The sequence below is a fragment of the Periplaneta americana genome, chromosome 2 (genome assembly GCF_040183065.1).
Source record: "Periplaneta americana isolate PAMFEO1 chromosome 2, P.americana_PAMFEO1_priV1, whole genome shotgun sequence".
NCBI classification, from domain to species: domain Eukaryota; kingdom Metazoa; phylum Arthropoda; class Insecta; order Blattodea; family Blattidae; genus Periplaneta; species Periplaneta americana.
This window is the reverse complement of record NC_091118.1, coordinates 8,503,942-8,648,120: the sequence shown is the minus strand read 5'-3', so window position 1 is coordinate 8,648,120 and position 144,179 is coordinate 8,503,942. Positions and strand designations below refer to the sequence as shown.

The window sequence follows — 144,179 nt, the reverse complement described above, 5'->3', positions numbered from 1 at the left end:
GCAGCGCTCGTGTTCGGTCGCAGTTCAGATATATTAATATAAGAGGGATATAGAACATAAAATAAATGGGAACTAAAGTTAAAATTACAGCTACAGTAAAAATATGTAATATAATATATTAATATAAGAGGAATATACAAGATAAAGTAAATGGGAACTAAAATTAAAATTACAGCTGCAATGAAATTATATAACAGATATGTTATTAATAGTCCTATAAGAGAATATACAAAATAAAATAAAATAGGAACTAAAATTAAAATTACAGCTACAGTGAAAATATATAATATATTCATATAAGAGAAATATGCAAAGTAAAATAAATAATAAATATATTAATATAAGAAGAATATACAAAATAAAATAAATAGGAACTTAACTTAAAATTACAGCTACAATGAAATAATATAATATAATATATTAATATAAGAGGAATATAGAAAATAAGATAGAAACGAATATTAAAATTACAGCTACAGTGAAAATATAATATAATAATATAAGAGAAATATACAAAATAAAATAAAATAGGAACTAAATTAAAATTACAGCTACAGTGAAATTGTATAATATAATATATTAATATAAGATGAATATACAAAATAAAATAAATGGGAACTAAAATTAAAATTGCAGCTACAGTGAAAATATATAATATATTAATATAAGAGGAATATACAAAATAAAATAAATGGGAACTGAAATTAAAATTGCAGCTACAGTGAAAATATATAATATATTAATATAAGAGGAATATACAAAATAAAATAAATGGGAACTGAAATTAAAATTGCAGCTACAGTGAAAATATGATATATTAATATACGAGAAATATACAAAATAAAATAAATAGGAACTAAATTAAAATTACAGCTACAGTGAAATTATATAATATATTAATATAAGAGGAATATACAAAATAAAATAAATGGGAACTGAAATTAAAATTGCAGCTACAGTGAAAATATGATATATTAATATACGAGAAATATACAAAATAAAATAAATAGGAACTAAATTAAAATTACAGCTACAGTGAAATTATATAATATATTCATATAAGAGAAATATACAAAATAAAATAAATGGGAACTAAAATTAAAATTGCAGCTACAGTGAAAATATATAATATATTCATATAAGAGAAATATACAAAATAAAATAAATGGGAACTAAAATTAAAATTGCAGCTACAGTGAAAATATATAATATATTCATATAAGGGAAATATACAAAATAAAATAAATGGCAACTAAAGTTAAAATTACAGCTACAGTGAAATTATATAATATATTCATATAAGGGAAATATACAAAATAAAATAAATGAGAACTAAAATTAAAATTGCAGCTACAGTGAAAATATATGATATATTAATATACGAGGAATATACAAAATAAAATAAATAGGAATTAAATTAAAATTACAGCTACAGTGAAATTATATAATATATTCATATAAGAAATATACAAAATAAAATAAAATAGGAACTAAATTAAAATTATAGCTACAGTGAAATTGTATAATATAATATATTAATATAAGAGGAATGCAGAAAATAAAATAAAATAGGAACTAAAATTAAACTTATAACTGCAATGAAATAATATAATTTTAACATAAAGAATAATATCGTACGTGAATAAAGTGGGACAATTTATGAAAAAGAGAGAGAGAAATAACTCGTCCGACCTTAATTAAGGATGACCACGAGGATCCGGAAGTTAATAGGAAATAAATATAATTAATTAAATATGAATATTGTTATAAAAATAAAATGTAATAATTAAGCACCGTTGATTATCAATTATAAAATAAAATCTTAGAAGATGACTATAAAAATATACTTAAAAGATTTTATTTATGTTCTTAAATCATAGAATTAGTTATATATTAATAAATATTATGAATGAGAGTTTTAATTTGGACTACATATACTTCGCTTACAAAGGAGATCATGTGTAACTGTACCAAGCTCTATTGCTAAATTTCAGTAAACTTAATATTTATTTTGAAAATATGAAAAACAAAGATCCTATGGAAAGTAATACAAGAATATCAAATTTCAATTTGAAGTGTTAGTGAAATCCATTCTTTTGTGTGTTGGTGTTCATTGAGCGTTACCAATTCCTGGCATGAATTGTGACACATTACTTTCTTTATGCCGAGGATTGCTGCTGAGGGATTCTGCAACTGGATGAACGGAATCAGTGCCAACGGACCGATTGCAGCGAACATTATTCCCCATTTCATAGTAGTTGCTGGTAAGTTCTGTTAATAGGTCACATAATTTCTTAAATAATTAACATTTTGTAAGAAAACTACGTAAGGAATGTGCAAACCTAGGCTTCAAAACAGTGATCTAATTTTGTTGTTACTTTTTTCTGCTGTACAGGGTGTAACAAAAAGTTATGTCAAAGCTTTAGGGAAATACCTCACACGTAGAGGATGAAACACGGGTCCAGAAACGCTTTATTTTCGTTTTACAGCTAATTTTCTACTACTATTCCTTCCCCTGTTTTCAAACAGGAGCTTGTAAATGAGAGGTTATTTACAAACAGCTTATCTGACTGTCGTAGTGTTTACGTCTGATTAATGGTAGCGTGGTCGTGACGTAATTCTTAGGTTCACCACCACATTGCTTGACAACGTCGGTTGCTAAATGAAAAGTTTCGTAACGATGGAGAGGGAGAGGTGGACAAATTCCTTGGCCTCCACGCTCTCCGGACCCAAGTCCAATAGACTTTTACTTACAGGGGCATTTGGAAGTTTTTGTTTTTGAAAGATTTAGTGTCTCGTGTCCGTATTGTGAAAGGCTGAGAAATAATACGACATTCTCCAGGGTTACATCAGCGTCTCCGGGATGCAATGCGACGGCGGGTTGATGCATGTATCCGTTAGTGAAGGACATTTTGAACACTTCTTGTAACGCAGAGTTTCATGTGGTATGTTCCTGTGCATTGTACGCGAAGTTGTAACACGTAAATAAAACGTTTCTGCATTCAGGTTTATATAAAATATTTTCATTCTCTACATGTTAGAAATGCAGGGACATTTTATTTTTACTTCAATTTTTATTGTACCTGAGTTTTTTAATATACTTCACTCCCACCCCCTCTACTAGTAAACTTTCAACCGTTCTCCACACAGAACCAAGGCCGCGTATGCAGTGCTGAGTTAGTGAGTATAGTACGTTCCAGAAATATGTTCGGGTTTTTCAGTGACGAAAGAGCTTTCAATATTGAATCATATTTTCGCACAGGTACTGTCGTCCGTTTGCCTACGTCGAATCCCGATTTCCCCCACCTGCTTCTGTTCGCCCCTCTGTAAAGACTAGTAGCTGGGCTGTCTTAGCTCTTTTCTGAAAACATTAATTTCTGTTAGGAATTGGGCGTCTACGTAATATTATACAACTGTTTAAAATAACTAAAATAAAAGGGCATAAGTAATTAACTGTCACGTGATCCCCCCCTTTCTACGACCCTGCAACAAAACCACTTGAACGGACAATAGATAGCATTTCTGAGTATTTTTATCTTTTCGGATCGGGCAGAAGTGAAGATTAAATTTACAGTACGTAAGGTACTCTTTTATAGAGTAGGTACAGAATTATTTCAACATGAGTTACTCGTACGAATAACTAAACTGGTAATTGGAATTAGGTACAGTAGACCTAGTCTATAGTGCGATAATATGCACAAAAGAAATGAAGAGTATATCAAAGTGAACGGCCATCATTTTCAAAAATGTGTTTAAATATCCATATTATGATTATTTTTCAATTTAACTTCATTCTCCATAGTGTACGCTAATGTGCTCTAACAGTACAATATATGTACACTGCATAATTACAACGTCCGAATGGATAGCTCAATTCGTGAGTAAAAACACTAGCTGTTAATACAGTACTGTATTTTGATTAAAGAAAAACCTAATGAAAATTATCAAACTCAAAATTGCTCTATTTCCTACTTTACATAAATGGATGAACAACTTTTCTTCCCTCCTATACCTAGTATAGTGATTTGTATTTTACCCCAGTATCATCGAACTCCAGTCGTGGAAGGGGGTAGCAAGCGGCGTTTCCGGTTCTAGGCCTTTAATCCAAAGATATAGCCAGGTTAATATTAAAAACGTTAGTAAAAATAAAATGATGTTCCTGTATTTCCTTAAAATTTTGACATACATTTTTGTTACACCCTGTATATTGGGACATGCTGTATTATTATACTTTCAAATAAAGTAACGCAATTAATTTATTTAACTACTATATCTATTTTCAAATATTCATCTAAATTTGCTGTAGATTCAAAATTGTTGCAGAGGCGACTGGTATCCCTTACTATTGTTTAAAATAATTAGGCCTAGTTCTATAGATGGCGTTCACAGGGTAATCTGTTAGTGTTATTGTAAAAACAGAAGTTCAAATTGCAAGCACTCCAACCTCAACAGATCAGTTAATTTCAGTTAAGAAAAGAATTCATTCACTGAGTTTATATTTTGTTAATATATTGAATTCTAAAATATTTTCATTGTTACTTCAAATTCTAGGCGAGGTGCATGACTCAGCAAACAGTCTGGTGCCTTAACAAGAGGATCTTTCTGGAAGATGTAGGCGCGCTGAAGTGAACCAAGTTAAGTATCAGATGAGAGATATTGTAGTTCCATAAAATAATCTTGTCCACACCTGTGGAGTAACGGTTAGCGCGTCTGGCCGCGAAACCATGAGGTCCGGGCTCGATTCCCGGTCGGGGCAAGTTACCTGAGGTTTTTTCCGGAGTTTTCCCTCAACTCAATATGAGCAAATGCTGGGTAACTTTCGGTGTTGGACCCCAGACTCATTTCACCTGCATTATCACCTTCTCATTCAGACGCTAAATAACCTAAGATGTTGATAAAGCGTCGTAAAATAACCTAAAATAAAAAATAAAATAATCTTCAGTTCTCAGTAGTATTCAAATATACTGCATTGTAATTTTCGGGCTAGAAAATTCCATTATCAGGGTCGTGTTGCCCAAGACATGAATTGTCTCCATTTTGGTTCGGTCCGGTATCAAATAGAACAGGCAACTCTTCAGAATCTGGGCAGATGCAATCTCGATTGTGAAACGTAGTTGAGGAAGGTAGAATATAATATTCGTAACGTGCAGTTTGAAAGCGAAAATTCATTGGGAGAACCATATGAATTTTTAAGTTATAATTGAAGTGAACTAAATTATTTATCAGGTTCCTGAGTAGTACAAACATTTTGCGAGAACATGTCGAGCATTTGGCAGCTTTTATTGTGTAGTTCAATCTACATAAATATAAAAAACTTCAGTAATACAGTATGACTGTAAAACATGATTTCTTAAGACAATTTAAGTGTCAGAAAGTTTTCTAAAATAACGTTTAATTAAAATTATTTAAAATTTCTTATGCTCAACCTGAAGAAACAATTGAATTATTACACATAAAACAGTTTGTAATTGTCAGTTATTAAAATTTTCAGTTTATATATCCATTCTGCGAATTTTGTGTCATGTTTTTCATCAACTGAGCAATGAATTTTCCAATGATTGCTGTAAAATTCTAAATTGAGTCCAAATTATTATTTAATTTAAAATTCTAAATAGTAATAATACGTTACATTAGAGTGAAATTTATAATGTTAAGACAAGAAACAAAATGAGAAAGTTTTATCAAATCTGCTTCGTCATTGTCATACGTAACAATGCTTTCGCTCTGAACATCATGAGATACATGTCCATGATGAAGACTTGGAAGTGTTCAGTTCTGTGTTACGAACTTCTGCTTTCCATAGAAAACTGTTAATTTTTTTAAGGAAATTCATAATTACTCTACCGGTCAGAATTTTTCTCAACTTGTCTGAGAAACTTGCATAAAAAGCGCTTAACATTGGATTAGCTATGTGACAAAGAGATAAATCGTAATAATTTTTACTTAGCTGAAGTCATTTGTTTTAGTATTTCTTAATAATTATTGAGAATTAGTTTTCAAGTTAATTTGTATTTTCCTATGCAGGTAAAGTAAATTCGATTGATTTTCTCGAAATTTTGACACAACACAAAAATAGGTTACTTTCCATCATAGGTACTAACTACAATAAGAATTGTATGAAATATTATATAGACTTATAATGTGAAATGTGTGGGGTATTAAATAAATCCTAGATTTAATAGTATTGTTCATCACTTGTCTGGATTATAACTGTGTTTTTCAATATGATTTTTATTTTTCATTATTTTAAAATTCCAGTAGTTTTCGGTCTTAGAAAATAAAAACGAGTTCATACTAATAATTTTTATTCCATAAAGGTGACGAGCAACATTTCTCTACTCTAACTGATAAATAATTAAATTTTGAGGGTTCTATGAGAGACAGTATTGATTTTACGTTTTTTGTTCAATTTCTTTGTTTTTTCTTGTACTATCTATTCTTAATATTTACCATGTGTATTACTTATAATTTATGTATGGTAATATATTATATTCTTATATACCTATACTTTCCTATTCCTAATCTTGTAGAAAATGTATTTTAATATATTAACTTGAAAGTATTCATTATTTTAAATTACACAGATAAGTAGTTACAAGGTTTGTATGGAATTGGAAGGAAAAAATGCATAATTTATGCATTCGTAAATTACATTTAATTTTTTCTTATTTTCTGTAACATTTCCAATTTTATTAATGTTTTAATTTGCAGGATCTGGAGAATTTTGTTTATTAAGTATCTTCATAAATATTCCACACTGTAATCTTTCAGGTGCCAACACGAATGACTGATTTAAACGAATTTCATTTGCTTCTGTTAGTCTTAATTTAGTGCCGCTTACTGGCTTTTAAGGAACGCGGAGGTTCATTGCCGCCCTCGCATAAGCCCGCCATTGATGCCTATCCTGAGCAAGATTAATCCAGTCTCTGTCATCATATCCCACCTTTCTCAAATCCATTTTAATATTATCATCCCATATGTCTCGGCCTCCTCAAAGTTCTTCTTCCCTCCGGCAACCCAACTAACTCTATATGTATTTCTGCTTAATTTAGTGGTGGGAACATAAATCTCATGTTCAAGGAAAAAAGTAATAAATTATTCAGTGCTTATTTATGTACTTTAAGATGTACTAAACTAAATATTTCGGTAATGCAAATTATGTTCAGTCATAGGCTAAATTTGTGGCTCAGTGCTTAAAAAGCAAAACTACTTGTTATGTATCGTCTGTATTGTCAACTTATCTCTTACGAAATACACGCAGTGTTACATTCGTGAACTAGTAATAGGCGGATTGAGAGTTTAAAACCAGTTCTAAATAGAAATAGAAATTGTTTAGAAAAGGAAATATATAATTACTGTAACTAAAAAATTACGGAATTAAAATTTGAATTTAAAGTTATTCACATGAGAAAATTTAGAACGTAATGTACCTACAATGTCCATACCAAATTTTGACTCAAAATTAGATTGTGATTTCCCTAGAATTGCTCGATGCCAATGTTGAAAATTAAAGATGGTTACTTTATGTATAGAGTTTTCTGTGAAACTTGTACCCTTCTTTAAAAAATCGTAGTGAAGTGCAAAGTGTGTAGTGAAGTGAAACCGTGAAGTGAATGCGATACGAAATGAAGGAAAAGTGAAATAGTGAAGAAAATGCGAAAAGAAATTAGTGAAGAGGAAAATGGAAAGCAAGAAAGAAAAAAGAAAAAAATAGAGAAAACTGAAGAACAGAAATGAAGAAAATTGATTTGGAAGAAATATATTTTAAACGAATGACAAGAAAATTACCTAGGAAGATGGAAGAAAAGGAAATTGATGGAACGTAATCTGAAGTGTGAAGAGGGGTACAAGGATTCTTTTTAAATAAATCGCGGACATTTGTGGACAGTTCTCTGGGAAGTCACATTCACACTAGGGAACTGAAGTTCCTTTACACAAACAAAATTTCAATTAAAATAACTTCATCAAAAAGTTGACTTTTCCACATAAATGCTAAAGGCCTAACTCTATTCATGTCGGGACATATATCGGAAAAGACAGTTTCGCGAAAAGTATCGAGAAGTATGTTCCCAATTAAATGGTAAAATGTGACATTTGTTTAAATTGAAAGTTACTGACATTCCAGTATCGAACATTTAACTTTTATTTTACAGATAATTTATTGCTTGCAGAAGGGGGAAAATGGCGAAGATCCACGTTTCCTGGAGTTTCACTGGGGCTCCTCTAATACTAAAATAGACTTAATTCTGTTTTTATTACAGTTTCAGGTTAAGTTTGGTGAGAGGGATGATATTAATCTACATGGCTAGAGACAGTGACTCAATTTTTTACAAAATGGCAAAATGTTTCTAGTTCATAAAAATTGCTATACTTACCAAAAGGATATTCTTTGGATTTTCTAAAGATTTTCCTCCGTAATTTCTTGTCTGCGTATTTGTGGCTTAATGTATTGTATGCACCTATTGATATTACATTTTTGACATTTCTAATTTATTTTATGCAAGTGTGATATAATATTACCTTAGAGTAAATTAGTCTCAAGGTCTCTAATTGTTGTTATTATTCTTTCCTAGTTTTACCATGTAATTATCTGATTGTGTGATTGTTTTCAGGGTAGAGTAGATTTAATACAAAGTTATTCTTAATGGGTTACAACTTTATCTTGTAATGTTGTTAGTTAACGAATATGATTGATAAAATTTTCTCACTGAAATGCCACGTTCTTTCCTACTGTAACAAATGTTTTATTTTTATTTTATGTATGGTGCAGAAATCTTGCCCACACCAAGTACATCGCTTTTTTTCTTCACTAAAAATAATTTGTTCAAGACTACTTAGCCCTTCACTTCCACAATCTGAAATCGATGTACGTTTTTATATATTCTGTAGAAATTGCTTTCAAACTGATGCAACAAATTTATAAACACTTTCAAAATTTCTCTACCAGTAATTTTCCTTCCCTGTTCATAAGCATGTATACTAAACGGATCTGTTATGTTTGATTTCTGTAAGAGACTATTCTTATAGATTTAACATAAATAATTTTCACGTTATATCTTCCCATTTATAATTTAATTTTGGTTTCAGTAACATGGCTCGTCCTGGTTGGCATAAGTTACCTGGTTGAGGTTTTTTTCCGAGGTTTTCCCTCAACCCATCAAGAACAAATGCTTGGTAACTTTCGCCGCTGGACCCCGGACTCATATCGCCGGCATTATCTTCAACTCACTCGGACGCTAAATAACCATTGCAACTGATACAGCGTCGTAAAATAACTAATTAAAAAAGTAGATTTCTCAATAGGATGAAAGTGGTTGTGAATCGCCCATGGCTTCTGTGTGAACATTAAAATGAACTAAATCCATAGAATATGAATTGAATGTACGTATGCAGACAGATTTAACATATTTTTTATCAGTTTGTGAATACACTGAATAAATCTGTTTCTCTCACTACGTCATATTCATTTTATCTCAAATCACATGAGAATCCCATAATTATTTTCCCGAGAATACAGTGTGAATGCTTAAAATATTCTTAACGCTTATGTGATGAGAGATGAATTATGGTGTAGGCAGAAGTAATGGTACAATAAAGACAAAAAGTTACCTTAAAACTTAATTCTTATTCACCAAAAATTCTACTTTAAGATATCGGACATAATATAGTTACAAAATTGAGCGAAACTTCTACAGATAAAGTGTAGACATCAGTGGCGTAGCATGAAATTTTGAGCAGTGGAAGCTAACTCAAGTTGTTTTTCTTGTACATATGACAAAACGTATTACAAAAATATAGTCTTAAAATAAATAGTAGTCAATGTCAAGTCAGCAGTTCGAAGATTGGTTGAAACCTCGTAACATCAATAAGGCATGACCTCAAATGGTACGTAGTAAAATATGATTTCATATCTCTAACAAATAGACAAGGTCATTTGTTTTATAAATCGCACTTTTGTTCGTAAGTCAGTCTTGATAATAGAATTGTCCTAAAAATTCAAGTAAATTAGTGTCATGAACTGTTATTTCGCTCATTATTTATTATATCAGCCACAATGCACACTAACACTTCAACTGAACACAACTGACGACAAGGGATAACTCGGAAACTACATTATTTTCAATGTCAAAGCTAGCTTCTTGCGAGCCTTGCGACCAGGGTAGTTTAGTTAGAAAAGGATGGAAAATCTGCGGGGTGGATTACACAGAAGAATGAGTGAAAGAAACCAGTCTGCTTGGAAGCTGGTGTGTGCAGGCTTCTTGTTCACTGCTGCATCACAAATCATCCTGAGCTGCCGCATCACAATATTTGACGCGTAAATATACATTCTAATAAAATTAATAAATAATTTTGTTCATAAACTGCAGGTTTATTATGAAATTATTATTAACTGGGGAAGCTGAGCTTTAAAGCTTACATTGACGCTACGCCACTGGTAGACATACAAAACAATCATTGAAGGCATTATGTAAAGTAAAACCTTATTCGTATTCTCCTGAAACAAGCTTTCTGAGAAACGAAATTTGAACTCTTAATAGCCAAAGATAGGCAGGCCTATTATAAGTAGGCATATACAAAACTAACACGAAGTTGAACATGTAGTGAAAGAGTCATTTCTTACAATAAGAATAGCAATGTCGAGTAGAAAGAATATTCGCATAATACATTCATGAAGATAATGTTTTAAAACTCTTCTGTGAAATCATATAATTGAAATAATAAAACTATTTTCGAAAGAAAACTGTAAATGAAGGTTGATTGTTGTTACCTGATCCCCAACTAGCAACAGCTTCGAGCTAAAGAAGTTCGAAGACATAAAAAAAGAAATTGAAATTTGATCGGATGGAAAGTAAAAATTGTTGCCGAAAAATGTAATATTCATAAAGCTACTGAAATTGATTATTCTTTTATACAGTGTGGAAGTAATAGGCCTGTAATTGTCCAGATTTTAACAGCTTATCCCTTGTATAAAGTAGCAAAAACAATTTGCCACAAAATCCTTTTAAATAATTTTCCCCTAAATGTTAACACTTTGATTTTTACTGTCGTTATTACAGAAACGGGTAATAAATAATTTCTTTTTCTAAATAAAATTCACGGTTTTCATTAAATTTGTTGTTAGTGAATCTTGCAATTCTAGTGCAGTAAGTAAGAGACTGAATACTGATAATCAGACCTAAGCGCATGCGTGTGTTGTTAGACGAGTCGGCGATACGCTGTTGCCAAACTGTGCACTTCCAGTCTAATTTTCTAATTAGAGACCGTGGGGGGACCATTGTTGTCAGCGAGCAACACGTGGTTTAAGAAAGCGACTAAGTAGAAAATTTCTCTTTTCTTTAATGTCAATAGGATTTACTCAGTTCGAGATGCTTATCTTAAAATGTAATTCAGCAGTTAGTTGCACTTCTCTGCTGACATGGGATCATTGTTGTCAGCGAGCATCACGTGGTTCAAGAAAGCGACTGAGTAGAAAATGTCTCTTTTCTTTAATGTCAATAGGATTTACTCAGTTCGAGATGCTTATCTTAAAATGTAATTCAGCAGTTAGTTGCATTTCTGTTCTGGCATGATGGGACCATTGTTGGCAGCGGGCATCATGTGGTTTAAGAAAGCGACTGAGTTAGAAATTTTCTCTTAAGTGCAGTAATTATCCTCTAAACTGTGCCATGACTTTACTCTAGTCAGTGGAAGTTAACAGAGTATTTGTAAGTGCGAAATAGTACTGTACAATTTAACTTCTCAAAATGTAACGCAATTATTGAGGGAATAATTCTTATGCTTTGTAACCAAGAAATTCACAAGTTAATACAACACACACTATAATACCTAATAAAGGATTCATTTCTATATTTTATACAAACTGAAAGTACTTTAATCAGCAAAAGAATCAATGCTGTTCGCAACCTATTTTCTTACAGAAGTTGCAAGCCTATAAGAAGCCATGACCCTCAGAAAAAAAAATAATGCGACAACAAAATATGCCTAGCCTATACTATAGCTGAGCAACAAACCGTGAGAAATTTAAGTAGCTGAATCGAACGAGAGCCTGCACTTCGTCAGTTTCCGAAGGTTTCTTTTATCACGCAGTACCAGGTAAGTTACCTATAAGACCTTTTTACTCCAGCCTTCATGCAGAGCGAAGTGTTCGAGCTTTGTGTAGCGAGTTCACGTCCATTTTGAACACACTGTATATTCTAAAATATCCTCGATAATTTACAATTACAATTAAGTTTCAACGAACTTTACAATACAAGACTTACAAAACTCCTGGAATTCCTCTAATTTGAACTGTGTTTCTCAATCTTGTTTGATAAACGTTTTATGTATGTATTGGCCTGTCTTCTTTACATTCGGAATAACATTAATAATTACATAGCATGTACTTCTGTTCATAAATATTCTACAAGAAATAATACAAATTTATATATTGACAAATGTAAATACAGTATTACTCAAAACAGTTCTCGATTCTTTGCTTTTAAATTATTTAATGGTCTACCTGTCGATATAAGGAATCTTCCATTCCGAGTGTTTAGGACACGAATTAGGACTATATTATTGGCAAATCCATTGTATGATGTCGATGAGTTTTTTAATATTCATGTATCTTAATTTGTATCCATTGTATGATATCATGTATTTTAAATTGTATATGACGATGCCATACCTGTTCCACATGTTTTTGCAAAATAAACTATCTATCTGTCTAATTACCGCACTAGAACTGCAAATACAGCAATGTAGCGCTATTCGTCTAAATTGACTCGAATTGCTCGATTATTGTTTAATTTTTCTTTCACCGCACACAATGTACTATCCGTCCGCGTGTTCATGTCGCAGGATCGTCGAAACGTGGGGAAATCACGTGACCTTTGCTTAACGGGACCCATGTCTTTTTTTTTTATTATTTTGAACAGTTGTACAATGTTACGTCGCTTTCAATTCCATACAGCAATTAGGCCCATATTTAGGAGAGGCCCAACAGGACAGCCACTACCATAGCAGAGTGGCCTCAAAAAATAGGTGGGGGGGGAACCAAAATGGGACACAACCACTCGGTCCCACAGCACTGTAGACAGCACTGTACATTCAAAATAGGTATACAGCTTCCTTTCTCGAGTAGCGCATGACGTTCCACACCTATCAACAGATAAAGAGAGGTGTGACAGGTAGATAATTTTACACTTCAAGATTGACATGTACGCTAACGTACTACAAATAGAACAATGCTCTATTATACTATGTAGAGTAAACCGTACTACACAGGAGTACATGTGTACTCTTCAAGAGACTCGAGACAAGTTTCTACATGAGGGCTAGAGAGGATAGTGCCAAGGAATGTTCAGAATACATAGGCACAAATCATAGGAATAATGTTGTTTCTTCATGAAGGCTAGAGAGAATACTTCCAAAGAGATTACGAATCATAGAAATAATGTTGTTTCTTCCTGAGGGCTAGAGAGGATACTGACAAGGAGTGGTCAGATTATAAATCATAGAAATCTTTATACGGGCTAGAGAGGATTTTGCCAGTGTTCAGATAGGCACAAATAGAAATAATGTTGTTTCTTCATGGGGGCTAGAGAGGATACTTCCAAGGAATATTCAGATTACGAATCATAGACGTAATGTTGTTTCTTCCTGAGGGCTAGAGAGGATACTGACAAGGAGTGGTCAGATTATAAATCATAGAAATCTTTATACGGGCTAGAGATGATTTTGCCAGTGTTCAGATAGGCACAAAAAGAAATAATGTTGTTTCTTCATGGGGGCTAGAGAGGATACTTCCAAGGAATATTCAGATTACGAATCATAGACGTAATGTTGTTTCTTCATTAGGGCTAGAGAGGATATTGCCAGTGTTCAGATTTCACAGGCACAAATCATAGAAATAATGTTGTTTCTTCATGAGGGCTAGAGAGGATACTTCCAAGGAATGTTCAGATTACATAGGTACAAATCATAGAAATAATGTTGTTTCTTCAGGGGGGCTAGAGAGGATACTGCCAAGGAGTGTTCAGATTACACAGGTACAAATCATAGAAATAATGTTATTTCTTCATGAGGGCTAGAGAGGATACTTCCAAGGAGTGTTCAGATTACATAGACACAAATCATAGAAATAATGTTGTTTCTTCAGGGGGGCTAGAGAGGATACTTCCAAGGAATGTACAGATTACATAGGTACAAATCATAGAAATAATGTTGTTTCTTCAGGGGGGCTAGAGAGGATACTGCCAAGGAGTGTTCAGATTACACAGGTACAAATCATAGAAATAATGTTATTTCTTCATGAGGGCTAGAGAGGATACTTCCAAGGAGTGTTCAGATTACATAGACACAAATCATAGAAATAATGTTGTTTCTTCAGGGGGGCTAGAGAGGATACTTCCAAGGAGTGTTCAGATTACATAGACACAAATCATAGAAATAATGTTTTTTCATCAGGTATAGAGAGGTAATGATAATTAAATGTAAAATTTAATTTGCTAAAACAATGCAAAACCAAATCGTAAGTTAGGCTATAGCCTGTCATTTCACTAGCCAAGTTATCAGTGTACTAACATTGTGGTCTAATCAACGTATCTTCGTATAAATGTCTCAGTGTAATGTATTGCTATGAAGTGAGAAGAGAGAATACCGGACGTGAAACTGTGAATTTGAGTTCTCTTTCAACATTACTTTGTTTTAAGTTTTCGTACCTACCTATTATTATACAATTTCGAATGGTCCCTCAATATGTGTTGCAATTTCTTAACTTTTACTTACACAGTTAATAATAATTTAAAGTAAACCATAAGCTGTAATAGTCTGCTGTTAGAGATACTGTCGAAAATAACACGATGAGGAATGAAATTAATTCGAAACCGTTATATTAACTCCATAAATCAGAAATAATTACTTCGGAATATGTATTACATGACTTTGTGTTAAATTCTATCGTACCTGGTTTACATGTTTCGGCCTATTATGGGTCATCCTCAGAACTGGTCGTTGTTGGTCTTGGCGCCTCTTGTTTTGTTTCCTGTGAGGGTGTGTTCGTGTGGTGTAATGTGGAGTCAAAGAGTGTGTGTGTTCTGAAATTGAGTTGTGTGTTGAGAATTTTGTTGGGGTGTGTTTTTCTGTGTCTGTATATTTCATATTGTTCTAGTGTGTTTAGTTTCTGGCTTTTTGGTTGGATGTGTAGTATTTCCATGTCTGTGTTGATGTCTCTGTAGGTGTGGTTAGCATTTGTGATGTGTTCTGCATATGTGGAGGTGTTTTGTAATTTTGTTATGGCTGTGATGTGTTCTTTGTAACGTGTTTGAAATGATCTGCCTGTCTGTCCTATGTAGAAGTTGTTGCAGGTGTTACATTTGACTTTGTATACGCCTGTGTGGTTGTATTTGTTTGTTTGTGTTGTTGTGTAATCAAGGTGTAGAAATATTTAGGTCTAAGTTTGTCTTCATAACTATAGTCGCGACGCTGTTATTCCCGGCGTGACTCCTCCTCTTTGCTTACATCTTAGGAAGTCAAGGCTCTATAAAGTCTAGGTAGGTAGTATCGTTCGCCATTTTTGTTCTTTCGTTGCTGAGCTACCAGACAAGGGATCTATTTGCCACACCGTTAAACATTATCATGTCGTAGCTCCTATGATAATAAATCAAACGCACTGTAATTCAGCAAATAATTGAGCGGCAATTAACGTCCTGTGTGCTTTCTGCGAACGCCAACGAAAGGGCCAAAATGGCGGGCGATTATATTAAGTATGTATTCAGCCTTAGGAAATGCTTAACATTTTCATCAGCGAATCACAAGACGCACACGTTTAAATGTAGCCGACCTGCAACGTGATTGGCTGCCGGAAATTAGAGCGACGGGACTATATAAGCTAGAACTCATATACGATGATAATAATAATAATAATAATAATAATAATAATAATAATAATAATAATAATAATCTATACTTATAATAAATCTGTAACCGAAATTTTTCTGGCAATTTTCGATTTTCCAAAAATAATTGGTCCTAACATATATAATTAACCACCCTGAAACCGAAAATCGCTTTTTTGAAATTTTTGTTTGTATGTCTGTCTGTCTGTCTGTCTGTATGTTTGTTACCTTTTCACGCGATAATGGCTGAACGGATTTCGATGAAAATTGGAATATAAATTAAGTTCGTTGTAACTTAGATTATAGGCTATATGGCATTCAAAATACGTTATTTAAAAGGGGGGTTATAAGGGGGCCTGAATTAAATAAATCGATATATCTCGCTATTATTGATTTTTGTGAAATATGTTACATAACAAAAGTTTCTTTAAAAATGACTTCTGATAAGTTTTATTCTCCGAAAAAATGTGATAGGACTGATATTTAATGAGATAAATGAGTTTTAAAATTACAATAACTGCCATCTAAGGCGGTGTATTGAAATAAAAAACATATGACTTCGTCTATAAGGGGCCTTGGACACAACAATCGGAAGCTATGAAACATAGCCTACAGACAATGTTTCTGTGTTTGTATGAAGTAATATCGGAAGCTAAATTAACCGATTTGTATAATTAATTATTATTTCATCATTGGAAAGTGTAGTTTCTCTGGATGGACATAATGCTATAATGTTATTACAGTAACTTGTGAGTGAATTGAGGACAGGTAAGATTAAAATAGCTTCTTATGCACAGAAAACTTGATAGGTTATTCTGTATATTCATTTCCTGTATTTCTTATAATAATGTTTATGAACATATTCATTTTTATCTCAGAGAATTAACGAACAACGAGAGTGTATTGATTTAGTATGCAGTAATAGTACGTTAGCTTAGCAATCCATTATTTTATAATTCAAATTTTAACTATGCTCAATTGAATAAAATACATATGCAATAAATGCAATGCAAAAAAATTGGGTAATGAGCCAAGCAGATTATGTTGCGCTGTTGTAAAAGTTGTTCCTCCTGAGTTTCAAGAGCTCCCACAACAAATTAAAAACTTTCTAATTCGAGTACATCCGTTATCAACACACTTTTTCATAATATAATATAATATAAACATAATAATAAATCTGTAGCCAAAATTTTTCTGTTAATTTTCGCTTTTCCAAAAATAATTGGTAATAACAATTAAGAAACATGTTAAAGGAATTGTCATTGCACCAAATGAGTGGTCTCTGGATCAAAATGATCGCATTTTAATATTTTAAACACAATTTAAATTAAGTAACATATTAAACGATTTATCCTTCTATCAAACACGAATGTTCCCTGGATCAAATGTCCTATTTTAATTATGTAATTACTTTATAATTATTTCTAACGGGTGCAGCGGAGCGCACGGGTACGGCTAGTAATAATAATAATAATAATAATAATAATAATAATAATAATAATAATAATAATAATAATACGGCATTCGATAAGTAATGGCAACAATGCTGTAAATCAGTGCTCCAAGCGGTGACTATTGCAATCTTGTATTACGTAATAGAGTAAGAATTGTTGCATAAATTTGCAATAGGCCTATTGAAAGTTTCGAAGTAGCCAAATTTTGTAACTACAATGGTTCTTTCTGATTTGTAATGAACAATACAGGTAAGAACAAAATATGTGTTTAATAAAAATCCAAATTGCAAGTGAAAAACATGCAATTCAGTGCTTTCGGGCATTACAAGAAGCCTGTGGTAGACAAGTCCTACCATACTGAACTATTGCAAGTTGGGTGGAAGCCTCATTCGCTTTCAATCAAGAGTTGACAGTGACAGAGATATCCAGAAATGCTGCTGCAGATGGAGTCCGCCGCCTTCGAAGAATTTGGCAACGTATTGTTGACATGGCAGGAGACTATATTTGAATTATGTAATGTCAAAGTAACCTAAATAAATTTAGTGTGAAACAGTAACTATGTTGTCATTACTTTTCGAATCCCTAGTATTTTTACGAGCGCCACCCTTTATCCTCTCGCCGAGAAAACTCACGCATTTGTTCTGTCATCTGATATCCTCAGGAGCAGGATCCTCCCTGTTCCAGAAGTATGATCACTTATTTATCAAGGGAGAAATCTCATTAGTATCTCATGTAATTTTCCCACTTCATCTACTTCAACGTTCCTTGCTCCTCGATCTGCATACTTTAGCAGCTTATGAAGCTGTATCGTTTCTCTCAGCAACTTTAGCGCTTATTTATCATAGACGTCAGTTTACAGCTGAGATCTCCCGTGCACATTTCCATCATTCTCATATAGTTCACCAAAAGAATATTTTACCAAGTCTATCCTTTTATTTGGGGAGAGCGGGGTGGATTTTTTATGATTTCTTAAAAAGTTGAAGTAAAAATATGTTTAACTTCAATGATTCAATAAGTAAACAATAGATTTCTATATTAGAACATCGAAACTGCTCTTCGTATGCCTATAATCCTACTGTTTATTCCGATACGTCTTACAGCGTAACGTGCTGTAGCGTATACGTAAGCAGAAATCAAATTGAAACAAAAAAGTTGAAAAATTGCATAATAATACATTATAATGTTAAGCTAGATTACGGTTCATGTCTAAATTTAAACATATTAATTTTTCTATTTAATGCACATATATTATGTAATTAATTATACATATGTTATTGATTCTTATATTTTATTTCAATCACATCACGAAAGGTCGTTTATAGTAGTTTATTAATTACGTATTCGAAGTAAAGACGTCTCGAACCTATAACACTGCACCTAGAACGCTGAAAGAGAACACAATCAACTAAGCACTTACGCTACGACAACACGTTGGCTCACGGCTTTTCCACCGCTACATGAGGCTTGCTGTTGAATTACTATGGGGACCAAACGTCTGGCAAGATATGTGGGCAATTTCGGACGCTGATCGGCGTCGCCTTCATCAGCCGAGAGGGCTAAGGCAAGGTTTTTCCGGTTCTGTTGTGAGTGGAATAGCGCCGGATCGAATTCCAGCATATTCGATATATCTTTTTTTTTTTTGTAACGAAAAGCTGAAGACCACGCTTTTCGGTAGATATGAGGGCAATTTCGGACCACGACCAGCATCGCCTTCTTTAGCCGAGCGTGTTAAGGCATGGTTCGTATTCTTCCTTGTTACTTCCACCGGTTCGAAATCTTGTACCGACTAAGAAAAAGAACGTTTTTTACAACTTATTTCACATTTAAATAATAGTAAAAAGCCAATCACATTGCACAATAAGAGCAAAATTTAGACCCATAACTAGCATCGCCTTCCTTAGCCGAGAACGTTAAAGCATGGTGAATATAGGTTGTTTAGTTCAATCGTTTAATCTGAATTTCATCGGTTCGAAACCTCGTATTGAATTAAAAAAAAAGTTTTTTTATTACTTACATTTTAATGAATAATTGAAAATCAATCGCCTAGCAGGAAAAGAGCAAAATTTAGACTTTCGACTAGTATCGCCTTCCCTAGCCGAAACCGCTAAGGCATGGCTTGTTCAACTTGTTCTGTTTAATGAGAATCTCATCGGTTCGAAACGTTGTACGGAACTTAAAAAAAAAACACGAAATTTTTTATTACCTCTATATTCAATGAATAATTGAAAAATCAATTGCCTCGAGGATAAGGACAAAATTTAGACCCCCAACCAGCATCGCGTTCCTTAGCCGAGAACGCTAAGGCATGCCTTGCTCAGCTTGTTCTGTTTAATCAGAATTTCATCGGTTCGAAACCATATATGAAATAATAAAATAAAACTTTTTGTTACTAATATATTTAATGAACAATTTAAAATCATTCGCCTAGCAGGATAAGAATAAAATTTAGACCCTCGACCAGAATCGCCTTCTTTAGTCGAGAACGCTAAGGCATGGTTTGTTAAATACGTTCTGTCTATTTCACGGGTTCGAATCCTAGTGAAACCGATAATATACTAAAACTTTTATTATCTAAAAATCACACCTCAGTGTCAAGAATCACGCCCCTGCCGGCCTTCGGCCGGCAGGGGCGTGATTCTTGACACTGAGGTGTGATTTTTAAATAAGACACCTCACTTGCTGGGGTGTGATTTTTAAATAAGACACCCCACTGGGTGGGGTGTCTTATTACGTAAAAATCACAGCTCAGTATCAAGAATCACGCCCCTGCCGGCCTTCGGCCGGCAGGGGCGTGATTCTTGATATTGAGCTGTGATTTTTAGATAATAAAAGTTTTATTATATTATATGTTTCACTAGGATTCGAACCCGGGAAACTAGCAGAACTTAATTAACAAACCCTACCTTAGCGATCTCGGCTAAGGAAGGCGATACTGGTCGAGGGTCTAAATTTTGTTTTTATCCTGCGAGGCGATTGATTTTCAATTATTCGTTAAATATATAAGTAATAAAAAATTTACTTTTTTTTAATTCAATACGAGGTTTCGAACCACTGAAATGCAGTTTGAATTAAACAAACTGAACAACCCAAGCCTTAACGTTCTCAGCTAAGGAAGGCGATGCTGGTCGTGGGTCTAAATTTTGCTGTTATTCTGCTAGGCGATTAATTTTCAATTATTCATTAAATGTATAAGTAATAAAAAATTTTCTTTCTTTAATTCAATACGAGGTTTCGAACCACTGAAATGCAGTTTGAATTAAACAAACTGAACAACCCAAGCCTTAACGTTCTCAGCTAAGGAATGAGATGCTGGTCGTGGGTCTAAATTTTGCTGTTATTCTGCTAGGCGATTAATTTTCAATTATTCATTAAATGTATAAGCAATAAAAAATTTTCTTTTTTTTTTTTTAATTCAATACGAGGATTTGAACCGCTGAAATCCAGGGTGAACTGAACAATCTAAACAAGCCACGCCTTAGCGTTCTCGGCTAAGGAAGGCGATGCTGGTCGAGGGTCTAAATTTTGCTGTTATTCTGCTAGGCGATTAATTTTCAATTATTCATTAAATGTATAAGTAATAAAAAGTTTTCTTTTTCTTTTTTAATTCAATACGAGGATTTGAACCGCTGAAATCCAGGGTGAACTGAACAATCTAAACAAGCCACGCCTTAGCGTTCTCGGCTAAGGAAGGCGATGCTGGTCGAGGGTCTAAATTTTGCTGTTATTCTGCTAGGCGATTAATTTTTAATTATTCATTAAACATATAAGTAATAAAAAATTTACTTTTCTTTTTTTTAATTCAATACGAGGTTTCGAACCACTGAAATGCAGTTTGAATTAAACAAACTAAACAACCCAAGCCTTAACGTTTTCAACTAAGGAAGGCGATGCTGGTCGAAGGTCTAAATTTTGCTGTTATTCTGCTAGACGATTAATTTTCAATTATTCATTAAATATATAAGTAATAAAAAATTTACTTTTTTTTTTAATTTTATACGAGGTTTTGAACCGCTGAAATTCATGTTGAACTGAACAATCTAAACAAGCCACGCCTTAGCGTTTTCAGCTAAGGAAGGCGATGCTGGTCGAGGGTCTAAATTTTGCTGTTATTCTGCTAGGCGATTAATTTTCAATTATTCATTAAATATATAAGTAATAAAAAACTTACTTCTTTTTTTTTTTTCATTTTATACCACGTTTAAAACCGATGAAGTTCAGAATGAACTAAACAAGCCATGCCTTAATACGCTTGGCTAAAGACAACGATGCCGGTTAGGGATCTAAATTCCACACATATCGTGCAATGTGCGCGCTTTTCTATTATTAGTTGTTTCAAAATATATAAAACAATAAAATTTTTGGTTTAGAGAGGTTTCGAACTCTCATAATACACAACACAATCTTCTAAACCAATTGCTTTACCACGGAGCTATCGAAGCAAATGCGAAAAGCGCGAATAAATCTTAATAGCAATATGAACGAACAGTTGCTTGTGTATACATATAATAACGTGTAGGTAGAAACATGCCAGCACGCCTCATGTAGCAGGGAAAAAGCAGTTAGCCGATGTGATGTTGTAGCGTAAGTTGTAAATGCCTTGTCTTTCAGTGTTCTAGGTTCTAGGTGAAGTGTTCCAGGTTCGATATATGTCTAATCCGAATATGTAATTAATATAATCATATTAATGGATTTATATGATATTCTTGATGCAAAATATAACCCTTCGAATTATAAAGATATAAAATTGCAAAATACATGCACGAAAAATTTCGAATTAATATGACTAACTTTATGCATTACATATTACCTATTTTAGTCCTGATTTGTGAATATACAACCAAAAATTTGCTTTTTAGCGCCTTTTTTCTGTAATTGCGATTAAGTAATATTATACTGTATTATTTGAAATTTTGTGTTTTTTATTCTGTAAAATGCGGTTTTTGTTTAGGTCTAAGCTATAAGGTTGCCGCGTTACTTCGTACATCCAAACTATACGATTCATAGACGAACAGTTCTGATGTTTTAATATACGATTATAATGTTTCACGTATATCTTTAATTCAACCCTTTAAGAAACCACAAAGGAATACTTTTTCCAGGTAATAGGGAGGATTTCGTAAAGTATAGCTTTGATGAATATATGTGAAAATTGAGGTGTGCACGGGATTTATCAGCTGTAAACTGATATATGATAAATATGTAAATGTGTCGAGAAAGACTAAAACATTGCATAAGGAATCGTCTCTAAAGCGTACAGATTGAGGAACAACGGACTCTGAAGTAGGTGATGTGGGAAAATTACATGCGACGTTATTGAGTTTTTGTCCCTTGATAAACAACGGGATAGAAACTGCTGGGCAAGAAGACAAATAAGTAGTCATACTTCTGGACCAGAGAAGATCCTACTCCTGAGGATACCAGATGACAGGACAACAAATACGTGAATTCTATCGTCGATGCGATAAGGGACGGGACAAAAACAATAAGAATAATAATAATAATAATAATAATAATAACAATAATAATAATAATAAAATGTATTATATTACCTTCGTATATTAGTTGTTGCTCATATTTAAATAGACAATCGCAAATATTTCAATTTTATTCAAATTAATACAATGTATTCGAATCAATTTCGTTCCGCACCGTGCTATTTTAGCCTGCATCTCTGATTGTAATATATCGTGTAGGTTATCTGAAATTATTATTAACTATATAATTAAAAATTAAAACATTTCATCACAAGAGCGAGAGATCATTCCAAGTTGCATATTAGTGGGCAGGTACGAAACAACAGAAAAAACCACGAAACCCCACAGATTGGCAGTCAGTATTCTCTGTTTTACTTCAGAGCAATACATTACATTAAGCCACTTATCCCAAAGTGTTCACTAGGTCACAATGTTACGAAACAGTAACAACTTGGCCTGTTAAATTATATACAGAAAGTCCCCAAAATTAGTTTCCTTTCAATAGTGTTACCGTATTATTAGGAGATTTACCATTCGTGAACATTCATTTTACCGTGTTAATGATGATGATGATGAGCATTTGGGTATATTACGTTTTGCAATTTTCAGTTGATAACAGTTACGAAATTCTTCTTTTTATATTGCTCTTCTTGTTGATGTGCTGTAGTCTGAGCACTCCTTGGCAGCGTCCTCTCTGGCCCTCATGAGGAGAAACCCTCATTTCAGAAATCGCCTCCTTGATTACTTTGAGAGATGAAGTCGTTGATCTACTCGTGCGCCTGGAAGATATGCATCACATTGTACTCGGACGAGGTTCATGTTCATTCTGGAGCCTACAGTTTCTAAAGTTATTATGTTCGGTAGTTCTAATGAACTAGACGTTAGGATTCGCTGTGTAACTGAAATTGCTGCGAAGTGTATAGTTAAGCTGTTGATATATCGGCACATTTTCTTGTGTAGGATGCTGGTAGTCTGCGATCAGACAGACAATAAGAGAATGAAGTGTCTACCATGAGACTGCGCTGTCATCACTGACTAGCCTCCTGTATAGGAAAAAAGATGTGTGGCTAAGAGATAGTGCGCTGAAAAACACAAATACACAGATTGAAATGTGGCCATACTGAAAATGCTCCACTGCACAACTTTGAAAATGTCACACTCTGTAAACATGATATCCCAGGTTTGTTTGTGTAAAAAATAGCTTTGGAACACTGGTTTTCCATAACAAAAGCTTTATTAACCACAATTAACAATAAAATATAAAAGAATAACAAACAAAAGGCTCAAAACGTATTGGAACAGGAGACTACTCTGAACAGGGCAAGGTCTCCAAGAATTTGAAGCCCTTTAACTAAGTAGCAGCGGTGGATATTCTGTGCTATGGTGCACGTCACCCGCTTTCCTTCTTGCAGTGTAGTCTGGAAGTAGTTGCCTCAACTTCTAGGAGCTATTCTTATGGACTGACTTCCTATTACATGTCAGACACTATTGCACACAATATTAGTTTATTATGTATGAATATTATATTTTGCTTACTGCAAACTCAGTATAGGTATATTATCCAGTATGCCTATATATATGAAGAGACTGATTAATGTATTCATTTGAGTGTTAAATTATTACAATGATCGCTTTGCTGCAAGCAGACCAACGCCTATGGCGGCGTAAACACCATCTTCGGCCACCTCTTAGATTAAAATATTTAGGTGAAAGACAAAAATTCTAGTACCTGCTTTTGGAAAAGATAAATATATATTTAAAAAATCATCTCGACTCCATCAGTATTACAAAATATTATCTAAACTGTCCATTTAAAAACTACCTCTTAAAGGGGGAAAAATGTTTTGGATTCAACTTCGACCTAACATTTTATATTTATATCCAAAATCAAGAAGTTTGGGAGTAATTTTGAGAGAGAATTCGCACCACATTGTTGGTCCATGTGCTATACTTCAAGTCGACGCCTAACTATGGTATTATACACAGTTAAAATTACATTTCATTATACATTTTTAAAACGGAAAGGGCTACTTTGACTGCCAGACCCGACTTCAACCTGTAGGTTCAAGGGATGTAACAGGATTTATTACCAGAGTTGAGCTGCTACAACTAATGTTAGTTGTTGCACACCACTTAAAAAGCATTCCTTTGCCATTACTTCAAGTAGCATCTATACAGTGGGTAAGTGAAAGAAAAATGGATACAACACTCTAGCAATTTTAGTAAAATGAGAGTTGAATATCTTTACATTGTATGACACTTGAAAAATCCAGTACAATAATTAAAATATTTAAATTTTCTATGATACTTTAAAATCTAGTACAGTTATTAAAACGTTTTCCCGAACATCTTTACATTTGCTAAGATATTTGAAAAAATAGCACAGTTATTAGAAGGTTTAGCTAAATATTTTTATATTTGCTGTGATACTGCAAAATCTAGTACAATTATTAAAAGATGTATGTGAATATCTCTACATTTACTATGATACTTGGAAAATCTAGTACAGTTATTAAAAGGCTTATCGGAATACCTTTGCATTTGCTATGATACTTCAAAATCTAGTAAAATTATTAAAAGACTTATCTGAATATAATTGCATTTGCTATGATACATGAAAATCTAGTACAATTATTAAGAGACTTATCTGAATATATTTGAATTTGCTATGATACATGAAAAATCTAGTACAGTTATTAAAAGACTTACCTGAATATATTTGCATTTGCTATGATACATGAAAATCTAGTACAGTTATTAAAAGACTTATCTGAATACCTTTGCATTTGCTATGATACTTGAAAATCTAGTACAGTTATTAAAAGACTTATCTGAATACCTTTGCATTTGCTATGATACTTGAAAACCTAGTACAGTTATTAAAATATTTATCTGAATACCTTTGCATTTGCTATGATACTTGAAAATCTAGTACAGTTATTAAAAGGCTTATCTGAATACCTTTGCATTTGCTATGATACTTCAAAATCTAGTACAGTTATTAAAATATTTATCTGAATACCTTTGCATTTGCTATGATACTTGAAAATCTAGTACAGTTATTAAAAGGCTTATCTGAATACCTTTGCATTTGCTATGATACTTGAAAATATAGTACAGTTATTAAAGGGCTTATCTGAATACCTTTGCATTTGCTATGATACATGAAAATCTAGTACAGTTATTAAAAGGCTTATCTGAATACCTTCGCATTTGCTATGATACATGAAAATCTAGTACAGTTATTAAAGTGCTTATCTGAATACCTTTGCATTTGCTATGATACATGAAAATCTAGTACAGTTATTAAAAGGCTTATCTGAATACCTTTGCATTTGCTATGATACATGAAAATCTAGTACAGTTATTAAAGTGCTCATCTGAATACCTTTGCATTTGCTATGATACTTGAAAATCTAGTATAGTTATTAAAAGGCTTATCTGAATACCTTTGCCTTTGCTATGATACATGAAAATCTAGTACAGTTATTAAAGTGCTTATCTGAATACCTTTGCATTTGCTTTCATACTTGAAAATCTAGTACAGTTATTAAAAGGCTTATCTGAATACATTTGCATTTGCTATGTTACATGACAATCTAGTACAGTTATTAAAGTGCTTATCTGAATACCTTTGCATTTACTATGATACATAAAAATCTAGTACAGTTATTAAAAGACTTATCTGAATAATTTTGCATTTGCTATGATACTTGTATATCTAGTACAGTTATTGAAAGGCTTATCTGAATACCTTCGCATTTGCTATGATACTTGAAAATCTAGTACAGTTATTGAAAGGCTTATCTGAATATCTTTGCATTTGCTATGATACTTGAAAATCTAGTACACTTATTGAAAGGCTTATCTGAATATATTTGCATTTGCTATGATACTTGAAAATCTAGTACAGTTATTAAAAGGCTTATCTGAATACCTTTGCATTTTCTATGATACTTGAAAATCTAGTACAGTTATTAAAAGGCTTATCTGAATACCTTTGCATTTGCTATGATACTTGAAAATCTAGTACAGTTATTAAAAGACTTAACTGAATATATTTGCATTTGGTATGATACATGAAAATCTAGTACAGTTATTAAAAAACTTATCTGAATATATTTGCATTTGCTATGATACATGAAAATGTAATACAATTATTAAAAGACTTATCTGAATATATTTGCATTTGCTATGATACATGAAAATGTAGTACAATTATTAAAAGACTTATCTGAATATATTTGCATTTGCTATGATACATGAAAATGTAGTACAATTATTAAAAGACTTATCTGAATACCTTTGCATTTGCTATGATACTTGAAAATCTAGTACACTTATTGAAAGGCTTATCTGAATATATTTGCATTTGCTATGATACTTGAAAATCTAGTACAGTTATTAAAAAACTTAACTGAATATATTTGCATTTGCTATGATACTTGAAAATCTAGTACAGTTATTAAACAACTTATCTGAATATATTTGCATTTGCTATGATACATGAAAATGTATTACATTTATTAAAAGACTTATCTGAATATATTTTCATTTGCTATGATACTTTAATATCTAGTACAGTTATTGAAAGGCTTTATCTGAATATCTTTGCATTTGCTATAATACTTGAAAATCTAGTACAGTTATTGAAAGGCTTATCTGAATATCTTTGCATTTGCTATGATACTTGAAAATCTAGTACAGTTATTGAAAGGCTTATCTGAATATCTTTGCATTTGTTATGATACTTGAAAATCTAATACAGTTATTAGAAGGCTTATCTGAATACCTTTGCATTTGCTATGATACTTGAAAATCTAGTACAGTTATTAAAAAACTTAACTGAATATATTTGCATTTGCTATGATACTTGAAAATCTAGTACAGTTATTAAAAAACTTAACTGAATATATTTGCATTTGCTATGATACATGAAAATCTAATACAGTTATTAAACAACTTATCTGAATATATTTGCATTTGCTAAGATACATGAAACTGTATTACAATTATTAAAAGGTTTATCTGAATATATTTGCATTTGCTATGATACATGAAAATGTAGTACAATTATTAAAAGGCTTATCTGAATACCTTTGCATTTGCTATGATACTTGAAAATCTAGTACAGTTATTAAAAGGCTTATCTGAATACCTTTGCATTTGCTATGATACTTGAAAATCTAGTACAGTTATTAAAAGGCTTATCTGAATACCTTTGCATTTGCGGTGATACTTGAAAATCTAGTACAGTTATTAAAAGGTTTATCTGAATATATTTGCATTTGCTATGATACATGAAAATCTAGTACAGTTATTAAAAGACTTATCTGAATACCTTTGCATTTGCTATGATACTTGAAAATCTAGTACAGTTATTAAAAGGTTTATCTGAATATATTTGCATTTGCTATGATACATGAAAATCTAGTACAGTTATTAAAAGACTTATCTGAATACCTTTGCATTTGCTATGATACTTGAAAATCTAGTACAGTTATTAAAAGACTTATCTGAATACCTTTGCATTTGCTATGATACTTGAAAATCTAGTACAGTTATTAAAAGGTTTATCTGAATATATTTGCATTTGCTATGATACATGAAAATCTAGTACAGTTATTAAAAGACTTATCTGAATACCTTTGCATTTGCTATGATACTTGAAAATCTAGTACAGTTATTAAAAGACTTATCTGAATACCTTTGCATTTGCTATGATACTTGAAAATCTAGTACAGTTATTAAAAGGCTTATCTGAATACCTTTGCATTTGCTATGATACTTGAAAATCTAGTACAGTTATTAAAAGGCTTATCTGAATACATTTGCATTTGCTATGATACTTGAAAATCTAGTACAGTTATTAAAAGGCTTATCTGAATACCTTTGCATTTGCTATGATACTTGAAAATCTAGTACAGTTATTAAAAGGCTTTGAGTTTGCATTAATGTCTGATTTTTTTTGTTTAGTTTTAGAGATTTATAAAAAAAAGTCATCTATTTTTCTGTTAAATATTTTATTGTCAAAACAAATCAGAGCACTCAGAAGGAATGCATAAACATCCTGTTAAAATATCACATTTCCATACCTAGTATGTTCTCAGATAATGGGTCATAAACATAGCTGTTTTAACATTACAGAGATAGGAGCTTGACGATTCTTCTTAAAAACACACACATTATAACAGAACTCAGCTCTGAACAGGACGAGCTCTGCAACAATACTGAAGCTTTGAAGCTTTTTGACTCGATCTGAGTCACTGGATATTCTTCCTACCGTGCACCTCACGCCTTCGTTTTTGCAGTGGAGTGTGGAAGTGGATGCTCTCAATTTCAAACAGTAACTTATATTCTTAGGGACTGACTCCTAAACGCTGTATGAATATATCGCATATATGTGATAAAATACTTTGTGTATATGTATTAGTGCTGTAATTTCCTTTCTGCAGGCATGTTTCCTTTTCATTACTGTCGAATATAAATAAAGGAAATTTACCTATTTATTTATATATTTAGATATGTATATATTTATTTAACTTATTTAATTTATTTAATTAGTTTAACTTATTTAATTTATTTAACTTATTTAATTTATTTTTATTATTTTTTTACATTGGGGCACTCAGGTGAATGACACGAAGTCAAATATCAACCTATAGCAAAAAGGAAAGAAATATACAGAGTGAACCAAAAGTCTGGAATCATATAAATATCTTCCATATGCTTGATTTTCGATTACTATAGTTGTTACCAGTATTTGTAAGACCAAATGCTCTACCAGTGACACATTCGAGTCTAGCCCTCAGCTATCTCAAAAGCCGCCATTTTGGATGCAACTTTGAAATTTTAAATGAAAAGGGGGTCAACGTAGGTACTCAGAATCATGTGATATTTTCTGAAAAAAAAAAAATAGTGCAATCTGTTTTGAGATATCACTAATCATTTTCAAGTTATTTAAAGACAACTGTCATGACTCAACACCACGGAGAAAATTGCGAATCTATTAACTTTATTTATGGAAATATTTTATGCTAAGGATTAACAGATTTTTTCGATTATTCCTTCACTCCATCTGCCTCACTGCTAGGAATAATAGGCGTGAAATACTCTAGCAAATTCCGTAGTGATGGTGCGTTGGATATATTTACTTTGCTATAAAGTATTTACAATTCCAGTACAGAAATTAAAACGTTCATCAAACAAATTAAGTAGGCTAGGCCTACAATAAACATAATCACAGCGGGAGAAAAGTTAAGAATTTAACAGTCTTGCATTGTGATGGGATTGCCATCAATTGTAAAGTTCGTTTAAACGCGGGCCTATGGAGGAGTGATAGGAGGAAGAATAAAATGCGTAAGATTTTCTGATATGGCATTGTTAGCAGAAGAGATGATACTAGGGGATATGCTACTAAACTAAATGACAGCTGTGAGCAGTATGGAATGAAGATAAATGCAAACAAGACGAAGACCATGGTCATGGGAAGAAAAGTAAAGAAGGTAAACGTGCGAATACTAAATGAGGCAGTAGAGCAAGTGGACAGCTTCAAATACTTGGGGTGTACTATAAGCATAACATGAGCTGCTGCCAGGAAGTCAAAAGGAGGATAGCAATGGCCAAGGAAGCTTTTAAAAGAAAAAGAAGCAACTTCTGCGGACCTCTGGAGAAAGAACTATGGGAGAGACTAGTGAAGTGCTTTGTATGTAGCTAGTGGCATTGTATGGGGCAGAAACATGGACATTACGACGAAGTGAAGAGAAGCGACTAGAAGCATTTGAAATGTGGATATGGAGAAGAATGGAGTGTGTGAAATGGACAGACATAATAAGAAATGAAGCTGTGCTGGAAAGAGTGGGTGAAGAAAGAATGATGCTGAAACTGATCAGGAAGAGGAAAAGGAATTGGCTGGGTCACTGGCTGAGAAGAAACTGCCTACTGAAGGATGCATTGGAAGGAATGGTAAACGGGAGAAGAGTTCGGGCAGAAGAAGATATCAGATGATAGACGACCTTAAGATACATGGATCATATGCGGAGACGAAGAGGAAGGCAGGAAATACGAAAGACTGGAGAATGCTGGGTTTGCAGTGAAAGACCTGTCCTTGGCAAAACACTATGAATGAATTAATTTTAATTGTAAATTAGAAAGGATAATTTGAAATATACATGGAGTTCGATATGGAAAGGAACTTGGTGCACAAGGCTCGAACCTCGAACATGTCGCCCTGTATGGGGAACGGAGTAAATGTAACTTAACTTGTACCGCTCGAGAGAAACAATAGAACACAAACAACGGAATGCAGCTCTCCCTGGATTCAACTCAGAAAGGGTACTTATATTATGTTGGTTTGATTCCCGGCTAAAGTGTAAGCTATATTTTATTGTGGTAACAAACTCGAATTGTTAAATATATATTTTCCGAAGGCCATGACTTTCTTCTAGGCTTGTAACTTCCGGAAGTAGCAGTGATTGCTAGGATGCACTAGTTCCTTTATCGTGAATTGAAGTAGTTTCAGTTTCTGAAAAAAAAATGTGGAAGTTAATTTTTTTTATTACCAACTTTATGTTTTATCATAATTTGTGTTGCATTATAGAGTTCTTAGTTACAAAGCAGAATTCATTCATTGTGTTTGAGTTGCATTCTAACAAATTAGAAAATAATATTTCCTTACTTCCACAAATACTTTATTCACAGTAGGCTATATTGTTACATAAATAGTGAATTAGTTTAACAATGTGATGAGTTGACAAGAAAATTGAAGCACTTGAAGTACAGCATGTTCTACTCAATGTTCACCACAAGTAACGTTATGTTTGCTGTCAACAATATTCCCACTGTCAGCAGATGCCAGTAATTGCACTGCATTTTAAGATATGGATCTCAAACTGAAAAACTATTGAAGTACAACAAAATTATTGTTAAATTCTCTTCCAAATATGGAAGGCAATTTTCAATGTACGTAAATATTTAAAGTAGTTAAGTTTTTTCTACATATTACCCCAGATCACATATAAATTGCTCATTCCTATGTTAAATGGTTTGTGCTTAGAAGAGAACCGCAAGGATCGCCACCCGTCCGCCGTAAACGACCACGAGATGGCAGTACAGTCGCTAATGCAATTCAAATGGGAGTTATGACGTGACTCTTTATGTAACAACTAGAATGCAGCACAGTAAACCTGACAAAAGTTGATACGTCAAAGCCTATAACGCCGAGAAACCTGGGTATATATGACCTAGGATATTACGTAAAGTGACACACGTACGTTCATTTTATTTCCTTCTTGCCACTTTGAACGCTGGTTATTCGTAATATTCAAACAGTTGAATCAAACAAGAATCAAACCAAGCGAGTCTAGTGCAATTTGGTGAATTAAGATTAAGTTTCAAACCATTTTGAGTTCAACACAAGTCACGTGTCAAAAACATTCAAAGTATTCACACTTTTTTCTGATGTGATTTTCGGTTGAAAGGAATATATAGTTACAATGAACACAAACTATAACTCGGACACTATATTCACTACTTGTAACAACTTCAAATCTCTTCAAATATTCAATTCAGATTTTATAGATTCAGTTTTTCGTTTTAATCTTCTCACAAGTAACGAGCGATTCACCACATTTTGCATCCTATTATGATATCTGTATCCTCTTCCATGATCCACTTTTTTTTTAGTTTGTTATTTTACGACGCTTTATCAACTGCTATGATTAACATCTGAGAGATGAAGGTTCATAATGCTAGCGAGATGAGTCCAGAGTCCAGCGCCGAACGTTATTCCAGCATTTCGTCTTAATGGGTTGAGGGAAAACCCCGGAAAAGCCTCAACCAGGTAACTTGTCTCAACCAGGATTTGGAACGATCCATGGTATCTGTAACCAAAATTAAATTATAAATGAGAAAAAAAGAACCAGCAGTATAGTTCTATTAAATGTCTAAGGATAGTCTTTTTCAGAAACAAAACATCACTGAGATCCGTTCAGATACGAAGAAATATCAACGGAAATTACTTGTGAACGAATGGTAAAAAAAACTTGTAAATAAGTTTAAATATCACTTCGAAACGAAAGTATACAGAAATATAAAATATGTACATCCATATCTGATTGTGGAAGTGAACGGGATAAATGGTCTGCTATTAGTTAAATTAAAATGTATTTTATATAGTTAACATTTATAGCACGATATAGCATGAAACAAAAAATTTTTAAGTAGAAATGAACGTCGCAATTCATTGAGAAAGTTTCATCATCACCCTTCGTCAGAGATTAAGATCCTAAGATAGAGGAAGGAACTTTTATTAGAAGTAAATTGATATTAATCCATACCCTTTCCTGAAAAAAAAAGTCACATACCGAGATAATTATATACTGAAACTGAACATAAACATCTAAAATAAATCCAAACGTTAAAGAGTACATAATTAAATTATGTCATACTTACATAAAAACTTGTATTAATATTAATGAAAATCAATGCCAATGTGAATAAACACAGCTTTAAGCTAGAAATAAAAACAGTATAATGATCACTGAGGAAATTGCTGTGCTGTTGATATGTCAGGAACAATTTGTCATTCTGAAGAAAGCTTATTTAATACATAAGGTTTTAACTGAATCGTAATTAAACATAATAAACGAGTATAATTTATGAATTCGAGGAGTCCCAGTGAAACGTCAGGAGACTTGGAGCTTGGCCATTTTTCTTCTACATGCAATAAATTTTCTGTAAAAAATGTTAGTGGAGAAATATTTTACACTCCATATTTCTTAGTAATTTTAAATTTAAACGCTTGTTATAGGTTAGTGTTTTAATTAGGAACATAATTCTCAATATTTTCTGTGAAACAATTTTGTCCGAGATATCTCCAAACACGAATAACTTCTAGCATTTAAATTATATTTATGTGGAGAAATCTAAATGTTTCACAAATATCCTTCATGATTATTTGAATTCAAATTTTGTATGTGTGAAGGAATTTGAAGCTTAAGTTCCGTAATTTGAATGTGACTTCCCAGAGAACTGTCCACACATTTTCGCAACTGCTTATTTAAAACGAATCCTTGTACCCCTCTTCACGCGTCACATTATGTTCCTTCATTAGCTTCATTTTATTTTCTTCCATCTTCCTCCATTTCCTCTTCTGTTATTTCTTCACGATTTCATTTCTTTGAAATCAGTATCCTTCATTTCTATTCTTCAGTTTTCTTCATTTCCTTCTTCAGTTTTTTCTTCATTCTTCCTTTCACTTCACTTCATTTCGTTTCGCATTTTCCCCCACTGTCACTTCACTACACATTATACACTTCACATTTCACTTCGCATTTCTACGATTTTCTGAAGGAGGGTACAAGTTTTCCAAGAGTTACTTCAATAAAATAACTCAAGATTATCTTTAATATCAACACTGGTATCGAGTAATTCTTGGGAAATCACAGTTTAATTTGGACTCAAAATTTGGCACGCGCATTCTAAGTAATGTACGACAATTTTCAAAATGTTCACACGTAAGTAACTTTCGATCTGAAATTCTAATTTAGTTTTTTAATTACATAGATAACATGCTTGCTTTTCTTAATTTCAAACAAGATTCTTTACAGTAAGAATTGATATTACATTCGTTGACGGACACAATTTGGAGTGCATTTCGTAAGGAAACAGTGCCCAAGACGGGTTGTGCATAAATGCGAGTGGTTTTACTATTATAAGACGTGTGATTAATTTAGTAAAGGACTAAATATAATTTGCATTTAGTGCAATATTTAATTGCATACTAATAAAAGTATATAAATATGCACTGAATGATTCCTACTTTTTCGCGAACATGAGATTTATGTTCCCAATACTTAATGCAGACTAACGAAAGCATGCAACATTCAAATTAAATTTGTTTGAATTAGTGATTCATGTTTGGCATCTGAAGAATATGTAGTTGATTGCATGAATTGATTTGTTCAATTAAAAACCCCTTTCTGTAAAAAAAATCTGAAAATTAAAATATTCACATACTTAATTGGAAATGAAACAAAGAATACGAAACATATCTTAATGAGCCCTGTTTACAAGAGTGAATTATGAATATTTTTCACAGAACAATACCAAAATTGTACAACCATTTTAAAACTAAAAATAAATACTTTTAAATTAACATTTTAAAACACAGATTCTACTTTCATTCAGAGTAAAAAATTTATATAGCAAAGACATAACATATTATTGAAATTAATGTAACAAAATTAACATCAGCATATTATCAAGTCACAATCCACTATATCGAAATTTTGTAACACCACCAGAGAAACACATAATGAACGAGAACAAGTGAAATTAGCTCTATGTCACATGATCGTCAGAATTGTATCATTTTCTGAGTACACAAATACCACTCGCAACGTTTAACGGAAAACACAACATAAGTCATTAATATTATTTTTTTTTATTTTCAAGATTGGAAACTACTGATGTTTCAAAATAATGGAAAATAGGCAGTAATAAATATCGTTAACGAAACAGTTAAGACGCTTATTGTCCCTTAATAATTCAGACAAATTATGAACAATACTACTGAATCTAGAACTTACTTAACATGTACATTATATTTAGACTTTTTACTCTAATTAATTAGTACAGATGTAAGAAAATATTGTTGTACTGTACAGTGGCAACATTTGTAACAAATTAAATTTACATACTTCAGATAGGGGAAAATACAACTTCAGTTCCAAGATTCGGAGCACAAACAAATTAAAATTAAGTCCAACTTGATAAATTGTTATAAAATATCACTCATTCGTAAGTGTACTGCTCAGGTCGTAGATATACAGATTTTAGTGAAATCTCCAAGGTTACAAGTTGCTATCTACATTCCTCTGCAATACTATGAAAAATTCTATCTTAGAACACGAATTCCCCGAAAATAAAACTGAATAGTAATATATGAACTGTTACGAATCATAACACAGTAAAGTAAGAAGTTTCAGGTCTTCAGATATACATCAGGATCTCATGCTGTCTAGAACGAGTGCAGTGTTACATAAAACGATGACATGATGAAACTTTCTCATTTTATTTCCTTGATCATGTGAATTTCACTCAAGTGTGAGTTACATATTAGAATTAAACTGAAGTTTAAAATATAATAATTTGGAAAATTTAGCAAGGATTCTATTACAATGATTCAACATGAAAAATATCTTCCGCTCCATGATCAGAAAATTCCTAGTTCACATTTTATTGAAGTAGGGCACAAAATTCGCGAAATGGAATGTAACTCTGAAAATTTAATAACGGGGCGTAAAAATTACAACTGCTTCATATGCAAGTGTATATAATAATTTAAGTATTCAGGTTAAATTGAATAACGGACAATGTTTAGGGTATCTTAGTTTAATTTACCTAAAAGAAATTTACAATAATTTTGAGACGCCTAACCCAAAATTAATTCGCTATCTTATTACGTTAATGAAATATCAAATATTTACGCAGTCTGAAATACTCGATGAAAGCCAATAAATGATTATATCGAGGTTTCGTACAAATATTTGTACTACTAAAATGATTTTTTTTATTTCTAGTAATACTAATTTAAGAATTAATCTTTTCACAAAAATCTGCTTTCCAATAGAATGTTAAAATTAATACTAGTTTTAATTTTACTGTATCTCTCAAGATCTGCAGTGTTGCGAGTTCTGTTTGATCCAGTTGTTTCGACTAACCAGACATACCGGACAGTTCTAAAGCAGTACGACAGTATTACATTCATAATTAAACTTTATGGTCCGAAACATAGAACGTATTATATCTCAACACTAGTGGAAACTGAAAATTCGTCTATACGACCACAATGAAAAGTGCAACATCTCTCAGCTGATACTTAACTTTATTCACTTCAGTGCGACTGCAGATCTTCAAGGAAGTTCCTCTTAAGGCACCACATTGTCTGCTCAAGCATGCTGCTCGCCTAGATTTGAGTCAATAAGGAAAGTATTTTAGAATTAATTACATAAACAAAACATAAAAACAACTGAAGGAACAATCTGAGGCCATGCCATGAGATTAATACCAGATATCTGCATGTGTGCATCCATATTGTATTATTTAAGTGTAAGTTGCACATATGTAACGACATTCTGCTTTTTAGACATATAAACTAACGCCAAAGAAGTAAAGTTTATGTTTACACTGTCCCACTCAAAAGTTTTGTAGAGCGATTAAGCGTATTTCAGTTGGTTTTGGCTATACATCGGTTAATTGATTGTTACGTAACACATTTGGTGATCGCATAATAAACAGGCATTTTAAAATAGTCAATGATAGTGATTTAAAAATTCAATAAGTAAATTTACTTTGATATATTATAAACAAAACCTGTTACCATGTTAACCAAAACAAATGAGTGTGATAAATGAACATATCCCATTCTTCGATACATATAAAGGTGTTACCATTTTGTGTATACGTTGATCTTTTAAAATGTAACTAGCTTTTGAATAACTATATTATGCTTTCAAAGAAAATTAAAATATTGGATTCTTCAATTAATAAAATACATTCATATAATTACACGCAACTTAAAACTATTCCAACAAATTGATTTCTTAGCATTAGAAAGAATAGACTTGGTTTGCAATTTGAAATATTTTCTGAAATTTGAAGGGACCATAAACCTCAGTTTTCCGGGTATCACAAAGATATTACTCTTTCTTTTGGTTACAATCTGCAACCCTAAACTTTGTGTAACTTATCTCGAAAATCTGATTTTACGTATCTAAAGCAGTAGTAAAAATTTTAAATTCGATTTATTTGCAAGAATACGTTAAATTCTTACACTAAGAACATCTACACAAACATTTATTAGGACACTTCCTTCTCTTCCGCAATAATTTTTGTATGAACTACAGCATAAATATAGAAGAAAATCTTGAAAAAATTACAGTAGGTATCACAGTTACATAAATTATTTGAATTATATTATTGAAATTTGAACTTTTCTGTGACCCAATATAGAGCAAACGTATGTACAGGTTAGACCATTGTTTTGTAGCTATGTATATTTACATTATTTATGTAGTTTTTTCCTTTCAAAAAGTTGGTAGGTAATCAAGTAAGAAATTATGTGATTTATCAACTGAACTTACCGATTGCCACTCAGAAATGAAGAAACATGTACGCCGCAAACTGGTCCCATGGAGCAGATTCTTTTATTCTCTTCATATGGTTGAAGAATCTTCCAGCAACAATCCTCGACAAAAATAAACAATTCGTTACAATTCATGACAGCTACCAACATTTAATTGAGTCTATATAAACGTGTGTATTTATAAACAGACACACACATTTCGTCGAATTATATTTTTACTAATCCTAGAATTTTAAATTCCTATTTATGTTACCTTTCTAGCATATTTGTTAAATATTTTAGAAAGAAACTAAGTTCATTGAAATTTAGCAACATAACTTTGTATACAGAAAGAAATGATCTCCTTTGTAAGCTAAGTACAATCTAGTTCCAAATTAAAACATTCTGTTCATCAAATTCATAAATTTCACATACAAAAAATGCAACTCCCTTCCCAACCAATCTTTGGAGCGTAGCATACAGTATTTACTACCAATGAAGTAACAGTTATGACAATTAATATGAAGTTCAACAAATTTGGAAGATTTACCGAAACATACCAAAACTTTGTAATTAAAAATTTTCATCTATCTCGACCACAGAACTATAAATTAATATGCATTAATTTGCATTATAAATTAATATGGTTTAACTTGCATTATAAATTAATTTGGTTTAATTTGCATTATAAATTAATATGGTTTAATTTGCATTATAAATTAATGTGGTTCAATTTGCATTATAGATTAATATGGTTTAATTTGCATTATAAATTAATACGGTTTAATTTGCATTATAAATTAATGTGGCTCAATTTGCATTATAGATTAATATGGTTTAATTTGCATTATAAATGAATACGGTTTAATTTGCATTATAAATTAATACGGATTAATTTGGATTATAAATTAATATGGTTTAATTTGCGTTATAAATTAATTTGGTTTAATTTGCATTATAGATTAATATGGTTTAATTTGCATTATAAATTAATACGGTTTAATTTGCGTTATAAATTAATATGGTTTAATTTGCATTATAAATTAATGTGGTTCAATTTGCATTATAAATTAATATTGTTTAATTTGCATTATAAATTAATACGGTTTAATTTGCGTTATAAATTAATACGGTTTAATTTGCGTTATAAATTAATACGGTTTAATTTGCGTTATAAATTAATATGGTTTAATTTGCGTTATAAATTAATATGGTTTAATTTGCATTATAATTTAATATGGTTTAATTTGCGTTATAAATTAATACCGGTATGGTTTAATTTGCGTTATAAATTAATATGGTTTAATTTGCGTTATAAATTAATATGGTTTAACTTGCATTATAGATTAATATGGTTTAATTTGCATTATAAATTAATATGGTTTAATTTGCATTATAAATTAATGTGGTTCAATTTGCATTATAGATTAATACGGTTTAATTTGCGTTATAAATTAATATGGTTTAATTTGCGTTATAAATTAATTGTTTGTATTTTAATTAACGTATTATCATTAATGGAAAGTTCCAACCTGGTTAGCGGTAACTGAAAATAAATTGAAGAGCTACTACGCTGAATTTTAATTTCAGAAAATCTTTGACTCCATTTTGTTAACAGTTCAGAAAATACTCGACACCATAATTATTTTGTACATTCTCCTGTGAAATGTACGTGTAATCACAGGCATCCTTAATCCAGATGCATATATATCTTCGGAATATACAGGCCTATGATATAGCTTTCGCGTGTTAAATATTACAGCACATACAGGGTGTTTCAGAAATACTTTGACAAACCTTGGAGACATGTTCCTCACACCAAAACAAGAAAAAAGTTCATATAAACATGTCCGAAAATCCTTAGTGTCTTTTTAATTATTAATGAAATAACATAATGAAACATCTGTTAGGTCTTATCAGCTTGGTAGCAAGTGTTGCAACTTTAATCAATTCAGAACATCTTAAGGTCACATTTCATAATGGTGAAAGTGCAGTATGTTATCTATCTTTCACCATCAATACCATCACCAAGTCTAGCAACTCTACTAAGATACATTTATGGAACACATTCACAACTCAAAAACCTCTTCACAAAAAATTATCTTCAACGCCAATTTTCAACAACACTACTGAAACCATAATCACTACAGTTATCAGATATCAAGACTAGGTCTAATATTCAGATCTTTCACCACATTAGTCTCTAAGTGACACACAAAACTTTTCTGGCCAGTCTACTGCACTTTTACCAATGAGAAATGTAAAATGGTGACGAATTTAAATTTTAGTACACTAAAAAAATAAAAATTGGTGGTCAAATTTCAACACCAACATTAATATAGGTACCTGTTTTCTGATTCCATTGCATCATATTAGGAAGTTTAAATGTAGAAAAAAAAAGAACGGACGTGGCAAAATTTTCCTTTGTTAACCGCACAATAGCAGACTGGAACAGTTTACCTGCGGCAATATTTCAGGGTGGTCCTCTTAAAATCAGTACATTTAAGGAAAGGTTGAGAAGATTAGACTGAAAATATAATTGTAGATGCAGTGTAAATATTTAAGTTGTCATGTAATTAATTAATTTGACATGTAATTAATTAATTTGATATGTAATTAATTAAGATGATATGAAATTTAGTTTATATGTAAATAAATTAAGGTCATGTGTAATTAATTAAGAAGACGTGTACTTAAGTTGATTTGTAATTAATTAAGGTGATATGTAATTACTTAAATTGGTAATAGTTGGGTGAAATAAAAGTACCTGTATTTATAAGTTAGGTTTATTTTTGCTTATTGTAGAAGTTATTATAGAATAGTTTTATTTATAGTCCTAGGTTTATTGCATATATTTATTTATAGTTACAAATTTAGGTTTATTTTATTTTATTTTTATTGCTGTAATTATTGTATAATTATAATGATCTTATTGTATATTATATATCACTGCCACCGGGTGTATACCCGATTGTACATACATATATATATATATATATATATATATATATATATATATATATATATATATATATATACATACATCTCACTAATATAACAATGGATTTTCAAAGGCTTATTTAAAAACAGGAATAATTAATTATTAATTAAGATTTGAAGTTAAATTTTGTTTTCTTTGAATGATATTGCTTCAAGGATAATGTATTAAAACTGCAGCCACAAATGACAGTTAATCAAAATAGACTATTATGGAAAATATTTTACAGCATAATAGAAGTCTTAATAAAATAATGCAGCGCTGTCCTTCCTAATTATCGATAGTAATCCTTCACACAGATGTAGATTCATGTTCCTCAATTTAAGTGAAAGCCTAGATAGGTAATATTAAATGCTTTTATTTAATGTGGTTGCAAATTTACTCTCTACACGTTTACATCATTTCAAACTTCACGTTTGGAGATTCGTTATGAGTGTCAATTAAGGCCAGGCCCTCTCACTTCATCTCTCATGTTCATTTGACTATTGAACGAGAAAAATTACCGAATGGCGACTTCAGCTATACCATTATACAGGGACATCATTTTATTTTTACTTCAACTTTTATTGTACCTAACTGTCCTCCACACAGAACCAAGGCCGCAGTACTGAGTTAGTGATTATAGTACGTTTCAGAAATATGTTCGCGTTTTCCAGTGACGAAAATTTCCAATATTGAATCATATTTTCGCACAGGTACTGTCGCCCGTTTGCCTACGTCGCATCCCGATTTCCCCCACCTGCTTCTGCTCGCTCCATTGTAAAGACTAGTGGCAGGGCTTTCTTAGCTCTTTTCTGAAAACATTAATTTGTTAGGAATTAATTGGACGTCTACGCAACATTATGCAACTGTTTAAAATAACTTAAATAAAAGGGCCTCGTTAAGTAATCAACTATCACGTGATCCCCCACCTTTCTACGATCCTGCGACATAACCACTTGGACGGACAGTAGATAGCATGTCTGAGTAATTTTATCTGTGCGGGTCGGGCAGAAGTGAAGATTGAATATATAGTACGTAAGGTACTCTTTTATAAAGTAGGTACAGAATTATTTCAACATGAGTTACTAAGTATGAAGGACGAAACTGGTAATTGGAATTAGATGCAATAGTCTATAGTGCGATAATAGGCACATTACAATTGAAGCCTGTATCGAAATGAACGGCCACCATTTTCAAAAATCTGTTTAAATATCCATATTATGATTATTTTTCATTTTAACTTCATTCTCTATATCGTACGCTAATGTGCTGTAGATAGTATAATATACTGTACACTGCATAATGAATACGTCCGCATGGATAACTCCGTTCGTGAGTAAAAACACTTGTTAATACTGTATTGTATTTTGATTAAACAAAAACCTAATGAAAATTATCACACTCAAAATCGCGATATTTCCTATTTTACGTAAATGGATGAACTACTTTTCTTCCCTCCTGTACCTAGTAAAGTGATTTGTTTGTATTTTACGCCAGTATCACTGAACTCCAGTCGTGGAAGGAGGTAGCAAACAGTGTTTCCGGGTCTCAATCATTAATCCCAAAGGTATAGCCAGGTTGATATTAAAAATGTTAGTAAAAATAAAATGATGTCCCTGTACATTGCTGCAGACTTTACATCAGCTAGCTGAGAAACATCCTCTTAGACTTTTTCCTAATAGACATAAATGTAGCTGCAATATAAAAACACAAAAACGGGAAATCAAAGACCATTACATAATACGGAATAGGAATATTTAAGCATTATCTGTCAAGTAATACACCGAGATATGTGACTAGGCTAGAGGGAGTTTGATGACGGATTATTTGTGATAGGCTGGGACAGCTCGACTTCAGAGGCGGACAGCGGGGCATGACTTCTATACAAGGAGTTTAACACTTTGCAATAGGGATATCTTATGAAAAGTTTTACCGTTAGATGGCAGGAGCGTTACATGCGGCACAACATGTTGTAGGGCTATGTTATGTCATATGCTACAGTTGATTACGTTTTCCCGCTTGTTGGTTTTCTGTGCGTGTCAAAATTATATTTATATTATTTTGTATAACCTAGAATAATTTAATATAATTCAGTATTTTCTTAAGTCATAATTTAATTTAATTTAAAATATATAATAATAACGTGAACTTGCATAATACTGGGCGATTCCCCTTAAGAGATGGATGGGGAAATCTGCAGTATGCAGAATATTGATACGAGTAAATTGAATATGCATGAACCTAAACGAGAACTTTGAGAACGAAGTGCACGAATAAAAAAAAATAAATAAAATAGGAACTTTGTCGAAGGTGAATATTACATCTTCAATCATTAGTATTGTAAGTACCGTACCGCTAAAAACAGGATATGCAGCTACCAATGTGTTTTTTTTTTATAGAGAAGTGACTATCGAGATTGAATTCCTCTTATTTTTGTCTCTAGTTGGAGAAAGATCAAATGCAATGTTTGATAAGATGATGTAATACGATCGTAGGAGTAGCAAGATTATTCCTGTCTTTTATAGGTTAAGGACATGCAGTTTTGAATATTATGTAGGATGATTTTGAAAATTTACAGTTAAAACATGGTTTTAATAATTAGTCTACAGCACATTAAAAACATAATTCACGAAATGGATTTCACTATGGATCGTCCTGGATAATAAACATCCCAGTTAATGGAGAGTTTAGTGCAGGCGTAAACTACGGAGACTCCTAGAAGTACTGAATATAATCTAAGCTAACATAGCTTGCTATCGAGGTTGCATAATGTTTTTACTATTTTTCCCCCCTCTTCCAAAATGAAATTGTAGTCAGCCATTCCTTACTTGAAGTAGTTATTTTTGTTTAATAGCTAGCACTTTCGAGGCGCAATTTAATTTGTTAAATTTTTTAAGGTTTAAAGCATATGTTCAGAATATGTCGGGATTTGAATGAAGACAAAAGGCCTTCCCTGGTTTTTACATATAGGAATATGGCAAAAATTTGGCATTTTGACTTCTTTTTAAGAGTATTGGTAATTTCATAGAAGACGGGCACTTGGTTGAATATAGTAAGTATTACCAACTTTTTTTATTTCAGAGTTAAATGTTAGTGATCTTTCAGTGACTTTTACATGTTAGTTCTAAGATTTTATACTAGGTGTCGCCGTGATCTTCTTTTAATTTTATTGGTTATAGTTGTCATTTGTTCTAGAATTTTCGTTAATTTTGAATGGATAATGACGTTATCAGTTGTCCTTGGTTGTTTGACGTGAGTGGTGTTATGTTGTGTCTGATGGCTAAAGCTATTGAAAGTTTGTCATTTTATGATTTTTGTGGTTTTCTTTCGATTTGATTGGTTATAGTTGTAATTTATTCTAGAATTTTCATTACTTTTGGATGGATAATGACGTTGTCAGTTGTTCTTGGTTGTTTGACGTGAGTGGTGTTACATTGTAGATTTGTCTGCATTTGTCGAATGCGCATCGTCATGCTTACGAAAAGGCACTTCTCAGTGTCAATAATTTATTTTGTGTGCACGAGGTTGGAATTTTGAAGTAAGAGGGAAAGGAAGGAATCCGTATTCTGAAATTATTTATTAAATTTTGTGTCGATTTTGGTTTAGTTCTTTCGCTGGTGAATAACGATTGTGTTGAATGTTGAGAACACTGTTTTCCTGTGGTTTAAAGGAATTATTTACTGAATTTTCTGTAGATGTTAAGGTGTAATAAGTGTTCGAAGAGAATTTCATTTAGTGTAAAGACGTGGTTTATTTATGCAAAGTTGACTGTACGACAAAGTGTTGGTTTAGTTCTTTGTTGGCTGCATGGTTTAAGGTTAGATTGCCTTAAAGCCTGTGTCATTTATACTGGAAGTGAAGTGGTTGTCGATGAAGACGTCAATGAGAATTGAATTTTATTTGATAAGTTGATAAATTATTATGTTTTGTTTTGTGTTTTGGTGATTTTTGGGGGTAAAGTGCGGACGAAAACTGCCAGAAAAGTACTACCAACTATGAAGTTCGAATGCCACTAAACGCCAAACAAATCAAAGGCGAAAAATTAAATATATTTTAATTTTTTTGAAGGGCTTGTTCTTCTTTAAAAATATGAACGTATATTTGATTTTTCATCTTTGATTTTGCGATGTTTGGTGACATTTGGACTTCATAGTTGGCAGAACGTTTTTTGTAGTTTTCGTCAGCCATGTTGGATTTTGCCCGTCTTCTAGGAAATTACCAGAGTATTTAATATACTAATACACTACATAAATCCTCAATGTTTATATACCGGAAAACAAATGCACACGCAAAGCGCATCCCTCAAAGTACACGCGCGCTATCTGTTGGTGCTAGTTCAGGATATTCCTATAGGCCTACTGTTCACGTAGAGATATTCCAACCGTACATTTGTAGCGCCCAATATTGATTATATAGCCCGGACGTTTTGTAATAATGGTGTAGAAACCGATCTGTTATTCGACATTGTGCTGTATAACGAAGGATACAATTTGGAACTAGAGACAGGGATTGTAGTCTGCACATCCTGTTTCTAACAGTGCTCTCATTTTCCACAGTAAAAAATCCCATTGATTTTAACCTCGCTACAAAACTGTGTATTTTTAGTGCGTTATTTTACAACGCTCTATCACCAAGTTATTTAGCGTCTGAATGGAATGAAGGTGAAATAAGTCCGGGGTCCAGCACCAATAGTTACCCAGCATTTGCTCATTTTGGGTTGCGGGAAAACCCCGGAAAAAACCTCAACCAAGTAACTTTCCACGACCGGGATTCGAACCCGGACCACCTGGTTTTGCGGTCAGATGTCCTAACCGTTACTCCACAGGTGCGGACCGAAAAGGTATAGGCTAGCTTATAATTCACCGAACAATTCTTAGAATCCTAGGGTGCTATTCATAGACATTTCGCTAGCCCGCGCTACGAGCGTGCTAAACTAGCCCCGGCTATCGAGTGATTACTTCTACAGGATTAATATCATATCATATCGCTAACACTGGTTTATGAATACGAAAAACGTTAGTTCGCTGATCATCCACAGGAAGCCCGCGCTGAGAATGTATGAATATGGCCCCTAGTTTTTAAATCTGATTTCTTCTCTCTTCACAAAAATATAAATTGTAACTTTATATTTTATTCTGAGAACAACAGTCTTTTTGAGACTTATAATTTACTGGTACATTCATATGTTCAATTTTTGAAGAAATTTCAGGTTACTTACCTTCGTGAACTCCGGGCCTCACGCTCTGCTCCACTGGGTACGTTGGACTGATACCAGCTGTAATGGCAAGCCGTGTAGTTCAGCCAGAGCCTTGTAGACGGAAATTACGTGAAGTAGGCCTAGGCCCACAAGCTATGAACAAAAACGTTACTTTATGTAGTACGGTAAAATCTAAGAATCAGTCGCTATTTTCCAGACCAATAGGAGATCGATGACGCGACATGACGTCATGCACGATGGCAATACCTCAAAATATGAATTTCATCGCAAGCTACCACCCCAGACACCCTCGCTACCATAACTTTTCTTTCCCTGAATACCTGATTTACGTTCAAATACGCCGGGATTCGATTCTAGGACCTTCCGTATAGTGAACCACTATCACAGCCATTACGCTATGAATTCGTTGAAGTACAAACGCTTAAAAATTTTACTTATGCATATTAATAACGAATACGCCGAAAGTATTAAATATAGCCTATGACTTCATTATTACACAATAGAATTGAATTCATTACTTTGCTATTAACCTTACTACAGTTAATATGACAGAGCGACAACTAATTTAATATTGCACAAGGAACTAATATGATAAACATCCGAATGACGACGTTACTACACTTCTGCACTATCAATTGTTTTACTGCTTGTATATTAAATCGATTCACTACATTACTCCCTTTACTATTCTATTAATCTTATTGAGGTAAATTTAAATTGTCACATTTTTACTAAAACAGTTTTTCGTACATGGAATATAATTGCAGACATACGTGACGTCATATAGGCCTATAACTTCATCGAACTTATTGGTCGGGAAAACGGCGACTCTTCTTTGGATCCTACCTGTAGGACATAATTATGTTTCAACTTAGCTATTCTTTCTCAATAATTACGTTTTAATGCATCTTATTCCTCCGCTCGCCCGTGATTTTTAATTCCATAGGGAATATTCCTAAAATGTGAAACTAGAATTTAATCCATCTTTCATTTATTTTTATTTTATTTATTTATTTATTTATTTATTAACTTATTTCTTTATTAACTTATTAACTTGTTTATTTATTTATTTATTAACTTATTTATTTAATCTGGTACAGATAAGGCCATCAGGCCTTCTCTTCCCCACTACCAGGGGATTACAATTACAATATTAAGAATACAATTACAATTATAATTACAATTTTTACGGCGGTTGCTGTCGTCTGCGATACAACGAACTTTTCTTATGATTTTCGAGTTCGTCATTTTTTTCCGGTTATTATATGCTTATTTAAGTTGTGTTAACTCTCTTTAGAGGTTTTATATTTTATTTTATCCGTCTTAGTAGGCCTATTTATTTTATTATTGTAAATATTTTTGTTTTATTACTGATATTAATATTATTATTATTATTATTATTATTATTATTAATGAATTATTTTGTATTACTATCTTTGTATCATCTCCGTCACGATTATTCTATTATTATTATTATTGTTATTATTATTATTTATTTATTTATTTATTATTTTGTATTACTATCTTTGCATCATCTCCGTCACGATTATTCTATTATTATTATTATTATTATTATTATTATTATTATTATTATTATTATTATTATTATTACTATTTCTATCAGCATTATTATTGATCTCTGTAAAATTTATGTAGACTACTGGACTGTACCCGAGCACGAGCATATGCTCATTTCGGGTATCTATTCATATGTATTCAATTCAAATGTAAATTGTAAATAAATTTGAAATTTGAAATTTAAAAAAAAATAATATTAAATTTACAAATACAATCAAAGTACTAAAAGATTAACTGATTAATAAAAGCTAGACAGTTTATTGTGAAAGTTAAGAAGAGAGAGGCATTTCTTTTATTAAGTAAATATTAAACCTACTCTACGCAGTAAGAAAATGCTTAATAAGTTTGCTTTTGAACGCTACTAAATTCCGACAGTCTCTGATGTCACTGGGTAGGGTATTCCACAAGCGCGAGAGCGAGATTGTGTATGATGATGAATACGATGATGTCTAATGTGTTGGTATGGCTAGTATGCGGCTATTTTGCGTGCGTGTGAAGAGATTATGATATGATGACAGGTAACTGAAACGGGAGGCAAGGTAGGTAGGTGTAGCGGTGTGAAGGACTTGGAAAAGGAGAACAAGAGAATGAAAATTTCTACGTTCGTTAAGCCGTAGCCAGTTTAGAGTTTGGAAGGATGGGGTGATGTGGTCAGCGCGACGGACATCGCAGACGAAGCGAACACAAGAATTATGAACACGTTGTAATTTTCATTGTGTGATTCATCATCTAGTGAGAACCTATCTACGAATTACAACCGATTAATTTCGGTCATTCTGCTCAAGTCCTGGATTGCGGATAGATTCTAACCCATGCAGAAATTCTCATATTTTGAAAGAACTGAAGGATCTCAAAGTGAAATTTACAAGTATAAGCAATATTACGTCTCTTTAACATAGATCCAACGCCACTTCTAAAAGACACCCTAATTAATTAACTTCCTTAGAAATATGCATACGTCTACAAACCGTCCATTTTGGAAAATAGACTGGCGCAGTACAATTCTCAATGTCTCGAATGTTGTCGGTCTCATGAGGCGAAGGAAAGCTCAAAACCAAGTTCCCGGAAGAGTTTAAGTTAAGAGAAGGTAGGACACTCCTGCTGTCGAAGTGCCTACGAAACCGCACAAGACAATTGGGGTTGATGGTTCATACTGTATTTTTTAATTGCAAGAGAAACCGACGTCAGGAAAGTGGCATACAAATGTTTCATAAATTCTTCAAGTATGATGTCCCTTACGTTTCGTTATTTACAATATGTTGAAGGGCCGTAACAGACAACCTGTATCCCAATGACGTGGTCATAACATTCTAATTCATTTTATTATACGATTCTATCATTTACTTCCTCATATGAAGAGAACATGAATTACCAAGCGTCTTCGTTACAGCTGCCTATCACCTCATGGGGACGAAATCAAATCAGAAACGTCAAATATGCCAATAGTCGAATGCGTCCTCGAAACTTTTTTGCGGTAATTAATAACATTTTCTGCAGAATATCAATGAAGCAAGACTTAAAACTAATAAAATTCAATCTCTCTTCAATTCTCGTACTTCAAGTGCGTCAGTGCTTTTCAGCCTGAAAACTGAACGTAAAGGAAAGTGAAACATTCTTGTTTTAAATTTTATTTCAAATCCACAATTCTGAGTGAATTTATTTTTAATAAACCCTTAAACTCTCCAAAAGAATATTAATTCGTTACCATTTAATTTTATGTATATCAATCAACAAAGAAAAAATTACAAATAAACATTTTTGAATAAAAAGTGTGAGCAAAATTTTCTTAATGGCAGAAGTTCAGTATGCTATAATCGCTCCTTCACCAATTTTCTTGCAACTTGCTAAACCTTCAAATACTACGGTTAATTTTATCGAACACAAAATAGCGAACTCTGAATACTTTCACCAAATTAGTTTCTACACGCTACATACATACATTTTTGTTCGATTATTTTACTCAGCTTCTGCCATTGATACAAAATGGTGGCCATTTTAACCATTTAAGAATCACGATAAAATTTCCAAATGCAACGAGACACTTAAGATTAATTTCTCGCTCTTTCCAAGCGTCGTATTAACGTGACTAAGATATTTACCGAACAGTATGAAAAACAAAGCAATCACGTACAATCTTGCTTTACAATAAAGCGTATTTAATTGTGTCGGTTTGCTATTAGTCGAAATATAAGACAACTTGCACAGCTGCAGAAAATGTCGCTTAACCAAAATGGAGCCTACGGTTAAAATATTGAATGTAGATAAGATTTTTCAGAATAGAGTCCATATTCTTCTTTATTAAGTAATTTGAGTGAAGGCAGACGTTTTATTTGAAATAGAAAACCTATTCACATCCCATAAGTCTCTAATATCTTAGTTCTGTTCAACTATGGGTAAAGCGTAGTACTTCACTAGCAAGACTTTAAAGAATTTCAGAGAAAATACTGCAATAGAGAAACGCTTACTCAATTCAAAGTTACATGAAACCATATCCTATTTATTTCATTGCAAATTAGCTTCTACTTCCAAATAGAAGTTGGAAGCTCAACAGTTACCTTATCGAACCCAGGACCCACCACTCTGCTCTTCGGAACACGGTGGACTAAATGGAGTCCAGCGCTCAGCACCACGTGCTGACGGCAAGCTTTTCGATTCAGCCAATGGCATTGCAGACGGAAGTTACGTAATATCGCTTTTTGGGGTAACTAACATACATTTCATATAATAAAGGGTGATGATGTGCTTTAAATATCTGTATTTGTTGTTGAAAATTATTTCAGATGTAGCTGTATATCCATCTGCCTTCTAAAGCTCACACACATACAAATAATCACAACAAAATATTAAGTCTGAAGTCGACGCAATTCAAACATCCAGTCTTCTACATCCGATCCCGTCCACGTATACAGAAATTAACCTGCCCCATCGCCTGAACGCACTCAGGGGTGTACACTGGCGTTCAAAGATATCTGATCTACGATTTCCTGATCGTATAAACGAACTTTCTAGCAACTCAATAATGAGTCAGAGTCAAAGATATAACACACAGATCTTCTATCTTGTTGTTGGATAGAGTTTCGGTTGATTGTAACCCTTCCTCTTAGGGTTACGTACACGTTGGAGCGACGATAAACGATAAAAGAAGCAGCGATGCTATATCAGAGAGAATTGAAGCATGCATTGTCATTGAGGTGTGCATATTGGAGTAACGATAAAAACGAAGAGACACGATAAAAGCGACGAAAAAGAAAAATTCCATTTTCTTCGCTCTTGTCGTTTACATGATCTCTGATTAAGACAATATTAGTCTGTATAATGACCGGCGGTTATTAATATATATTAATCGATTTATTACTATTTCGGCATATTAAATTAATTATTGTCGATATTGGCAAATTGATCAGTTGTGTATTTATTCGTCATATGTTATGTGATCACAAGAACCAATCACAACACAACGAATTTATACTATCTTTGGGATGAGAAACGGGTTTAATTTTGTACGTATTTAAGTTATATTAACCTTGAACCTAGCAGCTGATACTTTCTATATATCTTCTTCATTAAGTGGATGCATAGAATATCTTCTACTGATAAATCAAAATGTTCGCTTCCCGCGTCCTCGTTGCTCCGATATGAACACTTGATTCTTTGATAATACCAAAGCGTCTCTAGGTCATTTCTTTTATCGTTTATCGTTGCTCCAACATGTACGTACCCTTAGGTGATATAGTACATCATTCTCTTTGGTGTCTGCTTGCTAAATAAATTCAGTCGACACGAATGCATCCTACTGAGAATATTTTTTTTTTCAGCTCGGTAGATGGCTCTGGATTAGTATATTACAAATATTGTGGATGTCATTCTTTGAAGCGAATTTATGAGAGTAATTGTTTTGGTCGTCCATTTTCGTATTTTCTGTTTATGTCACACCTGCCAAAAGAATTTGTAAGTCCATTGTTATTGAGTACTGCCTTGTGATAGAGTTTAAATGGAATTTTTGTATACATTCATGAAGATATTCTAGTTGGACATCATCGTGAAGTTGCCTGGTACCTGGCTATTCATAGACGATAAGATGATAATTGTAATTGTAATTCTTTATTTAACGTTCCTTTTAAGCTACAGAGGCTATTCATAGACGAGAAGATGATAATTGTAATTGTAATCCTTTATTTAACGTTCCTTTTAAGCTACAGAGGCTATTCATAGACGATAAGATGATAATTGTAATTGTAATCCTTTATTTAACGTTCCTTTTAAGCTACAGAGGCTATTCATAGACGATAAGATGATAATTGTAATTGTAATTCTTTATTTAACGTTCCTTTTAAACTACAGAGGCTATTCACAGTAGATAAAATGATAATTGTAATTGTAATTCTTTATTTAACGTTCCTTTTAAGCTACAGAGGCTATTCATAGACGATAAGATGATAATTGTAGTTGTAAACCTTTATTTAACGTTCCTTTTAAACTACAGAGGCTATTCATAGACGAGAAGATGATAATTGTAATTGTAATCCTTTATTTAACGTTCCTTTTAAGCTACAGAGGCTATTCATAGACGATAAGATGATAATTGTAGTTGTAATCCTTTATTTAACGTTTCTTTTAAACTACAGAGGCTATTCATAGACGATAAGATGATAATTGTAATTGTAATCCTTTATTTAACGTTCCTTTTAAGCTACAGAGGCTATTCATAGACGATAAGATGATAATTGTAGTTGTAATTCATTATTTAACGTTCCTTTTAAACTACAGAGGCTATTCATAGACGATAAGATGATAATTGTAATTGTAATTCTTTATTTAACGTTTCTTTTAAACTACAGAGGCTATTCATAGACGATAAGATGATAATTGTAATTGTAATTCTTTATTTAACGTTCCTTTTAAACTATAGAGGCTATTCATAGACGATAAGATGATAATTTTAATTGTAATTCTTTATTTAACGTTCCTTTTAAACTACAGAGGCTATTCATAGACGATAAGATGATAATTTTAATTGTAATTCTTTATTTAACGTTCCTTTTAAACTACAGAGGCTATTCATAGACGATAAGATGATAATTGTAATTGTAATTCTTTATTTAACGTTCCTTTTAAGCTACAGAGGCTATTCATAGACGATAAGATGATAATTTTAATTGTAATTCTTTATTTAACTTTCCTTTTAAGCTACAGAGGCTATTCATAGACGATAAGTTGATAATTTTAATTGTAATTCTTTATTTAACGTTCCTTTTAAACTACAGAGGCTATTCATAGACGATAAGATGATAATTGTAATTGTAATTCTTTATTTAACGTTCCTTTTAAACTACAGAGGCTATTCATAGACGATAAGATGATAATTGTAATTGTAATTCTTTATTTTACGTTCCTTTTAAACTACAGAGGCTATTCATAGACGATAAGATGATAATTTTAATTGTAATTCTTTATTTTACGTTCCTTTTAAACTACAGAGGCTATTCATAGACGATAAGATGATAATTTTAATTGTAATTATATATTTAACGTTCCTTTTAAACTACTGAGGCTCTTCATAGACGACAAGATAATTGTAATTGTAATTCTTTATTTAACGTTTCTTTTAAACTACAGGAGCTCTTCATAGATAAGATGATAATTGTAATTGTAATTCTTTATTTAACGTTTCTTTTAAACTACAGGAGCTCTTCATAGACGACAGGATGATAATTTTAATTGTAATTCTTTATTTAAAGTTCCTTTTAAACTACAGGAGCTCTTCATAGACGACAAGATGATAATTGTAATTGTAATTCTTTATTTAACGTTCCTTTTAAACTACAGGAGCTCTTCATAGACGACAAGATGATAATTGTAATTGTAATTCTTTATTTAACGTTCCTTTTAAACTACAGGAGCTCTTCATAGACGACAAGATGATAATTGTAATTGTAATTCTTTATTTAACGTTCCTTTTAAACTACAGGAGCTCTTCATAGACGACAAGATGATAATTGTAATTTTAATTCTTTATTTAACGTTTCTTTTAAACTACAGGAGCTCTTCATAGACGACAAGATGATAATTGTAATTTTAATTCTTTATTTAACGTTTCTTTTAAACTACAGGAGCTCTTCATAGACGACAAGATGATAATTGTAATTTTAATTCTTTATTTAACGTTCCTTTTAAACTACAGGAGCTCTTCATAGACGACAAGATGATAATTGTAATTGTAATTCTTTATTTAACGTTCCTTTTAAACTACAGGAGCTCTTCATAGACGACAAGATGATAATTGTAATTTTAATTCTTTATTTAACGTTCCTTTTAAACTACAGAGGCTATTCATAGACGACAAGATGATAATTGTAATTGTAATTCTTTATTTAACGTTTCTTTTAAACTACAGGAGCTCTTCATGGACGACAAGATGATAATTGTAGTTGTAGTTCTTTACTTCATGACACTATTCCGGAATCGAAATAATAATAATGTCTTGTTACAAACCAGCTGGCAGTCAGCTATACTTGTTTATAGTCATTAGTCATGTGATTTTTCTAGCAGTTAAGCATATTTACTGTTTGCTGCTTTCCAGTTTTCATAGACGTTATTTGTTACTATAGAGACCGTGACAACCCGAAGGCCACGCCAAGTACACAAGTCTATTAATCTTCTTCTGTTACAAGCGATAAAAGTTTTAACAGCCTAACTTGCATACATAATGACATAGCTACTGCAATTTAACCAAGGAGAGCACTCATAATAACAGTGTTTTGTGTATACGTAGGCTTAAATTATAGTACGGTTGTGTACAAGATAAGAGTAGGCCTATTGTAACAGGAACTGTGCCGATCATGACGTAAGTTATGGGAAGGTTTCAACAACAGAGTTTAAAAATGCACCAACAAGTTGTTTGTTAACATATGCTAAAATTTTAACAACTACTAGCCGTACCCGTGCGCTCCGCTGCACCCGTTAGAAATAAATATAAAGTAATTACATAATTAAAATAGGAAATTTGATCCAGGGAACATTCGTGTTTGATAGAAGGATAAATCGTTTAATATGTTACTTAATTTAAATTGCATCCCAATAATTAAAATGCGATCATTTTGGTCCAGAGACACTCATTTGGTGCAATGACAATTCCTTTAACATGTTTCTTAATTTTTATTACATGCAACCATAGTTTAATGAACATTGACATCATTTAGATTTAATGTGTATATTTTATTTTACTTGCTATATGTTTCCATTGAATTATGGTAATAACTTAATTTTAACCCTTGTTTTCTACGTATTCAGTAAATGGCGCTTGGCCCACTATGGGTCTGAACCCTTCAAATAACTTAAATTATATTATATTATATTATATTATATTATATTATATTATATTATATTATATTATATTATATTATATTATATTATATTATATTATATATTATATTATATTATGTTATATTATATTATATTATATAAAAAGTGTGTTGATAACGGATGTACTCCGATAAGTAAGTTTTTAATTTGTTATGGGGGCTCTTGAATCTTAGGAGGAACAAGTTTCATTTTACAACAGCGCAACATAATCTGCTTGGCTCATTGCCCAATTTTTTTGCATTGCATTTAATGCATATGTATTTTATGTATTTTAACTCGATTCAATTGAGCATAGTTAAAATTTGGATTATAAAATAATGGAATGTTAAGCTAATATATTATTACTGCATACTAAATGATACACTCTCGTTGTTCGTTAATTCTCTCAGATAAACATTATTTTAAGAAATACAGGAAACAAATATACAGAATAACCTATCAAGTTTCCTGTGCATAAGAAGCTATTTTAATCTTACCTGTCCTCAATTCACTCAGAAGTTACTGTAATAACATTATAGCATTATGTCCATCTAGAGAAACTACACTTTCCAATGGTGACATAATAATTAATTGCACAAATCGGTTAATTTAGCTTCCGATATTACTTCATATAAACACAGAAACATTCTCTGTAGGCTATCTTTCATAGCTTTCGATTGTTGTTGACCAAGGCCCCTTATAGACGAAGTCATTTGTTCTTTATTTCATTACACCGCCTTAGATGGCAGTTATTTTAATTTTAAAACTCATTTAACTCATTAAATATCAGTCCTATCAAACTTTTTCAAAGAATAAAACTTATCGGAAATAATTTTTAAAGAAAGTTTTGTTATGTAACCTTTTTCACAAAAATCAATAATAAGCGAGATATTTCGATTTATTTAATTCAGGCCCCCTTATAACCCCCCTTTTAAATAATGTATTTTGAATGCCATATAGCCTAAAATCTAAGTTACAACGAACTTAATTTATATTCCAATTTTCATCGAAATCGGTTCAGCCATTATCGCGTGAAAAGGTAACAAACATACAGACAGACAGACATACAAACAAAAATTTCAAAAAAAAGCGATTTTCGGTTTCAGGGTGGTTAATTATATATGTTAGGACCAATTATTTTTGGAAAATCGAAAATTACCAGAAAAATTTCGTCTACAGATTTATTATTAGTATAGATAAGGGTCGAATTCATAGTCGTCACTTATAAAATGAGGAAACACTTAAGTAATGAGCGTTTCCTTAGCATTTATTTCAGATCGTATTGCAGAGACGCTACTCATTCACATGCCCTGAGCATTCCCTTGACATCGAAAGAAATGTGGCAACGTGACTAGACGTGAGCGCTTTCCTACATTCAATTGTTTTCCAGCGCTTTCAAATTGTTAAATCGGCATTATTGTCATAGGCCTACACAAATACAGAAGTAAATATTATAGAGCTAAAAATTATACAAGATGTCCAGAAAGCATTTTACAGAAAAGAAAGAAGTGAGCTAAGATAACTAGTTATGAAATATGGAGATATCGTCGAAAGTAAAACAAAATTGATAATTGTTCTCTGCAAAAGAAGAAATTGACATGGAACAAAATTGCAATAGATTTTAATGCAAAGTCCGGAAATATTCCTGTAAATAAATAATTTTCATTTATTTTTCAGTTATTTTTATGCTAAACAAAGTGGAAGTGATATAATTACGCAAATTTTAACAGCTTATTCCTTGGGTGGAATAAAAACAAAAATGCAAATAACACTTTGTTGGGACGTGAATACTTTTCGAAAAAAAAAAAAAAAAAACTTCTTAAATGTACCTGAAATGCTGCTGTATCATAAAATCTCAAAGCAACCAGTACTTTCAGCAGTGGCGAAATCGGTAAGCCTCATGGTTGTATTGTGAATTGTGTTCTTGTCGAAAGGGTATCTCCTCTTAAATTGTTGATCATTATACATCTCTAAAGGGTTTTCCATATCTCTGATATATGTTTTGCTGGCCGAAACTCATTTTCATTTTAATTACAGAACTCAATAAATTAAATTAAATCATAATCATCATCTATTGTATACCGAATCAGCTGATTACAATGCATATGAGGAAACACTTGAGTAAGCTGACAAGCTACCTTATTTGAATAAGTGTTCACTTAAGTGGGATTTATGAATTGGAAATTATTATAAGCAAATGCTTAAGTGTTTCCTTACGATAAGTGTTGACTATGAATTCGGCCCTTAGCATTTTTTTCGTGTATTCAGATTCGACCAACTCTCGCGAAAATTGGAAATTCTATGACTCAGGGAGGCCGTGTCAAAATCCGAAACTTTTCTAAACGCGTTTCACACGCTTCACAAAGAGAAAACCTGTACAATATTACAATCTCTTCGGCTATTATTATTCATTGTTATTGAAAATGAACCACGAAACTGATGATGTGAAAATAAATATAAAGTATCCAGTTTTAGTACCATAAAAAAGTATTTGTTAGTGGAATTGGTACCGAATATAAAGATTTTTCTTTGACGGTGAAGATTGGTACAAGCCCTATGCGCATAATATTGCAGATATATTAATAAATTTTGGTAGTGTGTGTTTTATTATCTACTAGTAGTAAGTGGCTCAAATTCCAGATCAGTGTGTGCTATAATAAGTGAATAGAGTTCACCTAAACACAGGTATGTAGTGAATTTGTAGAAATGATTATGTTTAAATTCAAAAATTATTTTAAGGTCAAAGATTTAAGGCTGATTCACAATAAACCGAGATCGGAAACGGCAACGAGAACGAGAACGGAAATATTGTTAAAATAAATGTATTTAAATGCGAGTATTCACAATTAACTATTGTGACCGCTCACATTTAAATACACTTATTTTAACATTATTTCCGTTCTCGTTCTCGTTGCCGTTTCCGTTCCCGGTTTATTGTGAACCAGCCTTTACTCTAGAGCAGCCGTGGCGAAAATGTTATCGTGCGCCGAGCCACTGTGTAACGTTGCGTGCATAGCACCTATGGAGGGAGGCGGACACCCGAAGGGGAAGTGAAGCAACTGTCTGACTTATTAACGGATTTTCATTTTCCTTACGTCAAGCAATTAAATATAATTTTATACAGTATAAGGCTACAAATTAATGTTTAGTACGTGTAACGAAGAAAGAAATGAACAATAAAACATAGGACACATTATCACAACCTAAAATTAACTGTCTTCAGAATGTCTCTTGCGACAGAGTTTCAAACTCAGGAATTATATCACTTACTGCCAGTCGTAGTTGATCACGAAGGTATTTGTCTGTCAGTCGTGATCTAAATTTGGTTTTTACTATCTTCATTGTTGAAAAAAAAATTCACAAACGTAAGTTGTAGAGAACATGGCTTCAACAGAGCAAGCGAAAGAACGAAGCTTGGAATATTTATTTTTTTGGCAAAGATTTGAAAAGTTCAACATTTTTCAAGTCCTTACATCTAGCTTTCATTTAACATCACATTGTACAACTGTGAGTTTTGAAATTGAAGATCTAACCGCATTATTCGTATAATTATCTGCTGAAAAATGATCGACGTATCGACGTACAGGGATATTTATTATTATTATTATTATTATTATTATTATTATTATTATTATTATTATTATTATTATTAAGCTATTATTATTATTATTATTATAATTATTATCATTATTAACACTTAACCTTTTAATGTTTCATCAGTAACATGTAGGCCTAGTACGTGGTACAGTCATTAAGTTCTAATACTGAGCGCATAGTGGCGTTGTGGTGCACTATAGCACATAGGTGGCGCCATGGTATGATACCTTGTCAGTCTCTCGACCCAACAAGAGACAGTTGAGTGCATGCACTGTAAGCAGAACTACGGTCTTTGTTGTGACGGTGATTTGAATGCGCACGTCGGAACCCGAGATGTCACAGTTTGAGCCACGGGCAAACATCAAGTTCTGCCAGAAATTAGGCAAAACTGCTGCCGAAACGTTTCAAATGATGCAGCAAGTTTACGGTGAGGACGCAGTGAGTCGCAGTGTTGTGTTTAGGTGGCACCGACGTTTTTTGCAAGGAAGAGACAGTTTGGAAGATGATGTGCGTACTGGTCGGCCACAAACAATTCTAACTAAACGCAAGATCCAAGAAGTTGCAACGTTGGTGCGTGCTAACCGCTCCTAATCGGTAGACGATATCGCAGCAACAGTAGGGGTCAGCCATGGTACTTGCTACAAAATTCTGTCTGATGACCTGAACATGTCTCGTGTTACCCAGCACAGTGTCCCACGAATCCTGTCGCAAGACCAACGTGATGATCGCATGACGATTTGTGGTGACCTCATCAGTAGTGCTGACGATGATCCGATGTTTCTCAACCGGATAATAACTGGAGACGAAACTTGGTGTTTCCTTTACGATCCGCAACTGAAACGATAATCCGTCACCTGAATTTTTTTATTTTATTGGGTTATTTTACGACGCTGTATCAACATCTCAGGTTATTTAGCGTCTGAATGAAATGAAAGTGATAATGCCGGTGAAATGAGTCCGGGGTCCAGCACCGAAAGTTACCCAGCATTTGCTCGCATTGGGTTGAGGGAAAACCCCGGAAAAAACCTCAACCAGGTAACTTGCCCCGACCGGGATTCGAACCCGGGCCACCTGGTTTCGCGGCCAGACGCGCTGACCGTCCGTCACCTGGAAAACGCCGTATCACCACGACAGAAAAAACCGCGACAAGACAGGTCAAAAGGCAAGGTGATGCTTGAACTGTTTTTTGATTCAAATGGAATTGTTCACATGGAATTCATCCCAGAAGGTGCAACTGTGAACAAAACCCGCTACAAAGAGATCCTTGGCCGTTTACGAGATTCAATTCGCCGTAAGCGACCTGAGCTATGGCGTACAAAGAATTGGCTGTTGCTACATGACAACGCCCCTGCACATCGCTCTGTCCTTGTCCAAGAGGAACTTGCAAGACAACAGGTGACAGTTCTTCCACACCCTCCGTACTCACCTGATCTCGTACCATGCGATTTTTTTCTCTTTCCTCGAATGAAAGCAACCCTACGTGGGCGTAGATTTCATTCTTCCGAAGAGGTCATGACTGCCACAAGAGAAGCCATACGGGACCTTCCTGCCAACATCTTTCAACGGTGCTTCCAGCAGCTATACCAACGTTGGCAAACGTGCATATCGGCCAACGGAGACTATTTTGAGGGAGGATGTGGTTCTGTTTAAATGTACGCCGTGTTATGCGGCATCTTGTGATACATCCAGATTCTTGTGGGAGCCTACCCTCTAGGCGTCAAGTCTTAGAACTTAATGACTGTACCACGTATAATGCCGTTTTATGTTATACAACCGTTTTCCTCGTAATACTTGTGAAGAAATATACATTTAATATTCTCATCATATTGGCAGCAAAAAAATGCGTCCTTCCATCCTACTTGGAACTTTCGTTTTTGTAGAGGTACATGGTTTCGAGAGAGACATTGCGACGATACGCCACTCGCAGGTCAGAGACAAATACAAATGGAACGGAGTTTGACTCCAGTGAGTGAGAGGATGGGGGTTAGGGGTGGTAGGAAGCAAGAGAAATGCATAGCTATCATTGCGAGTCACAATATGCCCTTGAGTCTCATTTTCGCCACGGCTGCTCTAGAGTAACCATTATTTTTGTATTTTAAAGCTTAAGGTGTATACACACATCGCTAAAAAATGAAAGAGCTCTGATAAATAGTACTATCACAGTCTAGTATATACAGTCACGAAGCTCAATACGTAGTAACTATGCATCCATAGATAGTTGCTAACCACTAGGATCGCTAATATCACCTCATTACAGACAATGCGACATAGTACCGGAACAGTCTATTGTTCCTAGCACCTTCACAACTCAAGCTTCGAGACTGTATGTATGTATGTATGTATGTATGTATGTATGTATGTATGTATGTATGTATGTATGTATGTATGTATGTATGTATGTATGTATGTATGTATGTATTTATTTATTCACACTGCAATGGGTATATACCCGGTGGCAGTGGTAACTAATTACACTCAATAATGACAATAATAAACTTATTAATTAAAATACAATTAATAATAATATTAATAATTAATACTAACAATAATTTATAATAATAATAATAATAATAATAATAATAATAATAATAATAATAATAATAATAATAATAATAATAATAATAATAATAATAATATGGAATATCCTAAATTAAATGAAGCACGATCACTTAAAATACCATTTAAAATAAATCTAATTTGTATCTTAACTCTAAGTTCGAACTAAAACCCACGAGTATGATATGTTCATATCTGCACAAGTACCTTTCAATATTACGCTCATTTCGCTGTCAACTCACTCACTGCACTGGAACTACGACACATTTCACTGATTCTATCCTGATTTCACTAACACTTCAAAAACATTTCACTGTTCAAATACTTTGCACTGCCACTATAAACTATAACGCTTCACTGACAGGAACACGTTTCACTTACTCAACACACTTCACTGACACAACACACTTCACCGACACAACATAATTCTTCACTGATACAGCACTTCAATAACAACATATCATTTACACCCTTTAAATACTGTGTATAATTACCGTCTATTAGTAAAGTCCTTAAGCCTATTTTTAAATACATTTTTTATTGTTGGTAAAGCCTTTAGTAAGTCTGCAGGTAAAGCATTCCAGTCCCTGATAGTACGATTGAGAAAAGAAAACTTTCCAGTGTCCATCCTCTGCCTTCTTTCCCTCAATTTATATGAGTGGTCGTTCCTTGAAGAGTAATTTGGCGGTTGCAACCTATTTTTTATTTCTCTCCAGGCAGGCTCACCTCTACTAGACTGTGGTATTATGTTTATGATTACTTGAAGATAGGTTATTTTTATCATTATTTTACACGCGATAAGAAGAACTCCCCATAAATGTGCAGCTTCACACATTAATGGTAAAATAATATCAGAAACGGTTCCAATCCCTAGGCTTAGCCTATATGATGAGCTACCTTACTTACTTACTTACTTACAAATGGCTTTTAAGGAACCCAGAGGTTCATTGCCGCCCTCACATAAGCCCGCCATTGGTCCCTATCCTGTGCAAGATTAATCCAGTCTCTATCATCATACCCCACCTCCCTCAAATCCATTTTAATATTATCTTCCCATCTACGTCTCGGCCTCCCTAAAGGTCTTTTTCCCTCCGGTCTCCCAACTAACACTCTATATGCATTTCTGGATTCGCCCATACGTGCTACATGTCCTGCCCATCTCAAACGTCTGGATTTAATGTTCCTAATTATGTCAGGTGAACAATACAATGCGTACAGTTCTGCGTTGTGTAGCTTTCTCCATTCTCCTGTAACTTCATCCCTCTTAGCCCCAAATATTTTCCTAAGAACCTTATTCTCAAATACCCTCAATCTCTGTTCCTCTCTCAAAGTGAGAGTCCAAGTTTCACAGCCATACAGAACAACCGGTAATGTAACTGTTTTATAAATTCTAACTTTCAGATTTTTTTATAGCAGACTAGATGACAAAAGCTTCTCAACCGAATAATAACTGGCATTTCCCATATTTATTCTGCGTTTAATTTCCTCCCGAGTGTCATTTACATTTGTTACTGTTGCTCCAAGATATTTGAATTTTTCCACCTCTTCGAAGGATAAATCTCCAACTTTTATAGTTCATTTCGTACAATATTCTGATCACGAGACATAGTCATATACTTAGTCTTTTCGGGATTTACTTCCAACCCTATCTCTTTACTTGCTTCAAGTAGAATTTCCGCGTTTTCCCTAATCGTTTGTGGATTTTCTCCTAACATATTCACGTCATCCACATAGACAAGCAGCTGATGTAACCCGTTCAATTCAAACCCTCTGTGTTATCCTGAACTTTCCTAATGGCATATTCTAGAGCAAAGTTAAAAAGTAAAGGTGATAGTGCATCTCCTTGCTTTAGCCCGCAGTGAATTGGAAAAGCATCAGATAGAAACTGGCCTATACGGACTCTGCTGTAAGTTTTACTAAGACACATTTTAATTAATCGAACTAGTTTCTTGGGAATACCAAATTCAATAAGAATATTATATAAAACTTCTCTCTTAACCGAGTCATACGCCTTTTTGAAATCTATGAATAGCTGATGTACTGTACCCTTATACTCCCATTTTTTCTCCAATATCTGTCGAATTCAAAAAATCTGATCAATTATGATGAGCTACCGTATTTCATAATCATTTTAGTCATAATTAATTACATCCATTCATGCAATCCAATTTATGCCTATAGTATAGTAAGGATCACGCAATAGCAGTTCCTAAAAGCCTAATTTGGCAGTCTCTTCAGTTGGTATTATCTCGTGGGGTGCGGCGACTTGTGACGGGGGTGGATTTGCTTACTTTTTCCACTCTGGAATTAATCCCATCCGAGCTTTGCCAGTCTTATTAGGTACACACCAGATGCCTTTCTTGGGTAATTGTTAAACACAGGCACGCCATTTCGAGTGAATGTTACTTATGTCCCGCCCACTATAGGAGACATAGGCCAGTTTTACACTAATCCTAAACATATTTAGTATAACTTGTTGCTTGTGGGCCATCCCAAACCCCGACCTCCACACCTAAGAGCGCCAGTCCTTATATACCCGTCAGTCAAGGCCTTCTGTCAAATAAAAGCAATTGACAATAGATATCTCAGTCATGACAATCTCATAAAATATCCTATCAATTGAATAATCGATCTTGCTACGTACAACATAATTATAAGGTAGGTGTCTATGATATGGCCATGCTAAGGTTTGAGAATTTTTCTAGCCGCCATTTTGAAAAAAATGTAAACCACTCTTTTCTTACTCGTTCTCAGTCTAATGGACTTTCTTAAAACAATTTCCTTTCCCCATAAAAATAGCTTTAATTGTCCAAAAAGTCCCAAATTTCAAAAGTCTACCTAGTGGCCATATCAGGAACACGTGCACATGATATGGCCACCCTTGTTCCATGTTCTATAAATCGTGATTGTTTTCAGTTTGATAGCGCAGTTGTGCTAAAATTAAATAATTTTGGTGTAAAATGAATAAACATGACACTTAATAATCTTTTTTATATTTCAAAAGTGTAGTCAAAACAGGTTTTTCCATCAAAAATTAAGTTGTTTTTCTTAAAATGCAAACCTTTTGCGTAAAAGTGAAATGAACTTGATATGGCCATGGTGCATTTGATATGCCCATATCAGGAGCAGGTAAGCTTTCACGAAGATCGTTTGATTATGAACAACTCGTAAAAGATACGCCATCAACGACAACACCAATCAACAGAACATTAAAAACTGAATGGAGTACGATGGTTTTCATGAAACAAGTATTTGAAAAACATGCATAAAACAAAGGAGACTTACCAGAGAAAAATAAGAAGAGGTCACATGAAAACCGCAAAACAAGCAACTGACGCCATATTGCTCAACCTGACTGGATGGAAAAACGATCAAGTGACATACCAGGATGTCCTTTCACTGCATGCTGCTGCAATTTAGCAGATTTTTTGTTTAACTAATTCGCAATAGCGGGGTGGCCATATCAGGAACATGGCCATAACAGGAGCACCCACCTTATTATATTATTATTACCCATTTCAGCGAGTACTGACGACCACTGCAAGATACGATAATTTGATCCAGGGAGCATTCTCTTTTGGCACAAGGATCATTTGTGTAACATGTTTCTAAATTAGTCTTTTAAATATCGGTAGATCTACATTCTTTAACAAATGTCAATATAGGATGTGGAGTGAGTACAAAATTATTATTATTTATTTTTTGGCGCATCATTTTTACGTAAATAACGACAAATAAAAACTAACATGCCACATAACATTATTTTAAGAAATACAGGAAACAAGCATCAATAATATTCACCATTCTTAATGATCTTGGGATAGAAAAAAACGTATGGAATAGAAATTACATACTAATGTGCGTGTAATAAACAATAAGCAAACCATCTTCGATTAATCATTTCAAAACAACGTGAATATAGCGTGGATTGTATAGGAAAATAATTTCTTATATGTTGCTCCCAATGTGCATCATTGTTAACTTATGAAAACAAATGAAATTTAACATGGCATATAAACACTATTTGAAGAAAGATGAGAGACATTAAGTAATATTCAGCGTTCTTAATGATCTTTGGATGGAAAATAATAATGAAATATGTATAAAATAGAAATTACATACAGGTGAGCATATAAAAAACAGTAAGTAGAATCATATCTGATTAATAAGCTTAAATTACTCCAGGTTAAGTGTAAGGGTGGTCTATATCTAACGATGTCTCCCAGCAAATTACTTAATTCATAGAAACAAAAAAATCGTGTTAGAAGATTAAATTTGTGTATTTTCTCTGAAACTTTCCAAATATCTGTAGGCAGTCTTTTACATTAGACTGCCGAAAATTGGTTTATAGCGCAGCATTGGCAGTGATAAAAGTGTGAAATATTCGTTCAGTGGGCGGTGGATATTGACCCTTATCTCTTCTGCGTAGTTTTCAAATTGTTACTCCTTAAATCAGGAGAGTTTTAAATCCACGAACTAACACGACAACCATTGAACAAGAAATTCGGGAAAGTACCTACCTATTTCCTGAAAACTGTAGATAAATTTCTAAACACATGTTATTTATGGTTCTGATGTTATCTCAAAATGTGACGTATATACCAGAACTCCCATATTAGCCTTTAAAAAATCCGCTGGCCTCAATGTCATTCAAAGTCTCTCTACGTTTTCCAAATTGCGATATTGATGACAAGCTTATCGGTTCAGCAATTGTCGACATGAGTTATTGCTAAAGATCGCCTAAGCCTTCTAAACCACCCACTCGGCCAGTCGCACACGGCTTAAAAACCCGCGAAACCAACATACGAGCCAGACACTACGGGAATAAGACTGGATGCGGGAACGTCTACAAAATGGCGGCCATGACTTTGAAGGTGAGTCAAGAAACTCTTTGAAGTTACTAACACGTTCTAAGATGTCCATCAGTGGAAAACACACAGAGTGCAAAGTCCAACCCATTTTTTGTAAAAATATTTTGCATAATTTGGTAACGCTGCAACATAGTGATTTCCTTTAGAAACGTCAAAACAATCGAATGCGTTTCGCTATTTTTTTTCTCTTAGGCCAGCAAGTTACGCCAAGAAACGCACAAAAATTGTATAGAATAGGTCTAGGCCTTCGTTCTGGATTACTTCTTACTATGTCACGATTTCTTTAAATTTTTCGTGAATTTTATGGATACCGCAACGAGTGAATGTAGTTTAAAGAGAGCAAGGTTCATGATGATTAGTCCGAAAACAAAATCAATAATTCACCTGCGTGTTCAGTCGGTTAAGGCGCTTGTCTGCCGGTCTGAAGTTGCGCTCGGGCGCGGGTTCGATCCCCGCTTGGGCTCATTACCTGGTTGGGGTTTTCCGAGGTTTTCCCCAACCGTAAAGTGAATGTCAGGTAATCTACGGCGAATCCTCGGCCTCATCTCGCCAAATACCATCTCGCTATCACCAATCTCATCGACGCTAAATAACCTAGTAGCTGATACAGCGTCGTTAAATAACTAACTAAACAAAATCAATACTGTCAATATTTAAGATTCAGGACTAACAGTTATATTACCGGTTGTTCTGTATGGTTGTAAAACTTGGACTTTCACTTTGAGGAACAGAAGTTAAGGTGTTTGAGAATAAGATGCTTAGGAAAATATTTGGGGCTAAGAGGGATGAAGTTACAGGAGAATGGAGAAAGTTACACAACACAGAACTGCACGCATTGTATTCGTCACCTGACATAATTAGGAACATTAAATCCAGACGTTTGAGATGGGCAGGGCATGTAGCACGTATGGGTGAATCCAGAAATGCATGGAGAGAGTTAGTTGGGAGACTTGAGGGAAAAATACCATTGAAGAGGCCGAGACGTAGATAGGAGGATAGTATTAAAATTGATTTGAGGGAGGTGAGATATGATTGTAGGGACTGGATTAATCTTGCTCAGGACAGGGACCGATGGCGGGCTTATGTGAGGGCGGCAATGAAACTCTAAAAGCCATATAAGTAAGTAAGTAATACTTATGATTTAAATATCTTAATGCAAATAATATCATATTTTCTAACGTGTCATAACACACACGATTTAAGTAAAAAACTACCTACCAAATGCATGAAACAGTTTTAATTTCGCAGTGATGAAAGGTAGTTTCATTGAACATATTTTTAATTCAATGAAATGATTTTTAAATTATGAAACTTGACGATTTTCTCGACATTTTCTAAGAACTGTGGAACACCAACAACATGTGAACACAGGCCTAATCTGGCATAATTAAAATTTAAACTGAAAAAGAGGTAACCTTAGGCTGTTAACACCAGAGGCGCAGCAAGACACTTTTTGTGGTTATAGGCAATCTAGCGTTCTTAAACTGGGGGGTCGTGGTGTCATACTAAGGGGTTTGCGAAATGAAAATAATGTGTTGTAAAAGAAATTAAGTGCATTTTAAACGAATAACCCTGTACGTATTAGGCTTATTTTAAAAACGCACTTAAGTAACTTAGACATACAATTGCTAAAAAAGTAAAATGTTTAAAAAAAATTACTATAGTCCCTCCCTCTAATTTCCGGAAGCTAATGACGTTGCAGGTCGGCTACATTTAAACGTGTGCGTCTTGTGATTCGCTGATGAAGACGTTATTCATTTCTTAAGGCTCGATAAATACTTAATATAATCGCCCGCCATTTTGGCTCTTTCGTTGGCGTTCGCAGAAATACACGACGACGTTATTTGCCGCTCAATTATTTGCTGAATTACAGTGTGTTTGATTTATTATCATAGGAGCTACGACATGATAATGTTTAACGGTGTGGCAAATAGATTCCTCGTATGGTAGCTCGGCAACGAAAGAACAAAAATGGCGAACGATACTACCTACCTAGACTTTGTAGAGCCTTCACTTCCTAAGACCTAAGCAAAGAGGAGGAGTCACGCCGGGAATAACAGCGTCGTGACTATACATTCAAAATATTACTAGTAGCTTGAGTAGTGAATGCTGCATTATTTTCTTGCACTGGTTACGATATTCATTACAAGTTCAAGTTCTTTGTTTTATGATTGTTATTCTGATATGATTCTCATCAAGGGGTGATCTACAATTAGGCCCCTAGTCGTATTTGAAATCACACAGCCACTTGAACGTTCTGTGCAATTCTAGGGATTCTATGTATCTCCCGCCAATTTTTTAATGTTATGGACGCGTTTGTTACTTGTTTCAAAGTTTCTCCATGCGCTTTCCTTCACAACAGGCACTGAGCGTGTTTACAATAGAACGTGTCAAGAGTTGTACGGGAATTGATTGATTGATTGATTGATTTATTTATTTACTTATTTACTTACTTATTTACGTATTTATTTATTTATTTACTTACTTACTGACTTATTTACTTATTTATTTATTTATTTATTTATTTATTTATTTATTTATTCATTCATTCATTTATTTTTTTATTTTTTATTTTTTTATTTAATTATTTATTTATTTTTACTTCTTTATTTATTTTTATTCATTCATTATTTTTTTTCATTCATTCATTCATTCATTCACTTATTTATTTATTTATTTATTTATTTATTTATTTATTTATTTATTTATGTATTTATTTATTTGTTTATTTATTTACTTATTTTTTATTCATTCATTCGTTCATTTATTTTTATACGTTTTTATTTTTTTATTTAATTATTTATTTATTATTTAATTATTTATTTATTTTTACTTATTTATTTATTTTTATTCATTAATTCATTCATTTATTTATGTATTTATTTATTTACTTACTTATTTATTTTTCATTTATTTATTTATTTATTTTTCATTCATTCATTCATTTACTTATTTATTTATTCATTTATTTTTTTATTTTTTATTTTTTTATTTAATTATTTATTTATTTTTACTTCTTTATTTATTTTTATTTATTTATTTATTTATTCATTTATTATTTATTTATTTTTCATTCATTCATTCATTCATTCACTTATTTATTTATTTATTTATTTATGTATGTATTTATTTATTTGTTTATTTATTTATTTACTTGTTTTTTATTCATTCATTCGTTCATTTATTTTTATACGTTTTTATTTTTTTATTTAATTATTTATTTATTATTTAATTATTTATTTATTTTTACTTATTTATTTATTTTTTATTCATTAATTCATTCATTTATTTATGTATTTATTTACTTACTTATTTATTTTTCATTTATTTATTTATTTACCAGTATTTATTTATTTATTTATTTATTTATTTATTTATTTATTTATTTATTTATTTTTCATTCATTCATTCATTTATTTATTTATTTATTTATTTATTTATTTATTTATTTATTTATTCATTCATTCATTTATTTTTTTATTTAATTATTTATTTATTTTTACTTCTTTATTTATTTTTATTAATTTATTTATTCATTTATTATTTATTTATTTTTCATTCATTCATTCATTCACTTATTTATTTATTTATTTATTTATTTATTTATTTATTTACTTATTTTTTTATTCATTCATTCGTTCATTTATTTTTATACGTTTTTATTTTTTTATTTAATTATTTAATTAGTATTTAATTATTTATTTATTTTTACTTATTTATTTATTTTTTATTCATTAATTCATTCATTTATTTATGTATTTATTTACTTATTTATTTTTCATTTATTTATTTATGTATTTATTTATTTATTTTTCATTCATTCATTTACTTATTTATTTATTTATTTTTCATTCATTTATTTATTTATTTATTTATTTTTATCTGTTTTTTTATTTTATTGCAAATTTTCACCATTATAAACATTATCTACTGTAAATTTCAGTTCATTGTAAACAAACGTCTTGTAAGACATTTTTAATGTCACATCTTAAACGTTACTGTTTAACATTCTTTGTCTTTGACAACCTCGGCAAGTTAAGGAAGATTATTAATTAAATTAAATATTACATTGGTTAACACAGGCATATCAATAGGGTAAGTGAAGGTATTAACGCCATCAAATCAAAAAATGGGTTACAACTGACCAGAAATACGCACAATAATATTGATTTTTTTAGATAGTGATCATTTGTAGCCTGTGGAAAGTACGTTTGAAAAGTTGTAATTGTGAGAAGGTTTTAAAACAATACAGCAAATAAAAGTACCTCGAACACTGGTGCTATTGCCTGCGGTGAAGGTAATAACGCCCCTTATTTTCCTACAACAAAGAAACGCATTTATAAGCAAAAGTGACAAATGTAAATTATGTTATAGAATTCAACAACTATAAATGATTAGGGATAACAAAAAATGTCTCAATACTCATTACCACTTAATTAAAAAAAAATTCAACCAAGATCACTGTCATTGAGTGGTTCACAACCATCTTCGCACAGCAGTTTTCTTTGTGCTGCTCATGTCGCAGGTTTCGTGGTACCCATGTCCGGTCGATTATCCTTAATTTAGAGACGATTAAACTAACCGCTATTATTACATACTAAATCAAAGCTTATTCTCGCAGCGAGATAGCGTTATTACCTACAGACGCAAATTTTATTTCAAATGGATAATTACCATCAGTGGCGGTTCCTCGGGGCAGGCAAGGGAGGAACGTCCTCACATTTTGCTTCTTTTGAAAGTAAATACCAAATTAAATATATGCCTTGAAATTCGAGGAAGATTCGATAATTTTTAAGTTCACAGCTAGGGTAAACATTGGTAATTTCGTGATAATTTCATGAAAATTAATTTAAAATGCAAATATGTAAATATATCCTTATTCCGATTTTTTCATCTAAAAGACGATAATGTGCTGTACAAATCTGGACACACAAAAGATTGGACAGGTTCTTGAGCAAGTGCCAAAAACCACTTTTACAACTTAAGCTAAAAGGTTGGTTATTTCGTGATAACCTTGGTAATTTCGTGATATTACATTAATAATTTCGTGAGAGTTAGAAGAATTGTGTAAAAATTCATTAAAGTCAAATGAAATTCTCATTTATTGTTACAAGACTTCAAACATAGTAATTCCGTCTAATATTCATAGCAAGAAAACATAGAAATACATATCAACACATAATAAGAATGAAATCAAAGTAAAAATTGAAATTGAAAAGGCATCTTCTTTGCCCTGAAAAGGTGAACACTTTTATTATGGACTTTACTATAGCCTATATTACTAGGGTAACTCCAAAAGTAATGCATAACGTTTGTTTAAAAATTATATTTTTATCCTACAGCTTTGCTATTTTCACAAAATGTAGATACATCCTTTAGGAACAAAATGTCACTTTTCCACATATTCCCCATCCCTTTCAACTGCCTTACGTAACCTAGGAACGAGGGCCTGTAGACCAGCACGGTAAAAGTCTGGACCAACACGTCTGAGCCACTCTTTAGCAGCGTGCACAAGGGAGTCATCTTCGAACCTCGTTCAGCGAAGGGATCCTTCAGTTTAAAGAGATGGTAATCGCACGGTGCCAGTTCAGGACTGTAAGGCGGGTGTTTCAGTGTTGTCTATCCGAATTTTCTGATCTGGTCTGTGGTCTTGTGACTGACATATGGCTGTGCGTTGTCTTGCAATAGCAGAACTTCCTGCTTCTCCCGATGTCGTCGAACACGACTCAGTCGAGCTTGAAGTTTCTTGAGAGTTGCAACATACGCGTCAGAATTAATGGTGGTTCCGTGTGGCATGATGTCCACGAGCAAGAGTCCTTCTGAATCGAAAAAGACAGTAGCCATAACTTTTCCTGCCCAAGGTGCACTTTTGAATTTATATTTCTTTGGTGAATTTGCATGATGCCACTCCATTGTCTGCCTCTGTCTCCGGTCCAAAATGGTGGAGCCATGTTTCATCTTCTGTCACAATTCTTGCAAGTAAGTCATCTAGCACTTATCATTGACACTTAGCATGATAACAAATCAAACAGACGCTACACTGAACCCATTACGTCCCCCTTTTCTTTTTTCTTATCACATCTTATCTTCAGATTTCTAAAATTTGTATTGTAATATAATTTTTTAAATAGTATAAAATGTAACGCTTAATACTCAAGAAAATTTCGCCTCAAACAGCTAAGATTTCTATCAATAAAGCTAAGCCTATATGGCGATTACAGCTGTATCTAAAATTCCAAAAGCATTTTATAAAATTTCATTAAGATATAATAAATCTTTGTACCAAATATCATATGCTTACCTTTAGTAATGTAATTACAAACATCCACAAAATTTGTACGCCTGAGAAGTCGACGCTAACTTGCTCTCTCCAAACATAAAAGCTCACTGAAGCAGCTACAATAGTCACACAAAGCGTAGCTGTATGTTTCTGGAAACTGGACAACATATGCAATCCCTTGGCGGAAATTTGAATCTCGTAAAACCATTGGTTAGTTCATGAAAGAGCAAAGAAAAAGTATCACGAAATAACCACTGTCACGAAATTACCAATGTTTACCCTATAATAAAACCTCGGTTTATCGAGTTTTAAACGACGCGCACTCATGTGCTGCTAGAAAACTGTGCAAAGCTTACGAGATTGTTTGTGTGGAGGAAAGTCAATCCATTCCTCCTTTACTGCAGTTAACACACATAGACAACAGCGCGCTAGCGGCGAGAGACAGAAGCAGAGTTTTAAAGCGAGTAAATGAACGGAGAGGGAGGAGATCCTCCTCTGAATCAGCGCATGGGCGGGAAATAGAAACCGACTGGTCGTGCAGCAAGCTCGCTACCGCTGCCATCTAACGATGCTGCATTCAACCAGACTATAACACATCTAGGAGGAGGCACAATAAAAACAGTTTTAACGCAAAGCTATGAAAGATACCATATAAACTTTTTGTTTTTAATTATAAAACAAAATATATTATTTATTGCACTTTATATAAGCTACTATTCATGGTTTTAAACTTTCGAGGATATCTGAAAGTTGAAGTTAGATTTATAACAAAGAGGAAGTAGTTCTACGTTAGTATCGCAGGTCTTTTGGCCCCTGAAATTCACTTCCATTCATTGTCTACTAGACAGGACAACAGCCAAGTTGTCAGTTTTGTACAAATATATTTGAAATTATTGAAAGTACTCCAAACTACATTATTTTTAACATAAAAAATTAATCGTCACCTGCAGCTTTGAACAATAATGATAGTATGACCAGAGTGCTATGACTTTACAAGAACTGACATTCTTCAAAAGCATGTGATACTGAACTTGTAAAATGTACATGTGGCAACACAAACCACGTGGGTGGGTGCAGTGTTCTCGCTTTCCTAACAGAATATTTCCCATTCCCACTTCCGTAAAACGGTTCTGGTGTTATGTGTTAGTAGCTAGTCTCTACCAACACAAGTGATGTTGTAATGTGTGCGAAAAATGCTGCGAGTTTGTGAATTTCCTTTTAATTGTCAATTTGTGCAATTATCCACCAATGAATGGAAGTGAAAACATATTTGGACAATTTAGGAAACTCTGTTTACAAGAACAGATTATTCTATACGAAAGAGAAGGCCAACCCTAACACTACCTGGTCATACATGTATGCATGTAGGCTAATTTGTAGCATGTTTCTCTCAAGAAGGTGTCATTTTGCGCTGTTAACTTCTTTCCTCCTCTTAAGAAATATGCACGAGCCGCCACTGATTACCAATAATATAATATTACTTCACTAAACTTAAGAACACATATAAACGCATTTCTGATAACATTTCATCATTCACTATATTTCAAATTCAATTAGGGGAACTACAAGCGGAACGGAACCTTTAACATGAAAAAGAATATGAAATGTTATGTATTATAAATAAAAACCAGAAATTTTGTAGACGTGTTCTCTAATATGTCCTCTTCACTATGAAGCACAAAGGTTTATCTACACACAGAAATGTATAGGGGCAACCAATAACAAAAAGTGAACTAATATAAAAGTAGTCCGTTCTGCCCCAATCTTGGGGCAGAATGGAACCTAATTGATATATTATCAAATTTCACACAATTATCTCCCTTGAGGCAATGTATCCGTGGCTTATTTAAAGTGAGATAATACCAATATCATTCATCAAAATCAATAGCAATATGGGCTCATCAAAATGTTATAAAATTAAAAATAAAAGATCAACACATTGTGCAAAGATGTGTTGCGCTTCATCATCTTCGCTATCGATTTCTGCACAAGAATTATATATGTGCCCAGTTATGGCAGGAGACACAAGCTACTTATCCTTCTGTCACACTTCAGACATCCTTACAGAAGCTGTCTAAATGGTTCTCTAGCTGGAGATTACTACTCAACATTACCAAGACAGAAGCTAAAATCTTCTCTTTAAGGCCTATTCATAATCCACCTCCTTTGGTTCTTCTAAATGAACAAGTTACATGGCTCTATAGTCAAGGAGCTGTAAAATATTTGGGACTATTATTAGACACGAAAATTACATGGAATGCCCATATAACTCGCATTGTTACACTAACCTCTTCTAGAGTTCGAAAATTATACCCTTGGTTAATAGACGTTCACAAATTGGATTGGCCTGTTCAATGCTACTCCACACCTCGCTTGTACGACCTCTTTTAACTTATGCAGCGCCAGTGTGGGGGACTGCAAATAAGACACACATGCATCGCCTACAAGTTCTCCAGAACAAGTTCCTGCGAACAGCAACAAATGCCCCCTGGTTTGTAAGAAATCAACAACGGCATCAAGAATTGGGAATTCTTCCACTAGAACAATACATCCACTCAATATCAAAATCCTTCTTCAACAAACTTCCTGACGTTCCTGGAGCTGTGACATATAACATTGGAGCAAGATCTTGTCAGCCATCTAGACTTAAAAGGAAACTCCCTCAAAACATCTTTCTTAGCGATACTGACGACTCTTCATAAATTTAACACAGAAAATCATTATCATATTTTTATTCTCATAATTCCCAAAAATAATTAATTAACTAATTTAAATTACTTAGAGGAGCCTTTAGAGCCAACCTCAGCATGATATTCTGTATGTGATATTCCATAATTTAACAGTGATCTGTATAGCAAGTTTGCTGGTCGACCAATGCAGTACAGACATTCTGAATCACTCCCATCATCTTCACTGTAATTTTCATCTTCAATTTTATCCTTCTGCCTTGTTACTTTTCTGCATTGTACTTTACTTTCTTGTCTTAGGGACGAATTTAAACCTTTTTCTAGCTCATTCTTCCTATTCTTCCATCTTTCTTTTAGATCTTTAAAATGCTTCTTGGAGTTCATTTTTCTAAGATGATGCTGTTAAAATCCCAGCACAACCCTTCTCTTTCTTCTCGTATATTGTGTGTTAATCTTTGGAATGGCGGAGATTTATTGTAAAGAAACCTGAGGAAATTTGGTCGAAGTTGATGAAGACCCGCATCTTTCGTAGGAGTTAACTCAACCTACCTTCTTGGACATGAGCTGAGGCTGTAGTCAAGGCAAGATCATCAGTTGTTACAGACGAACTTGCAGTGTTTGTTGAATTTTTTCAAGAGTCCTATCTGTTGTGCTGATGGCAAAAAAGGTCACCAGTAACAATATTATCAATTTTTTTATTTTTTATTTAGGCCTACATTTCTTTTAAATGGCTATTTTTTCATTTACTATCCCAATAGTAAATATAAATATGAAAGAGTCAGGAGATAATACAGACAAGAAGAAGAAAGGTATTAAACCCTAGCAAACAATAGTAATGCTTGGGTAGAACTGAACCCTGGTCCATTCCACCCCACAAAATTCCTTTGGAAATTAAATAATTCTGAACATGTTAAAATATAGCCAATAATGCCCATTTTAAGGAAATGTAAAGAAAACCATCAATAATTAATTACATTTTACGCATCTTGTTAGTAAATATTCATGGAAATTACAATTCACACAGAGGAAACGAAGACAGGCTTCGACTACGATCAAACAGTCAAAAGGCTTCTGTTCTTTCTTACCACCGGAATAGTAATTCCTGAAAGTTTTATAGAGTGAACTATATTTCAATACAAATAAATGGATAGTTCCGTTCCGTCCCTAGTTCTCCCAACCCCTTTTAATCCAGTGTGCACTTAATCAGAACAATCAAGATTATTCAAGAGAATAATGTGTCTGCTCGTGAAGAACTTCAGTTGATAGATCTCCAGTCCTCCTTAGTGCTGAAATATATTTTTTAAGGAGAAATTCATAGCCTTTGGAGAGGTAGAAGATACAAAAAGACTCCAAATAATGCGCACTGTTTCTTTCTGGCTATATTAGAGATAACTAATCTATACTAAAAACTTTCTCACCTATGAAATACCTCAAGAACAAAGTACGATCACGATCAACTGATTTACATCTGCAGGACCGTTTCTCCTTGGACATCACTAAAATTCTGAGTGACATTGAAATTTAAGGATATCATTACCCTGGTGGGAGTTAAAATTTTATTTGTGTACTAGCCGTACCCGTGCGCTCCGCTGCACCCGTTAGAAATAAATATAAAGTAATTACATAATTAAAATAGGACGTTTGATCCAGGGAACATTCGTGTTTAATAGAAAGATAAATCTTTTAATATGTTACTTAATTTAAATTACATCCAAATAATTAAAATGCGATCATTTTGGTCCAGACACACTCATTTGGTACAATGACAATTCCTTTAACATGTTTCTTAATTTTTATTACATGCAACCATAGTTTAATGAAGATTGACATAATTTAGATTTAATGTGTATATTTTATTTTACTTGTTATAGGTTTCCATTGAATTATGGTAATAACTTAATTTTAACCCTTGTTTTCTACGTATTCAGTAAATGGCGCTTGGCCCACTATGGTTCTGAACCCTTGAAATAACTTAAATTATATTATGTTATATTATATTATATTATATTATATTATATTATATTATATTATATTATATTATATTATATTATATTATATTATATTATATTATATTATATTATATTATATTATATTATATCAGAAGTTACTGTAATAACATTATAGCATTATGTCCATCTAGAGAAACTACATTTTCCAATGGTGAAATAATTAATTATACAAATCGGTTAATTTAGCTTCCGATATTACTTCATAGAAACACAGAAACATTCTCTGTAGGCTATCTTTCATAGCTTTCGATTGTTGTTGTCCAAGGCCCCTTATAGACGAAGTCATTTGTTTTTTAATTCATTACACGGCCTTAGATGGCAGTTATTTTAATTTTAAAACTCATTTATCTCATTAAATATCAGTTCTATCAAAATTTTTCAAGGAATAAAACTTATCCAAAATTATTTTTAAAGAAACGTTTGTTATGTAATATTTTTCACAAAAATCAGTAATAAGCGAGATATTTCGATTTATTTAATTCAGGCCCCCTTATAACCTCCCTTTTAAATAATGTATTTTGAATGCCATATAGCCTAAAATCTAAGTTACAACGAACATAATTTATATTATAATTTTCATCGAAATCCGTTAAGCCATTATCGCGTGAAAAGGTAACAAACATACAGACAGACAGACAGACAGACGTACAAACAAAAATTTCAAAAAAGCGCTTTTCGGTTTCAGGGTGGTTAATTATATATTTTAGGACCACTTACTTTTGGAAAATCGAAAATTACCAGAAAAATTTCGGCTACATATTTATTATTAGTATAGATTTCATTTACCTATTCGATTTTTCATGGTGCTTGCTCTCTTAGTGTCACATGTGGGCGGTGATCAGAATCTTCAAAAGGTTCAGAACCCCTGCTCTAAAGCAAGAATATAACTTTGATGTCAGCTGTTCCCCACGCGACTGAACAAGTTACGAAAATGTAAGCAAGTACTGGAGCGTTAAAGATTCTTAAACTCATAGTAAAGATAGAAATCCGTTTCATTGTTGGTTCCAGATCTTTAAGAAAGGTTCCTCTAAACATCACACTTCTCTGACTAGGATGCCAATACAGATTTTCAAGTAACAAATTGTAAAATATTAGCTAGCGGTATATCCTGCATGGTGTTAATACCTTCACTTACCCCATAACAGTTCAATATTAACGATCTGTTTCACAACACTTAATTCTACAGTATACTGCCACTGTGTTTCTGGATATTGCCCAAGCATTTGATACTGTTTGGCATGATGGTCTAATGCTAAAATTATATAGAATTGGTTTTCCTGACTATCTCACACGCATCGTGAAAAGTTTTTTATCTGAGCGTCAGTTCTCAGTACGTATAGATGGCATTAAATCAACGCTTCGTCCAGTTTTAGCCGGAGTACCACAAGGATCTATACTGTCACCACTTCTCTTCAATATCTTCACATATGACATTCCATGTTACAACCGTCACACATAGCTATGTATGCAGACGATACAGTTCTCTTTTATTCTCATAGTAACCTAAATACTGCAATCAGCACTCTTCAGACATCCTTACAGGAGCTGTCTAAATGGTTCTCTGACTGGAGATTACTACTCAACATTACCAAGACAGAAGCTAAAATCTTCTCTTTAAGGCCTGTTCATAATCCACCTCCTTTGGTTCTTCTAAATGAACAAGTTACATGGCTCTCTAGTCAAGAAGCTGTCAAATATTTGGGAATATTATTAGACACGAAACTTACATGGAATGCCCATATAACTCGCATTGTTACACTAACCTCTTCTACAATTCGAAAATTATACCCTTTGGTTAATAGACGTTCACAAATTGGATTGGACTGTTCAATGCTACTCTACACCTCGCTTGTACGACCTCTTTTAACTTATGAAGCGCCAGTGTGGGGGACAGCAAATAAGACACACATGCATCGCCTACAAGTTCTCCAGAACAAGTTCCTGCGTACTGCAACAAATGCCCCCTGGTTTGTAAGAAATCAACAACTGTATCAAGAATTGGGAATTCTTCCACTAGAACAGTACATCCATTCAATGTCAAAATCTTTCTTCAACAAACTTCCTGACGTTCCTGGAGCTGTGACATATAACATTGGAGCAAGATCTTGTCAGCCATCTCGACTTAAAAGGAAACTCCCTCAAGACAGCTTTCTTAGTGATACTGACGACTCTTCATAAATTTAACACAGATAATCATCATATTTTTTTTTCACATAATTCACAAAAATGTTTAATTAATTAATTTAAATTAGAGGAGCCTTTAGAGCCAACCTCAACATGATATTCTGCATGTGATATTCCATCATTTAACAGTGGTCTGTATAGCAAGTTTGCTGGTCGACCAATATTAAACATTAAAAAAAACACTTAATTCTCTTTGTTTGCAGACGTGGCTATTGCTGACTTTGGCAGTGTTCATCGCATATAATGAAGTGAGAGCAGCGCCGCACACCGAAGAAGACGATAACGACAGAGATGGTTACTATGACGATAAAGATGATGACGGGTATGATGATGAGTTTTGTATCGCTGATGATGATGATGATGATGATGATGATGATGATGATGATGATGATGATGATGATGATGATGATGATGATGATTCTCACAGCGACAGCCATAGTGACAGTCATAGCGGAGAAAGTCATGAAGAAAGGAAGCATAAAAGTGGAGAAAAACACCACGAAAAGGAACATCACAGCAAAGAGCATCCTAGCAAAGAACATCACAGCAAAGAGCATCACAGCAAACAACATCACAGCAAAGAGCATTCTAGCAAAGAACATCACAGCAAAGAGCATCACAGCAAAGAACATCATAGCAAAGAGCATCCTAGCAAAGAACATCACAGCAAAGAGCATCATAGCAAAGAACATCACAGCAAAGAACATCCTAGCAAAGAACATCACAGCAAAGAACATCCTAGCAAAGAACATCACAGCAAAGAGCATCACAGCAAGGAACATCACAGCAAAGAGCATCCTAGCAAAGAGCATCCTAGCAAAGAGCATCACAGCAAAGAACGTCACAGCAAAGAACATCACAGCAAAGAGCATCATAGCAAAGAAAATAAAAGCAAGAAAGATCACAGCACAGAAGACAAAAGACGACGGTATTGCATCGAAAAAAAATATCGTACTAAATATGAAGACCTTCCTGAAGATGAGAAACTTAAATTACAGTACATATTGCAGTTTTTGGTGTATCAAAATGGAGGAGCCTCTGGGGACTTTTTCTTTTATGGGAAGTATATTCCGATAGATTATGTACTAACTTTCATACAATTTCAAGGTGAGGATATAAGTCAGATAAACACAAAGACGTTGTGGAATATTATATTGATTTATATAAAACATTTTAATGTTGTTTCAAGAGATGACGACTTCGCATACGACATCAGCAAAGAAGACCTTGTAATTTTGAAGCTCATACTGAAATACATACAAGATGGAGACGACAGGTCTAATAGAAACGCTAATGTTATAATTCAGCAACACAGTATCCCAATTAGCTACATCGTATCATCTCTGAACAGTAAAGGTATGGACTTGGAAGATGTCAGCGTTGAGCAGGTTTACTATATAATTAAGACTTACATAAGAGATGACCCCATACAGCCTGAAGTTGGACGACCTCTAGGAATAGAACCCACAGATGAACAACGACATTTCCTAACTATCATATTGCAATTTTTGACAACACAGAATGATGGTACAAATATTGAATTCATGTTTGAAGGCTATACAATACCAGCTGGAAACGTGATAGTCTTCCTCCAATACAATAACAAGGATGTTACAACTAGTAATGTGGATGATCTGTGGTCAGCGATGAAAATATACATACAAGAAACACAGAGCACTGCAAGACCTTTGAATCCAGATGACGAACTTCTGCAGAATTTCATCATTATAGTGTCAGACCCCACAAAAATCGGATCTTCATTTATCACGTATGACGAACATAGCATTCCAGTAACTCGATTATTGAAATACCTAAATTTACCTTTCGACAGTAAAACTGGAACATATGATACTCAAAACCTCACGCTAAACGACTTTTTGTATGCAATACGTCTAATTGTAAAGGAAATGGATTCAGAAACCACTTCTCAACCATCTAATCAAGATCAACAAGCTCTACAGAATTTTACCAACATAATATCAGATCCTGATAAAATCAACAAGTCATATATCATCTATGATGGCAACAGAATTCCTGTGAGTCTAATTCTGGAAAAATTGCACTTGACTTTCAACAATACAACTGGAAGATATGACACGCAAAACCTGACGGTGACAGTTTTAATACATGTAATACAAATTATTATACAGGAAATGGATTCAGGAACCACTGCTCTAGATAATTTTATCAACATAATATCAGATCCTGATAAAATCCACACGTCATATATCATCTATGACAACAAGAATATTCCTGTGAGTCTAATTCTGGAAAATTTGAACCTACCTTTCAACAATAAAACTGGAACATATGACACGCAAAACCTGACGGTGACAGTTTTAATACATGCAATACAAATTATTATACAGGAAATGGATTCAGGAACCACTGCTCTAGATAATTTTATCAACATAATATCAGATCCTGATAAAATCCACACGTCATATATCATCTATGATAACAAGAAAATTCCTGTGAGTCTAATTCTGGAAAATTTGAACCTACCTTTCAACAATAAAACTGGAACATATGACACGCAAAACCTGACGGTGACAGTTTTAATACATGCAATACAAATTATTATACAGGAAATGGATTCAGGAACCACTGCTCTAGATAATTTTATCAACATAATATCAGATCCTGATAAAATCCACACGTCATATATCATCTATGACAACAAGAAAATTCCTGTGAGTCTAATTCTGAAAAATTTGAACCTACCTTTCAACAGTAAAACTGGAAGATATGACACGCAAAACCTGACGGTGAGAGATTTCATATATGTAATACAAATTATTGTACAGGAAATGGATTCAGACGTAACGACTCAAATATCAAGTCAAGATGAACAAATTGTACAGTATTTTTTCAACATATCAGACCCTGATCAAATTAAACACGGATATCTTTTGTATGGTGGTTCCAGTATTCCATTGTCGGACATAGTAAAAAAACTAGGCTTGACCGTAGACGATAAAACTGGTATGTACGACACAAAGAACGTCACTTCCGCTGAGCTTTTGAAAGCAATAGAGGACATAATTGAAACTATGAAAACTTCACAGGGTACAGAATAAGTATATAAATAAAATTGGAAAATTTGAAATATTGTAATTTGTAAAACATGTATTTGTCAAGTATGTAGTGTTCAGTTTTCCTTCTATTGCTTCATTCTATAAACCTACTCTTCTCTTCTATTATAAGGTATTGTGGTGTTACTATTTGGTGTAGTTGTAATTAAAATGTATTTACACACTGAAGAAAATATGAAGTTTTATGTAGCATATGAGTTTTAGCTTTTAAAGGGCCAGATACCTTACGAGCAAAAATTATATTGGATGGGAAACCTATTGAGCAAGTAAATAATATCTAGGCTGTAATATCTCCTATTTTAAGAAGGAAGATCTTTTTAATAAACTTAGTAAATTTAATTTTATATGTGGCACAATAAAGAGATCCCTGAAATACACTAGAAGAGAAAGCAAACTAAAATTCTATAAAATTATGGCTGTACCTATATTGCTGTATGGTAGTGAATTTTGGACTTTAACCAAGAAAGAAGAAAAAACTATAGAAGCAGCTGAAATGAGGTTTTCACGTAGTGTAGCCGGTTGCACACTTTTGGATAAAAGAAAAAGTGAAGAATCAGGAATTAATTAAATATTTTTAAACTGATTGATAAAATAGAGCAATATAGGAACAATTGGAAAGAGCATGTTCAGAGTATGAAACCAGGGCGAATACCAAAAATTATTTTAGATTATAATCCAGAGGGGAGAAGAAGTGTTGGTAGGCCAAAGAAGAGATGGTTACAACTTTTTAATTGAAATCTATGAGACCGGAACGAGCCTAAATGGCTTAAGCCGTGAAATGTTGATGATGATGATGATGATGATGATGATGATGATGATGATGATGATGATGATGATGATGATGATGATAATGATGATGATGATGACGATGATGATGTAGCATATGATGTGATACAAAATTAAATAGAAATATTATTATTATACATGTTGGGGTTATCGGAATACGCACCAGCCATGAACCTAGGATACTTGACATTAATGTTCACTGCATTTTGGTTTGGGGAAAACACTTAAAATTAATAATAGGTCTACTTCAAGTAGAGTAGCCTAAATATGTAGGCTACGTTTATATGGCATATTCATTATGTCAAAATCCAGAACTGTTACATTACTACAGAAATCACAGAGCCCCTCTAAGGTTCCAGTATTCCTCGTCACATCTCCAGCTCCAAATGTCCTTAAAAACCCCGTCTTTACAGATCAACGTGCAAAATGCTGATGAAAAATTTGCGTTTACATTTACTAGATTACAAAGTGTCCAAAACCTATGTGCTGATAATGGTATAAAGCACTGATTTCCAAACTTTTATGATCGGGGATCCCTTTCGACTCGAAAAAAGATTCACGGATTCTCAAATTAAATTAATGTAGATATAAATTTAATGTGCCTCCATATTTTTATTCTGCACGTTTAACATATGCCTACAACTATGTTTACCATGCATAGGCCATGACTTTCATGAACTTGCAGTAGTATTTATAAACTGCGTGTATTCTTTTAAGTAATTACATACATAGGGTAGAGTAGCATAAATCGCACCGCTTCCTAAATCGCACCACTGCTAGTTTAAAACAAATTACTATAGTAGTGTGGCATCTAGTGGTATTGTTACAATCTACCATATGAACTTCCACCATGCCACTTGATTTCTGCCACTTCTTTGTGTCTGCAGCGTGGTGATAGTGTATCTAATATAATCGCTCAGGTGGATGTATATTTAGCTAACATTTTGTAACTAAATAACGGATTTCTACGCAAAGGAATCCATAATCTTAAGATGTTATTCGTTTAAAGAGGTATTAAAGAACATTTAACTTAGTAGGATTTTCGAACGTGTGGTGATTATAAGCTAGAATGAAGGAAATAATAACTTATGGTGTAGTTTCTCAATTCGCACCACTTTGTAGGTGCCTAATTCGCACCGGTGCGATATGAGCAACTGTAGCAATTCTAGCCGTACAAAAGAAGGCCCAAAAAATTTAACTGAACGAGGAATGCATCAGGTGGGTGCAATATCAAGTGGTAAAAAGAGCGTTAATACAAAAAGTGTGTGTTGTACAAGCGCACCAGGTATTTTGTCCCAGCCATAATAATTTTTAAACGTAAAACAGTGCATCCTTCATTATCAGCTGGTGCTCCTCCAGGATCGTTATTTGTTTGCTCTGAGTCAGGTTACATCAACAGTGAACTATTTGTCGAATAGCTCAAACATTTTATTTGCCACTCAAACCTGCCATAGAAAAAAGTGCTGCTTCTGTATGTCCACCTATACAACCCATTCCAAAAATTTAGAAGCTAGATTATCTCGGGAAAATGGTATGCTCCTCTTTCAGCTTCCTCGTCATAATACTCAGAGGCCCAGCCTTTAGATGTTTCTATCTTCAAATCATTTCAGACAGCTATATGATGAAGCAGTTCTTAGGTGACTTCGAGGTAATCGTGGAGAAAAGGTGACGCAGTTTACGGTCTGAACTGCCTGGTGAAGCACATGGCAAATGTATAACAATAAAAACGCATTCAGAAAGTTTAAATGTTACGTAATTTACGCACTATTTTTTTCGATTTCATTTGAAGATGCGTTACTCTCTTTCATTAATTTCAATAAACTTGTAATTTGCATTTATTACATTATTCATTCAAATACTGTTCAATATGTTCAATATTAAAAGCTTTCCTTCATCCTGTTCCCTGCAGTTAAAGAGGTGCTATTTAAGAAACCGCATGTGCTATTTAGGAAACTAGTTGCCTAAATGGCACCACTGACATGTGTTTCGAAAATGTCATTTTAATTAAAAAAATATTAACTCAAATTCAAGGATTATTTTTTACATCAAAGGTAAATCTTCTGTAAAGGAATGCAGAAAATAAAAACTGTACTCTTCAATAAAAATTATAAATACTAAAGTGGTGCGATATAGGCAACCTTACCCTAATTATTATAAAAAAAAATTACCTTCAAATTGCTAATGTGAAAAATGGTGCTGTTTCCTTGTCTCTCAAATTTCTTTCGAGTTCGTGGAGATGGAAGAAAGTGAAATTCTCATATCTGATGTGGCATCCAGGTGATGACGGAATTATTCCTAATATTAAATTAATATGATTATATTCGGAATCAAAGACACGTGGTTACTAACACACAGTTTAACACGGACACCTCACATAAGCCTGCTCATACTGAACAAATAAAAACTGACTTCACAATAAAAGTATCAGAAGCAGATCGCGTGCATGGCAAGACGAAATTAGTTTCTTTTTAAAAATATGTATCAAAATTTATTGCTGACTACATAACATTGTCAGTCAAATTTATTTTACAATTAAGACATTAATGGCCGGTTTTTCCAAGTATCGTTAGAAAATTTAACGACTGTTAAACTCTAAACAGTTTGTTAATTAATAAAATTGTATGTTTTCAACACTAGTTTGATTTAACAGACTGTTAACAGCTTGTTAATTTTAAATGTAGGATTTCGGGCAGTTAACTCGTTTAACAGTTAGTTAAATATGGCCCATGCCTCCACAGCTGTTCGAACAGAAGTTGCGAAATTAATATTTTGTGTCTCTCTGTAGGGAATGTTTAGCATATGACTGGTAATATAGCATTTAAAAATAGTTTGGACTGTTTAAATACATCAGTATTATTTTATTTCTTTCGTATTTCGTATCCATAACAGCAATAAGGAAATATAACCTTACTTTGTGATTATTATTCAGCACGTCACCTACAACTTTCATTTGTCAACTGTTTGTTTATGGAGCGTGGCCTACTATAACAGGTTGTCATTTTATGTAAGTTTCATGACTCACACTATAATATAGAATTTAAAGATTAATATTTTATCCAATCACAAATTGTCTTACATGTGTAGAATCATTACCACCTGCTGTTGAGTAGGTAAAATAGCGCTAACAGGCGTTATAGTTAAGTGTTGGTTATCTTAAACAAAATTATGTTGAACAAATGGAAAATACATTAACAAAGCATTAAAAATAAACACACTGTTAACTTAATATTTGTTAAGCAACATTAAACATTACTTCGACAAACTGGGCATAAGTCTCCGAGCACATTTACAAAAACTTATTCTAACACTGTTGGTCTCGAGAGAAAAAAACTGCAAACACATACCAAGCAGATAAGAATTAACTAATATGTAGACATTAAAATATATAGACATGTCTAAAAAAAACCCTCAATCAGAGGTCAGCAAATATGGTGACAATAATTGTGACGTCATTGAATGCAACCCTCTAAAAGCAGGGACATCAGAGTAAAAGAAGGGGCATTTATCTTTCAGTGGTGTACAAAGTGTCACATTCTTCAGATTTTGCTGAACTATTCACAATTTATATATGAATATTTACATTTTAAAAAATATAATTTCAAGTGAATTTTTACTGTGACACAAACATCCAATGTAATTTCTATAAACAGCGACTATTGTTGTAGGCCTATTAGCAAGTAAGTTTTGGTCTGTTTAAGTGAGTTTTTATATTTTACAATTTTACGTTTAAAAAAACTTCTTCACAGATGCAAACACAGGTTTTGTTTTTCTATGTTGGTATGGATGTTTTATTTTTGGAAATACTGTTTTAAATAAATCTAAACCTGATAAATGTTTTCATTGTTTTTTAATGTGTCAGTCTGTAAATCTCCTTCTTACAGATAAGTTACTTATTCACTGCTTAACAAGCCAACAAAATCCTGATGAAATACGGGAATGATCATGTGTTTATTGTCAGTACTCCCTGCATTCTATGTTTCCTTAGTTGTAACTTGTAACATTTTTCGCAATAAAGAAAATTAAGAATATTAAATAAATTTCCATTTTGGGAATATTTCCAAAAATCATCCGGGGTTATTCCGAAATAAATTTCTTCCCGCCGAAATATTCCCAACGGGAATATGATGATAATGATGATATGATATTTATCTCTACAACTCTTCTTCGGTTATGGTTCGTCACCACATCTCTGTATTCGGGCTCCCCATAACCTAATTACTACTACAACTTTCATCGGCTTGTGCTGTCTGATTAATTTTTTCTTTACTACTAAATACATGCCATTTATTCACAATCTATCCTTCTACCTTGAAATCTTTCACATCTTTCTAATAATAGTCTCAACACTTCTTTTCTCTCTTTACATTGAAGTACTTCCTCCCCTCCTATCGTTTAAATTTCTCTGATTGCACACTATCCTTTACACACTTCTTTATTAGTAACCTTTGCTGCGATGTCCAATTTACAGTCACTAAAGCATAAAGGGGCAGGGAGAGGTAGAAATAAGGAGAAAAGCATCGAACGTAATACTGATACAGTTCTCTTTTATTCTCATAGTAACCTAAATACTGCAATCAGCACTCTTCAGACATCCTTACAGGAGCTGTCTAAATGGTTCTCTGACTGGAGATTACTACTCAACATTACCAAGACAGAAGCTAAAATCTTCTCTTTAAGGCCTATTCATAATCCACCTCCTTTGGTTCTTCTAAATGAACAAGTTACATGGCTCTCTAGTCGAGAAGCTGTCAAATATTTGGGAATATTATTAGACACGAAACTTACATGGAATGCCCATATAACTCGCATTGTTACACTAACCTCTTCTAGAATTCGAAAATTATACCCTTTGATTAATAGACGTTCACAAATTGGATTGGACTGTTCAATGCTACTCTACATCTCGCTTGTACGACCTCTTTTAACTTATGCAGCGCCAGTGTGGGGGACTGCAAATAAGACACACATGCATCGCCTACAAGTTCTCCAGAACAAGTTCCTGCGTACTGCAACAAATGCCCCCTGGTTTGTAAGAAATCAACAACTGCATCAAGAATTGGGAATTCTTCCACTAGAACAGTACATCCATTCAATGTCAAAATCTTTCTTCAACAAACTTCCTGACGTTCCTGGAGCTGTGACATATAACACTGGAGCAAGATCTTGTCAGCCATCTCGACTTAAAAGGAAACTTCCTCAAGACATCCTTCTTAGTGATACTGACGACTCTTCATAAATTTAACACAGAAAATCATCATATTTTTATTCACATAAATGTTTAATTAATTAATTTAAATTAATTAGAGGAGCCTTTAGAGCCAACCTCAGCATGATATTCTGCATGTGATATTCCATAATTTTTTTTTTATTTTTTTATTTATTTATTATTATTTTTTTAATATTGGTCGACCAGCAAAATTGCTATACAGACCACTGTTAAATGATGAAATATCACATACAGAATATCATGCTGAGGTTGGCTCTAAAGGCTCCTCTAATTAATTTAAATTAATTAATTAAACATTTTTGTGAATTATGTGAAAATAAATATGATGATTTTCTGTGTTAAATTATGAAGAGTCGTCAGTATCACTAAGAAGGATGTCTTGAGGGAGTTTCCTATTAAGTCGAGATGGCTGACAAGATCTTGCTCCAGTGTTATATGTCACAGCTCCAGGAACACCTGGAAGTTTGTTGAAGAAAGATTTTGACATTGAATGGATGTACTGTTCTAGTGGAAGAATTCCCAATCCTTGATGCAGTTGTTGATTTCTTACAAACCAGGGGGCATTTGTTGCAGTACGCAGGAACTTGTTCTGGAGAACTTGTAGGCGATGCATGTGTGTCTTATTTGCAGTCCCCCACACTGGCGCTGCATAAGTTAAAAGAGGTCGTACAAGCGAGGTGTAGAGTAGCATTGAACAGTCCAATCCAATTTGTGAACGTCTATTAACCAAGGGGTATAATTTTCGAGTTCTAGAAGAGGTTAGTGTGAGAATGCGAGTTATATGGGCATTCCATGTAAGTTTCGTGTCTAATAATATTCCCAAATATTATTCCATAATTTAACAGTGGTCTGTATAGCAAGCTTGCTGGTCGACCAATATTAAACATAAAAAAGAACGTAATACTGGTGACAGACTACAATACTAATCGCGATTAGCACTTATCGCGATCACGTCCGATCGCGATTACCGAAAATGTGGTGACACATTAGGTCCCGTCTGGTCAACAGCTGAATTAACATAGAGGAAACAATTTCTCTGTGTACATACGTATATGTTTGTTTCTCTCCTGGACAACACCTAAGTTCATACTTTCTTGTGATGTTTGTTCATTGTTTTTTTTTTTCCTTTTTTTTTGTTGTTTCTTGCAGCTTCGTATGGGAATTTATTTGTTAAAATAATTATATGCTTTACAATATAAACTGATACAATTTATATCATTACTATTTATATTATTTTGAAAAGAGATTTTATAACCTACTATAAAATTTATATTATCATGCCAAAAATTTATATTATTTCGTAATAAAATATATTTTTAAAATCAACCCTAACCTCAACGATAGCTTCGTAATGGAGATTGAAATTGAAAATCTGAAAAAGAAACCAGTTTCAGTTTGTAATCCATTATTTATTGAAATGAAACATCTTTCACCAGTCTTCTATTGCTATATATATTATATGAATAGTTCTTCTGTCAATTGTTAATATATTTCTTTTTACTTTTCTCACATCTGCATTAAATTTCTCCACTACGTCTAATAGTAGCCAAATTTATTTTTTAGCCATTCATTTTCGTTTCTATTTCATATAATACAATGGAAGGGGTAACAAAATTCCACAGCAGAAGCTATCACGGCTTCCTAAATAATATAAATCAAGGTGATTCAAAACCAAAGATTACTAAAATGTTCCTTTCGTCCACTGGGCCGTGCCTCAGCGCGATTATCTTGTTCTGGAAACAGGATTTAGCTCCTAATCGCGATCGGTACGGTGACACACTACAAACCCGATCGCGATTAGCTCGATAATCACGATTAGTGACTGTAATCTGTCACCAGTATAAGGAAGGGAAAAGATTGAACAAACGCAAAGGGAGCTTCGTTATACGAGATTCGGCAAACATGGACCGAACATAACGCCTCCTACCGGTTTTCAACAGACTCGGCTATTTTAGTTCACATGCTTCACTTCCACGTACTGCTGGATCCCTATGGAGTAGGGCGAAGTATGTAGTGTCTTGATAACCTATCTCATGTTGGAACATTGCACGGCACTATCAATCTTACACAACTCAGCCAACTTGTGACTTATGTGTAATGTGTACGAGACTTGTACAGTTGTACACTTGTACACTGGCGTTCAAAGACATCTGACCTACAATTTTATGATCGTGTAAGCGAACTTTCTAACCACGGAATAAGTCTGAACCAAAGATATGAGAAATTGACAAACTTTGAAATAGTTCCGCTGGTTCTAAACAGGTGGGGCGGTTAAAAAAGTCGGAGAAAATGATGGTATATATTAAGCATGAATTTATTATTCTCATAATTGACAACATCAGCAGTTTCCAACTAAACTGACTGTTGCTTTACAATCAGTAGAGTGGGATGAAAAACTGAATTCTATAATGCGGGTAGGCCTATATTTATACACAATAGGGATATCCTGAACTAGCACCAACAGATAGCGCGCATGTACTTTGAGGGATGCGCTTTGCGTGTGCATTTGTCTTCCGGTATATAAACATTGAAGATTTACGTAGTGTATTAATACATTAAATACTCTTAAAACAACTCAAAATGTCAAATTTTTGTTGTGTTCCTATATGTAAAAACAAGGGAAAGCCTTTTGTCTTCATTCAAGTCCCGAAATATTCTGAATATAGGGTAAACATTGGTAATTTCGTGGCAGTGGTTATTTCGTGATACTTTTTCTTTGCTCTTTTGTGAACTAACCAATGGTGTTACGAGATTCAAATTTCCGCCAAGGGATTGCATATGTTGTCCAGTTTCCAGAAACATACAGCTACGCTTTGTGTGACTGTTGTAGTTGCTTCAGTGAGCTTTTATGTTTGGAGAGAGCAAGTTTGCATCGACTTCTCAGGCGTACAAATTGTGTGGATGTTTGTAATTACATTACAGGCTTATTACTAAAGGTAAGCATATGATATTTGGTACAATGATTTATTATATCTTAATGAAATTTTAGGAAATGTTTCTGGAATTTCAGATACAGCTGTAATCGCCATATAGGCTTAGGTTTACGGATAGGAATCTTAGCTGTTTGAGGCGAAATTTTGTTGAGCATTAAGCGTTACATTTTATACTATTTTAAAAATTGTATTACAATACGAATTTTAGAAATCTGAAGATAAGATGTGATAACAAAAAAGAAAAGGGGGACGTAATGGGTTCAGTGTAGCTTCTGTTTGATTTGTTATCATGCTAACTGCCAATGATAAGTGCTAGATGACTTACTTGCAAGAATTGTGACAGAAGATGGAACATGGCTCCACCATTTTGGACCGGAGACAGAGGCAGACAATGGAGTGGCATCATGAAAATTGACCAAAGAAATAGAAATTCAAAAGTGCACCTTCGACAGGAAAAGTTATGGCTACTGTGTTTTTTGATTCAGAAGGACTTTTGCTTGTGAAAATCATATCACACGGAACCACCATTAATTCTGACGCGTATGTGACAAATCTCAAGAAACTTCAAGCTCGACTGAATCGTGTTCGACTACATCGGGAGAAGCAGGATGTTCTGCTATTGCACGACAACGCACAGCCGTATGTCAATCACAAGACCACAGACCAGATCAGAAAATTCGGATAGACAACACTGAAAAATCCGCCTTACAGTCCTGAACTGGCACCGTGCGATTACCATCTCTTTGGTAAACTGAAGGATCCCTTCGCGGAACGAGGTTAGAAGATGACTTTCTTGTGCACGCTGCTAAAGAGTGGCTCAGACGTGTTGGTTCGGACTTTTACCGTGCTGGTCTACAGGCCCTCGTTCCTACGTTACATAAGGCAGTTGAAAGGGACGGGGATTATGTTGAAAAGTGACATTTTGTTTCTAAAAGATGTATCTACATTCTGTGAAAGTGGAAAAGCTGTAGGATAAAAATATAATTTTTAAAGAAATGTTATGCATTACTTTTGGAGTTAGCCTAGTAAAATAGGCTGTAGTAAAGGCCGTAATAAAAGTGTTCACCCTTTCAGGGCAAAGAAGATCCCTTTTCAGTTTCAATTTTTACTTTGATTTCATTCTTATTATGTGTTGATATGTATTTCTATGTTTTCTTGCTATGAATATTAGACGGAATTACTATGTTTGAAGCCATGCAACAATAAATGAGAATTTCGTTTGACTTTAATGAATTTTTCCACAATTCTTCTACCTCTCACGAAATTATCAATGTAATATCACGAAATTACCAAGGTTATCATGAAATAACCAACCTTTTAGCTTAAGTTGTAAAAGTGGTTTTTGGCACTTGTTCAAGAACGAGTCCAGTCTTTTATGTCTCCAGATTTGTACAGCACATTATCGTCTTTTCGATGAAAAAATCGAAATAAGGATATATTTACACATTTGTATTTTTAATTAATTTTCATGAAATTATTACGAAATTACCAATGTTTACCCTATGCTTTAAACCTTAAAAAAGTATAAGTAATTAAATTGGGCCTCGAAAGTGCTAGCTATTAAGCAAAAATAACTACTTCAAGTAAGGAATTGCTGGCTACAGTTTCATTTTGGAAAAGGGAAAAGAAAAATCAATAAAAGCATATGCAACCTCGACAGCGAGCTATGTTAGCTTAGATTATATGCAGTAGTTGTAGGAGTCTCCGAAGTTTACGCCTGCAGTAAACTCTCGATAAACTGGGATGATTATTATCCAGGACGATCCGTGGTGAAATCTATTTCGTGAATAATGTTTTAATGTACTGTACCCTAATTATTAAAACCATGTTTTTACTTCAAATTTTCAAAATCATCCCACACAGTATTCAAAACTGCATGTCCTTAACCTACAAAACACAGGAATAATCGTGATACTACTGCGATGATATTATATCATCTTATCAAACATTGCATTTAATCTTTCTGCAACTAGAGAAAAAAATACGAGGAATTCAATCTCGATAGTCCTTTACCTATAAAAACACATTGATGGTTGCATATCTTGTTTTTAGCGTACGGTTCTTACAATACTAATGATTGAAGAGGTAATATTCACATTCTACAAAGTTTATTTTTTTTATTTATTAATTTTTTTTATTCGCGCATCTCGTTCTCAAAGTTCTCGTTTAGGTTCATCTATATTCTGCATACTGCAGATTTCCCTATCCATTTCTTAAGGGGAATCGCTCAGTATTATACAAGTTTACGCTATTATTTATTGTAAATTAAATAATTAAAATATCAGGTAAGAAAATAATGAATTATATTAAATTATACTAGGTTATGTAAAATAGTTATAAATATAATTTTGACAAGCACAGAAAACCAACAAGCGGGAAAAAGTAATCAATTGTAGCATATGACATAATATAGCCCTACAACATGTTGTGCCGCATGGAACGCTCCTGCCATCTAACGGTAAAACTTCGCATAAGATATCCCTATTGACGACACTGTCTATTATCTTCGCCATATATTCATAGAAGTAATAACTAAAGAAGCCACACTTACACCAACAAAATTATCGATCACTATCGATTAGTGGGGTCAGATTTTTTTCATCGTCAGTGTACAGCAACGTTTTCTAAGTACAAGTGTACAGGTTGCAGTGCAGTACAGGAAATGAGTGAAGAGGCATTGCGATGAAATCTGTTGCTGGTGTAACAAATCAGTCATTGTATTCTACATCATAAAAATCTGTGTATCATAACTCACAATATCCAAAAACTTCTTTTTTTTTGGCAGTTAAGCAAAAGCTTACACCTTACTAATTACCATTTGGCAGTAATTATTTCAAATGTGTCCACCACAAATTCTATCATTATCTCGCCGGGGGTCGAACCCAGGTCGTTAGGATGGAAGACCAGTGCTCTGGCACAGGCTCGAAGATTTTTATACTGACAAGGGAGCACACTCTACCTGAAATTTTGCAGATGCTGAGAGCATCATTCTTTCTTCATCCACTCTTTCCAACACAGCTTCGTTTCTTATTCTGTCTGTCCATTTCACACACTCCATTCTTCTCCATATCCTCATTTCAAGTGTTTCTAGTCGGTTCTCTTCACTTCGTCATAATGTCCATGCTTCTGCCTCATACAATGCCACACTCCGTACAAAGCTCTTCACCAGTCTCTTCCTTAGTTCTTTCTCCAGAGGTCCGCAGAAGATGCTCCTTTTTCTATTAAAAGCTTCCTTTGCCATTGCTATCCTCCTTTTGACTTCCTGGCAGCAGCTCATGTTACTGCTTATAGTACACCCCAAGCATTTGAAGCTGTCCACTTGCTCTACTGCCTCATTTAGAATTCGCAAGTTTACCTTCTTTATTTTTCTTCCTATAACCATGGTCTTCGTCTTGTTTGATTTATCTTCATTCCATACTGCTCACAGTTGTCATTTAGCTCCAGTAGCATATCCCTGAGATCATCTCCTCTTCTGCAAAAAATGCCGTATCATCAGTAAATCTTATGCATTTTATTCTTCTTCCTCCTACTATCACCCCTACCATGTTCTGAAAACAGTTCTTCACTAAATCCTCAAAGTAGATGTTGAACAGGGTAGGTGATAAAGGGCATCATTGCCGTACTCCTCTCCCTATTTCACTTCTATTAATCGCTATTTTAAGAAGTAAAAATAAAAAAAAACAGAGCGCTCACAGGTTGCGCCTCAGCGCACCCTGGCAGGACTGCATCCCTGCACTTATTGTGTAAAGTTGTTGCGCATGTATTGCGGTTGAAACACAAATTAATCGTGCACCAAGCACACCGGATTAAGGCATTTTAACACTCTTCTCGCCCACAATGCTTACATTGCATTTTATAACAGAATTCTGTGAGGATTTGAAACACCATTCGTCGCTCTAATAGTCTATCAGTCTTACTAATAAACCGTGTATAGTTTTTATACTAGACTTATGCAGAGTTGAGACAGAAAACGTTACTAATAAACCGTGAATAAGCTATGGACGTATAAACAGTCTGTAACTATACAATGGGAATTGCTTTGCAGTAGTTATATACACGAAACCCCTTGTTTAAGAGTTGTATATAGCGAAAAAATGGCCGCCCTCTAACAGCTGTTCGTATCGACTGTGATTTTATGATGATGTTTACCTTGTAACCACAGAAGAACAAACCAAAGATCATAGAATTATTAGAATAATATTGCTGTAGATTGTACTCTTTGGCCAAAATGTAGTGTGGTAATCGATTAGAGCCAGTTCTACTATCGATGTTTAATACGCCACACTAGAGCGGTCTACCGGATCCAGTAGAGAACCTCAGATATTCTATTACCTTTCGTAACGAAGTAATGACGAAACTATGACGTAGCTGTGTAACAGTTATACTGTTATACACGATGTATGGAGTGATTATTAGTAAGGAATTTACACACGACGTATAAATGAGCTACTCGTTGTATAAGTATAAGACAGTTAAACGTCTGTATAAAGAGTTTTTATTAGTAAGACCATATCAGTCTTACTAATAAACCGTGTATAGTTTTTATACGAGACTTATGCAGAGTTGAGACAGAAAACGTTACTAATAAACCGTGAATAAGCTATGGACGTATAAACAGGCTGTATGCTTTGCAGTAGTTATATACACGAAACCCCTTGTTTAAGCGTTGTATATAGCGAAAAAATGGCCGCCCCTCTAACAGCTGTTCGTATCGACTGTCATTTTATGATGATGTTTACCTTGTAACCACAGAAGAACAAACCAAAGGTCATAGAATTATTAGAATAATATTGCTGTAGCTTGTACTCTTTGACCAAAATGTAGTGTGGTAATCGATTAGAGCCAGTTGTACTATCGATATTTAACACGCCACACTAGAGCGCTCTACCGGATCCAGTAGAGAACCTCAGATATTCTATTACCTTTCGTAACGAAGTAATGATGAAACTATGACGTAGCTGTGTAACAGTTACACTGTTATACACGACGTATGTAGTGATTATTAGTAAGGAATTTACGCACGACTTATAAACGAGCTACTCATTGTATAAGTATAAGAGAGTTAAACGTTTGTATATAGAGTTTTTATTAGTAAGACCGTATGTGTTTTGTTCACCGACGTAACAAGAAGCTTGGAGACCCCTGGAAATGTTTTAAGGTAGGCCTCCTCCCCCACACCTTTGAGTTATACTTAGTATATACCACAGTCTAATACATACAGTCACGCAACTCATACGTATAAAATATGCCAACATTTGACAGCTGGCGCGACAGTAGCCCTCTAGCGGCAGGCAAGTTAAAAGTGTGCACACGACATATGATAACACATCAGAAAATGGGTTTTGCGTAATTTATTTTATATTTTTATGCTATACAGTAAGTGTATATGTTCTTATTAATTTTACTTTAGAATCCTAGAAGAATTTCACACGCAGTTAATCTACAAGTTTCAGAAGCTGGCAATAAACGTAATTCTTTCTGCTCCTTACAACTGAATCATGGCTCTGATCACGTATCATGGTTTGAAATAATATAATTGTTCGTACGTGGACGGTTAATTCAATTCATTCCTAAATATATTTATGCATCATTGAAACTTTGTATTTCCTGTGAGAAGAGTAAAAATTAGTAGCTTGAAAATTGTAGGGCATATCTCGTAGGGTACATCGCGTGGTGAACTCCTCTCCCCATTTCCTGAGAAATTAACTATTTTCCATATCGCAAATTGGGGTAAACTCGGCCGCTGAGGTAAACTTGAAAATAAAAAAGGGGAGGATTTAAACCTTAATATGACAGACATTGATTTATGAAGTTCATTATTTTTCATTTCTTAAGAACCGGTATTTTCTTTATTATTTTGAGTCACAAATAGTGCTGATATTATGGTTTAAATTTTTATGGCAAGTTTACCGCATTTTACATTACATAAGCTTAATTTTAATTTATCCTACCTATATAATACGTGATTTACATGCACTTACTGTTAATATGACGTAGGTGAGAACAAATAAATGAACACACAATTTTGTTGAAAAAATTGTAACTTCAATTAACTCAGAAAATGTAGACCTAATTTTATTTTCAGAGCAGAATTGGTGTAAGTCAAAAATGGGTAATGAGTGTTAAAGTAAACATTCTGTAAAATACAGCGCAAAGTAGCAGTTAATATTGAATTTATTTAAACTATTAGTAGTCAGTGAATAGCACGAAGGATATATTAATTGCTACTTTGCGCTGTATTTTACAGAATTTTTACTTTAAACCTCATTACCTAATTTTGACTTATACCACTTCTGCTCTGAACGGCTCTAATAATTACTGGGAATGTAAAATCAACACCAATAACAGTTAACAGTCATGCAAATTATTACAGAAAAGATTGCTTTTTATATTAAATTTAAAAAGGCTCTTTTATTTCTTGAGAACTTAATATGTCTGCCACATGAATCTACACCAACACATCAGAAATTTATCGACACATTCCGGATTTATTCAAGAAGTGAATATTTTGCAAAAGGATTACAATACTCCATGAATTCTTGAAATATTAACACCATGATCCCTACTTGAATGCAATATAACATTCAACTGTTGAAAAATATAGGGTAAACTAGGGTCTGTTGGACAGTCGGGCATGTTGGACACTCTGTACTTTAACGGTTTACCTCGCCACTTGTGGGCACCACATTCTGCTAGAAGTCAATGACGGAAGTAGCCACGAGTGGGGCTACTTCCGTCATTGACTTCTAGCAGAATGTGGTGCCCACAAGTGGCGAGGTAAACCGTTAAAGTACAGAGTGTCAAACATGCCCGACTGTCCAACAGACCCCAGTTTACCGTAAAGAAAAAAACACGAATACAAAAATTATGGCATTACTTGCATTAAAAACTGTAGATACATTATCCAAAATCGGAATGGTTACACATTTACACATACAGATGATCTCTGCAAAATATATATATATATATATATATATATATATATATATATATATATATATATATATATATATATATATATATACTGTAACAGGCATTTACTTTGTTTTTATTTAAACTCTCCTTCCTGACATACAAATAGGTAACTGAATAGAACACAATACGTAGGCTACCTACAACGTGGATTATTGGTTATGACTGAGTTATGATTTTCTCTTGGTCTTAGGGAATCTGAAGAACGACAAATTCTGGGATTTAAACTTGTTGTTACTGCAATTTTCGTCATTGCACACATTGCCTTTATTCCGACGCATGATTAAACGTTATTATAACATCTCGCATCCCTTTAAAACACGTGCTGGCTGAACGAGATTGTATCAACCATAGACTAATAAATCAACCCTATGACCACTGACCAGTACCTTGCCTGCCGCTTGGGCGCTAGTGTCGCGAATGTTGGCAAAAAAGTGTTGAAGTTGCGGGACTGTATGTATTAGACTGTGGTATATACAAAGTCAAATGTTTTAAGGTAGGCCTCCTCCCCCACACCTTTGAGTTATACTTAGTATATACCAAGTGACACCATTACATATTTTATAATAGTCATCTGTCCGAAGACAGGTTCGAACCTCACAAGTGACACCAATAAGGCATCACTCATGAGACACTAAGCCAGGAGATAATGGAGGTAGGTTGGCCAGTTCATTCCCCCTCCATTTCATACATCGCTGACTAGCTATAGTCCTGTCGCTCTTATTTCCGGCAGCCAATCACGTTGCAAGTCGGCTACATTTAAGTTAAACGTGTTCGTCTTGTGATTCGCTCCTAATGACGTTGTGCACTTTCTAAGGCTCGATAAATACTTAATATAATCGCCCGCCATTTTGGCTCTTTCGTTGGCGTACGCAGAAAGCACACGAGGACGTTATTTGGCGCTCAATTATTTGCTGAATTACAGTGCGTTTGATTTATTATCATAGGAGCTACGACATGATAATGTTTAACGGTGTGGCAAATAGATTTCTCGTCTGGTAGCTCGGCAACGAAAAAACAACAATGGCGAACGATACTACGTACCTAGACTTTATAGAGCCTTCACTTCCTAAGACGTAAGCAAAGAAGAGGAGTCACGCCGGGAATAACAGCGTCGCGACTATACATATCGACCCTCCCAAGTACTAACATTGTAACTCAATTTTTTATGGTTCTGAGTTGTGCTAGTTAATATGGTCTTAAATTGTTTCTTTTTTTTTTCCAGTACTATCATTGTAACTGTAAACCTCCCCAATTGTATGTAAAAACTTATTGTTACTCTACATATATATATATACTAATTTACACGATCATTTTAAAACTTCATTTTCATACACCTTGATTACAAAACTTTTAACACTGTATCACTTCGGAATATGTATGATAAGAACTTTCTTGTGTTAAATTTCAACGTACCTTGTTAACATGTTTCGACCTATTTTCGGTCATCTTCGGAACTGGTCGTTGTTGGTCTTGGCTAAACACAATCAAATACACAGCACAAGAAAACGGATACAACCCCAACATAATAGACAACATAATACGTAAGACAAAACAAAACCACAAAAAACAGAAGAATACAACACAAACACAAGAACACAAAAAATACATCACACTAACATACGAAAACAAAAACACACATAAAATTGCAACCTCATTCAAGAAATTAAACTACAACATCGCATACAGAACAAATAACACTCTACAAAAACATCTCAACACACAAACAAACAAATACAACCACACAGGCGTATACAAACTCAAATGTAACACCTGCAATAACTTCTACATAGGACAGAATAGGCAGATCATTTCAAACACGTTACAAAGAACACATCACAGCCATAACAAAATTACAAAACACCTCCACATATGCAGAACATATCACAAATGCCAACCACACCTACAGAGACATCAACAAGACATGGAAATACTGCACATCCAACCAAAAAGCCAGAAACTCAACATATTAGAACAATACGAAATATACAGACACACGAAAACACACCCCAACGATATTCTCAACACACAACTCAACTTCAAAACACACACACTCTTTGACTCTACACTACACTACTGGTGTTGAATCAACAAAAATGAACACAGAAAAATAGATTTGAAAATAAAATGAATATTTAAGTAAATTAATATTCTCCGCTACATTCATCCAGTAACTTCAGGGAGCCAACAAAAAGTTACTAGCTTTGTAATCAGAAATTTTAAAAAATAATTCTTCGATGAAAAACAATTCTGACAGCTCTTTAAATTCCACGCCCCCTTCCAGCCTTAATTTAAAAAGTGTAAACATACGAGTATTTTTAATCAGATTTGAGCTGAGTCCATTTGGGGTATGAAAATATAAATTCTGAATAAGTGAAATAGGTAAAAAAATTTGGAAAATTTTTCATGATTTTCAGTGGAGTCTTCCCTTAAGTGTGTTTAAATGCGACAGGTTCATGTCATTAGATTTACTGGCACGTAAAAGAACTCCGGCGGGACAAAATTCCGGCACATCGGCGACGCTGCTATAACCTCTGTAGTTGCGAGCATCGTTAAATAAACCATAATTTTTCTTTTGGTCAAGTGAGCTTAAATGATATAATGGGAAAGATTTAATTGAACTCTACATGATTATTTTTTTATATTGGAACACGATTCAATTATTCTAATTTTATAATAGGATTTAATTCAGGACACAGATATAATGCTCTTTTATACCTAACAACGTAGTCATTTTTAAACGTAAGTAAACAGAACTTGTAATTATTTTTAAATGTAAGTAAACTGTACTTAGAATGTTACAAGTTTTAACAAACTTCAGAGTTGATTTGATACAATTCTTCAATAGTAAGTTCCCATTGCAAGTTATTGTTACACTCCAACATTTCAAACAACAATGGTGATGATGATAGGGACAGATTATTTTTATGCACTAAAAATATAATAAGAAAACAATGTTGTGCTGTAAACAAATGTTACATCGGTATTAAATCCTTGTTTCTCTTTCCATTTCAGAATAAAGAAATACAAGTTTTGATACCCGTTTTGAGGTCAGGAGGTTGCTCCTGGCTTGGAGAACTTAATAACTATATTAAAACAGTAGTAGAATTATCGGAATTGTCTAGTGTGGATTTATTGTTGTTACTGATGATGATAATTCCACAAAAAAAGATACATTTATGAGAAAACAGATATATTATATGATATATTGAATCAAAATTTCGATACCGATATAGCGAAACGAAAATATCGGTATTTCGTAAAAACCGACATATCGCTCCCATCTCTATATAATGGCAGTAAAACAGAAATCTTTCTGCAATTTCTCCACTAATGAAGACGAGATATTAATTGATTAAACACAAATCCCTGTTCGACATGAGCCAAAAAGAAGAACCAGAACTGTTGATACAATTGAGTAAAGTGATTCATAATTGAAGGACACACACGATGCGGCAGATTTAGCTACTGAAGCAAAAGTTTCAGTGTGAAATAGTAAGTGAAGCAGGGGCGTATTCTGCTGACTACCGGGGCTACCGGCGGTAGGCCAAGGAAATTACAAAAGAAAAAATTTATAATATAACATAATGTAATAATTTTGTATTATTAGTTTTACCACAGTAATTAAAATTAAAGTAATTGTTAGATTTATATGCGCTCTCTGCTCTCGAAAAGAAACAAGTTGTCAAGGCGGCATCACTGGAGAAACCGCTTGCTACGTGAGGTAGCCTGTGACCGTACCGCGCACGCTGTCCGGTCGCACAACTGCCCATCCCCCCGCTCTCTTCTGTTTCCAACGTGCAGTGTAAGGCCGGGTGAGTTGCCGCTCTCGTGATCGGTTTCTTCGCAGGCGCGAAGCAACATTACGCTTAGCACGCTAGCTCTCATGAATGTAATTGTGTTCTTGCAGTGCAGTATTTTAAATTTGTGATTTGTTCGAGTGTCTAAGAGTTATATTAATTGTGAATTATTAAATTTTTAATTTCCCAATTAAGTGATATTGTGAAAAATATGGCAGAACAAGTTTCTGGAGAGGTTTGTGTTGAAAATGACTGTGTAATAGAAGGTTTATTAAAAGTGCCTTTTAACCGTCGTACATACAACGAGGAAGTTGAAATTGTGAAAATGGAAAGACCAACTCCTGAGTTAAATTTGTCCATGGGCGTAAAAGAAAAACAGCGTGAGTACACACGCCATTTCACTGCAATATCATATGGTAAGTGGAATTGGTTGTGTGGTATTTCTAAACTGTCTAAACTATTTTGCTGGCCATGTTTGTTATTTAGCCGCGAAACTAATGTGTGGTCAAAAGAGGGTTTTTTAATATCAACTCCCTTCGAACGGCAGTCCTAAAACACGACAAATCAAAAGCTCATATCTGTAGTAGCATGAACTTTGCAAACTTTGGGAAGACAAGAATTGATTTACAGCTAGATAAGCAAAAAGCTCTGCATATCAATCAACACAATGCTCCTGTGGAAAAAAAATCGGGAGATTTTACTGCGTCTTATTAACGCAGTCTGCTTTCTAGGAAAACAAGAATTGGCTTTTCGGGATCATAATGAGAGTGTGGAATCAGACAATAGAGGAAATTATATTGAATATTTAAATTCCTTAAGTGAATTTGACCATTTGCTGGCCAATCATCTTGAGAGTTCAACAGTATTTCGTGGTACTTCTCCCGCAATTCATAATGACTTAATATTTGCTATAAGTGGGGTTATGATAAAGAACATAAAATCTGAAATAGAAGAAGCACCTTTTGCGGCCATTGTTGTTGATGAAACAAGTGACTGCTCTAATCAGAGTCAATTGTCCACTGTTTTAAGATACGTCGATAGTACTGCCAATGTTTAAGAACGGTTTATAGGATTCACAAATGTCAGTTCGGGCAAAACTGCTGCTGCTTGGTTTCAGCATGTAGAAGGTGTTATAGCAGAATACAATGTCGGCAATAAGTTAATTGCACAGACATACGATGGTGCTTCAGTTATGGCGGGAAATATTAATGGCTTAAAAACAAGTTCAAGGAAAGTATCCTTAAGCACTATTTGTCCATTGTTACAGCCATGTTCTCAGTTTAGTTTTGCAACAAACTACTTCATCCATTTCAGAATGCCGCATTTTTTTTCAAAACACTGTCGGGTTTAGCTGCATTTTTCTCATCATCTCCTAAAAGATCAGAAAAAACTCAAGAATTTATGAAAAAGAAACTCCCAAAAGTAGCACCAACTAGATGCAATTTTACATCTCGGCTTGTAAATACAGTAAAGTAATACAGAGAACAACTGACTGCTTTCTTTGAAAATATCATTTGTAATGACTCTGAAGAAAACTGGGTTGATGACGTAATTGTGCAGGCTCAAGGATATTTGTATTTTTTTCACACAGTTTCAGAATATATTTCTTCTTGAAGTCTATGCTAGAGTGTTGGCACATACAGATGTGCTCTACAATATTCTTCAGACAAAAAGTCTAGACATAACATACTGCTTGCAAGAGGTATCAAAGTTAAAAATACTATATTCGAGTTCAGACGTAGTGGGTTTCCGTCCATATGGAGTAATATGGAAAATGAAAATTCTTCAGCCAATACAATGGAACCACCATTAAAGCGAAGAAAAGGAGATGATGAATTGAAATACAGGCAGCTGTACTACAGCATACTAGATCGTATGCACATGGAAATTACTGACAGATTTTCTGATTATGGAAAGCTTCAGTTCACATATCTTCTAGATTCTCAAAAATTTTCTGCTCATAGAGAAAACTTCCCGAATGAGGCACTAAACAAATTATTTCAGTCCTATAACAGTCACTTTGATCAAGTACGTTTGAAAAATGAATTAAGTGTAATATATTCAGCAGAGATCTTTGATTTTTCGAACAAACCTATCCATGAAATATTATCTGCCATATATGAAAACCAGCTGAACCAAGTTATTCCTGAAGTCCTTAAATTGGCAACATTAATTGTGACAATACCAGCTACGTCAGCATCAGTAGAAAGAACATTTTCTGCGTTGAAGAGAATAAAATCCTACTGTAGATCAACTCATACACAAGAACGTTTATCCGGCTTGGCACTGATGTCCATTGAAAAGTCATTTCTACAGAAACTTTGCAAGCAGCCCAACTGTAATTTCAATGACGAAGTCATCAAAGTATTTTCGTCCCAATCAAGACGTCTGAAATTCATATATAAATATGTAAGGAATTTTATTATAGGGACTTTAAAATATATTTTGTGTAATAATAGGGTCAGTGGTAGCCCAGGCCCTTAAACCAGTATACGCCACTGAAGTGAAGTGGAATTCCGAGCAAAGGAGAGAAGTGCAACAATCTCCTCACATTAGTTCTTCTTATTTGTAACATTATTTCCTAAATAAATGCTCCTAAATGAAAAAATAACATTGTAAAAAGTAAAAATAAAGGGCCGTATTCATAGACATTCTTAGCGCGGGCTTTCGATGGATGACCAGCGAACTAACGTTTTTCGTATTCATAAACCAGTGTTAGCGATATGATATGCTATGAATCTTGGTTAGCACGCTCGTAGCCCGGGCTAGCGAAATGTCTATGAATAGCACCCAAAGTGTTTATATCATTGGTTTTTACCTTAAAGTTATGCTTATCTTTCAGCTGGGCTATTTTTACACTTCCAATAGTCAACGATTTGACGGCCGGTCAGTCCGTGGATGGCGGTTGTTTTATACTGCATTCTAGTGGGTAACTATTGAACTATATCCGCTTACGTCACGACACAAACCACTTCCGGTTTCCGGCCAACATGGCGAGAGGAAGGATGTCGGTTATGCGTTATGAAAGTACGTAAATTATTTAATATTGTAGCTTTGAGATGTGGAACAAGTAAAAAAATTATTGAAGAACGAATCGTGGTGTATCCGAATCGTATGGACTACATATTTGTTTATGCAGGTATGCCCAAAAACGTCGTATTGTACATACAGGTTTAGCCTACTGGTCTTATCGTATTTGAAATCGACACAAATTACATTTATTTACAATATTACATAAAGTAATTATTCTTTGGTGAAATGTTGGTAAGAGACAATTTTGTACTGCCTCCGTTATAAGATTACTAATTAGTAATATATTATATACTGAGCATCGACCAGGCCATTAGGTCCAGGGCACATTACGAAATGTATAGATACGTTATGATTAAGTTTTCAACTTTGTCAACTTATTTACACACTAACGGGAAGGTATGTAGCCTGGACCTCTATTGCTGGAAGATTGCGGCCTCACCATAAGTGTTTAAATTTGTGGTAGGGTAATTAATAGTTTTTTTTTTAATGAAAAGCCGGGCAAAGTGTAAGGACTATATAAGCCGAAAAGCGACCATGTTGGCTTTTGCTTCTCATGTGGGGCTCAATATTTGCTTTATTCAAAAAATATACAATGTATGGCCTCACACTTCCAATAGTTAACGATTTGATAGCCGGTTAGAGTCCGTGGATGGCGGTTGTTTTATACTGCATTCGAACTATATCCGCTTACGTCACGACACAAATCACACAAGATTTACTTCCGGTTTCCGGCCAAGATAGCAAGAGGAAGGATATCGGTTACTCGTTATGTCGTTAAAAAATTACGTAAATTATTGAACATTGTAGCTTTGAGATGTGGAACAAGTAAAAAAATTATTGAAGAACGATTTGTGATGTCTGCGGATCGTATGGACTGCATATTTGTTTTTGCAGGTAGAGTATGCCCAAATACGTCGTACATATACAGATTCACTGGTCTTACCTATTTGAAATCGACAGAAATATTATATTTATTTACAATATTACGTAAAGTAATTATTCTTTGGTGAAATGTTGGGAAGAAACAATTTGGTATTGCCGCCTCCGTTATAAGATTACTAATTGGTTGAGCATCGACCAGGCCATTAGATCCGGGGCACATAACTTACATTACGAAATGTATAGATCGTTTTGATTAAGTTTTCAATTGTTTCTTATGATTGACATTTTTGTCAATCCTTTGTCAACCTATTTACACACTACCGGGAAAGCATGTTATCTGGACCTCTATTAACTGGAAGATTGCGACCTCACCGATACTTCGTACCTGCATAATAAATTGTGAATTATGTTGTACGGTAATTATCTTTCAAAGCTAACAAGTAATGGGGTTTGTAAGTGCGTGTAAATTTGTGGTAGGGTAATCAATATACAATTTTTTAAAACGAAAAGCCGGGCAAAGTCTAAGAATCCTATTCACGACTTAAGCCGAATAGCGGTCATGTTGGCATTTGATTCTCATATGGGACTCGGTATTTGCTTTACTCAAAAATATACAATATATGGCTTTCAAAGTTACTGCAAATACTTGAGTCATTCAATAATGATTTGGAATCGGCTGTTAGTAATGATTTGGGCGAAGACGCGTAAAGTGAGACAGTAAGTGTTGCACGCAGTGGCTGTTCGTGCCTAAAATTACAAGGAGTTTCCTACTTTTATGATATTAGCCTACATAGTCTTCCAACAATTTAAACAATATCTCATTTCTGAAAAAAAAATGCAGTTTATTGAAGTAGATTATTATACCTTGAAATGAACCTGATGATGATCAATTATCTTTGAAAGAACATGGCGATTTTTCCTTACATTATCATTCTGCCTGAAAGCTGAGCTAAGCTATGCTGTTACCTGATTTCTGTTCTTCCAAGGACTGAGAAATCTAGGCAAGCATTCTTATGTGCAATAGATTCCTCATGCTTCTTAATTTTCTGAGTCAAATGGCTTAAATCTGAAACACCAATGCATGTCAAGCTGGTATCTTCACTCTTAGCAAATAGCAGGCACGGGAAACAAAATAATTTATTTGTAGATTCACAAACGCAAATCCAGCTGTTTCATATATTTTTACATTAAAAGCCCTGCAAAATGCCTCACCTCGGCTTGTTTGTGCTAGCTTTAAATCGAGTTGAGGTATCGGCCTTCCAAGCTTCTTTATTTTACACTTAACTTCCACGATTAAAACTAAAAAATTTGTTTGTAAAAGATATTGAACACTATTCATTTTCTTTGGAAACGAACACTGGTCACACTCACATATGAATATATTAACACTAAAACACCAAGAACGACTAAATGGACATTGGAAGGATTGTAAGAAACCATTAATAAATACAACAATCAATAACACACACGTACACGTGCTAAAAGCGTGATCTCAGCTACAGATTGGAGCTAACTTCCGGTTTGCATCACGAAGTCTTTGGCGTGTCACGCAACCACATGTTTGCCATGCAGCATTTCCCTTTGCCTCGCCCTGCACGCAAGTCCAGAAGCTGGCTTGGTGATGTTCAGAGGAGAAATTGAACCTTGGAAGTTTACAAGCATGTAGGTATTCGATCTCTGCGGTTCATAGGTTTTCATACAACAAAAATATATTAAAGCCGCAAGTAAGAAAGAATGATAGTGTAAATTATAAATAAATTTATTTAAACAATTAAATTGTTTTTCCTGAGTGTTCTCTGAATCATTGAACGCATAGGACGCACCGCCACTGATTACAGATAATCTCCAACCAACTAGATACGGCATTTCCATTTTACAGGAAGTTTGCGGATGGCTGCAGCAAACCATTCTTTAGGAGCTCCACACCTTTGGAGTAATGGTTAGCGCGTCTGGCCGCGAAATTAGGTGGCCAGGGTTCGATTCCCGGTCGGGGAAAGTTACCTGGTTGAGGTTTTTCCTGGGGTTTTCCCTCAACCCAATATGAGTAAATGCTGGGTAACTTTCGGTGCTGGACCCCGGACTCATTTTACCGGCATTATCACCTTCATCTCATTCAAACGCTAAATAACCTAAGATGTTGATAAAGCATCGTAAAATAAATAAAATAAAATAAATTCTTCAGGAGTACTGTGATCCACTCGTGGACAGTCAGTTGTAGTTTCTCATTGCTGGCAAATCGTTGAGCACACAGGTTCTCCTTCATCTTGTTGAAGAGTGCATAGTCCGACAGAGCCAAAATCATTCGCTGTACAATATGCGGATTTTCATCACTCCAATATCGAGAACTGACATGACCAATGAGATAAAACCATTCCTCATCAAGCTGTGGCTCAAGATGTCCATTGTAAATATTTTCAAGAAACCGTATTTGGACGAAATTTAATTAGCTTGGCTGCTTTGTGAGCTGACCCACAGGATGTTTGTTGCTTGAGCTGGGCGACGAAGAGATTTGTTTGCATTTGATTCTAATCACACTTTAATATCTTCAAGTTTTTCTGCAGTGAAAACATGTCATTTACGCTCCCTAGGCTTGTCACAAACTGAACCTGTTGTACGCCATATTTTCATTAAGTCTGGACTGCATACCCTTTTTTGATAGCTTTGGCTGTATACCTGGGGTTACTAGTTACCCCACATATTCTTTTGAGCCCATTGTATACCATGGCTTTTATTTTGTATTTCATTTATTAATATGTTATGCAAGGATTTTGAGATTATGAAAAAATAAATTTGAAGTTAAAATTAATTTTATAAAATTACAAAATTACAGAACTTCTGAACTTAATAACTATAGTGAAAATGTCAGTGCTTGAAAATTGCTGATAACTAATCAATTATAAAATTATGGAATTATTTTTATATTTAAAACCTAGCAATTGAGCGTTTTTGCAAAAGTCGATAGATGCAGAAATCAAGATTTTACAGAAATTACATTTTTTAATTTAAACATTCGAATATTTATCTTATAACAATTTTCACAGGAAGCATTCTTTGTTCTGAGACAATGAATATAGGTTTGAAAAATATAAGCACTTTTTTTTATTACTTGTTAGTTTTAGACACAAAAAAAAAAAATAAGAATTTTTGCAAAAGTTGATAGATGCAGAAATCAAGATTTTACAGAAATTACATTTTTTAATTTAAACATACGAATATTTATTTTATAACAATTTTCACAGGAAGCATTCTTTGTTCTGAGACAATGAATGTAGGTTTGAAAAATATAAGGACTTTTTTTTTTATTACTCGTCAGTTTTAGGTGCAAAAAATAAGAATTTTTGCAAAAGTCGATGGCGCAGTCTGTCTTCATATGAATCACATTACAACACAATAAAATTGAAGAAAACGATTAGTGTCAACACAAAATTACAATTTTATCACAAAAGTCTGATGGGACACATCTGCTAGAACTGTTGTGTACAAGTTCTTTGCCTCGCCTGTTACTTCGAAATACTGCAGGAGTTTCTTAACGTCGTTCTTTTTTACTTTTGACACCATGTTGACTTCTGGAAGAACAGGGGAGTATAACACACTACCGCATGTTTTAATTCTTGGTTTTAGCAACCACACTGCCACTGGACACGCTGTATATGTGTTCTGCACTGTAACAGAAACATTACGATGTTTTCCCAAAGTTTTACTGTAAGTGATCACTCGCTGCGGAGCCACGTTAAATGTCAGTGTCAATCTTAACACCTTTTGAGCACTCGATTTTTTAAGTCCGTGATTTTCCAGTCCTTGTTGAGATTCTGGATTGTGCCATGATTTTCTAGCATCTTGTGGTAGTCAGTGGGGTCAATATGTCTTCCATTCTCCTATAGTCTTTTCCTATTTTTCCGAAAACACGATCTGGAGCCATATAGCTATGATGGCGTATCGGAAAGAAAGAAGAATGCGAGTAAAAATATTGCTTTGCTCCAAAAAAGCCACGAGAGTTGCCACATAATGCTATTCTTGTTCTGACTGGCACAAGAATAAGAAAACAGATGAATGGTGGAAGGAGCATTAATTGCGGATTTTTTATCTAGATTAAATGAAAAATCTAGCAATGCAGATGCGACTCAGTTACATCCCCTAGATGACTGGGTTTCCAACCAAGTATAGAATGAATTATCCTTAATTTCTTGTGTTTCTGAATGTATCACAACATAAAGGTTGTGGAGCCATACTTGTCTTGCGTAGAACACTTCGCCCACCGATAATTTCGGTAGAGGTTGATTTTGTTGTAAGTCGAAACATGTCTTTATTACTTCTGGATTATCATCTTTTATAATTTTGTAAAACTTGTCTGCACGGAGTTTTTGTAGCCTATATTGGGTCCTGAGTTCATTTTTTTTACCAAGTCTGTCTCTGCCTTTATTTGGAATAGACCTATCTTACAGGTTGAGCAAGAATCAGTATGGGGAGTTTTAAATGACAGGTTGAAATAACTGTGAAATATACGTTTATACTTCGAGAGTAAGTCTCAAGTAGTCCCAAGTATTTTTCTTTTTTCACGGAAATTTGTCCACTTTTTTTAATAGAGAGATCTGGAGGCAGATATTTCCTACTAGATTTTCCTCCAGTATAGTGGCTCTCTCTGCATTTATACATCTTTATGTCATTTTAACTCTTATTGTAAGATTCTCAAGTTTCTTACTTGCAGTATTTCCTCCTCTATTTTCTCTTGGTGACTGTCCTGTAGAGTAGAATCTATTTTGCCAAAAGAGACGATCGGTCCTTTAAGAAACTAGTTATGCCTTGGAAACTTGACGCACAAACAGGGATTATCTGTCCATCTGTTTTCCAGATACTATATTTAATTGACACACTTTGTTTTCTTTTCGAAGACTCTGTATTCACCACCCTACGCTTTGGTCATGTAATGGTCGTGAACTTAATAAGTAATTTGTCTTTATTTATTTTGCATAAAATCTTAAATTTATTGTGAAATACACTGTCATAAAGGTTAACTCTCCCACTTTACACTGCTTACTTCCTTTAGCTTTTGGATTGGAGGAAGAGTTTGCAAGTCCATGAGAGCATTTTATATTCGATTCATGCTCCTTTGTTTTACGCTTTCCTGTACGAGGACTCTTTAGTTCTGGATTTCCTACCACCCACTACTTTTTGAATCATGATCATTTCATCTCATGGATTCATTATTCACACACTATCTAGAAACTATCTAGAATATCACAACATTGGAAAACGCTCTTAAAACTTGCCTGAAGTCACTCGTGAATGATTATTGTTTTGAAAAGTATTTCACTTCATATTCGCCACTTCACTGTCAAGTTGAGTGGGAGAAATCCTAATCAGTGAAGCTTTAGTTTGGGAGGGAGGGAGGGAGATCAAATAGCTTCCATCTCAGCGATTTACCGCTAGGCGACAAAATAATAGCATTTCACTTCTGCCGGCAATCCTAATAAAATTAAATTGTCTGAAATACTATGCTGAAAACTATTTTATTTGACCCTGCATATATTTCAAATAAGGACTCGAGCATCTATCGAGTTTTGCTTTAACTAAGTGACAGCATCTATCGAGTTTTGAAAAAACCTGGAAGGTTTGGTAGTCTCTACACACGGTATAAATCAAGTTTTGCTAAATCTGAGTTCATAGATCGATTCCGGAGCTAGAAAATATATGATATCCATATATAACTCATTTTCGAAAATTTCTGCATCTATCAACTTTTGCAAAAACGCTCCTCAATTGCTGACACCCAGAAGTGCACGCATTGTATTCTTCACCTGACATAATTAGGAACATTAAATCCAGACGTTTGAGATGGGCAGGGCATGTAGCACATATGGACGAATCCAGAAATGCATATAGAGTGTTAGTTGGGAGGCCAGAAGGAAAAAGACGTTTGGGGAGACCGAGACATAGATGGGAGGATAATATTAAAATGGATTTGAGGGAGGTGGGATATGATGATAGAGACTGGATTAATCTTGCTCAGGATAGGGACCAATGGCAGGGTTATGTGAGGGTGGCAATGAACCTCTGGGTTGTCTAAAAGCAATTTGTAAGTAATTAAGTAATGGAATAACAATAATCATTATTGTCATCTCTCTTGTTTCAGGTATTCAGGGATAATTCTGCAGTGGCTGTTGAATCTCTGGAGCTGCTCTGTTAGAAGATTGGATGGTGATTCTTGATGCACATGACAAGCTGCACAGTAAAATGTCACTCAGACACGCATAAACTGGTAAATACAGAGACCAAGGTGGCTACTCTCTTTCGAAACTTATCCATAATTACCATGATACTTCGCATTCTACTGGAATTTATTTGTAATTAATATCTGGCCCATTCGGCTAGTGTGTCACATTCCTTTGCATACAATCTGTGCACAAATTTCTTATCCACTGCTGGCCGGGGGAAAGGGGGTGTGGAAAATCAGGTTGAGTGCAGTGATTGCTTTGTCACTCCTGGCCATACAATGCAAGGACACACATTGAAACGTTCCGTGTGGAAAATCAGGTTGAGTGCAGTGATTGCTTTGTCACTCCTGGCCATACAATGCAAGGACACACATTGAAACGTTCCGTTGAGCTTTTATTTGTATACCACAGGGAGGCAGTGATTTTGAGAGATTCCAAATCAATTACATCAATTGAACCTACACAAAATTAATGAAATTCAGAATATTAAAATTCTTCAAAATCTACAAAAATAAATAAAATTACAATGGATACCTAAACTGGCTTCATTTATACACTGACGGATCCTTGATCTCCAGGGAACAAGATGCCGGTGCAGGTGTTACGTGCTGTCTCTTCTCACTTTATAGATCTCTTGGATATGGAACAACAAGTTTTGATGGAGAAATCATTGCAATAAGTGAAAGTCTCAGGAATCTTCTATGCCACATCAATAAATTTAGGAATGCAGTTATATTGTCAGACTCCAAAGCAGCTATTCTATCAATCGTCTCTAAACACACACCTTCAACTCAAACAGCAGAAATAACTAAAATGCTCACAATTAATATCGCTCAATAAAAGAATTGTATTCCAATAGATACCATCCCATTGTGGAATCCTGGGAAACGAGAATGCGGATGCTTTAGCAAAGAAGGGCAGCACTGCTACTTACAGACCTGTTACTAAATCTACGTATTACTCTGTGAAAAGATTTATTAAATCTACACACTTAGACTTCAACAAACAAAATTTGATAACACAATCCCATGGGAAAAAATGGAACTCTCTGCATCATAATCCACAGTTAATTCCCGATTTACCACGAAAATCGTCTGTAGCTGCATTTAGATTGGCGACAGGCCATGACTGTTGGCCAAACACCTGCATAGAATTGGAATATATCAGTCCCCTAACTGCCCATTGTGCAACTCAAACTGAGAAATGGATTCGGAACACTTCAAAATCTGTGCTTCAGTGGCTGGCCATGATAATATCTTTGAAAAATATTGGAGTGCAAGAGGTCAAATGACTTTGTCAAACGCCTGGCATTAGAATACAACAACATATCTTCAAGTTTTTCTGCAGTTAAAAAATGTCATTTACACTCCCTAGGCTTGTCACAAACTGAACCTGTTGTACGCTATATTTTCATTAACCCTGGATTCCATACCCTTTGACAGCTTTAGGGTTACTAGTCACCCTACATATTCTTTTGGGCCTATTGTGTACCATGGCTTTTATTTTGTATTATATTCTTTATGAATATGTTATTCAAGGATTTTTGGATTATGAAAAAATAAATTTGAAGTTAAAATTAATTTTATAAAATTACAAAATTACAGAATTTCTGAACTTAATAACTATAGTGGAAATGTTGTTGTTGTCTAGTGCCTTGCATTTGGCAATGAAGCCATTAGCAGTCGTGCTTTCCAATACTTTTGAACTGTAGTTTCTTCTGATCTTAATGCTGCACAGGTCTTCAAGTGATCTTCATTCATTTCTGCTGGATCGTTACACAGGACACATATGGGTGAAGCTGAGTTACTATTCTGTAGAGATGACTTGCTAGACAGTCATGATTTGTCAATAGTCTGAAGGCTGCAACTGCTGTTTTCCTTGGTCTCTGGGGGATTATATCTGGGTTGGAAAGTAGTGTAATCCATTTTTTGTCTTTAGCATTTGATTCTATTTCTTGTAGCTATGAATGAGAAAATTTGTAGTGATCAAGCGTTTTATTCAGGAATATGAGAAATTAAATTTAGATTTTTGTTTTATTGTTGTGCCTTTCTTTGCAAGTGTGTCTGCGGTTTCATTCCCATGACTCCACAGTGTGCTGGAATCCATTGGAGACGGACAATCTTATTAACTTTTTGGAGTTGTGTTAGCATTTTGTAGCATTCTCTTATTTTTGTTGACTTCTTTGTAGTGGAAATGTCAGTGCTTGAAAATTGCTGTTAACTAATCAATGAGGGAAGTGGAGGAAAAAACCAGAGGTGGTATGCTACCCCAAGATTTTCCCCTGGCATATCTCGATTTAAAAAAGGCTACTTCCTTCTTTATAACATACACATACATGATGTCTACAATAAATTGTTTCATTACAATCAGTAACGCGAATTTTTTAAGCTTATGTAACACATTACATTTCTTAATAAAAATCTGTGCTTCAGTGACTGGCCATGATAATATCTTTGAAAAATATTGGAGTGCAAGAGGTCAAGTGACTTCATTGTCAAACGCCTGGCGTTAGAAAACAACAACAACAACATTTCTTAATAAAATAATTTGCAAGTTACTTCTGTTATTTACTAGATTATTTTGCATTGTCTATTGAGACTTGTCATTTAAAGTAATGTTAAAGCTTCAGAGTGCCATACGTAATTATTAATAAAAGTGCAACAACAACAAAAATAACAATCACTAAATTGGCAACAATGGCCACCACAAGCTACAGACCACAGCCACTCGTAAGCATGCAGGGATTGACTTATCAAATAATTGTCTAAATACACGTTGAATACAGTTCCTGAAGGTTGTAGTTTAGATTTAGAAAGCAAACCGATAGTAGCCTACTCTTTGTTGTGAAGAAATGTATAAACAAATTTTTACGGATCACATTTTTTCAGGTCTGTATGTCATTTTTCACTGATGGTATGTCTTCTGGTCATAGAAACCAGAACCTAACATGAACTATCATCTTTACTTTTTAACTTTGCTCTAGAATATTGCCATTATGAAAGTCCAGGATAACCGAGAGGATTTGAAATTCAATGGGTTACACCAGCCGCTTGTCGGTATACGGATGACGTGAATATGTTAGGAGAAAATCCACAGACTATTAAGAAAAACGTGGGAATTTTACTTGAAGCAAGTAAAGCGATAGGTTTGGAAATACATCCAGAACATAGTACGAAATGCAGATATAAAAATTGGAAATTTATCCTTTGAAAAGGTGGAAAAATTCAAATAGGCTATCTTGGATCAACAGTGACAAATATAAATTGCATTGAGAGAAAATTAAACGCAGAATAAATATGGGAAATGTCTGCTATTATTCGGTTGAGAAGCTTTGGTCATCCAATCTGCTCTCAAAAGAGCTGAAAGTTAGAATTTATAAAACAGTTATATTACCGGTTGTTCTGTATGGCTGTGGAACTTGGACTCTCACTTTGAGAGAGGAACAGAGATTTAGGATGTTCGAGAATAAGGTGCTTAGAAAAATATTTGATGTTAAGAGGGATGAAGTTACAGGAGAATGGAGAAAGTTACACAACACAGAACTGCACGCATTGTATTCTTCACCTGACATAATTAGGAACATTAAATCTAGACTTTTGAGATGGGCAGTGCATGTAGCACATATGGGCGAATCCAGAAATGCATATAGAGAGTTAGTTTGGAGGCTGGAAGGAAAAAGACGTTTGGGGAGGCCGAGACGTAGATGGGAGGATATTAAAATGGATTTGAGGGAGGTGGGATATGATTGTAGGGATTGGATTAATGTTGCCCAGGATAGGGAGCGATGACGGGCTTATGTGAGGGCGGCAATGAACCTCTGGGTTGTCTAAAAGCAATTTGTAAGTAATTAAGTAATGGAATAACAATCATTATTGTCATCTCTCTTGTTTCAGGTATTCAGGGATTATTCTGCAGTGGCTGTTGAATCTCTGGAGCTGCTCTGTTAGAAGATTGGATGGTGATTCTTGATGCACATGACAAGCTGCACAGTAAAATGTCACTCAGACACGCATAAACTGGTAAATACAGAGACCAAGGTGGCTACTCCTTTTCAAAACTTATTCATAATTACCATGATACTTCGCATTCTACTGGAATTTATTTGTAATTAATATCTGGCCCATTCGGCTAGCGTGTCACATTCCTTTGCGTACAATCTGTGCACAAATTTCTTATCCACTGCTGGCCGGGAGAAAGTGGGTGTGGAAAATCAGGTTGAGTGCAGTGATTGCTTTGTCACTCCTGGCCATACAATGCAATGACACACATTGAAACGTTCCATTGATGAGCTTTTATTTGTAAACCACAGTGAGGCAGTGATTTTGAGAGATTCCAAATCAACCCTACAAGCAATTACATCAATTGAACCTACACAAAATTAACGAAATTCAGAATATTATTAAAATTCTCCAAAATCTACAAAAATAAATAAAATTACAATGGATACCTTCCCGTTGTGAAACTTTATATTTTCTCCCTAAACAATTTTTAAATAGATTTTTTAAAACAAGGAGCATTGAATTGAATGTTTAAGAATTTAGCTGTTACCTTATGCAGATTCGGTTCAAAGAAACCACAAGTTGTGATACATTTTAAGTTTTGTCAAGCATATGTTGTGTGATCTTTTAGTATTATATTTATGTGAATACAAATTATATATATTTCGGCTTTTATATATAAATTTCAATAAGACATTGTTATAAATTTTATGGATATTAAATACTTTAAATTCAGAATACAACAGTTCTGAGAGACCACCAGCATAGCTCAGTCGGCTAAGGCACTTGTCTGCCGATCCGGAGTTGCCCTCGGACGTGGGTTCGATTCCTGCTTAGGCTGATTACCTGGTTGGGCTTTCTCCGAGGTTTTCCCCAACAATAAGACGAATGTCAGGTAATCATGGCGAATCCTCAGCCTTATCTCGCTATATTCAATACCATCGACGCTAAATAACCTCATATTTGATACAGCGTCATTAAATAACCAAGTCCACACCTGTGGAGTAATGGCTAGCACGTTTGGCCGCGAAACCAGATGGCCCAGGTTCGATTCCCGGTCAGGACAAGTTACCTGGTTTTCCCTCAACCCAAATGAGCAAATGCTGGGTAACTTTCGGTGCTGGACCCCGTACTCATTTCACTGGCATTATCACCTTCATATCATTCAGACGATAAATAACCTAGATGTTGATTCAGCGTCGTAAAATAACCTACTAAAAAAAATAACTGACTAAAGAAACAGTTCTGAGGGATAATCAATAGGTGTATTAAGACATTTTTAGCTATTATTCTTTTCTGTAGCAGTGTTACTGGCATGAGGAAGGTACTAAAAGCACAACCCCATTCTATAACACCATATAGTAATATAGTGAATAGGCTATAAATTTTATTCTATTGTCATAATTATTTCTTTCATACTTAGACTTTGTATTTGATTCTAAACATTCACAAAGTTATCAATCAATCCATCTTCTTAATGTATCCAGCTGTTTGCTGACAACATAAAGTCCACCATAGTCTATTCAGTTGTTGTTTTTCACGAGAAATGAGGGGTATTTTGATCGGTGTTCATTATAGATGCCTGTTGCTAGTAGCCAGAGTTGGGGTGTAGTCAATATATACTGCAGGGCTGTGTCTTCTGCAACTGGTACTGATGATTTTAATTTACTTCTTTTGTGGTTTATGGATGGACAGTATAGAAGAATGTGTTCATCATGATTATTACACCACAGACAAGTAGGATTATCAGAAATGTGAAATCGGTGTAGGTACAATAGTGTGACAATGTGACCTGTTCTGGCTCTTGTTAAAAATGTTTGAACATGTCTGGGCAAGTTTTTGTACATTTCCAGGCCATTTGGTTTCTTTTGTACAGTCTCTAAAATGTTTCCTTTGTCAGAAGAGAGCCAATTGTTGATCCACAAAGTTAGTAAGGAATGAATTTCATTTTCTAAAACCCTGATTGTTTAAAGACAATTAAAATTAGATGAAGCCTAATTTGGTTTCTTCATTCCCATGCATTAATCTTCGTCTACATGTAACCTAGACCAGTGTGTTTTCGTATACATAGTTAATCGGAGAACAGCACAGCAGCTTGTAGTTGGTCCGCCACTGATCTGGCTGTTACTTAGCGGAGCACCCAGGTGCATAAGTGCGCACTTACTAAGCATGGTGATGCTAAGGGCTGAAAGGGGCTGGTCTAGCCATTTGAATATATTTTAAAGCAATAATGTATTTATTATTTTCATATTATTAAATTGTTCATTTAACTTGCATATTTGGAATATTTTCATAAATCTGCTGGAAATATTATTACAACTATTTTTATTTTTGGTCTAAACTTCGTCACCTCATTCCTTCTCACTGCACTGCCAATATTTGTTTCTTGTTACAACTAGGCATAATCTAATTATAAACTTGTAATTTGCAAACTATTTTTCAACTCTCTGATCTCTAGTACGATATTATTTCATAATAGATATGTTGTGGAAAACTGTCATCAATATCATCATTCTCTTATCGTGTTATCCTTTCAGAAGGTCGATTTCAAATATGCATCCATTCGTCTCTTGTCTTCCCAAGCTTTTTTTTCCTGTCTATTTCATCCCACTTTTATCCCTGTTCATGTAAGTTCTTCTGAATTTGATCTATCCATCTTTCGCATGGTCTTCCTATGGGTCGTCTTCCTTTCACGTTTAAATTTATTTAATTCCTGCAGTTTGGTCTATCAACATCCAGACAAACACAAAATCATATGTATGAATTAAGAATAACCTAAAAACCCATGTTTTGGCTCTTACTTCCTTCTGCCTTCTGAAACAAGATATAGTGTCAGGGACAAGTCAGTGGAATTGTGGAGAACAGGAAGTTTGTGGACCTGGTTTTGTCAGGACACACTTTAATTATAAAATAGAGAATGTACATTTCACTTGATTTTGAACTTACAATAATCTGTCATGATTTTGTTTCTTCAGGGACCAGGGGAGGACGACAGGTTTTCCTGAAACTGAAGAGCTGGACAAGTATGAAGAAGTGAAGGGCTTGGACAAGAATGTTATCAGCATAAGGAAGGTGTGTATTATAATATACTAAGTGCATTAAATTGCCATATATTTGAATAGAATAAATGAAATTATATTTGATCAGAGTACAACAATACATTGGAGTAGATACAGATATATAACATTTATTGAGAGCTTAGGCTTGATTGAATTAGGAGTTTTGATTAAACAGATTAGAACAATTTAGATCAGTTATATTTGAAGAGATAGGCTAGTTGAAATGGATTAGGTTACAAAAGGTTAGGTATGTCTGATCGGACAAAATAGATTATAGTAAGATTAATTTTGGGTAGATATGCATAAGTACAGATGTTAAATGATAGCAGTAATCTTTTGTTCCAGGCTGTGTCCTGAAGAATGAAACTAAATCTGAAAAATTTATTCAGATTGAAATTAAAATAAAATCATGTACTTTTCGAAATCATTCGTATTTTGCTGAAAATACAGTTTATCGTGGAAATATCTGTTTATAACATTAATTCGCGATAATGAAACTGGTTGCTATGGTGATGAAATAAAAAAACGAAAAAGTAGCAAAAAGGACTTTTCTTATTTTTATAGAAGTTGCTATATTTTCATAACTTTTTGCATATATATTGATCGTCTAGTTCAAGTGCGACAACTCAAAAAAACAAGTTTTGAGATATCTTCAGTTGAAAGTTTCAAATAAATCACTTAGAAAGGGACAGAGTTCTGGTTCATAACCACGACAATTAGAAATGAGTCAGTATTCAGGACGAGCATATCACAATCTTCCAGTTCATTATTAATGCATTTCGAAATGTACTAATAATGAATTAGTAAAGTCCATAGTTATAATTACTTCTAAAGCAGTTTATTTAGTTTTTTTGTTCTTTTTGGTTGTAAATATGACTTATCCAAATACTGAATCGGAAAGAGCTCTGAAAGGGGCTTTCAGTAGTATAAATAACTAAAAAATGGCACACACACACACAATAAACCCTCGTTAAGACGAACCTCAAGAGACACAAAAATCGCCTGTTTGTATTAACTACATTTGTCTTATTCGAATTCCAATCAGTTTTTGTTGCAATGAATCCATCATCACGCTTTCAGTTCAAAACACTTTCTCATGGTTTGTAGTTAGTAATAATGAATTCCGAATTACGTACCTGTGAACCTTTCTGAATACTGTATTAGACTACTTTTCGTTCGTTCATTTAACTATTGCTTCCATTCAACCACATAAAATCTTACTGATACTGGATAATCTCGACATTTAATTATAGTAAATTAACAGTAATACAACTTAAAAGTATGATACGCTAGAAAAAAAGTACTTCAAACATTGTTCATATAAGCGGTAGTACATTTGCTACTACCAGTGCATATCTTGCTGTTGCATGGCTGTAAAGAGACACATCAGTGTTATCATCTGTTTTGTTTCAGTTCTGGCATGGGCGTTGAATTTTCCGATGCGACTCACAGAAGATAAGACTGGCGTTCTTCATGCACACACCAGACTGTGGTAGTGAAATGGCACTACAGGGAATGTGATGCAGCTTTGAACCTCAGGCCCTGTCTGCAAACGTGCATGAATTGGTAAGTATGGAGACCAAGGTGGCTACTTTCATCCAAAACTTTACAAATAGTTCCTTTGGTGCCTTGCTTCCTACTGACATTTATTCATAATTATTACTGTCACAACACAACCATTCAGTTTATTAGAATTCTGTTTTCATTGCATTAAAATTATTAAATTACCGGTTAAACTTCAAAGGAAATCTTTTCCTATACAGTAGAATCCCAATTTTCCGTCACCCTATTAACCGATTGGTGGATTATCCGTCTGTCTTTCTCTCGTGCTTTTTTTTTATGTTGCAGAAAAAATATGAATTACTGTACATTTTTTAGTACGAATTTTTTTTACAGAGTGCCTGTTACAAACTTTTACTCTTATACAGTATGGTCTACTTTTCGAGAGGTCTAAATTCTATGCAAAATGCCTTCCACAGGTATCAAAGAAAAGGAGTTGTGCTACGAAAAATAGTGCAAGTAATTGAGTGATTTGAGAAAAGAGAAACTGTTGTTTATCTCGCATCAGAATACGAAATAAGAATTACAACTGTACTTACTTACAAATGGCTTTTAAGGAACCCGAAGGTTCATTGCCGCCCTCACATAAGCCCCCCATTAGTCCCTATCCTGTGCAATATTAATCCAGTCTCTATCATCATACCCCACCTCCCTCAAATACATTTTAATATTATCCTCTCATCTACGTCTCGGCCTTCCTGAAGGTATTTTTCCCTCTGGTCTCCCAACTAACACTCTATATGCATTTCTGGATTTGCCCATACGTGCTACATGCCCTGCCCATCTCAAACGTCTGGATTTAATGTTCCTAATTATGTCAGGTGAAGAATACAATGCGTGCAGTTCTGCGTTGTGTAACTTTCTCCATTCTCCTGTAACTTCATCCCGCTTAGCCCCAAATATTTTCCTAAGCACCTTATTCTCAAACACCCTTAATCTCTGTTCCTCTCTCAAAGTGAGAGTCCAAGTTTCACAACCATACAGAACAACCAGTAATATAACTGTTTTATAAATTCTAACTTTCAGATTTTTTGACAGCAGACTGGATGATAAGAGCTTCTCAACCGAATAATAACAGGCATTTCCCATATTTATTCTGCGTTTAATTTCCTCCCGAGTGTCATTTATATTTGTTACTGTTGCTCCAAGATATTTGAATTTTTCCACCTCTTCGAAGCATAAATCTCCAATTTTTATATTTCCATTTCGTGCAATATTCTGGTCACGAGACATAATTTGTGCACGATTTAATTAAAAATAAATATAAATTGTAATAAGTATGTGAATCTACAACATGAGACTTGTACTATTCCTATCTTTCCACAGACAGTCGTCAAAGTGTTTCCTTGGCTCTTAAAAACACGTCGTTGAAAACCAGACTTAAAATAGTCAACTTCTAATCCACTACCTGGCATGTTAAAAACACAAGACCACGGAGGAAATTAGGAAACTGTATTACATACTTATTTTATGAAAATCTTTCATGGTACGGATTATCCAATTTTTTCGATTAACTGTTCAATCCACGCCCTTCATTACCACGGATAATAGAGGTTCTGCTGTATGTTCAATATCTATTGTTGGGCAGTACAGTAGAAACTCGATTATCCGGATGCGAAGAGCCCATCTCTTTTCTTTTTTTAAATATTTGTCAATGTGTTATGTAAGTAGGAGAGAGAGGGAGTGGTAGCTTGCTTACTTCTGTGGCAAGTGCCAGCCGTTCTTTTGCTTTCTCGGTTCTGTTATTGTCTGTTAGTGACGGTCACTTTGTTTAGTGTTGTGTGTGCGCGATGTCGAACTCAAAGCGGAAAAGAGTTGTGTTAACTATCAAAGACAAATTGAAGCTTTTGGATTGTTTAAAGAAAGACGAATCAGACAGTTCACTATCAGAAATTTACAGTGTGGGAACATTCACGATTTCTGACATTAAGAAACAATTGAGGACCGTTTTTGCAAAACTTGCTAACTGAACAAAAATAAATTTTACAGGAGAGACAAAGCAATGTAGTAAGCAGATTTTCTGTAACTATCACTTACAGCAGAAAGCAAGTTTTGAAAATAGCGATCGCACTTTGACACACTACACAATGAAGAGAAATAACCCAGTTTTACTAAGACGCCTTGAACATCATGTAGAGGCATGCCTTATGTTAACAAATCCATCAAAATCTCAATTTTGAAAATTTTGCATTAGCAAGTTTTGCAAAAACGGCCCTCAATTCGAGTCCGTCTTGACATTTGCGAGAAAACTTGACAGTGATGAAGGAAGTTCGCTGTACAAAATTATGAAAAGACCAGCCAATGAGATCTTAGACGATTCTGTTTACACATGGTTTGAGGCTTAATACTGTAATTGTTCATAAATGTTTTGCTGTAAAGTATGTTTATTTTATTACTGTTCATGTACTTTACTTATTCTTCTAATAACCTCTTTTAAAGGAGTCAGAACTAATCCTTCCTTTATCCATTACTACATACACTATTCTCTTTAACATGTTTCAAGCTGTCCAGGAGCTGAACGAATTCTTTGTCTTTCATGCACTTAAGGAGTAGAAAGTTTGAGATTTTGTTGTGAACATATTCTAGGAAGTTTATAGGAGAAAGGTTAACATTGTCAACATGAATGCTCCAGATAGCTTGCTATCCAGTATAAAACTTAGATATTTGGCTGACATAGAAGTTTTTGATGAAGAATGGGTGGAACGGAGAAAAATTCACTAAATGATTATTTTTCGCATATTATGTATTATTTCGAGGTACCGAAGTACATATGATATTTCCGTGCAGAATTTCTGCGTCATCATTTGATGAAGGATGAGGGTGCTTATTCCATCGAATCCCGGCCACTTAGTCACTCATAACAAGTGCACCTCTGCACGTGTGTGGACATTGTGCCACTGTCATACATCTATGACGCAGTGCATGAGGGTAGGCCACTACAGGGAACCCAAGAAGTGGAACTTAAACTGAGAGGAATCAATCCGACATCGGGATGGGAATCCGGTGTGGCTTAGTGGATAGAGTGCCAGCACATAGAGTGAAAACCCGGGTTCAAATTCTGGTGCCGGAGAGAAATTTTTTTCTTCTTTCATATGATGGCGCAGAATTTCTGCACGGAAATATAATATGTACTTGAGTAGATCGTAATAATATAGAAATTTTTACCTGAATTCTCGAGTTGCTTAAGTTTTCAAAGCCACATAATAATTTCCTTTTGGTGGAAGGAAAAAAACTCGAAATGCCTCCTTGTGCACCAGTTATTAATATCCTTTATAGTCAGTCATTCATGATCTGCATGTGAGGAAATTTTCCTATTTGGAGTAAAGCCATATCATCTGTATGACCTTGTAGCATCTCATTCATGTGCACAAGTAGAGAATCGAATACAAGGCTTCAGTAAAAAAAAAATAATACTCTACTCCTCTCTGTGGCCATCCCCTAGTCGCGATAGTCTCCCATGTTCCTCCAAGCACATTGTTTTGAATGAAACTAAAATCTGATTTGTGAGAAAAGAGGAAAAGTAGTGCATTTGGACTTCAAACGGTGATTTTACTACTAAAGTTAAGGCATATAAATTCCAGTTTGACGTCAAACGAAGAGTTTATCACTTCCCTGAAAAATTCTGCACTGAAACAAGACTTTAATCCCATATTTCATAATTTGGAGAAGTGCAGTTCAATTCTAGGCGACTCAATTTACCATTAACATAGCTGGGAGTTGATCATTTAACATGAAGTGCCTCCCATCTCCAGGGTTGCCAGACGTTCTGGATTTTAATGGTGTGTCCCGTGTTGTGTATTGAGTTACATTTGTCCCGGAATGTCAAAATAATTGGACAAATACAATTTTTTGCCCAATTGTATAAAATTATTTTTAAAATTTCTCATTCATTTTTTCAAGACCCTGTCCAACCTTTGTTGGACATCTTTGTCAATACTGCCTGGCGCCACCTCTCGGATTGTATTGGAGTAAAAATGTTAATATTAATACTGTAGTATCTTTATTGTTTATAGATCAAGCTGTATCAGACATTATTTTTCCACACCTTACCAATAATTGAAAGGAAATTTCATGATGTAGCAAATACGTAACAAAATAAAAGGTTTAGGCCCAATATAATTAGTAGAAACACACAACACAAATAAAATCAGTTCTATTGCAAATTGAATTAATTTAAATGTGTAGTCACGTTCCACCTTTTTTTATTTCTTACGTTGGTAAGCATTTTCATTTGGGTGAAGTGTTACATTTAATTTTAAGAATATTGTCATTGTACAGTGAAATCTCTCATTCACGGACATCAAAGGGACAGAACAACCTATCCGCATCTGGGAAGTGTCCTTTATTGGGAGGGAGGATCCCCAATCTATCAGTAAATTTATAATATGCATTATGTATCCCTTCACGCTTTAAATGAAATGTATTACTGTAGTTTAATTCTAAATACAGTCTACTGTACTACAGTAAATTCTTTGTAACTCTGAACTACAGTAGATAAGACCGAAAACTGAAATAAGTACTGTGCCATGCAATTTTATTCTAGGTCTACAGTTATGCAGTACTGTAATTTACAGTTTTCAACTTAACCTTTACGTTCAGGTCCATGTCTCTCGAAACAGAACAACTGATTGAAGTGAAGAGAATAATCCTACTAACCCTATCATGTGTCGAATACAATTTCACAATCGCGGAAACCTTGGACCCATCAGACAGGTTAAAGTTTATGATTTCATTTATCCACCTGCTTCCAGCTAACAAGGGGTATCCTGGCTAGGCTAGTGGTAGCCTACGAGACCCTTATTGTCTTCTTTCATGTTAAGGAATTTCTATACAGTTCTCAAAACTAAATTTTCCATTTTTGTAACATATTATGTCTTGAAAACCAAGTTCTGTCCGCAGTCAGGAGGTAAAGCAAGCTTTAGGACTGTGAAACAGCTGTCCGAGTCCGTGTCTGAGAATGTCCGTAAACGAGAGTTAAATTTATCATTATTTCTATATTATTTCAGTTGGGACATTAAAAATCTGTCCATATTTGAGGAATGTCTGTATCTTGGGGGTGTCCGTAAGGAGAGGTTTCACTGTATTTGTTTGATTTCAAATGGTGACACATTAATTTCTTTACAAAAAATAATATTTGATGTATATTATTTTCTCGAATAATTTGACTCAAAGTCCAAAGTTTGATCTCAAGCAAATGCTGAGTTAGTTCCAATAATTACTAGTTACAACATGTGGATTATTCTTGCTCAGGATAGGGACTGATGGCGGGCTTATGTGAGGGCGGCAATGAACCTTCGGGTTCCTTAAAAGCCATTTGTAAGTTAGTGTAGTCATGTTAATGTAGGAATGCAATGTTATCACCTGTCCTAGATTCCTGATGAGAGGATCTGGCAACCCTGTCCACCTCCCACCTACTTACAGATTGTATCATGGGCGACTAGGAAGTGTTTCAAATGCACATTTTGAGTCCTTGAATGGTACTGATGTAATTTTTTCCCTTGCCATAGAGTCAACGATTCTAGCCATAAGAATGTATGTCTCATTATTGAAAGTTAATTGAACAATTTTCTTTGGCTTGTTTCACCTATCATTTTGATACCAATTGTGATATAGGAAATAAAGTTATTCCCAAATAATCTGACGCGATGACCTATTTGTATAGCAGACTTTTCTTCTGGTTATTTTTTTTTACTGATGCTCCCAAAAAAAATCCACCACATGGGTGGTCACCTTTTTTTTTTTTCTTAGGTTGGTAGGCATTTTCATTTGGGTGAAGTGTTAAATTTAGCAGATTATCAGGAAACATTTGGCATTCATACAGTCTTCTCTGTAGATTAAAAACTCAAATAAGTTTCATATCCATGGTTCAAGAATTAAAACAGAAAATCAACTTTCTGAATTTAAAAGAAAATTTACAAATTAAACCAAACCTTTAACCCTATAAAATGTAGAGTATAATCTGAATTTAACAGAAATACTGAAATCAGAAATAAACACTGAAATATTGAAACAATTGTCTTTAGAGACAATTAATATTAGGTACCCTCCACAAAACTAGCTTCATTTATGCATCGACGGATTCTTGATCTCCAGAGAACAAGGTGCCGGTGCAGGTGTTACGTGCTGTCTCTTCTCACTTTATAGATCTCTTGGATATGGGACAACAAGTTTTAATGGAGAAATCATTGCAATAAGTGAAAGTCTCAGGAATCTTCTATGCCACATCAATAAATTTAAGAATGCAGTTATATTGTCAGACTCCAAAGCAGCTATTCTATCAATAGTCTCTAAACACACACCTTCATCTCAAACAGCAGAAATAACTAAAATGCTCTCTCAATTAATATCACTCAATAAAAGAATTGTATTCCAATGGATACCATCCCATTGTGGAATCCTGGGAAACGAGAATGCGGATGCTTTAGCAAAGAAGGGCAGCACTGCTACTTACAGACCTGTTACTAAATCTACGTATTACTCTGTGAAGAGATTTATTAAATCTATATACTTAGACTTCAACAAACAAAATTTTATAACACAAATCTCAAGGGAAAAAATGGAACTCTCTGCATCAAAATCCACAGTTCATTCCCGATTTACCACGAAAATCGTCTGTAGCTGCATTTAGATTGGCAACAGGCCATGATTGTTTGGCCAAACACCTGCATAGAATTGGAATATATCAGTCCCCTAATTGCCCATTGTGCAACTCAAATCAAGAAATGGATTCGGAACACCTCAAAATCTGTGCTTCAGTGGCTGGCTAGTCATGATAATATCTTTGAAAAATATTAGAGTGCAAGAGGTGAAATGATTTTGTCAAATGCCTGGCATTAGAAAACAACAACAATACATTTAATTTGAAGAACATTGTCATTGTATATGTTTGATTTCAAATAGTGACATATTAATTTCTTTACAAAAAATATTTGATGTATATTATTTTCTCGAATAATTTGACTCAACGTCCAGGGTTTGATCTCAAACAAATGCTGAGTTAGTTGCAATAATTACTAGTCAGAACATGCTTCTTTCTCAATCGTGCAATGCTTCATAACATAATTCCATATGTAATGTGCTGAACTTCTGCGACAGGCTGGCTATCTGTTGCAGTTGGCTGAGTGTGCTCCCGTCTGTCGAGATGAAAGAGCATTAGACGCAGTGGCGTGCGGTGATATTTCTCGATGGGGAACAGGGCAGAAACAACCCTAATAATAATAATAATAATGTGCATTATGATTTAGCAACATTACCAATTCCTTCTTTTTTTACTTCAGTTACAACTCAATCAGAAAAAGAATATATTAATAATATTATATTGATATTATTATTAAGCCTAAATATATAATACCGTTAACTAAAAATAATTAAACCTACAATTTACCGCTTGACGAGCACCCAGTTGACCATTTCACAGAATTATAGTAACTACTTTGAAAATTAATGTCTTGTATAAGATTCTGTTTTAGTTTTAAGTTCTGTAAGGAGAGGAGTAGGTTTGCCATTCAAAATAACCGCGCTTTTCTCAGCAAAATTGATCGAACTAAATGCTCTCGACTTCAGCTGATCGATAACACAACACTCCCTGTCTTGGTTTGCATCAGGGCACTCGCGCTCGGCCTCGTTGAAGTTGGAACAGGCAGGAATCACCTGTTCCATTGCCACTACTTCATCAGATTGAGGGTGGATGTCGTTATTGAGGCCCCACGTTGGGCGCCATTTGAGGGTGTTATTGGGGCCCCACGTTGGGCGCCATTTGAGGGTGGATATCGTTATTGAGGCCCCACGTTGGGCGCCATTTGTGGGTGGATGCGTCTCGGTTGTGGTCCTCAATCGGAGATGATGTACGGCTGATGTCCCTCACTCATATCAGCCTGCTGGTCCATGGCTGTCAGCACTCGTCCGTCGAGTAGCGCGAATAGGGTAGGCAAATTTATTGTTGTTTTAAGTAGTGGGCGCCAGCCCACCCTATTTCGACGCTCTGTGTAGCGTGAGATCCACTCAGGGTAGCCGAGGTACTGTTGTGGTGCAGGATGATGTCGGGAATAATACCAAGCCGGCTACTTATATAAAAGGCAGTGTTGATTCCAAAACTATAAGTTTATTGTCGTATTCACTTGGTAAACCCTTGAGTATGTATTTCCGGCTGAACTTGTAATTCAATCGTTGGTCGCACTTCTGTATCGACTCTATGGCAGCGCTGAATATGCTCTGTCCAATGCTATAACTTCAATTCTTTGTTCAATACACTAAGATCGAAACTCCTAAACGTTGACGAGTAGTCTCGTCGATGACAAAGTTCTATCTATCGAGTCTTCACCGGAAGAAAGACTATTAAGTTGGGCCGCCGACACCAAAAAGCTCAGTGTGTGGGGCTGTCGACACGAGAAAAGATCTGCTCCGTATGTAGGGCCGTCGACACGAAAAGAAGTAGTGCTCTCCGCGCCCCGTCACCCTTATTTATAAAAACCTATCGTACGCTAAAACTAACTATCCTATTGGCTAACAACTACGTCACTTAACTGACCTAAAATCTATTCTCTATTGGTCCAAAGTGACCTCATAAGCTGAACCGAGATCTCTTCTCATTGGTCGCGAAATACGTCATCTCTAAATTTAGACTTCAGACTTCCCACAACATCAAATTAGTTAGTAGATCTTTCGAGAATCCCCGGTCTTTTGGAAAACCCCGAGCTTTGCAATAGCTTTCCCACGGGTCCAGTCCAACTCTCGGATTTTACGCTTTAATGAATCTCTATATACAAAACCCCGCACAAGGTGGCCGTAAATCTGTCCGATGCTGACAAGTGACTCAAGGAGGCGAAACACCTGCGTGGGAAACTAATTCTAACCAAGTCGCCAGAACATCCCCGCGAATACAAGTAACTAAAATATGGAGATATCACTTCGCTATTAAATCGGTCTCTCCCTCTCCTAATTACTGCTTCAAGATATAACTCAGGCCGGCGAATGCGTAAATCGTACAGCTTTTTAAGATCTGTTGTATAATTTCACACACAATATTATGTCACACGAAAAACTCTTCGAACTTAATTGTTTTCCGAATTATCACTATATAAATAAACTAGCTTGACAAAACAGTGTATTTTACACTTCTCAATACTCTGCAAAGAAAGCTGGAAGAGGTAACTTCTACAGCTTCCAGCGATACTCGGGTAAAGGTACGGTCACACGTCGCTACTTTTATACTGCAGCTGCAAAAGTTGCGTGTCGTGTTCACACTTAAGCCAAAAGTAGTGCGCTGCACGCTACTTTTCGTGCTGCGCAACCCGAGTGCTGCAAAAGTTGCAACTGGAGGTTGCGAGTCTGTTCACACACAAGGCGCTACTTTTGCAGCCGCAGTCATGCTGCAGGTTTCCATCTCCGTATTGACTTCTCAATATACATTTTGTGGTTATGTTCGCATTAAGAAACTCATGTGAAAGCTTCCTTATCTATTATTTGCTTTTCTGTCGTATCTAGTATTCAGAAATTGACATTATTTTTACTATAAAGCTTTTAAAAACACCTATATACTTAAATGATAACCAACAGTATATTCACGTAATCAATGTTGGCAACCCTCCTGTTTGGAACTACGCTATGGAAAATTTAAAAAATGAATTATGTCGTCAGCAATTATGCTCAGACTGTGTTGTGCATTTAATAACTGTTACAAATAATTTATTTTCATCACATTTAACATTAAAATATATCCAAACAATAAAAGTATCATTGACACATTTGGGTGGTAACACTGGTCGCAACCGCAGCAAAAGTTTCAACAAAACCAATATCAAAAATGCTGCGGCTGCAACCCTGAGAACCCTGTTCACACGTCGCTACTTTTAAGTTGCGCGCAGCATGGAAAAGTAGCGGGCAGCAGGTTCGGCAGCCGCTACTTTTCGGGTTGCACCATTGTTCACACGTCGCAGTACAAGAGTTGCGCAGTTTTTTGTACTGCAGCACTGCAAAAGTAGCTACGTGTGATCGTACTTTTAGTTCGTGTCCGCTTGAGCCTGCTTCGGAGAAAACATTGCTTGAGACTCCCACTCACATCATCACGCACTGCACACGGGAAGGACTCGAGTCGTTTCCACTTCACTGCAATAAACCTGCTAACGATAGCTGTTTTCGCTTTTCGAAAACTGCAAGTAGGCCTATCCTTTAAAATGAAGTATATTTCACAATCTCAGTTAAGGGGGCAGGGAGGAAGGGAACAGCCTGTTCCCTCTGTTCCATGGAGGAACCGCCACTGATTAGACGTAGCTGTTAAAAGCAGAAACACCTGACAAAAAAAGAGTTGACTCGTAGAAATTGAATATGGTAAAAACTGGACAGTTGTGTAGGAGAAATGCTGTACACAAGCAGATTGCTTTCACAGTACCAGTATTGCTGAAAATGTGTACCGTACTTTGTGAATATCTGACTTCCTGCAGAATCACAATTGCCACCAGCGTGGCTCAGTCGGTCAAGCCGCTTGCCTCCTGGTCTGAAGTTGCGCTCAGGCACGGGTTCGATCCCCGCTTGGGCTGATTACCTGGTTGGGTTTTTTCCGAGGTTTTCCCCAACCGTAAGGTGAATGTCAGGTAATCTATGGCGAATCTTTGGCCTCATCTCGCTATCACCAATGTCGATGCTAAAATAACCTAGTAGTTGATACAGCGTCGTTAAATAACCAACTAAATAAAAAGAATTACAATACTTTATACTTCAAATGAAGGAACAGAAACGGAAATTATAAAATACATAATGTGTTTTTCACCTAACATTGAGCTGATATTCTTTCTAATTCTTTTGCAGATCTTTTCTTCATGGGCAGAGGAAGAGTGCAGTTCTTCTGAGATCAACGAGCAGAACTGGTGTGAAGAAGTGAAGGACTTGGACGTGGATGTCGTGAGATAGAGGTTGGAATGCATTAGAAACTAATGAATTGGAATGCAAATTATATCAGAATAGTTTAAATCAGATTATGTGATTAAAATATATTGCATACAGTAAAAACTTTAGACTACAAGCATAATTCGTATTGAAAAGTGCTCTTAATCCAAAACACTCGCACATCAAAGCAACTTTATCCATAAAAACAATGAAAACTCAGATTAATTTGTTTCACAACCTTTTATTCATATAAAGTACAGTATAATTTAGGTAAAATTCAATACAATAGTGCAACTCAAATTACTTCACTGTATTTTGTTTTTGAGTGTCTTTCACCTGTTTTACTGCTTAGTAAACTTCTTGAATATTTAAAGAAAGTATTTTCACTGTCACTAACAGAATCACTTCTGACTGCTTGACTGACTGGAATCTTTTGCTTTGACTGACTACCTATCCAACGTCACCTGCTTTTGCCTCGTTTTGATGACATTACAGAAATGTGACATTGCGTTGTCTTTAAACAGATTTATCACATGCACTGCTACAACCTTATCGGGATGGTGAATTTGAACAAAATTTTGTACTGCTCCCACTTTTTACACTCCTCTTTAATCTCATTTGAAGTGAGGAATTCATCTGCTCTTTTCTCTTCTTCCTCCTCAGACGAGATCAGCTCTATTGCCTCTTGCTGTTATTCATAAGCGGTGCACGTTACATACAAATCGTACTGTTGATATTGGGAGACATCGTTTATTAAACAAAAATATTTCCTCATTGTTTGTTCATTTTGCAAAACACTCGCAAACCAAGTTACTCATAATCCAAGCTTTACTGTACTGTATATACAGATTAGATAAATTTCTGTAAAACCTTAAATCACGTAATCATGGCCAGTTTCAACAATATCTGTTGGTGGTTTGACAGCCCATTACAAATATTGCTCTTCTCTATTTTCTGAATATTTTCTTAACAGATTGTTAAGTCAAGTTGAGTATGGTGGGTTGTAAGATTCTAGGAGGCTTCGACAATACCGTGCTAGTACTCTGAACACCGCCTATGCCTCGCTTTGCATTAGTGTTTTGTTTATTTTGCATTACCTCGCAGGGAATTGTCGTAAAAGCTTTCAAGACCCAAAGTACCACATGGCGATGCCCTCATTAATAGAGTTGCATAGGTGTTGAAAATTGTTCTTTTTAGTGATATTAATATTTTCCAGTGGAATTTCATAATGCGTGCAATTGCATCTAAAATGTCACAGGCATGGGATGCTATAAAACTATTGCAGTAGTTCTGTATCCTGCTTTAAAGGAAATATGTCCAGGCAGCATGTATGTACATTATTCAGCTTGCATTTGCTCTAAATGCCTGTAAATTAAATAACCTTTGAGCATAGAATCTTGGCTAGCAGGTACTGCATTGGTTTGAAACTGGGTTTCCTCTTCCTATATTATTTTCCAAATTTCACTTTTAATTTTCACTTTGCAGTGAATAAAACATAAGTGTGATGGGATCTAATAACGTCCAATTTGGCAGTCCTTATCCATTATTTAATAAAAATAACCTAAACAGTTTACTGACTAACAACGAATAGATTGAACAATTTACGAGGGGGATCCAGGAAATAACGACCGTTTTGTTGTAATAATTAAAAAAATATATATTTATTTGAAAAAACAAAGTCTGTTACATAACTGAAGTTCCTTTACTTCTCTACATAATCACCACCTACATTTAAACATTTGTCGTATGTGTTCACTAGCTTTAGAATTCCCGTGTTATACTCCTCTGCCGCCAGTTCATTAAGCCAGGTGTTCACTGTCTTCTTAAACTCTTCATCACTTCCAAAACGCGTACCACCCAGAAAGTCTTTCAGCTTAGTGAAAAGGTGAAAATCGCCAGGAGCAAGGTCTGAACTATAGGGCGGATGATCAAAGATTTCCCAACCGAATTGATCCAGCAATTCTCGAGCTGAAGCAGCAGTGTGCGGGCGGGCACAGATTTTGTGGTAGCCAAGATGTTGCGACACAATTTCACCAAGCAAAGAACGAGAAATGTCAGGAAAGGCAATATGCAATTCGTCGAGTGATGTGCGCCTGTCTTGCAAGATTCTGTCGTTCACTTTAGTCTTCAGGTCTTCTGTGATGAGTGATGGGCGTCCGGGTCGAGTTTCATCATGGACATTTGTTCGCCCATTGTTGAACATTTCGCACCATTTTCTCACATTTCTTTCATTCATTACAGTATCACCATACACTTCTTTCAATTGCCTGTAAATTTCTGCAGGTTTCAAATGTCGGGCATTCAAAAATCGAATCACACTCCTCACCTCACAGTCGGCGGGATTATCAATCACGTCGTTCATTTTGAAGTAACACAAAATGCACAATGGCGAATTGTTACAACCATTACTCACAACATTATGAGAACACATGTTAAGAAAGTCAGTTGACCTTCAAACAAGGAAGGGGAGTCAGCTGCGGGGTGAGTATGTGCGTACGGTCGTTATTTCCTGGATCTCCCTCGTAATTCTTTTAAATATCTAGACACAATAGTGAAAGGTATAACAACTCAGGATCAGGAATTACGTGTGTGTTATTCTCATTTTATCAACCAGCAGGACATCATACAACAAATTTTGATGCGGAAATAACGGCTATTCATATCTCACTCCAACACCTACTGTACAGAATAGATCAATTTCAAAATGCTGTCATTCTCTCTGATTCTAAAGCAGCATTATATGCAGTAAATTCATATAAAATGATGTCAATCCAAATTAAAGAATGTCACAAAATGATCCAACAACTTCAAAAACTACAGAAAATAATTCAATTGCAGTGGATACCTGCACATTGCGGAATTGCTGGAAATGAAACTGCTGACTTTCTTGCCAAGAAAGGATCCAATTTAATACAGAATACAAATACAAGCGTACCTTTTACATCCATCAAAAGACTAATTAAAAATAAATATAAAGTCAAGCAAAACCCAAGCACTATGTACCAAAGCCAAAGATAAAAAATGGAGCATTTTAATAAAAAAAAAAACAAACAAAAAAAAAAAACAAATTATTCCAGAAATCCCACGTAAATCTGCAGTAGCAAAATTCAGACTGCTTACAGAACACGATTATTTGGCCAAACACTTGAATAAAATAGGAATTTACACGAATCCAAATTGCTCTCTATGCAACAAAGAAGAAGAAATGACTGAAGATCATCTCATAACCTGTGAAGTTCTACCTGATGGATCCACCACAGAGAAATATTGGAGAGCAAGAACGCTAATGGCTTCATTGCTAAACCCCGGCATTAGATAACAACAACAACATAGTGAAAGGTATTAACTCCATTGAGGAAGAAATCAAAGCAATGATATCCGGAAATAAAGCCTATTACACAAATTTAGATCTGTTCAAAAGTAAATTATTATTTACAAAAGCAAAATTGAGGCTATACAGTATGATAATAAGACCCATAATAACTTATGCGTGTGAAACATGAGTATTTAAAAAGTAGATAACCAGAAATTATTAGTATTTGAAAGAAAACTATTGAGAAAAATGTATGAACCAATCAAAGAGAAGAATGGAAGTTGGAGAGTTGGGAGAAATAATAATAAAAATGGAAATACTATTAATTTTATTAAATCACAAAGATTAAGATCGTTCGGCCATATAATCGGCATATCAGATGAAAGAATAGTCAAGGAAGTATTTAAATGGACACCAATAGGAACAAGAGCATAGGAAAGACCAAAGATCATATGAGAGGATGATGTAATAAATGACCTGAAAGAAATGAAGATTAAAAATTGGAGGATGTATACACAAGATAGGAAAGAATGGTGAAAAAATTGTAGAAAAAACCAAAATGTTCAGCAAATAAAGTTGTAGAGCCTAAAAGAAGAAGAAGAATCCATTGTTTGGAACAGACAGCATTGCAAGATTCCCTTCCAGTTATTTATTCAATTTTTTTAAAGAAATGTTTGCGATGTTGAAATAGACTGAATGCAGACTTATCAGTTCTCAGAGCATTTTAACCGAGTAAAAGGATAATCCCTTGCAACTGTCCCCTGCTATTCAAAAAGTGTAAACTTTGTTTGAAATTTTCGTGATCAACAGCAAATTTTTATCAGTGTCGTGTCAAAAGCTTAAAATGAAGTGCTGCTGTTCCCCCCCCCCCCCCCCATAAAAGTGTTACGCGATTGGTTTAAATATATTATAATACATCGCCTTAAAAATAGTGCCATGTTGTAAGCTCTCCCCCCTTTTCATTAAAACATTGTAAAATTCAAATTAACGCTCTAAAAGTTACAATATATACTTTCAAAAAAACCTGATCTTAGTTCTTCATATCCTAAATATCCAGCATATAACAGGTTTCTGTTCATGGGACATTCTAACCTCGTTTCGATTTCTTTCTGTATCGATGCTAAGACAGTTTTTAACAGTCTGAATGTATCAATACATAATTTATTCTGGGTTCAATTCTTGTAGGTATATTGTTCAGGAAAATAATTTCTGTTGCTGCCATCTTAAACATTTAACTAGTATGTACACTTAACAGCATAAAAGTGGAGTGTTACATTAACAAAAGATTTAATAGTTATTCATTTTAACAGATTGATGAAACTGGCCATGAATTTTGTGAGTTTTGACATTATAGATGTAGACATGCAGGAAGACTTTAGGTTATGCGTGTGTATTTTCACCCAGCTGTCACTCTTTTTGCAACTCTACCCCAAAGTACACATCAGTGCAAAATGTTTCTCAGTTTATTTCTGGTATAGGTCTCAGTTTATGTGCATGATCTTTTATCCTTTATGAAAATATGGAAGGTACCATGTGACTTGCCAGATGGAAAAAATATAATATTATGAAATGACAAATGGAGCATCATGACAAAGACAACAAAGATAATGATAAGGGTCATGACAAGGACCAAGACAGACAAGAACCACAACATAGACAACAAGGACCAATAAGAACCATGACAGGCACAATAAGCACTGCGACAAGCACCATAATAGGAACCATGACAAGCACCATAAGCACTGCGACAAGCACCATAATAAGAACCATGACAGGCACCATAAGCACTGCGACAAACTCCACAGTAAGAACCATGACAAGCACCATAAACACTGCGACAAGCACCATAATAAGAACCATGACAGGCACCATAAGCACTGCGACAAGCACCATAATAAGAACCATGACAAGCACCATAAGCACTGCGACAAGCACCATAATAAGAACCATCACAGGCACCATAAGCACTGCGACAAGCACCATAATAAGAACCATCACAGGCACCATAAGCACTGCGACAAACTCCACAGTAGGAACCATGACAAACACCATAAGCACTGCGACAAGCACCATAATAAGAACCATGACAAGCACCATAAGCACTGCGACAAGCACCATAATAAGAACCATGACAGGCACCATAAGCACTGCGACAAGCACCACAATAAGGACCATGACAGGCACCATAAGCACTGCGACAAGCACCACAATAAGAACCATGACAAGCACCATAAGCACTGCGACAAGCACCACAATAAGGACCATGACAGGCACCATAAGCACTGCGACAAGCACCACAATAAGAACCATGACAGGCACCATAAGCACTGCGACAAGCACCACAATAAGAACCATGACAGGCACCATAAGCACTGCGACAAGCACCACAATAAGAACCATGACAAGCACCATAAGCACTGCGACAAGCACCATAATAAGAACCATGACAGGCACCATAAGCACTGCGACAAGCACCATAATAAGAACCATGCCAGGCACCATAAGCACTGGGACAAGCACCACAATAAGAACCATGACAGGCACCATAAGCACTGCGACAAGCACCACAATAAGAACCATGACAGGCACCATAAGCACTGCGACAAGCACCATAATAAGAACCATGCCAGGCACCATAAGCACTGGGACAAGCACCACAATAAGAACCATGACAGGCACCATAAGCACTGCGACAAACTCCACAGTAAGAACCATGACAAGCACCATAAACACTGCGACAAGCACCATAATAAGAACCATGACAGGCACCATAAACACTGCGACAAGCACCATAATAAGAACCATGACAGGCACCATAAGCACTGCGACAAACTCCACAGTAAGAACCATGACAGGCACCATAAACACTGTGACAAACTCCACAGTAAGAACCATGACAGGCACCATAAGCACTGAGACAAACTCCACAGTAAGAACCATGAAAGGCACCATAAGCACTGAGACAAACTCCACAGTAAGAACCATGACAGGCACCATAAGCACTGCGACAAACTCCACAGTAGGAACCATGACAAGCACCATAATAAGAACCACGACAGGCACCATAAGCACTGCGACAAGCACCATAATAAGAACCATGACAGGCACCATAAACACTGCGACAAGCACCATAATAAGAACCATGACAGGCACCATAAACACTGCGACAAGCACCACAGTAAGAACCATGACAGGCACCATAAGCACTGCGACAAACTCCACAGTAGGAACCATGACAAACACCATAAGCACTGCGACAAGCACCATAATAAGAACCACGACAGGCACCATAAGCACTGCGACAAGCACCATAATAAGAACCATGACAGGCACCATAAACACTGCGACAAGCACCATAATAAGAACCATGACAGGCACCATAAACACTGCGACAAGCACCACAGTAAGAACCATGACAGGCACCATAAGCACTGCGACAAGCACCATAATAAGAACCATGACAACCACAATAAGCACTGCGACAAGCACCATAATAAGAACCATGACAGGCACCATAAGCACTGCGACAAGCACCATAATAAGAACCAGGCCAGGCACCATAAGCACTGGGACAAGCACCACAATAAGAACCATGACAGGCACCATAAGCACTGCGACAAGCACCACAATAAGAACCATGACAGGCACCATAAGCACTGCGACAAGCACCATAATAAGAACCATGCCAGGCACCATAAGCACTGGGACAAGCACCACAATAAGAACCATGACAGGCACCATAAGCACTGCGACAAACTCCACAGTAAGAACCATGACAAGCACCATAAACACTGCGACAAGCACCATAATAAGAACCATGACAGGCACCATAAACACTGCGACAAGCACCATAATAAGAACCATGACAGGCACCATAAGCACTGCGACAAACTCCACAGTAAGAACCATGACAGGCGCCATAAGCACTGTGACAAACTCCACAGTAAGAACCATGACAGGCACCATAAGCACTGCGACAAACTCCATAATAAGAACCATGACAGGCACCATAAACACTGCGACAAGCACCGCAGTAAGAACCATGACAGGCACCATAAGCACTGCGACAAACTCCACAGTAGGAACCATGACAAACACCATAAGCACTGCGACAAGCACCATAATAAGAACCATGACAAGCACCACAGTAAGAACCATGACAGGCACCATAAGCACTGTGACAAACTCCACAGTAAGCACCATAAACACTGGGACAAGCACCATAATAAGAACCATGACAAGTATGATAGTGATGTGATATGAGTTTGTTGTATTTGATCCCAGGGCAATATTTTGCCCAGTTGTCAAGTGGCTGGTATGACACTAGTAATTGTAATCTTCATTGCAAGGTCTTAAATAGCAGTACAGCAGAAGTCAGGGCTCTAATTTGCTTGTTTCTCCTCAGGATGCATTTCTAAATGACTCGGGTTGTACATATTTTTGTGTTGATTTGAGTGTAGAAAATTGTGGAATGATTGCAATACTGTTTGTGAGAATGTTGAGTGTTACAGCAAGATGAGATTATAGTTGATGTATATCTTTTGTATCATGAATTCTGCTATATGAGTAAATTTTTTGAAGGAGAATGTGTATTATGTTCTGTTTTTCTCCTGGAACTTCCACCTTTCCTAGAGGGACCCCTTTACGTTTGAAAAAATTTTCCCGCCAAAAAAGATAGAATATATACGCTTTATAGGCCCTTTTATAGTAGCTGCTGGCAGGGGATGTGGAGAGCAAATGAAGCCATTTATTTTCTAAGTGCTGCTTATATAGGCTACAGTGGAGTACTCTAGTGGACAAACAACACACTACAGATCTTCCTGAATTTATTCTAAGTCCTGTGTTCAAGGAGGGCAAATATTTGTGAAGTTATGCTACACTGCAGAACTCTGGCGTCCTGAGTATATTGCTCAGTACAGCAGAGTTCTGCAGTGTAGCATAACTTCACAAATATTTGCCCTCCTTGAACACAGGACTTAGAATAAATTCAGGAAAATCTATAGTGTGTTGTTTGTCCACCAGAGTTCTCCACTGTAGCCTATATAAGCAGCACTTAGAAAATAAATGGCTTCATTTGCTCTCCACATCCCCTGCCAGCAGCTACTATAAAAGGGCCTATAAAGCGTATATATTCTATCTTTTTTGGCGGGAAAATTTAAAAATTTTTAGAGGGAGGTGTAAAGGTAAACATTCTATTCCACAAATAAATGCAGTGGTCATACATAACCTCAATTTATTATACATTATATTAGCCATACAAACAGTTCCACTATTTGCAACTGCAACATTTTTCACTGGTTAATTCAAACTTATTGTAGTTTCCACAATCAATGTCCACATCTTGCAAACTTGCACAGAAAAGTTACACAATAAAACACATCACTGCAAACTTTGTTGAACTGCACATTGCAAAGAGTGATGGATTTGTAGTCTAGTGGAAAGGCAGGATTCTGCTTGTAGCATGGAGTCTCATTCAGCAGAGAAAAACCTGGAAAGAAAGAACAGAAACTGTCAAACAAATTGGTATTTCACTTGTGCTTCCTGGAATTGAACTATTTTCAGCACATGCATTCTAAAGTCATTAACTAGGGCTGTATAAACCATTCCACAAGGGGAGAAAAACTTGATTTTTTCTGGATAGTTGCATACAGTTCATAAATTACAGTGGAGCAAAGCAACAAGCCATATTAGAAGCAGGTCACTGGGTTTGTTAGCTGTTCATGGTTAAATTACAGATTTAGCAACTTTCAAGCATAATGGGTAAATGATTGCAATTAGCTCACCACTTCCACTCTCCCAATTTGAGTCTCCAGGATTTAGAGCTGATGGCATAACTTTTAACATTTTGTTTTCATCTGATTGCTATTATTAAAAGGATATTCTCTACCAAATTCCTATCTCCTGCATTTCATCTCTTGTAGGTTATCAGGTCTGATGTTACAGTTTGCAATTATTGTAAAGATGTTTAGTTCAGTATTTTCCTGATACAGCTAAACACTTGGTCACAAGTACTACTTTCCTATCATAAAATACAGTGAAACCTCATTTTAACACTTCCAATTTTTAAGCAATGATTTCTACAGCAAAAATATCATGTGAACAAGAAGTAATTGATTCATACTTGAAAGAAAATCTCACCAGTAAAATATATTTGAATGAAGTTTAATGAATTTGCAAATACACAACTCATTTCAGCAAAATTGTGAACCTATTACAAGCAATTGCAATGAATAGTACACTATCTCAATTTAAAGCAAGCTTGTGGAAATATTTGAGTGTCTTTTCTAATAGCAAATTTAGTGGGTATTGAGAATTAACTCTACCCTTTCTTATATTAAATAGAAACCTCATAGAAAATAATTGGCCCCATATTGGACATTCACTACAAAGGGATTTCACTGGAAGTGGCAAGTTTGTTGCAACAATGTTTCCTGAACAATCCAATCAATATCTGTTAACAAACCAACTCCAGATTTACTTCTCAGTGGGACACAAAGCTCTTACAGCAAGTCGTAATAGTATGTGTGTGGAACAAACACTACAATGTCATACTTCCAACAAAACATTAACAATTTCTCAGTCATTGAGTTGATGATTGAAAGCCATGGCATGATTACAAGACAGTTTTAAATTAAATTTCAGTAAAACTTTCGCCATTCCAAAGCAAATTTGTTTAGAATTAGCCTTCATGCTCTGAAAGGATCCATAGAAATATTAAACCACCATTTATACAGTACAAAATGAAGACCAAAATAGTCCTATTATCATAATTTTTCTCATACTATCATGTTAGCAAATTTAACCTTTGTCCCCACCCAAAGATCCGAAAGGGGGACTATTTAATTATCATAAGTGCAACCATTTTTTAAGTGGGCACCAATATTTTAAGAAATATTAATAACTCAACAACCAATAAATTTATCCAAATGCCGTTTGTTGTAAGGCAGAGAAACTTGCCAGGTTTCTATGGCAACCAGTAAATCTCCACATGTGCATCTCATGCAGGCTGACAGACTGAACAAATGAATGTAGTAAGGGCGAGGCAGTGAATGGAATAACAAACTAACAATTGAACATTAGTGGAATTGTGCTATTTATTTCACTCAATTTTGAACTTTCATTAAGAGATTTGCATTTTCCATGCATAAAATTAAGTTCTTAATGCATTTCACATATATTAATACCAAAAATTCACACCCCTTGTTATAGAGTTATAAAACTTTATCAGTAGTGTTTGTTCCATACAGTTTGTATGATTGTCTAGTTTTTACCATTTCATATGAACTATAAACAGAAATTACTGTAATGTAATCCTGTAAAAAAAGTCCATTTCGAGAATTATGTTCCTGATCCCAGTAGTGGTTTAAGGCACACAATCTCTGTACAATTATTTTCCCCAAGCTATTTTCAGAGTTTTTCTGTGTCATGAAATAAATAAAAGAAATATATTAATAGTGAATTCTGAAGCTGGCAGAGATGAATTGCAGGTTCATCATTATTAGCATCATAATCACCATCCTGCTTTCCTTTCACATTCTCCTGATAGAGATTGCTACAGACCAACATTTTAAAGCACAGCCCAGACCAAACCATCTCTGAAGCCAAACCTGACAAGAGCCTGAGATTGCTTTTAATGTATTACCTGCACCCATCCAATACTTTGAAGCACCTGAACGAGCCTGAAGAAGACTAAAATTAAGAGATTGATCATATTTACCTAACTTATTCTTGTTACAGTGTAGCTGGGGCAACATTAACCTTAAGCAGGACAACAAACCTATCTACAAATAAGTAAACCAATTTGTGCAAGTGAAAACACTAATCACTGTTGATCCATTTTTACTACTTCCATGTACGAAAATACTGGGGTCTATATTCTGGCAACTCAGGCTGGTTCTACTCCCATTCATCACACTAAAATTTTCAGCACTTTCTCTGTAATCCACGATGCACAAACTGTTTTGCTAGTCATGACATGTATGACAGTTTCCGTTCACGGTTTCCCCACCATTTCAATAAACCTTCTCACTGAACTACAATTTATTGTTTCAAATATGCAGAAATTTATATTTAATTCTCATTTTGTACCGAAATACTGTCAGCTTCAATGGAGGTAAAAACCATGATTATCAATCTTTTAGCAACTGAGTACAACAAATGTCCAGATAGATTGGTTTTGTGGTGCAGTTTCTTCTGATGCTAATTCGGTTTCTCTTCTTAGATACATTGTGTAGTGTGGTACTTGTCTTCTGTCCCTTTTCTTATCATGGTCCTTGTCTGTTATGGTCTTTCTCGTCTTTATTCCTTTGTCATGTCCTTATTGTGGTCGTCCTCTTTTCATGGCCCTTATCATCTTCTTGTTGCCTTTTTCAGGTTCCTTATGGTCCTCGTCTTTTTTCATGGTTCTCATCTTTGTCATGGTTCTTGTCATTGTCTTTCATAGTCCATATAAGGATCGTGGCCCTCATCTTTTTAGTGGTCCTTATCATTGTCTTTGTTGGCTTTTCCGTGGTCCTTGTTGCCTTTGTCACAGTCCTTATCTTTTTCATGACCCTTGTCATTAACCTTTTTGATCTTTATTGTGATCTTTGTCCATGTCATGGACCTTATCATAGTCCCTTGTCTTTGTCACAGCCCTTATCATTGATCTTGTGGGCCTTATCGTGGTCTTCGTCTTTATCATGGTCCTCATCATGATCCTTATTGTCTTTGTCATGGTTCTTATCATGGTCTTAGTCTCTGTCATTGTCCTTATCGTAATCCTTGTTTTCCTTGTCTTTTCGTAGTCTTTATCGTGATCCTCGTCTTTTTCATGGTTCTTATTCTCTTTGTCATGGTCCTTATCATTGTCTGTCTTTTGCGGTCCTCGTCCTTCGTAGTCCTCATCATTGACCTTGTGGTCCTTATAATCTATCATGGCCCTCATCATAGTCCTTTCAGTCTTTGTTGTTTTATCATGGTCCATCTTGTCTGTCATGGTTCTTGTCTTTGACCTTGTGGTCCTTATCGTAGTCCTCGTCTTTGTGATGGTCCTTATTGTCTTTGTCATGGGTCTCATCGTGGTCTTTATTGCACTTGTTGTAGTCCTTATCACTGTCATTTTCTTTGTCATGGTTCTTATCATTGACCCTGTGGGCGTTATCATGGTCCTCGTCTTTGTCATGACCCATCTTCTTTACAGTCCTTGAGATAAT

At 34.5% G+C, this 144,179-nt stretch overlaps 2 protein-coding genes and 1 long non-coding RNA gene across 6 annotated transcripts; 2 read left to right on the top strand and 1 right to left on the bottom strand.

Moving 5' to 3' along the window:
* Window positions 1–31,488: 31,488 nt before the first annotated feature.
* LOC138712607 (uncharacterized) lies at window positions 31,489–104,967 on the bottom strand. Of its 2 annotated transcripts, none has more exons than XR_011335758.1 (5): window positions 104,866–104,967; window positions 46,132–46,263; window positions 37,953–38,056; window positions 36,694–36,775; window positions 31,489–32,687 (listed from the first exon to the last, which is right to left on the bottom strand). It is a non-coding gene; the product is annotated as an uncharacterized lncRNA (long non-coding RNA). The 2 variants fall into 2 exon arrangements; XR_011335756.1 differs by lacking the exon at window positions 104,866–104,967 and adding an exon at window positions 50,265–50,307.
* Window positions 65,919–86,951, top strand: LOC138712598 (uncharacterized). The gene is made up of 2 exons (XM_069844568.1): window positions 65,919–66,077; window positions 79,438–86,951. Exons 1-2 carry the CDS (start codon window positions 66,057–66,059, stop codon window positions 82,312–82,314), a joined length of 2,898 nt encoding a protein of 965 aa, XP_069700669.1. The 5' UTR covers window positions 65,919–66,056; the 3' UTR covers window positions 82,315–86,951.
* Window positions 104,968–105,035: 68 nt separating the features above from the next.
* LOC138712585 (mucin-2-like) lies at window positions 105,036–139,628 on the top strand. Of its 3 annotated transcripts, none has more exons than XM_069844538.1 (6): window positions 105,036–105,186; window positions 112,093–112,218; window positions 116,068–116,193; window positions 119,148–119,244; window positions 120,645–120,797; window positions 131,595–139,628. In XM_069844538.1, the coding sequence occupies exon 6, from the start codon at window positions 136,562–136,564 to the stop codon at window positions 139,241–139,243; it is 2,682 nt and encodes an 893-aa protein (XP_069700639.1). In that variant the 5' UTR covers window positions 105,036–105,186; window positions 112,093–112,218; window positions 116,068–116,193; window positions 119,148–119,244; window positions 120,645–120,797; window positions 131,595–136,561; the 3' UTR covers window positions 139,244–139,628. The 3 variants fall into 3 exon arrangements, with proteins under 3 accessions (XP_069700639.1, XP_069700645.1, XP_069700654.1); XM_069844544.1 differs by lacking the exon at window positions 105,036–105,186 and adding an exon at window positions 105,816–105,974; XM_069844553.1 differs by lacking the exons at window positions 105,036–105,186; window positions 112,093–112,218 and adding an exon at window positions 105,816–105,974.
* Window positions 139,629–144,179: the final 4,551 nt, after the last annotated feature.

Excerpts from the sequence above, each read along its gene's own strand:
- LOC138712598 (XM_069844568.1), top strand. The coding sequence starts at position 66,057 with ATGGCGGCCATGACTTTGAAG. Across the intron at positions 66,078-79,437 it reads TGGCGGCCATGACTTTGAAG|ACGTGGCTATTGCTGACTTT; the intron begins GTGAGTCAAGAA and ends CTTTGTTTGCAG.
- LOC138712585 (XM_069844538.1), top strand. The coding sequence starts at position 136,562 with ATGGAGCATCATGACAAAGACAACAAAGATAATGATAAGGGTCATGAC.